The following is a 123475-nucleotide window of genomic DNA, read 5'->3' as shown; positions in this document are numbered from 1 at the left end:
ATGCAGCAGCTGTTTTTTCTGAGCTTCTCATTCAGGCTAGTGATCCTGCTGGTGGAGGTGTCTGAGAGAGCCCAGGGAAGGAGGTGCAAGGCAGCGATGCTGCATTTTGTCAGCTCTTCTCCATGACTGCTCCAGGATTCCAGAGCAACAGGAATCATTGCAGGTGGTCACTGCAGCCACGCACACAGCTTGTATAAAGCAAAAGCAGTCAGGAAAAGCAAGGACAAACCCCAGTGGGGTGTTTATGGCTGTTTGCAGTTTCTTGCATATGTCCCTCATTGGGTTTGTCAGGCCTCTCCTATCTCTGGAGGTGAATTGTGCTGTTTTGCTGGTTTTGATGTTGCCAGGTGCTTTTTTCTCTGTGTAGGATAAGCAAACATCACTTGTAGGGCACTGCAAGAGTCTATGAACAGGTCCAGCCCCCAGCACTGAGCCTCGGGCCTGTGGCTCTGAGTAATCATAACTTCATAATAAAAATGGTAATAAAATCTGTATCTCTTGCTCCCAGTGTTAGAGCCCTTGAGTGGAGAATGTGGATAGAGTTTCTCTGTAATTCTTGAGATATGGATGGGATGTTCTGTCAGAAGTCAAACCCAAGCAGCAGTGAGAAAACAGAATCTTTGAGAGCTGCTACCCCTGTAGAGCACCTTCCTGAGGGTTGGAGCAGCATTTCCGCCTCTGCAGCTCGTGTGGAGCCTGAGTCTGTCCCTGCTTTGCCTTGGACCTAAACAGCTTCTGTGCATAAGTGGGTTTTAGACTTGGGCTCACACAAAGGGCTGAGTTGAGCTCGTCTGAAAGCTGCTAATCAACACCTCCCCATGAGCACTCGCTGGGAGCGCTGCTGCTGCTGCTGCTCTCCAAGTCCTCTCCCTTTCACACCTCCAAAATTCTGAGCATGCGAAAGCAGTTGTGTTCCTGTGACCGAGTTAATTTAACAAAAAAAAGGCTAAACCACAAAGGATTATAGAGCAAGGATTAGCTCTCAAACTGCTGAGACCGCAGTTCTTTGGCAGGATGTTGTGTCCAGAGGGTGGCAGCTGGTGTCAGGAGTCCCTGGGCTGGGGGACACATGGCCAACATGAGCTCTTGCAGGAGGATGTGCCCTGCCCTTGCCTGATGCCGTGTGAAGGAATTGAACAGAAAGTGCTTAAAAAATGCGGGGTGAGGGGTGACTGGAGCCCGCTGCAGCCCAGCTTCGGGGGCTCCTCTCCAGGCTCTGCAGGTGCTTGAAGAGCAGAGGAGCAATTGCCCTAAACCAGGGGCTGCCATATGACATTTGGGAATTCATCTCTGCAGCCTCTGTTCTGCATGTTTTCAGCTCTGTGCAGCTGAGAATGTGGTTCTGTTACCTGCAGTCATGAAATGAGGAGTTGACTAATTAGGGCGAGAATAAACGAGCAGTCATCCCCCTCACAACTCCAACACCCACCACCTCCTGTGGCACCTCCCACATTGCCTCCTGCATTCCAGCAGCACCTTTCCTGCCGTAGTGGGATGAGGGAGTGCCGGGGATGAGCCTGCACAGGCTGGAAACTGGGGATGTGGGGGCAGGATGACACAGAGTTGTTGCTGGCTCCATCCCCGCCAGATTTATTCTGCTTTGCTGAGCAGAAAAGCTACAGAGTGAGCAGGATCTCTGACTGGTTGGGTGCTGATGCTGAGGTGTTTGGGAGCACTGCTGAGCTCCCACAGAGCCAGGGTTGTTGATGGTAGAACTTGATGTGTTCATGTTTTATTTCAGTTTTACACTACTTTTTTTTTAAAGGTGAAACTGTCTGGGCAGCTCCAGCAAAGCCGGTGACACTGGAGGCTTTGGAAATGGACAGAGATCTTTGTGTCACCACAGGAATGGGATTTGTTTGTAAAGTACGTGGGTGTTGAAAGGTCTGGTTTATAACGGAGAAAAAAAATGCAGGAAAAAGTCTGCCAGGGCTGATTGCTCCTGTCTCTGTTGTGGTTACAGCCAAACAGGGCAGGTTTTCTGGTAGCAATTCCAGTGCTTAATTACTGTTCAGTCACATCCGCAGTTCAGGGCACAGATTCCTTCACAGGCAGGAGCTGTTTCATGGAGCAAAGCCGTGCTGGGCTCTGTCTGATGGCTGCTGGAATTCTAGTGGGTGATTTTTTTTTTGTATCAAAGCTAAATGCATAAGCAAGAGTGTGATGGTCAGGAAGTGAGCTGTGGGGGGTGACGTGCTGCGAGCTGGAGCTCCGTGAGACAGGGGCTGGTTTTGTGTATTTCTGGCGCTTGAACGCGCGGTTGTTGGTTAAACAGCAGTGAGCATCACGGTGGTTCATGCAGATCTGTCGCTGCTTATTGCTTTGCAGGGGTTCACAGGGCTCAGGTTTGTCAGCTGGTCAGTTCCCCACTGTCTTTAATGAGATTGGGTGATTTCATGGTGATTTTCGTGCTCTTAAAATCAGAACAAGTCAACTGTATTTTTTTCCAAGGAGCATCTTCAAGATGAAACCTGGTCCGTGCGTGGTTTGAAGACCACTCTCTGCTGGAGAAATGCACAATGCAGACCCAGCATGCAGCTCTCAGGACATCCCAAAAGTTGGCCAAGAGAAGGAGAGGAGACAGAGGAGGAGAGAAGGAAGAGAGGAGAGGTGCTTGGAGCACGTGCCTTGGGGATGGCTCCTGTGCCAGAGCAGGGCCAGTGCAAAGCAGCTGTTTTTGTGCCCCACACAGTGCCAGTGACTCAGTGGCTGAATCAGATGAGGAATGTCCTGGTTCCATCCTCCGGGAAGGTGCACTGGGGTGATGCCAGAAGGGCCCAGCCTGCCCTCTTCCCACCGTGTCAGCAGCTCAGGGTGGGAGCTGATGTGTGGTGGGTGACTGATCTGACCCCCTCATCACTGGGAGGAGAGAAACAGCACCCACACTTTGAGCCAGTTGAACAGCCTCCTGCCCCTTTTACCTCTCCCCAGCCTCATAACACTTCTGTCCCTTTGTCAGCTGCACCCAGATTCTCACCTGCCAGGAGCCACAGGTCTCTGCAGGGGTAGATCCACCAGCCCAAGCATGTTGGATTCACATGGGGCACAGGAGCTTTCCTGAGAACCCTGCTCTATTTTGCCCTAATTGGGTGGCTTTGCTGCAGGTTCCTAGTCTGCCCAGCTGTGAGAGCCCCTCTTCCAGTTTGCTCATCCCTTCTTATTCCTCAGTTGCTGTAAAAACCCACCAGCTCCCTCAGACACAGTCCTGCTTCCCCATGGAGCAGGATCTGCCTCTGTGTGCTGGCCTGCTGGTTGAGCACATTGTGTGTTCAACCTGCTCCAGCTCATGGGGAAATTCATGCACTTGTTCAGTTCTAGCAGGTCCTGTGAATGGCTGATCTAGCAGGGTTCCCTGAACCTTGGGGGGAAATAAACATCTTCACAGAGAAGAGCAGTCTAAATAGGGATGGACTAGAAATCCAGCCTCTGTGATTCAGATCACAGAACCACCCTTTCAGAACATCTGTCTTCCAGGATGGAGCAGATGCTCTCAGTCTCTTGCTCCTTCTGCCCAGTTCCTTATCTTTTGACTATTTTTACTCCTTCTGTTTAATAATTCAAAAATTCCTGCGTCTCTCTCTGCTGAACGTTTTGGTATCACCTTTGTTTTCCAACTTCCTCTTTCTCCATAGAAACAGATCTGAAGGAAAAATAATATGAAGGAAATTAACTTCTCTGGGCCTTGATTCTCTCAAACTGGGATGTCAGATCTCTGCTGTATAATTCTGGCTGGGACACTTCTGAGCTGGGCCTGGATTTGCCTGCAAGAAAACACGATTTTCTTCTCTAAGTCTTCTTGCAGAGCAGTTATTTGTATACATCCAGCAGGCATGGAGTGAAAGGAAAACCTCCGGGAAAACCACAACTCACTTACAGCTTAAATGAAAATTGAAAATGAGTTGAAAACAAGATGTGTGAGATTTCAACTTTTATCTTTTATAAACAACAGCTATTGCCTGTGGACAGATGGATGTAACAGAGGGATTTAATCTTTGTAAACAAGAGAAAAGTACATCAGAATAGACCCTTCAGGCATGTGGCAGGACCTGGCTTTGGAAAAGTGGTGAAGAAGAGGCTGAAGCAACTTAACTGCTACTAAGAGTTTTATTGGCACCAGGAGCTCTGTGAAGGAGACAAATAGGGGCATTCGAGGCCTTTGCTCCTTGTATTTGTTTTTTATTAGAGCCATCAGTTTTGAGCCCAGGTGGATATTTGCAGGGCCTGGGAAGCCTGAACTCCACAGCATGGAGTCTCTCCCTTGCCAGCCTGGCCACCTCTTTGGGAGATGCAGAGTCAATGCCAACGGTACTAAATCATGGAATCTTCGAATGATTCGGGCTGGAAGGAACCTTAAAGCCCAACCAGTCCCACTCCCTGCTGTGGGCAGAGACACCTTCCACTAGCCCAGGTTGCTCCAAGCCATGTCCAACCTGGCCTGGAACACTTCCAGGGATGGAGCAGCCACAGCTGCTCTGGGCACCCTGTGCCAGGGCCTCCCCACTCTCACAGCCAGGAATTCCTTCCCAATATCCCATCCAGCCCTGCCCTCTGGCACTGGGAAGCCATTCCCTGTGTCCTGTCCCTCCATCCCTTGTCCCCAGTCCCTCTCCAGCTCTCCTGGAGCCCCTTTAGGCCCTGCCAGGGGCTCTGAGCTCTCCCTGGATCCTTCTCCTCTCCAGGTGAGCACCCCCAGCTCTCCCAGCCTGGCTCCAGAGCAGAGGGGCTCCAGCCCTGGGAGCATCTCTGTGGCCATGTCTGGACTCGCTCCAGCTGGTCCATGTCTTTCTTGTGTTGAGGACTCCAGACCTGGATGCAAAGCAGAGAAAAAACAAAATGGACCTTGCTTTAAAGCCCTTGAACCAGGGTGTTTCCAGGTTGATCTGTTACATTTGTTAGCAAGGCCCTCTTGGCTGTGCAGTTTTTGCATCCATTTATTTTGCTTAGTTGTGGTTTCCTTTCTTTATCTGGTGAAATCCTGCTTCATCTTTAGGTGCATTTAGAGGATTTGCTACTAGTGCCTGTTTCACAGGTCTGTTTTTGCTCATCTTATCCCTACTTGGACAGGAATTTGATAAGGAACAGGACACCCTAAGAGTAGACTTGGAACTTGTTGAAGGAATTCAGAGGCTTATGGGCAAGGTGAACCCACAGGGATCATCCACCTGGATTCCCACAGGTATTTGGCAAGGTCCCTCAGCAAAGGCTCCTGAAGGAAGGAGGCAGCCCTGGAACAGGGGGTGAGATCCTTACAGGGAAAAAATTGTTTGTTAAAATGTAAAGAACAAAAGGGAGAAGGGAAGAGGGAAGAGACTGGGTAATAAAAAAGATGAAATTTTAATGTACATAAATATAAAACAGTGCACAGGGGGGAAAACCAATTTTAACTCTATTTGTAAAACAATGGGTTCCAAGTTAAGTGTTACTATCTGAAACGTCGGCGTTGTTACAGATTGTGCTGTGAAAATGTCAGTTCTGTGGTCAGCAGCCATCCAGAGGAAATGGTGTGTGTCGATTGCTGGGGGAAAACCGAGCAAAACAACCCCTGCTCCCTCTGGCTGCAGGCATCTGCAGGGATCTTCCGGGGAAGCTGAGGATCCCTGGACCTTCGAGGTGTTTTGGGAGGGAAGGGACATTCCTGGAGGGTGTGGGGCTGTGCAGGGCTGCTCTCACACAGCCCCGGAGGGTAAATCCCACGGGGAGGGGAGGGGTAGCTCTGTGCTGACCCTCCTCTGCCTCGAGGACATAACCAGCAGCAGCCTGCCGTTTTCCAAGGAGTCACCTCTCCATTACCTGTGGAAGTCAGTGTGCTGACCTCTGCCAGCAAAATTGATTTATAAAGTAGAATTTCTACAGCTTTTTTTGATATGTAAGCTGGGAAGATTCCCGTGGAGGCTGGTAGCTATTGGGAAGGTGAATCTCTGCTGAGCTGGAGAGAGCAAGTGGTGGAGAAGCACTGCAGTGTCAATTCCTACCTGGAATGCTGCAAGTCCCAGCAGGCTCCAGGCTGGATGTGGTGCCCTGACCCACCAAAGCAGGACAAAGGCAGAGGCAGAAAATCTCCCACAAACCCACCAGGTGGGTGACCAGGGTCTGGAGCTCAGGTCCTGGTGCCCTTCCTAAGCAGGTCCTGGGTGCCAGTTATTTTCCTGAAAATTAGGAACGACTTCTTTGTGAAGACTGGGAAATCCAGAGAAAATCTGGTCTCTCTGCTGGTGTCTGGGGCTGGTATTTACCGAGGCTGCTGTGGAGGAAGGAATTGCTGTTCCTGGAGCCCTGCCTGGATCCACAGCACTGGTGCTGCTGCTGCCCAGTGAGTGCTGAGCTCGGTGTCCTTTCACCAGTTGTTTTCCAATAAAGCCCCACCGGCTGCCCTGAGTTGTGCTCCCACTTCCAGCCTCCAACACGTCTCTGAGTAGCTGTTGCATTGCTCTTTCCAGGCTTGAAATCAGGGTTATGGGCTCACATCTCCCACACAGACATCATGTTGTCAAGCCTCAGTACTCAGCAATTAATCTGAAGCCCCCCTCCGTTTCTGAGGGTTTACGGTGACACTGCAAAAGGGCAGGAACTCCCTGATTTCCTTTTCCCAGCCTTTCCCAAGCTTGCTTAGCAGTGCCACTGGGATGGAAAATCCTGCGCCTCTGCTCCTACCTTGGCTGAGGTAACACCAGCTGAAAAAGAAGGACGATCTGGGTCCATTTGGTTGTGCATTTAATTAGAGCAGTGCAAAAGGCTTCATCCTGTTTGAAACCCTGCAGCTTCCCGCTGCTCAGCCCCTGTCCCTGGGGCTGCCTGTGAGGAGCACTGAAGGAGTGGGACTTAACCCCGTCACACTTCAGCTGGTGCTGTAATTGCCTGTGGCTCTTTCCTCTGCCCTCTGTAATTGGGATCACTTTATCCCTGGCTTCATCCTCCCTAATCCTACAGGTAACCCTTCAGTTTGCTCTTCCCCACAGTGGAGGATTGCTGCTCAGCTTCCCAAAAAACACTCCTTCCCCAGGGTAAGGAGAAGCCAGACTCAGCTGTGCCAGTGCTGGGCAGCACCAGGAGCTTCATCCACATCCAGAACCTTCTCTGGACCTCACATCCTCCTCCTCCTCCTGCCCTTCCTACATCCCACACCTTCTCCAGACACCCCAAATTTCCATCACTTTGGCCACCATGAGTGAATTTAAAACTGTTTTAAAGCAAAGGCTTGGGATAATGTCCGTCCATTTCAAGCTGTGTTTTGTCAGTGCAATGGCAGTGCAGGACGCTGGCGGGGGACACAGCCTGAGAGAGGAAATAGAGAAGGACCGGGGTTGTTTCTGTCTGTCCAGCTGCAGCACTGGCGTGTGGGCACTGGCAGGGGCGCCAGAGCCCAAGTGGTGGTCCCAGCCAGCAGCACCACTGGCACCAGGGGCCTCAGGTCTCCTGTCTCTGCTGACTCGATGGGGGAGACGAGGCTGCCATGCTGTGAATGTGAGAGTTGGGGCTGCAGTGCTGCAAATGCCATATCTGGGGTGAGCACTGTATTCATGCACCCCGTGGCCCCCTAAAGGATCCCATCCTCTAGTGGCAAGCCCAGCACTGCCTGCTCAGCCATTCTCCTGCTGAACACAGGGAAGGAATGTGGTGAGAGAGTGGAGTGAGGTCCCCCTTTGGAGTGCAGGACCTCCAGCACAGCTGGACACACGGCTGGCAGAGGTGTCACACCTGATGGGTGAGGGAGGAGAAGGCCCTGTCCATCACTGTGCCACATCTCTGGAACAGTAAGGGAGCCCACGCTGACCTGGCCACCCAAGGGGACACTCACACAGTCTGGGAGGATGCCTGGTAACACAGGAACACTTTGGGATTTTTTTTTCTTCTCGTAAACTTAGAGCTGAGTTTGCAGTCTGAACTCTGACCCCCTGCTGCTGAAGGGAATGTGTCCCCTCCAGCCCTGTTCTCCTGAACAGTAGCACATGCTGAGGAGGGCATTGCTAATGAATTCCCTCTGCCACTTCCCAGAACTGGGTCATCTCATCCCCACTGACCAGCAGCTCCTCGCGAAGTTGTGGAACTGTAAATCCAGCAGAAGCTGTCAGGGTCTTTAGGACACTAATTGACTTTCATGTCTCACCTGGGAATTTCCTCTATCCACGTGGACCCAGGAACCACTTTGAGCTCAGCCCTGGGCCTGTAGTCTGTCAGTGATCTGTGTTGTGGGAGCTCAGCAGTGCCTGACTGAGTGACTGGCTTGACCTGGCCCCAGGCCCTCCTCATCACTATGGACCTGCCAGGACTGTATCGGACCCTGGATACCCCCACCAGACCTCACCCCAGCCTGCTGAGGTCCAGACTCTGAGAGTATCCCTGTGTAAATATGGAACCTGGAGGAATCCCTGCTGGCTGCAGGCAAGGGATAAGAAGAAACAGAGCAGAACCTGTGTCTTGGAGCCCTCTGATCAAATGCTTCCAGTTTTACCTGGAATTCACTTCACTTGAGCCCTGGGCACACACTATCTGCATCCCTGGCATGGCTGGGCACAGCTCCATGCCTTTAATGGAAAAGGAGGAGCTCTTGGGGAACATGATAATCCATGGAAGGTTTGGGTATAAGTAATGAGGAAACAGCGGTCTGCAAAACCTCAAAGGGAGTGGAAAAGGTGAGAAGTGATACACGGACTGGTGCTCACGCTCTGCTGTAAGTGGGATCCTCTGGGAGGCTCCTCTGGAAAGTGACGGAGCTGGGCAGAGCTGGCAGGTCCTTAAGGACAGGATCCTCGGATTATCCATCGCGATAATCAGGTGCGCAGGTACACGTATTGGGAGATGGCTTTGAGCTGAGCTGGAAATGAAGCTCATGGCTGAGCTCCAGCGCAAAAAGGCAGCATGGAGAAGGTGGAAGCACGGACAGGCCATGACGGAGAGATTTGGGAGTGGGGCTCAGCCCCAGTGGTGGCTCTGCTGAAAGTGAGTACAAAAGGCGTCCCGCGCCGCCCGAGCGCCAGGCTGGCACCCGAGGGGCACAAGCGGAGCTCGGGGTGTGCCCGCCCGGGGCGGGGCGGGGTCAGCGAGGTCCCGCCCCCGCGGGTATAAGGGCGGCGGCGGCGGCGGCGGGCGCGGGTCCCGCGGCGGCGATGGCGCTGCGCTGCCTCCTGCTGCTGCTCTGCGGAGCCGCGCTGGGACCTGCCGTCCACCTCGACTTCGCCGAGCACCGCAGCCAGGCCGCCAAGATCAAGGTCAACCCCCGCGGCAACCTCTGGGCCACAGGTACCGGGCGGGGGGACACGCGGGGTGTGCGGGGCACGGCGAGCTCCTGCGCTGTCCTGTGGCTGCCTGTGCGGAGCCCCCCGCTCCCACGAGGGGAGGGGAATGCTGGCAGGACCACGGTGGGCAGGGGGAGACCAGGGCAGGCGTGAAGCCACCTCCACCTGCATCCCCGGGCGGCAGGTCCAGCGTCCTCAGGCGAGTGACGAGTACAGCATCCCCGGCTGTTAGGTCCAACATCCCCTGCAGACTGACCAGTCCGGCATCCGTGGGTATCAGGTTCAGCCTCCCCGGGTGGCATCTCTGTAACCCCGGAGAGCCTGTCAGCAGGAGCCGAGTGGAAAGTTTCCCAAAAATCCCATGCGGAGTGACGACCTGGGATTTCTGGGTTTCCCTTAACTCGGCTGGTTTGGGCATTAGGTCACTTGGTGCTTCTTGCTGGTTTGTGCTGGTGCAGGGTGGCCGGTGACAGCCCAGCCGGAGCCCTGTGTCCCCCCAGACACACCGTGTGTGGTCTTGCAGGTCACTTCATGGGGAAGAAGAGCGTCACAGGCTCCCCACACCTGGAGACTCCGGAGGAGCCTGCAGTGCCAGTGGTCTTCGGTCCCTCTCTACGAGCCCTGCTGGAGGACATGATGGAACTGCTGACCCGGGAGCTCCTGAAAATCCTCCTGCAAGAAAGACTATTGGATGAGAACCAAGGGAAATATGACCTCACTGACCAGGTGAATATTGACTTACATGGAGGGAGATGCTCTGAGCAGGAAGGTGGAGGAGCTGTGCTGGAGATGGGAGCACCTGCACAGCTGCTAGAGGTGCACTCCCCCCTTTACCCCCCTTTTAACCCTCCTTAAACCATTTCTTAAGACCAACCATAAAGGGACAGAGGAGAAGTGTCCTGAGGCGTGTGTCTAGCTGGGCGGTAACAATCCCAGGTGCTTGGGAAGGGTGTGAGGATGAGCAAGTAACACTGCGATGGAGCTGTGACAGTGGTGATCTCCAGGGCTTGTTAATAAGCATCTGGGTCTTCCTCAGCCAGATGCAGAAGAGGATGGTGTCCCCTTTTCCAAGGACAGGGAAATCCTTTCTCCCTCTTATTTCTGAAGAGAGAGACCAAGAGGGACAGAGTGTGTGAAGGGAAAGAATCTGTCAAGCAAAGAGCTTTGGCTCTGTGTCACGGTGGTTGGGATTCCTCAGTGCTGAGGGCACAAAGCCTTGCAGAAGGGAGGTGTGCACTGGTCCTGCTGCTGCAGAGCGGGTTTTGGGGAGCAGGGAGGGGGCAGGAGCTCCACTGGTCCCACTGTGGCAGATCCTCAGCCTCCTCACTGTGGCTTTTACCTTGGAGCTCGCTCAGCTCCTCGTGGAAAACCTGCCCCTGGGAGCAGTGCACAGACACAGATCCTCAGGCAGGATGTGGAGATCCAATTGCTCAGTCCAGGGATGGAATTCGTCTGTGTGGCTCTGCTTGTTTGTTGCCTCCTGCACACTTCCCTGGTGCCTCACCCTTTCCACTCACTGCAGGAAGTAACTGGGAGTCTAAAAAGGATGAAATTCTCTTAGGTCAGTCCCACCTGTGCTTTCCCACTGGGCCAGAAGCCTGAGGAGCTGTCCAGTAGCACTGCACACAGGTAAAGCTATTTCTGCTACGCAGGGTTAGGCAGGGCTTGCTCCTCTATGCTTTTTTTGGGAAGGCACAGGTGGAGCAGAGTTGCAGACTTGGGAGCCTGAGTGCCACTGATTGTTCAAGCACCTGTTTTACTCACTTTCAGCAGATTAAGGTAAACTGAGGCTTCCTAAAGAGCCGTTCCCATTGGGTAGAGGGCTTTTCACAGTGAAGATCCAGCTGGGCATGGCTGAAGGCATCAGCCCACCCCACTCCCTGTGCAGTGTGCTGTGCTGGGCTGCTGCAGTCTTTGCTTCTCAGATGCAGCTGGAAAGAAGATGAGGGCTGTGGAGGTTCTGGACCCTTCCCCATCCTCCCCAAGGAACCTTTGAGCAGGAGGGCACTTGTTGAGAGGATGGCAGAGCTGGTAGATGTGCTGACCTGCCTTGTTTCTGAGTGTGTGGTGTGAATTTGGTAAAGGTGCTCCCTGGGGCTCTCCCCTGCGTAGGTCGCTGCTCATGTTGCAGATGTGCCTGTGCAGAGGCTGCCCCGAGCACTGGTGCTGTGCCACAGGCTCCAGCTGAGTGCCTGAGCCCTGCCAGCCCTGCCAGTGCTCCTTCCCAGTGCTCAGGGGTGGGTACTGGCCAGGTGTGGGACTGGGTGCCAAAGCTCTGCTGCTGGAGGGCAATTTGTCTGTGGCCACGCAGGTGCTGGCCAGTGCCTGTCTCAGTGCCTGGTGCCTCTCTGGGTGGGATGCCCTGCCCATGTGTGGCATCACAGCTGAGCTGCTTGATGTACAGCTGGCTCCTGCCCCTCCCTTTCTCTTCCCAAAGCCTGAAGCCTCTCCTTGGCCAGTGCCCTGGTTCCCTTGGTCACCTTGCTGGGTGCTGTTTCTGGTTTTGCTCCTTGGGCACCTCTGAGCACCTCACTTCCCCAACTCCTGCCCTCCTGCTCCTTTCTCCCACCCATCCCCAGGGCATCCTCACCTCTGTGCTGTTGTGGATATTACAGAATTGCTTCTCCCCAGTGCCTCTGAGTGCTGCCCAGGTTGTACTGTTCTGTGTGACCTTATTTTTTCTTGCTCTTGTGGTTGTCACAGTGCCAGTCCAGCTTGGCTTGGCTTGAGGGGGAAAGCTGTCCGGGTAGCTTGTCTACCCTGATGGCTTTCCCCCTCAGCATGACTGTTTTTAGACACTGGGTGTCAGCACCCAGCCTGAACTGACCTTCCTCACAGGCTTTTTCATAGCTCTGCCCTGTGCAACTCCCTGTCCATGCCCTGCTCAGGATCTGTCTCTTCCATCTCAACTTTCCAGCCATGTGTGGCAGACAGGGCTTGGCTCTCAGCATGCTGGGGCTTCGCAGTGCTGCCACGTTGCTGTGTGTGACAAGGATTGGGGTGGCAGAGGAGGATCCATCCTTTGTCATCTCCTTGGATGGGTGGCATTAATTCCCCAGGATGCAGAGACCGTGTTCGTGGAACGGAACAGCTCCAGGGGTATGGGGAGAGCCCTTCTGCCTGAAGGCAGGTGCTGCCTTGCATAGCTCTGGGACCTGTGGGCAGTGCCACTCCCACAAGCCCCTCTGTGACTCTTCCCTGCTGTATTTTCTCTCTTTTTGCCTTCTCACATTCTCTGCTGAATGAGGCTCTCCCCTGGAGCTGCTGCCTCACTGGGATGAAGTTTCCCTCTGACATCTGACAGCCATGGTTCAGCTGTTGGAGCACAGATGGGAGGCTTCTGGCTGTGTCCTTCCCATGGGCTGTCCCAAGCTACCCCTGAAAGTGCCATCATGCTTCCAGCATGGGATGTTTGTCTGATCTGCCCCGTGGCACCCAGCATGGGTGGTGATGGTGGTGGTTGTGTTCATGACCCCGTGTCTCACTGTTGTGTCTTGTTTTGTAGGAGACAGGGCTTTTAACAAAGGTGCTGGAGAAATACTTTTCAAACTGAGGAGGTGCAGCTGGGGACGATGAGGTCTGCAAGGTCGGCTGTGCGTGGTGAACGCAGGACAGCATCGTCCTTGGGGGTTTCTACAGCAACATCACTTTTATTTATTCTCTCTGTGTAATATTGTTAATAGCGATGGTGTGTGTGAAAAGCGGAGCCTCCCTGTATAGTTCCTGTATGTTTTGTGTTTTCTTGACGTCTGATGTGCCCCTGTGAATAAAACTGGCTCTTTGCACAGACTCTTCTGTGGAGGTAGGAGGGCAGACCCCCCTGGGCCTGTGCAGGGAGAAGGGGGAGTGAGAGCACCTTGGGGCAGGGTGAAGGGGAGTTCCTGGCTCTCAACAGCTCAGAGGGGTTGGATTCAGTCCCTGCAGCCTCTACTCACTGAAGGAGACCCTGATGTGACAAAACAGCACACTTGGGTGAGCTGATCACGCCACTCACCGCTGGAGCATATTTGTGACCCTCCTTGCTGGGAATATTACCAGCAAAATCTTGTCCTGGCAGTGGTGGGATTTCTGGCTCAGTCAGAGTCCCAGCCTTGTGGCACCTCAGGGTTAACTGCAGGCTCGTTGGCCTTGGCATCAAACAGTGTGATGATGAGGCTGCTTTGTGAGGATGGCTTGGTGCACCCTCACCTCGTGCATGTAGCTAAGCACACCCAGGGGCAGAGGTACAGCCCTGAGGCCCTTTGTTGTGCAGGATGGCTGGGGAAGGGAGCTGCGACCTGGCTGGAATGAGTGATGGAGCAGTCCCATGAGCAGACTCTGGTTCTATACCTTCTGAAAGTGCTGCTCACAGATGCACCCCAGGGCTGCCAGCCCCTCCTTGGGGTCATGGGATCAGAGAATGGGTTGGGTTAGAAGGCACATTGAAGATCATCTTGTAGCCATATTCCATGGGCAGGGATACCTTCCACTAGCCCAGGTTGCTCCAAGCCCTGTCCAGCCTGGCCCTGGGCACTTCCAGGGATCCAGGGGCAGCCACGGCTGCTCTGGGCACCCTGTGCCAGGGCCTCCCCACCCTCAGAGGGAGAAATTCTTTCCCAATATCCCATCTGTCCCTGCCCTCTGGCAGTGGGAAGGTATTCTTCCTTGTCCTGGCACTCCAGGCCCTTGTTCCCAGTCCCTCATCCCCAGTCCCTCTCCAGCTCTCCTGGAGCCCCTTTAGGCACTAGTAGGAGCTCTGAGGTCTCTCCTGAGCCTTCTCTTCTCCCAGCTGAGCAATTGCTACTGTGTCAGCCTTTCCTTGGAATATCTCCATGGCCCTGGGGATGTCCTCCGGAAGGGCAAAACCTGGCAGCAGAGCCCAGAATGATGCCATAAATGAAACCATGAACTTTCCCACTCTGCTCCCCATTCAGCCTGATCCTCTGATCCCACAGGACAAGAGCCCTTCTCCCAGGAACAGGAACCTCAGAGCCACATCACACCAAGCCAAGGGATGATCCAGCATCTGAAGATGCTGATAACTAGTAAAGGGGTCAAAGCCATGCTAGGAGACCTTCCCACCATGCTCCCTATCCCTTCAAAGATAGTTCAGATCCTGTGAAGCCTCCTCTTCCTCACTGGAGCATTTGCTTGGCTGCAGCCCCAGGGAAGAGCATCACCTTGAGCCTCCCAGGTTCTACATTCTGCTGGTGAACAGCCCACCTGTAGCACCACCTGTAGCTATTCCTTTTGTGAGCCCTTCATGGTCTCCTACCCACCAGCTTTGCTCAAGAGGTTTCTCACTGTCCTGCAGTTGTTCGCGCAGGAATCTGACTTCTGTCTACTTTTTGCCCAGACTGGTTGTTGTGTTCTGGGATGTGGGTGACCCCCAGCTCACCTTTTCATTAGCTAGAGCTAAGCTAATTGGCTTAAAACTAATCATTAGCAAGAAAAATAATGACACTGTGGATTGTGTTTGACACTGGAGGAAACCAGATGCCACCCAGCCAGCAGTGTGAGGGACTGAGAGCCTAATGGGGTTCCTGACTTGATGTGTCATGGGACCACCCTGTCAAGCTCACTGGAGGAGGAGCAGGTTCCTGGCCATGAGACACCCAGGTGAGATCCTCATTCTCCCACTGCCTGAGCCAGAACCTGTCCAGCTGCCTCTCTGTCTGTCTGTCCCCAGCCCCCCGTCACTCTCCTCTGGACTGAGATAAAGAAGGGGGAGGTCACTTGGTGACTGCTGCCATGGCCAGAACAGGCTCACCTTGGGGAATATAAGTTAATTTATTGTCAATTAATTTAATATAAGTATTTGATTCAGGTTTTGGAAAAAAACAAACCCCCCAAGCATTTTCACACCTGGGGAAGGTACCTCCCCTCCCCTTTGCCAGACTCACTTCCAGCACCTCTCCTCCTCCCTGTTGTCACTGCAGGTGACACTCAGTCCTCTTGTGGAAGCAACAGCTGCAGGCAGGAGGGATGTACCTGCTCTGTCATGGATGAGCCTTCCACAGGCAGTGCCTTCCGTGGCAGTGGTCCATTCAAGGAGTGCATTTTCCACCGTGGAGCATCTCTTCATCCTCCTTCTCTGAACTGCTGCACAGACTGGAGCAATGCTGGTCCCCCGAGCCCTGAGTGTCCTGCACCTCCCTTGGACACCATCCTACAAGCGCAGGATGACTCAGGCTGGAGAAAAATCTCAGCAGATCTTTAGTCCAGCCATCTGCCCAAAGCAGCGTGAGCCCTGAGCTCAGACTGGGTTACTCAGGGCTTGAAAACCTCCACGTGTGGAGCCTGGGTCCGCTGCTCGGCTGTTTCAGTGTTTCTATTTCTCCCTCACAGGCAAACAACTAAACCCCTATTCCCTCTTGAATTTAGATTACAAACTGAGAAGGTCAAGAAAGCTTTTGAAGAAGCTCATCATTTTTGGCAGTTTGCCAGCTCTGCCCTGTCATCCACCTTTCTGACATTTACCTGCTGGGTAATACCACAGCATGCTCAGGCTTAGCACAATGTCCTATCACTCACCAGATCATGTTCTTTGGAAAGTTCCAGGACCAAAGCTTTGTGCCCTAGCTTAGAAAATTAGTAAATTCTTCACTCTAGTGTTTTTCCCAGCTCTGGTTTGTTCCCATTGCTCCTCTGGTTTGAGGATGACCCTCCACACTGCTGCTGGGGTTCAAGTCCTTGCTCACAGCAGAACTTGCTGTTTCTGCACACCACAAGCAGAGATGCAAGGAGACCCCTCAGGGTCACTGGGATGACTTTCCTGGGCTGCTCAGACCTGTGACACATTTCCTTGGAAGCCCTGAGGGCTCCTGGACAGCTGTGAGCATTGCTGCTCCTCGGCTTCCCCCCACCCTGCCATGGCAAAGAACGTGAAGTGAGATAAATGGACACAAGCCACCTTCACCATTGACATTTGCGTCTTTGGTTGTGGGGTGACTCAGAGCAGGAGCTGGCTCAGGGGGTGCCAGTGAAAGCCCACTGCCACCACTTGGTGTCATTGTTGTCCCAGGCTTGGTGAAGTGCTCCCTGCCGTGCTCGCTGACAGAGGACACTCTCCTGCTGTGTTCTCGCAAAGACATCAGGCCCCGGGGTGGGGTGCTCCCTCCTCTGAGGTGCTTGGAGACCTCTCTTCCACAGGAGACCAACAAGCCAGGCAGTGAGGAAGGGAGGGAAAGAGGCAGAAAGGGAAGCAGGCTGCCATCAGGGAGCAAAACCGTCTCCTAAATTCCATTGCCATCCCCCACGCTCCTCCAGGAAAAGCTCTTCATATCCTGACATGGGGGTGAAACCCTGACCTGACCAAGGTAAACCCGGCCAGGACAGAGGCCAGGACAGCCCGAGGAAGTGGGTTTCCAGAGCTTGGCACTGTATCCAAATGATTTCCAGGAAGCAGGGCATCCTAGTGCAGAGGAGGTGACGTTAAATGTAGTGTACGATCTCAAAGCTTATAGAGATTCCAAGTGGCCAAAAAGGCCAACAGCACCTGGCTTGTAGCAAAACTAGTGTGGCCACAGCCCAGGGCAGTGCCCATCGCCTGTGCTGGGCACTGCTGAAGCACCTCCAGTCCTGCGGGGGAGCTCTGGGCCCCTCACTCCAAGAAGAACATTGAGGGGCTGGAGCAGGTCCAGAGAAGGGAACCGAGCTGGGAAGGGGCTGGAGCACCAGGAGCGGCTGAGGGAGCTGGGAAAGGGGCTCAGGCTGGAGCAAAGGAGGCTCAGGGGGGACCTTGTGGCTCTGCACAACTCCCTGACAGGAGGGGGCAGCCAGGGAGGGTCGGGCTCTGCTTGCAGGGAACAGGGACAGAAGGAGAGGAAAGAGCCTCGAGCTGTGCCAGGGGATGTTCAGTTTGGACATCAGGAGAAATTTTTTCACAGAAATGGTGGTCAGGTATTGAAAGGGGCTGCTCAGGGAGAGGGAGTCCCCATCCTGGAGGTGTCCAAGGAATGACTTGACAGGGCACTCAGTGCTCTGGTCTGGTTGGCAACGTGGGGATTGGTCACTGGTTGGACTCAGTGGTCTTGGAGGTCTTTTCCAACCTCAGAGAACCTGTGATTCTGTGCTAAGGGATACAAAGGCCTTTTCCTTATGATATAACCCACCAGCTCACTTTTTCCTATCATGCACCAGCCTCTGGAAAAATCAGACTGGTGAAGATGACACTGAGAGGGTGATAGGACCTTCAAACATTGAGATATGCATTTAACAGAGGCCAACAACCACTCAGTCAACATCAAGGGATCTGCCTGTTGGGCTGGCCCTGCCCAATCCAAACCTTTAGGTACAGCAGAATGGGGTAAAGTTCCTGCAGTGCACATAAAGTATATGCTGGAGAAAACAATCTGGGTTATTCCTACCTCAGGCAAAGGCAAACCCAATCTATGGGATTCCTTTTGCTCAAGGACTTGAGTCCACTTTGTGGGTGCTGGAGGATGGGAAAGACCAATTGTGCCTCAAGGCAATTTGATCTCGGGTGAGAACAGCTGATAAGTTCAATTGTATGAAGTCAGTTGGTACATAATGCTGTGCATTATCACTTCTATGGCACTTCTACACACTCCTCATCCCACCAGGCACTTCACAGCACGGTCTGGATTTGGAGATCTGAACCTGACTCCCCTCTGATCATCACATTAACAAGGGATGAACTTTGATGAAACTGGACAAGTGCAGTGGTGATGGAATAAGAACTGGCTTTAGCATGGAACAAACTTTTGCTGCCCTGAAAGACAGCTGGAACCCAAGGTCATGGTCGAAATGAACTCAGTGGACTTTTACAGGCACAGTCCATCAACTGTGGGAATGATCTCTGTGTGTATCCATCAGAACACAAGGAAGGTGACGGGGTCCTGGGAAGTGTGGAACCTGGCATACCGTCAGTGGTGTGGGTAAGGGGTGGCTACTGCCCTGGTTTTACTGGGATAGAGTTAATTTTTGTCTCAGTAGCTGGTCCAGAGGTGTGGTTTGGATGCGGGACCAGAATAATGTTGACAACACAGGGATGTTTGGGCTGTTGCTGAGCTTACTCTAAGCCAAGGACTTTTCAGTGTCCCATGCTCTGCCAGTGAGGAGTTGCCCAGGAAGCTGGGGGAATCATGGCCAGGACAGCTGAGGGATATTCCATAATACAGAACATCATATTCAGTATATAAATTGGGAGGAGCCTCCAGTTGCCCTCAGGGGCAGCCTGGGCATTGGTCAGCAGATGGTGAGCATGAATCGTGCATCCCTTGTTTTTCTTGGGTGTTAACATTTTTTTTAAATTACAGCTATTATCATTAGCAGTAGTAGTATGGAGTATCACTAGTATTATTAGTATTTTTACATTTTTGTAATCTTTCAATTATCAAACTGTTCTTATCTCAATCCACAGAATCTTTTTCCTTTTTCTTGTGGTGAAGCCTTTCATTACATCAGGTCCTTGGCTCTTGAAGAGATTCAACTAAAGATGGTAGACAGCAAGAGGCCTGACAGAGATCTGGTACTTCTGTAGGAGCCCCAGCAGTTTGGAACCCATTTCACATTGGAACAACAGTTCTCCAGTTTCACTTGGAAATGAGAAGGGGCCAAACTCCCTGGACACACCAGTCTGTTCTCACTGCTCTGGTCTTTAGAGGAAACTCTTCTCCTGACCCTCTTTCTCAGCCCAGGAGAAATCCCAGCCTTCTGGGATATGAAATCACTCCAGTGTTGCTGGTTCCAAGCCAAATCTTCCCCCAAGGGATGTGTTCACCCTGGCCCCAAGGAAATGCCTTGCTCTGGACTGGGATGGGCTGTGCTTCAGAAACTACAGCATGGACATCACAGAACATGGAGCCTTGAAATCCTGAGTGCTCTCCTGCTGTGAATAACCCAAGGAAAGAGGCACAGGTGCTTGGCTGTGTCAGCAGAATCACAGTCCCCTGCCTGCCCAGTCTGGGAGGTCTCAGGGCTGTGTCTGAGCCAAAGCCCTCTATATGACCCTGCTCAGGAGATGCTGTTACAGTGTGTGTGCACCAAATTGGAGCAAGAGACAGGGACCATCCCAGCTACAGACCCACAAAGTCTTCTTTTATGGGCTTTTGTATGGGATGAAAACAGCTCCAGAGCAGTAGGGACAAAACCAGCCATGGGGTTGGATGAGAGCCCTCCTGCCACAGGACTCCCAAAATCATCAGGGTGCTGGAGTGCAGTGAGAGAACACAACACAATCTCGCTGCCATTTTCTATTCATTTCTATTCATTTTAACCTCTGTATGGGGCTGAGAAGGAGCCAAGGACTCCAATAGGAATAAGGTGTTCATATATTTATTGGTTCGTCAGGCTCGTGGAGCATAAAATACAGTGAGCAGGATGCACCTGAGGGAGCACTGGGAAATTGCACCAGTTACAGCTCGTGGCACTCACGGTCCTGCTGTGCTGCAGAGGAAGGTGCCATAAACCACCTCCTACCATGGCCACCAGCCAACCTTTGAACTCCTTGCACAATGTTGAGACTATGCCAGGAATTGTAGAGGTGCAAGAATTGCCATGGAATTTAGGGATTTTATAAAATATGTGTAGGTCAGTACCGCCACACTGAGGTGTTTTCCTATTGTGGCAGACAAGCCAAGCAGTAATTCTGGCAAATCTGCTTCCTAAAGGAGTAGGCAGAGGTGGATACAGTAAGACCCTTTCCTAGTCCAGGTGGGATACAGAAACTTAGGACACTCCTTTCTTTCCATTTCCTTCTCTCACTGTTCCCACAGCCTCGTTGACATCCCCCACCCTCTCACGTGCCAAGGACACCTTTGCCTTCAGGAGGGAATCTGTGCCTGTGTTTTCAGGCCAAAACCAGCAAAAACTGGTCCAGGGTGGTGGCACTGATAAGGGAGCCACCAGCCTCCAGCATGGCCTCAGGAAGCAGCTCCAGCCTGGCCGTGCTGCTGGTGTGGGAGGCAGCAACCTGCTCCAGGACCTGGATCCAAGTGCCACGGGAAGGGATAAGGGAGCTCCTGGCAGGGCAGGAGACTTGTGGGAATACTTACCTGGGACTTGGGACAACAGGGACTCTGTTCCTCTTGCCTGGGAACATTTGGGTGGCAGGCCTAGACCTCAGAAGACCACGTCCTTTCATGAAGGGCCAGCTTCCTGGCTCCCTGCCATGTGTATTTTCCCTGGAAGGATGGGAGACACATACCCTGAAAGGTTTTAGGGAACCAGCTCTGCTGGGAGGTCTGTGAGGCTATGGTGCGAGGAACAGGGCCTTCAGTCTCGTGTAAATTCTGGTGGGTGACTGCTGAGGGCCTCTGGTTCAACCCTTCACTCACAGCAGGACTGTCACCAACTGCAAGACACCATCCCAGGGTGATGTTTGGTGGGACAGGAGCACTGGGTGGGAAGAGCTCTGAACATTGTCCATCAAAGCTCTTGTGACACCCAGAGCTGGTAGACAACATGCATGGGAGACCTGGCCAACCCCAAATCTGCCTTGGATATCTTCCACCACAATGTTCACTCTGCTGATCCGAGATCTGGAAGCTCACACCCCTCAGGAGGTGGTGTGAAGGGATTCCAAGGCTGGCAGGGAGATATAAGACAGAGGAGTTTCCATGGAAAAATGCTTATTGCTTAAAATTGGCCTCTAATGCCAGGGATTACAAGAGAAAGCTTCTCTCTAAGCTGCGGGCAGGGATGAAAGTGCTAATTACCACACAGTGCATCATTAACAAGCCCCAGCAAAGCTGGGAAAAGTTTGACTCCCTGATGGTTACATCGAGCTGGCAGGAAGGGCTGTTATCTGTTATCAAGGTTCCCCACACCGGGACAGTAAAATCCCTGATGAGACGCATCCCAAAGCTTATGCACTTCCCTGAGACTCATCCCAGGGCAGAGGAGCTCTGTCAGATGAGGGAGACACTCTGGGATGAGGCTGGAGGAGCAGTTTGGGAGCAGGCAAATCCATTTGCACTCTGATGGAGAGGAAACACCTGTAACAGATGCAAGATGGGAAGTGACGTCTTTCCCCTCTCCTCCCACCCCCCAGGGTATCAGGGTACCTGCTTAGATCCTCACATGATCCCTCCCCATATCCCTGTTGCAGGCTGGGATTAGGGCAGCCTGGAAGGGGCACTTGGGGTCCGTGGACAGCAGAGAAGGGCCGGACCTGCAGCCCCTCATCCAAGCTGAGTAGCCCCAGGAAGGCAAGGGAAGGAACGGGACCAGGCCCAGCCCGTTCCCCACCCAGACATGGGTTGTAGTGCCCATGGGATCAAACATGGAGTCTGTGGGTGGGATGGAGATATTTGGGAGGGCAATGGGACAGCTATGCTTCTGTCCCCATGATCTCTGAGAACACATGGAAACCTGTAACACTGGCAGGAGCTGACAGCAGCTGTTTGGGACTGGAAGTAGAGATGATCAAGTACCCAAAGCAAGATGCTTTTCCTGTCATGTGCCACAGAAGGTCCAGGCTGTGTCCAGAGACTTGTTCCTCTCCTGCACGATGGCTCTTGGAAGGGGCAGAGGGCTGAACACTCAACAAAATTTCTGGATGAGGATTTCCTCAAAGTGCAGCTGAAACCCCTCCTGTTTCAGTTCCCACCAGGATGATGTGTGGCTCCTGCTGAGCTCTGCCTCCATCTCCTGGCAGTCCTTTCACGTGACCCTGACCTGTCTCCATCATAAGATAGGAAACCCACTGATCGGTGTAGTGGATAGCAACACCTTCTCCCTCTCTCAAAATGTGTAACTTCCAAATAGAGCTGGAAAATGGATCCTTCTTGCAAATATATCTAGAGTCAAACCAAGGGCACGGCAGCCTCTCTGCTCACCAAGGTGGAACTGATGAGAGGGAGTCCCTCCTTCCTTCCTCCTGTCCTTTCCTTCAAGCTGCTCAATCATGGGCCATTCAGCTGTGACAAAGATTCCTGGGCAAGGACCCACGGGACGGGCTTCATCACAACAGAGTCCCAGCTCAACCCCAGCTGCAGCTTTGTCCCTGTCAGGGAAGAAGACAGAGGGGTGATGGGGACAGCTATGGGGCAGAGTGACACCTGGGCATCTGTTTTTCTGGCTCCAGTGGGTCAGAAATCTTCCTGGTCCATCCCCAAAATCACCTCCCTGCCCAGGCATGTACCCACTCTTTCCTCACTGCACTTCCCAGCACGGAGAGAGGCGGCTGATCCAGCACTAAACGTCTGCTTGCACAAGCGGTGATGGGTGCTGCTCCCCTCGCCCCCACCTCCCTCTGGTGACCTGCATCAAATGACTCATCCCTAATCCAGGGATCCATCTCTCCAGAGGGAGGGAAGCAGAAGCTGCCCAAGGAAGAGGACTGCCCCAGCAAGGGCAGGGTGCTGACAGCGGGAGAAGAAACTCCCTGGAAAACGTGTAATGTTCCCTTGAAACTGTGTGATGAAACACACACCTTTACTACCTGCAGAAATAGCCAGGAAATTTAACATTTGAAAAGGTGGAAAAAACACCATGTTTAATAATGGCCTCTTCCTATATGCAGAGTGCTGGGTGAGGGATAAATCAAGCAGTTTTTTCACACTTCCCAGGATATGATCTCATCAGCAGTCCAGGGAAGAGGAGCATCCCACTGTCACCATCACGCCCCATTTCCATCACTGCTGGGGAGAGATGAGGGAACCAGAGCAGCTCTGGGAACTCCCCCCTGACATCCTTGCACACAAACCCTGTGTTGCTGAGAAGAAGGGGAATTCCCTCCCCCTTGTTTTCATTGCTGGCAATAGGGTATCTCCCCAAAGGACAGGTTTGTGATGCTCACCTGAACAGCCCCAAACCCACTGGGCCTCAATCCCTTTCAAAGGCAAACTCCACATTTGGTCTATCCAAGCCAGTGCAGGGCTCATCTCTCTGCTGCCTCTTCCAGCTCCAGGGAGTGCAAGGAGGGATGGTTTAGACCCTCATCCCGTGAGTCACTTCACTTCCCCACCTTGATTAATTTCATCCTGCCGGTTACCACCCACCTCCTCAGTTGTCCTCTCCCACACTGAAGGGAGATGTGTTTCCACCTTTCCAACAGGTCCAAAGCCCCACGGGCATCCGTGTGATCACTCCTAAGGATTTGCTCTGTTTGCTGTGAAGTTCACAACTTCCTCTTCTTTGCAGAGGCTGACAGAGCTGGAGCTGGTGCCACATCCCCACCAGACAGCACATCTCTGCACATGCATTCCCCAGCCACGTCACCCTTGCCACCCTTTATGTAATTTTTTTGAACAACTCTTGGGGAGGGATTCAGTGTTCAGACTGGGTAGGACCATTTGGGGATTTGAGGGGAAATGGCAAAATCCTTGCCCAAAAAATGCCTTTATTTCCTGTTGGGCATGAGTGGAAACTTGTTGTTGCCTCCCTCTGCCAAGGGGGTGGGCAGCCAGCCCATTCACTGGGATACAAAAAGAAATAGCCAGGGGATGGCTGTGCCAATTTCAGAGGGAAGACACCAAACATGGGTCAGGAGAGTGTTTCTGCCATGCTGGTCCCTCTCAGTATCAATACAACCTTCTTCAGCCAACCAAAATGCCAAAGTACAAGAGCAAACCACAAAAGCTTGAATTTCCATGGTCTCCATGCCGTGGCCAGGTTACAAAGCTGAGCATCTTCTGCATCATGGAGCTGGGAGCACCTCTAGACCCATTCCTTTCTGCTGGTCCCCTGTGCCAGTCACTGTGTCACCTTGCCCGGTGACCAACAGCTCAACCAGGACCTTCCCAGGGAAACTCCCCCAAGGATGGGGCCAGGAGCAGGGTGATCAAGGAGGCCACGAAGCCACAGCCCGTGCTCGATGATCTCAGCTGGGAACCTTCACCAGGCGGTGCAGGTGAGGGCTTTGCTGTCTCGGACAAGGATCCACAGGGGCCTGGCAGCTCCAGGGTCTTCCTGCCGTGTGGAACTGGACCTTGCACTGTTCTGCAAGAAAAGTAAAGGAGAAGAAGGCAAACCGCTCTCAGGACTGTGCCAGCCCGTAGCTTCCCTGTGTGCCCTGGGGCTCAGCAGGAGTGCCGGAGCGGCTGGATGATCTAACCGCCTTTGGAAGAGGGCACCCTGAAAAACACCGGGAGAAACACAGCCGTGACTCCACGCCAGGCTGGCTCCTCGCCCGCAGCCCTGGCAGGAAGCGCTGGCAGGCGGGCAGGCAGCATCCCGGCTCATCCCGGCGCTTCCCGGCTCATCCCGGCTCATCCCGGCGCTTCCCGGCTCATCCCGGCGCTTCCCGGCGCTTCCCGGCTCATCCCGGCTCATCCCGGCGCACGCCCCAGCTCCCAGCCCGGGACCGGCCGCAGCGGAGGTAGGCTCGGGGTGGGGAAGGGGATGTGGGTGTTTCTGCTGCTGCTGCAGGGATAGCCTCCATTCCCGGGGAGGAATGGCAGCCCTTTCCCAGCGGGAAAGTGAGCTGGTCGAGTGCTGCGGTGAAAACAACATTTCGCCCCCAAGCAGCGTCCCAGCGTTGCCCCAGGCGGGTCCCGGGTGGGCGGCACAGCGCAGCCAGGGACGGGCAGTTTCTCTGTCCCCTCCGGGTTCCTGCCGCTTCCTCGGACGATGAGGAGCTGACACTGCCGGGCCAGCGAGGAGCAGCCCGGCGGGGCTCATCCTGCAGCGATTCACCCAGAGCTCCGGGCACAGAGGGAGCCAGGCTGCTGGATAAAGAGCTGAACTAGGGAGGGTGGGAGCACAGGGAAGATTTTGGGGATGGAGAACAGGCAGAGGAGGGGAGTGAGCAGCCCAGCGGTGTTTGCGTGTTTTGCTGTCCCTCTTTGGGGACAACCTGATTCCCTGGTGGCTCCAACCCTGTACGCCGGGAGGATGGAGGGCTCCCGCAGGAGATGCTTGAGTGCATGCCCAGTGCGGGATTGCAGAGTCCAAGGGGCACTGAGGTGCACGCACAGCCGTGCCCGGGACCAGCAGAGTGCTGGCAAGGGGGCAGGAGGTGGTTCCGTGGAGAAGGCTGGGTGGAGTGGAAGTGTGGAGATGATTTTCTCTCATCTGGGTGCCAATTTCCAGTCCTTCCAGGCAGCAAGATGACGCTGTGGGATGGCTCCTACCCCTTCTACCCTGGAGCCAATGCCTGCTTCCCCTTTGACACCACCCGGGCTGTCATCGTCACCGTCTTCCTCTCCATGTTGTTGATGTTCATCATCATCCTGCCAGGGATCCGGGGCAGGGGGGTAAGTGGAGGGGCAGGGGCAGTTCAGACCTCTGGTCCCACATTCCTCTTCCTTCCCAGCCTCGATAACAGACTTGGCAAGCAAACCTGCCCACAGGTTCAGGGCCAGGGCTCTGGGATCTCTAGAGAGCCATGGGGCTGAGCTCTAGCCCGTCCAAGCAGGCACACCCATCCCAGAGACACCAAACACCACCACCCCAGATTTCTGAGGAAGCCAGATCTATCTTGTCTGGATTTCTCTGTGAACAAGCCTGAATGATTTCACCAGAGTGGAGCAGCAGGGTGAGGCTCAAAGATCTCACCCCACCTTCCCAGAAACCTCAGTAAAAGCAGGAGGTGTGTACCAGGCATGTCCCAGCACTGCTCGCTGGGCTCTGCGTGGCCAACAGACCCCGCTGTGAGCCACATTGGGTGCTTGTTGTGTGCCCAGTTTTGCAGCAGGGCTGGTTGAGGGGCTTCTGTCCCCCAGGGGACACTCTACAAATGCTCAGTCAGTCCTTTTGTCTAAAGCTGTGGCCAGCTGTCAACAGGCCCAAACACATGAGGTTTGGATAAGTGTGGAAATTCCAGCTGAAGACTGTTAGGAGGAATGTCTCCACCCTCCTTCCCAAAAAAGGGGACGTCACAGCTTTCTCCAGTGGGTCCTTTTGATCTTCTGTCTCTATCTGGATCTCCCTGCTGGCTCCCCCCCACCATGGCAGGGATGCCCTGGCCACATGTATCCCCCATGCCACCCACCCACAGAGCACATGGGGTGGCTCCCCAGGGGAGGAACAGGTCTATTTCTCACCATCTGGTGAATTCCACGCTTGGTGCCTGAGGTGTCCACGGCAAAATCTGACTGATACCTGTCCCTGCACTCTGCTCACCCCTTACAGCGACTCTTCTGGTTCCTGCGCTTGGTGTTGGGACTCTTCATGGGAGCAGTGGTGCTCAGTGAGTACTGGGGTCCTGGGGGGAAGCTCATGGATGCTCAAGACGTGGAAGGGAAAGGTGGGGGAGGGTGAAGAGACCAGCCAAGGCCTAAGACCAGCCTGTAGGGTGAGTTCATGGGGAAGATGGACACATGTCTTTTGTCTGGGGCCTGGTTCCAGCAACTGGTGGAAGGTGCAAGCACCCATCTGTCTCCAGGCTGAAGACTGGTGGTCATATCCAGGGCAGTCACCAAAAGCCCACCACCAGCTTCCAGGGGTTCAGGCAAATTGGCAGGGGCTTAGATGAGAAGCAGTGCCCAGACAGTGCCCACACATCAGCCCCACTGCCTCCAGGGTTAGGATCTGCACCAGAGCTGGGGAGAAACCAACCCAAATGGGGCTTTCAGGGTCATGGGCCGGGGTTGATATTGAGGAAGGACATACAGGACTTTGCCCCAGCCCAGTCATGACCTTGGGGTGAGGTAGGGGATGCTCAGACAATGGTGACTGTCCTGGCAGGTGCTTCCAGCACCAGACATCTTGCTGCCAGGCTGTAACTAACCCCTGGAGTCTTCACAGCTGTCCAGTTCACCAGAGACTGGGAGACGGGCTGGGTGCAGGCAAACACCTCCTACAAGTCCTTCAGCCGTGCCCAGGTGGACGTGGACATCGGGCTGCACATCGGCCTGGCGGGGTGAACGTCACACTCAGGGGTGAGTCTGACGTCCCCATCTGGAGCTCTGCAGTGGCCATGGCCCCAGGAGGTCTCCAGCTGCTCTGGAGAGGCCCTTGGTCTGTCTGGAGGCTCCTGGGACCCTGCTGTGCCCATGCTCCTGGCTGGCAGTGCCCAGGTGCTGGCACAGCAGGAGCTCAGCTCATCCCTCCTGCAGGAAACCCAGTGCACCAGATCAACGAGACCATCAACTACAACGAGCACTTTCCCTGGAACTTCGGAGCGGATTACGACCGCAGCTACAGCGAGGGGCTGGAGAAGGGGCTGCCCAGCCCCATCCTCTACGTGGCAGAGAAGTTCAGCAGTCAGAGCCCGTGTGCCGTGCACAGGCAGTACCGCATCGCCGGCCACTACGCGTCCCTCGCACTGTGGTGAGTTACAGCGAGGGGTCAGCCCTGTCCCCCGCAGCGAGGGGGAGCTGGAAAGAGCCAGGGGACAGCACGGGGAGTTTTACTGAGCCACCCTCATCGCTGTAAGGCCGTGCCAAAGCCTTGGCTTTCTGCAGAATCTGGGGTTCTCATGCTTCCTGGCCTGTCACAGATCCATAGAATTGTGAATCGCAGAGAGATTTGGGTTGGAAGGGATCTTAAAGCTTATGTTGCTCCAACCCCCTGCCATGGACAGGGACACCTGCCACTATTCCAGGTTGCTCCAAGACCTGTCCAACCTGGCCTTGGACAATTCCAGGGGTGGGGCAGCCACAGCTGCTCTGGGCACCCTGTGCCAGGGCCTCCCCACTCTCACAGCCAGGAATTCCTTCCCAATATCCCATCCAGCCCTGCCCTCTGGCAGTGGGAAGCCATTCCCTGTGTCCTGTCCCTCCATCCCTTGTCCCCAGTCCCTCTCCAGCTCCCCTGGAGCCCCTTTAGGCCCTGCAAGGGGCTCTGAGCTCTCCCTGGAGCCTTCATCCTTCTCCTCTCCAGGTGAGCACCTCCAGCTCTCCCAGCCTGGCTCCAGAGCTGAGGGGCTCCAGCCCTTGGAGCATCTTTTGTCGATGTCTCCAGACTCCTCTTATGTGTTCCCTGCCTTGATGTACAGAACTGTAGTCTGAGAAAAATTATTCTTCATTTAAGGGAAAACAGACGCAGCTGTGGGGCTTATGGTTCGAGATCTCTCCCAAGGACCAAGATAGAGAGTCCCAGTTAAGACAGACTGTGAAGGGTCTTCTTTTGCACATCCAAGGTGTCACAGACCTGCCCAAGGGGAGCAGGAGGGACCATCAAGAGGGTGCTCAGAGCTCATCTGTTGGTATGAAGCTGAGAGCCCTTTGTGTGTGTTGTGATTGTGAAGTCTCAGAGGTGGTGGGAAAGGCACCGCAGGGAAGAGCGAGCCTTGCAATTCCCCTGTGAATGGAGGTTCCAGGTCCCTCTACCCATCTCCTTTTTTATTTTCAGGAAAAATAATTATCCCCACCCAAACATTCCTGTATTTCAAAGCAGAAATGTTCACAAAAACCTTATTTTTGTTTTTTTCCTTGGAATCAGAAAAATTGTTAGGCTCACCCCCCAGGGTGCTGAACCTACAGGGCAGGGCTGGCAGCTGGGTGCACTCCAGGTGCTGAATCAGGTGTGGGCACGGCTCATGGTGCAGTTCTCCAAACAAAGGTGTCCCTCGATGCCATTGTTCCTCTGAACACGTGGGAACTGCCTGGGGGTGGCCCGTTGTGGACAATCACAAGAATCAGAAAAAAGTTACTTTGGAGGGACTGTTAAGATCTGATTGTTAGAGAGACACCTCTGCCCAAATTAAGGTGCAAACGAGACCATATGCTGACATCGACAGTATGGATTTTATGTCACAGTAAATATGAGGTAGACAAAGACAGAAAGAAATAGAAAAGGAAAGGGGGGAGGAGAAAGAGTGAGAGAGAGACAGATTAAGTGAAAAATATGACCACCCATGGAACCAGACGGTGTCCCATTGATCCTCTTCTTCTGGTCTTCTCAGTGGTGGAGGTCCCACGAAACTCAGAGTTCAGTGCAGGTTTAGGTTTAGGTGGGAACACCCAGGTTCCTTCCCTGCAGGGTGACTCCTACCCTTTGCAACGCTGTGGATCAGGTGTATTTTTCTGGTGGAAGGGCTCAGACCCTGGAGGTGCTTCAGGGATCTTCAATGGTTCATGATCCCTTCTAAGACATGACCCTGCCTCTCACACCAGCGTTGAACCGGTTCTGCCCCTTCAGAAGGGATGCAAGCCCTCAGGCCGAGGTGTGAGCGGGAACAACGTCCCATCCCGTGTGAACGGGACCTTCCCGGGAAGGGAGGGCGAGTTTTCCAGCTGAGCCAGTTGTGTAACGGGACATTGGCACGATAATAAACACCACCCTGCCTCTCCAGGGTCTGCTTTTTATCAGCCTTCTCCCTCATCTGGCTCAAAACCCAGAGCTTCTGGGCTGGGTCCTCTGTCTGACACTCATCGGAGGGTTTGCCACCACACACCCAAAACCCCTCCTTCCCTCTCGTGGAATGCAAACCCAGGCCCAGCAAAGCATCTGCTGCCTCTGCAAATGGCCAAATGTTTGTGCTATTAAACATTAACATTTCAGTCCCTCACAGGAACCTCCAGAGATTTCTCCTCCTGTCCCACACTCAGAGCAGGGCTGATGCCAAAGCCATACCAAGGTGCTTGGGGGCTTCAGGGAGTTCAACACTGAACGTTCCCAGGTGTGGAGATGGCTCTGCACCGCTGCGGGATCTGTCCCACAGCTCCAGCACTCGTGTCATTACAGAACTGCTTGGGTTGTGAGGGACCTCTTCAGATCGGGCTGTCCAGCTATCTGCTGAAGCAAGGCCAGCTAGACCAGGTTGCCCAGGGCTTTATCCCTCCATTGGAACATGGAGAGGAGATCCTGAGTAGATATTCTAAGCCTGATGTTTTCTGCTCGGTTTTGTGGTCCTTTTGCAGGCTGGCCTTTTGCACATGGCTCATTTCCATCCTGCTCTTCTCCATGTCCATCCTGCTCTATGGTGGCCACATGCTTCTGCTCACTGCTGCTCTGATCCTCTTCTCACTGCTCTTCTTCTTCACCGCGAGAAACACCCCAAAGTGCCCCATCCAGTTCGGCCCAGTTTCCTTGAGAACAGACTATGGCGAGTCCTTTTGGCTCACATTAGCGACAGGTGAGTGCTCAGCTTGCTTCTGGGGCTTTTCTTGTCCCTCCCTGCAGAGATGATGCCCCAACACCACCTCATCCCTTCTTTCTCCATGGCTGGTCACAGAAAACGATAATTTTGGGTTAGAAGATTTTAGATTAGAATTATCAAGGTTGGGGAGAAAAAGAGAAGAGCAGTCAAGAGATTTGAATGTCTGAAGTTCCCTGCTGGATAGAGATTCCCTCTGCCTTTCAGGACCTGCCCCACATCCGGGCAGCAATTGTTTCCTTTGATCAAACCAGAATTTTCCATGCTACAACATCCAACTCCAGGGAGACCAGCCCTTTTCCAGTAGCAGAGAGTAATGAATTCCCCCTGGATAATCCTCTTTTTCAGGCTAAGCAAGCTCAGGTTCCTCCAGCCTTTCCCTGTGCACAGTGGGCTCCATCCCCAACTCTCTGCCCCAGTTTATGGACCTCTCTTTTGTACTGGGGAGCCCAAAGCGATGCTAAAATCGAGATGGGGAAAGAGAAATCAACACCTTCCCCTGACGTGCCAGGTGATAGCACATGTCCCTGGTGCCCAGCTGGGTCTGGATGGAGCTGGGAGCCAGCAGGACTCCTGCAGTGGTGTCACTGTGTGTCACCGTGCATTGCAGGGCTGCTGTGCCTGCTCCTGGGGCTGGCCATCATCATCCTCAACTCCGTGCAGCCAGAGAAGCTGAAGCTCATCTTTAGCCTGGACAAGAGCAGCAAAGAGGAGGTGTGGGACAAGTCCTGCCTGCCAGCTGAGCCCAGCTGCTCTGCACAGGATGTGCTCATGGTCCCCCTGGGTGAGCTCTGCCAGGTGACAGCCACCCAGCTCTGAGGCACAGGGAGGCAGGGCAAGGCCTGGAGATGCTGCTCCTGAATTCACCAAATCCATCAAGAGGCCAGGTGGAAAGAGACATGACAAGAGCCAAGTGATGAGAATATCCAGATCTGAAAAGGTGTCTCAAATACAACAGTTTGCCTTTTTTTTGTTGTTCTGTTTTTCTGCCCTTCCCCTCTGTCCATTCCTGTGTCTTCCCCAGGACACAGAGATTAAACCAGAATAAACTGGGAGGAAAGTAAGTAACTGCAGACTCATAGATATGAACCAAAGAGAAGTAGAGCCCCCACAAGAGCCCCCTCACCCTGAAAACCCTCGAAAAGTCCCCCTGCCCTTGGATGCTCTTCCCATCAGCAGCCAGGAGGTGCAGATGGAGCTGCGCTGCCCAGGGTGCCCTGTACCCAACATCTCTTGGTATGGGGTGAAGAGCAGGATGGCAAAGAGGAATATGATTTAGTAGGATGCTGGAGGTACCAGGCTGGGTGGAGGGAAGGAGAGGAGGAGGTGGGAAGGGAGGTGCAGCAGTGCCTTGGAGACCAGCTATAACCAATTAGGGAGAGGGGAGCAGCACCTGCAGTCTGAGTTCCTCCTGCCCAGCTGTGGAAATCCTCATGTCAGGGGCAAGAGACACTGAAATTCTGCCCTTCCAAGGCAGAATTGTCCAAGCCACTCTGGGCTGTGGGCAGCCAGCAGGACCCTTGTCCACACTGGCAGGGAGGGTGCACGCTTCAGCTTTGCCCCCCTTTGCCTCTCTCAGGGTTTCACTACTTTTTTTCTGTTTTGTGCTCGTTTATTTTCCCCTCTATCTCCATAAAATGTTTGACCTGGCCTTTCACTTGCCTGTTGATAGAGGTGTCCCTCTGAGGGCTGTTGCTGTGACGTGGCAGCCACAGGGAAGGGATAAAGAAAAGGCAGAGACCTTTTGTGGTCCTGAATGGGGCACCTAACCAGGGCCAGCCAGTGTGGGGCAATGAAGCCAAGTCAGTGCACCCTGAAGAGGGTATTGGAATATCCCCAGCAAACAAGCAGGGGGAATATGGGAGGACTTTAGTTCCTGGCGTGCCCCTGTGGGAGGTTTGATGGGAGCGATATCCAGCCCCGCAGAGAGGTTTGCAGAGGAACCACCATGGACCAGGCCCTCTGGGGAGGAGGAGCTCAGCCATGGCATCCTCTCCCATCCCATTCCAGTGGGAAGAGCCTTCAATGAGAACCTAGAGGACCCAACAGGGTTTGGAGCTGAACTCCTTCGGCTTGGGAGATCTCAGCTGGGATGTTTCCAAGGTCACCTATCAGGAGATGCTCCAGCCTGCAGATGGACCAAATCCAAGGTGCAACAAATGCCTTTGATTTAGTCAGTCGAAATTCAGGCCTCAAAAACCTTTCCCTGGTGTGTTCCTGCCTGGGGAGCAGGGCAGTGGCCGCCTGCCAGATGCCGTGGTGGTTGCAGTGAGTGCCACCAGGGTGCCACGGTCCTCGCAGAGCTCCAGGCTGCGCTCCCCGAGATGCTCACAGTGCTTTTTCCATTGCTGGCACTGACTCCAGCTGGATGCCAGATTCCCTGGACACTGGGGGGCCAGAGTCCACATGGGCCAAGAGCCGGGGATTTAGTGGTGATCATTTTACCTCTTGTTGTCCAACACCACCTCAGTCCAGCCAGGAAACTGAGCTGGGAGCTGTGGTGGAGGGAGGAGGTGGGACCTGCAGCAGCACAATGCAGGGGCTGCTCAATCACGGCTCTTACAGGGCAACTGCAGAAGCTGCTGCGACCTGGTGAGGCACAATAATCACCCCCGAGCAGCGGCCCTGGCTGTGCCCGTCCGTGTGGAGCCAAGGGAAGAAGCCTCCCGCCTGCACATGTTCTTGCAGGTGGCCAGTCCCCTGGCACAGCCAGCCCGTCCCCTGGCACAGCCAGCCCATTCCCTGGCACAGCCAGCCCGTCCCCTGGCACAGCCAGTCCCGTCCCCTGGCACAGCCAGTCCCGTCCCCTGGTACAGCCAGCCCGTCCCCTGGCACAGCCAGCCCATCCCCTGGCACAGCCAGCCCATCCCCTGGCACAGCCAGTCCCGTCCCCTGGTACAGCCAGCCCCGGCCGTCCTGACCCGCCCCTGCAGTGCGTGAGGGGTCTCTGCATCCCCCATCGTGTCACTGTCGCTGTCGCAGCTCTGCTGGCCCCGTGCAAGACCTGCTGCAGAAATCCTGGCCGTCCCGTGTTTAATCTCACAGCTCTGGTCCCAGCCCTCAGCTCGTTAAAGTCCTTTGGAGGCTCTCCCATCCCTTCACAGCTCCTCATGACAAAGATTTCTTAGTGGCTGACCCCGAAATGTGCCAGCGAGACTTTTGTCCCCATGGGAAGGATGCTGCTGCTGGAGGCTTGCCAGAAATGCAAGAGCTTCAGCTGTGCCCCATGGCCCCTCCTTGAGAAACCAGCCCCCCAAATGTCCAGAGTGTTTCAAAGGACAGGGGTTTTAGTAAAGTTTTATTGAAAATAATTCCTGTGCAGAACAAACCACGCTAGTGACACACAAATACCATCTGACAGAAATAAGTAACTTACCAGCAAGGGTCTTTTCTCAGAAAGAAAACTCAAAATATGGAAATTTTGTACTTTACAATTAATTGGAATGAAGGTGCCCAGGCTTCCAGCATTCAGATATAGAATCCCAGAATAGTTTGAGTTGGAAGGGACCTTAAACCCCATTTCATTCCACCCCATGCCATGGGCAGGGACACCTTCCACTGTCCCAGGCTGCTCCAAGCCCCATCCAGCCTGGCCTTGGACACTGCCAGGGATCCAGGGGCAGCCACAGCTGCTCTGGGCACCCTGTGCCAGGGCCTGCCCACCCTCACAGGGAACAATTCCTTCCCAATATCCCATCCAGCCCTGCCCTCTGGCAGTGGGAAGCCATTCCCTGTGTCCTGTCCCTCCATGCCTTGTCCCCAGTCCCTCTCCAGCTCTCCTGGAGCCCCTTTAGGCCCTGCCAGGGGCTCTGAGCTCTCCCTGGAGCCTTTTCTTCTCCAGGTGAGCACCCCCAGCTCTCACAGCCTGGCTCCAGAGCAGAGGGGCTCCAGTCCTCAAAGCATCTCTGTGGGCTCCTCTGGACTCCCTCCAGCAGCTCCAGGTCCTTCTCTGCAGGTGGGGTCTCACCTGAGTGGGGCAGAGGGACAGGTTCCCCTCCCTCCCCTGCTGCCCCAGCTGGACAGGGATAACTTCATTCTTCTCTCTCCTTCCTTTCCTATGGCACCTTTTTGGCCTACACTAGGCTACAAGTTTTGTCTAATAAAGGCCAAATTTGAAAGTGAAAAGGATCACATCACCACATCCCCCACGACAAACTCTGTGGCACATTTACTCAGTCTTTGTTTCTGGAGCAGTTTTTTTTATTCCAGCTCCTGTAGCATCCAGCCTGCAGAAGCTGGATCCATGCCTGGCTTTCCTGGACACACCTAAACCACGAAATTTCATGTTTGGGAAAGAAATGAGCAGGTGTAATCCCTGGCTTTTGGAGTGGCAGGTGCTCCCAGGGAGAAATGTCACCCATGAGCTGCTTCTCATTTTCAGCAGGAACAGACCATTGGAGAATCCCTGCGCTGTGCTGTGGCAGGGCACGGAGCAGGAAGGGCATTCCTCCTGGGACAGGGATCCCCAGGTGGCTGTGCAGCTCAAGTTTCTGGAGCTGTGAGCTGCTCTGCTGGGAGCCTGCCAGCATCGCCTGCCCCTTCCAGAGGGCACTGCCAGGGAGATACAGTCTGTGAAGGCACTTGCCAGCAAGGACCTATCCCACCGTGGACTTCAAAGGCAGTTGGATGGGGAAATGCGTCTCTGGGGACATCAGGAAGAGTCTGTGATCTGCCCTTTTGGGTCCATCTTCAGGGAAGGAGTGAGAACTTTCTTCTAGATGCTGTTGATTTCAGAGGGTTGAGAAGGAGACAGGCCCTTGCCCACAAAATGAGGGTTGATGAACACCTCAGGCATTTCCTGGTACTCCTCTGCTTTGTCCTCACGGAGATCAAAGAAGGCTTTCAGCAGGTCCAAATTGAGGTGGTGCATCGCCACGATGGTGATCCCAGCCACAAAACAGAGCAGGCCTGGAAACAAACACGCTCTCTGATTGGGTTCCTGTCATTCCAGCACTGTCCCCACCCAACAGCTCTTCTCGGATGGTCCCCTGCCAGAGGACAATGCCTTTGCTTATGGAAGGTCACCTTCTATTGTGTGAGCTGTTCTGAGCATCTTAAAGCCCAGGCACAGGTCTGAAAACCCAGGCAAGTGATCCCAATGTCTTTGCACCTCAGGAGCTATAAATGCCTCCACCGCCCTTGAGATGGTGTTTCCCCTTTTCCTATCCCTCTCCACATCTCTGCCAGGATCTGCTTTGCCAAGGCACAGGCTGGGGCTCTGGGGAGCTGCACTTCCCACCTGGGAGGGAAGCACTGGGACTCTTGTACATCCAGAGGGACACAGTGATGTGACCTGGGGCACCCTGATGTTCTTACCAATTGCTAGCACGAGCCAGAAAGATCCCCCATAAACTACGTGCAGGGTCCCGGTCCCAATCTGGATCAGACACATCGGGGAGTTCCTCACGGTGGAGAACGAGAGCAGCGAGAAGATGGTGAAGGCCCCTGTGACCAGGAGCATGTATCCTCCATAAACAAGGACAGGCATGGAGAAGAGAATGTTGGAGATGATCCATGTGCAAAAGGCTACCCTGGAGACAAGAGAAGACCAACAGATGAATGGTGCGAGTGCCACGGATTAGGATGCTCTGTGTGAGGATTTCCAAGTGGGAGGAGGAATCTGGGCTCCAGAGTGCACTGTACAGGTGGAGAAGCTCTGTAGGCAGGCAGGAACGATCCCTAATCCCCACGCTGAGCAAGCACACGTGTGAGGCTCACACTGCTGCACCCAAAGGGCAGAAACACAGATTTCCTCTTCCTGTTGCTCAGCCCACAGACAGGAGCAGCCTCAAGGAGGCTGTGGCAGCCCACTCGGTGTATCTGGACCATGCCAGTTCCCTGCCCTTCCACGTGTGGGGCAGCACAGACCCTGAGAGCAGCACCAGGGCTGGGATAACTGCAGGAGCAGGCAAAGCTCTGCACTTGCTGAGGAGTTGGGCTACAGAGGAAGCCCTCAGCTATAGACCAGGAGGTCTTGTTCCATGGCATCCTTCCCTAGTTTCTGTGTCCCTGCTGTCAAACACCAAGCAGGGAGAACAGCACTGCAATGGCTCTTGATGGCCAACAATGTGGGGGAAGGGACCATCCCCTGCCAGCTGGGGACCAGTTCTCACCCAGCCCAGGTGGGCAGTGGCATATCTCTGACCTTGCCAAGGAGTCCAGATCAACTCCACAGAAACAGCAGCACCATTTTTCCTCACCTGATCCCAATCTTAGGTACAAAATACACTCACAGGGGAGGTTCGAGAGTTCTTCATGTGTCCATGGGCCTCTCTGGGCTACTAAGGACAGCAGCTTCAACTCCATCCATGGGGATGGACTTCTGCCATCATCACCACATCACAGCAAGGACCTGCACCACGTTCCTCTCTCCTGTGCTCAGTCCTGCTGGGTTTATCCAGCAGAGAGAACCAGGACTTCCTCTCCGCTCATCCCAAAGTGTCTACAGTGCCTGGCAGGGACCCCTCCATGCACACAGCGTCCCTCTCGGAAGGAGGCAATCCCACCCATCCCAAAGGCTGGGGGAAAGGCAGCCAAGCCCTTCACATCCCTGCACCTCCCGTGCCTGCAGCAGGACGGGACAGGGCTCACCAGAGCATGGCTGAGGCGTAGTGGCCGGCGATGCGGTACTGCCTGTGCATGGCACACGGGCTCTGACTGCTGAACTTCTCTGCCACGTAGAGGATGGGGCTGGGCAGCCCCTTCTCCAGCCCCTCGCTGTAGCTGCGGTCGTAATCCGCTCCGAAGTTCCAGGGAAAGTGCTCGTTGTAGTTGATGGTCTCGTTGATCTGGTGCACTGGGTTTCCTGCAGGAGGGATGAGCTGAGCTCCTGCTGTGCCAGCACCTGGGCACTGCCAGCCAGGAGCATGGGCACAGCAGGGGTCCCAGGAGCCTCCAGACAGACCAAGGGCCTCTCCAGAGCAGCTGGAGACCTCCTGGGGCCATGGCCACTGCAGAGCTCCAGATGGGGACGTCAGACTCACCCCTGAGTGTGACGTTCACCCCCGCCAGGCCGATGTGCAGCCCGATGTCCACGTCCACCTGGGCACGGCTGAAGGACTTGTAGGAGGTGTTTGCCTGCACCCAGCCCGTCTCCCAGTCTCCAGTGAACTGGACAACTGCCAGGAAGAATTAAAGCGGGGTTAAAGCAGGTCCAGTTTCAGGCCTTGCTGTGCTCAAGGGGAGAATCACAGGAGAGTGGCAGCATTCCCACCATGGCACTGCAAGGGAGTGTTAGGAGGGCAGGAGTGCTGACTCAGCCACCAGGATGTGCCCCAACCAGCTCCCACACCCTGCAGAGCTCAGGACCTCCCCTTGCTAAGCATCCACTCCCTGGATCCGGGAGCAGCAGAGCTCAGATCCCCAGGGATGAACATCATGACCTGATTTCTCCTTGGACATCCTCTCCAGAACTTCCCTGCAAGCTCCCCGCCATGGCAAGCACCACAGCACCCAGGGACCAGGCTCAGAGATGAGCCTGTTTGTCAGCCACAGGAACAGGGGTGAGTCTCATTTCACACATTCAGCTCCCTAAATCGCACTGTTAGTGAATAGTAAAGGTCACTGTCAAATGGAGGCAGTGGAGAGGGGTGGGAAGTGTCATCACAGCTCGGGCAGTCCTTCCAGCTGGGAGAAAAAGAAAAATTTGAAGCATTTCTGGTATATTTTTTTTGGCACAAGGCATCCTCTCCTGAAGCACTTCCACTTCGCAGTGGGTGTGGAAAGTAAAGCCGATGATTTGATGTCAGGGTGAACAAAACTTTCCTGAGAAAATGTTCAGTTGTTGAGTCAACTTGAGAGGGCACTGATGCAGTGGGAGCTCCACAGGAATGCTTTTTGGCTGCAGTGTGCCCTGCTGCTGCCAGACAGAAACTCTGGCTTCAGAACAATTCGTTCCTCCCATGTGCCCCAGCAGAGCCCGGCTGCAGCCGTGTCACGGAGCGGGGCTGGATGGCTCTCCAGGGCTGACCCGGATAGGGGGCTGTGGAGTCAGCCCTGGCCTCCACCCCTCTGCCACCTCCAGCCTGGCACCATGCTCCCAGGCAGCTCTGGTGGCATCTCCCAGAACCTGGACATCCCCAGGATGGCAACCGCATGCTGGGATGGTCCATGAATCCTGCAGCTGGTCCCAGTCTGGCTACCTGCTTCCAGTGCCTGGCCAAATCAGGGCTGAATCTTTTAGGTTATCATTATCCCTCTCCCTTCATCATCCCCCTCTGAGCAGTCCTGTAATCCAACTTGTCCTTCACAGCAGGAGGGATTCTTTGATTTAGGGTCAGGGTTGGTTTCTCTCGCCACCTGTTGTCTTCTGTCCCCTCAGCACACCTTTTCTTGCCCATCCTGTTGCCCCGTCCAAGTTGGAAATCCCACTGCCTGGTTTCCACTACCAGTTATTACAGAAGATTTCCTGGCTTTTACTAAATTAAATCCTCTCCTTCCTCTCCTCTGACCTTGCTCCTTGGGAGGTCTTTACCCCACTACTGCAACCTCTGCCCTGCCTGTGTTTTATTCCAACCTGCTCCCTCCACATCCCTGCAAGGCTCCTCACATCCTCCAAGCATCCTGGCTGCAGCCCCAGGCAGCACAAGAGGGCTCACACAGTGAGGGAAATAATGGAAAATTGGTGAGGAGGATTGTAAACACACTCAACCGAGGTGCAGCTGGGGTGTAGAAAAACCCATAGATCACAGTAATCACTGTCTAGCCTTGTGTGTTGGAGAAGCAGAGCATCTCTTAGGCAGCTCAGAAGCACCTATTGAACAGGCTTGAGATCCTACCCTGCTACAGGAAAGATCAAAGTACATCAGTGAACTATACCTGCACAAATCCCTGAAATACAGGTGAAAACAGCAGGTTTGGTGATCCTCTGGCATGGACTGAGCTCCGTGGTGCCGGTCCCCTCCTTGTCCCTGCCCAGTGCTGCTTTGGGGATCCTCCCGAGGGTGAGGTAATGAAAATAAATCTGCTCTTTGCATTTCATCCTCGCTTTTGTGGTTGTTTCTGCACCCTGTCTGTGTCAGGTCACAGATGCTGTCAGAGGAATGTGGGGCTGTGCAGCCTGATGGAGCTGGGGCGGGTTGAGTTACAGCCAGCAAAGCTCCCAGAAGTAACCATGGGCACCTCCGAGCGCCCTCAGCCCCCGTACCAGGGAAGGGAAAGCCGTTTTGGGAAGATACGCAACTGCTTTGCAGAGCAGGGGTGAGTGAGGTAGACCCCACAACCCCAGCTCACATTTCCCAGACACAGACCCTGCCCCAGGGTTTAATCCCGCCCCCAGACCCATCCCCGAGGGCTGCGCAGCACTTACCAACAATCACCACTCCCACGAAGAGGCTGAGGAGAACACGGAGAGTCCAGTACAGCCTCTGCAGGGAGAGAGGTGGGACATCAGGCAGGGACGAACAACCCCGGCTCTCCTCCTGCCTCACCCTGAACCACCCCGGAGGGTCCCAGCAGCCAGAACAAGGGGAGCAGTTGCCCGTGCCCGGGGCCACGCACCGCCCGTCCGCGGATGCCCGGGATGATGAGCAGAAAGCTGCAAGCCAGCGTCAGGAAGACCACGATGACTATGATGGTCCTGATGTCGAACCCAGCAGCCTTCCTCTGCTGCGGGTAGAAGGGGTAGACGCCATCAAAGAGAGTCATCCTGCACCTCCAGAAGCCTGTGGGAGAGGAGTGGTGACAGCAGGGACCCTGCACTGCCCTGCCCGGATGCCTCCAGCCCGTGATGGCTCAGCTCTGGAGTAACCAGCTGAGGGAGGTTCGCCTAAAGAGTCCCCAGAGGGACAAGGAAATGTGACGCTGCAAGCAAGCAGGAGGGTGGAATACTCCCCAGCAGAGAGCATGCCACCCAAAAGCCCTCCGTGGAGAAGAGGAGGTGCCTGGGGCAGGGCTCCAGCAGCCCGAGGGACTGTGGCAGCCCAAGGAACCACGAGCCCCTGAGCTGCTGCAGGGTGAGGAGCAGCCCCAGAGCAGGAACCTGTTGAGCAGCTCTTGCCCAGACAGCGCCGGGTCTTTCCCTCCAGCAGGTGCAGCCAGGGCTTTCCGCTTTGGGGTGATCCCTTAGGGGAAGTGCCCAAGCCAGTGACCCCTGCAGAAGTGTTTTCCTTCAAAATTACAAGGAACCACTGAAAACATGGATTTCACAATAGCAAAATTATTTCCAGCCAAGGGCCAGCAGTGCCAAGTGGAACAAAGCCCACTACTCCCACTCCTGCCCGTTTCCTCCAAGAAGCTTTTCCCCAAGAGCTGCTGGTCTGGTGAAGGAGGAAGAGGAAGAGGGAGGATTGGTCCTGCACTTGGTCCAGAGGGGCCAGAAGCAGCCCCTAGTCCCAGGATGAGACTCCAAAGAACATACAAACTTCGGGAGCACATCTCAAGGCTAAAGGAAGCTGAATTACATAAATTGAAAAGGTGTGTCAATCCCACAGATGACTTTGAACTTCCTCTGACACTCCAGTTCCAGCAATTACACGCCTTCTTCCTGCGCCTGAGTTGGATCTTTTCTAATAAAATTGATAACACACTTAGTCCTCCTGTTTTGCTGATTTAATAGCCTCTCTGCATGTAACCACCCCGGCAATGCCAGAGCTGATTTGATTCCTGACCAAACAGCGTTTTATTCTCTCCCTGTACGGAGGAGGTGATTTTATTCTCATTTTTCGAGAACAGTATTACTCATATTTTCAGGTAAGATCCAACCCAGAGCAATTCAGCCACAAAAAAATGGTCCCAAATCCCTAGAAGTGAGTGGGGATCACGACAGCTATCATAAAACAGTTTGCTTGGACAGCTGAATTGCTTTTCAATACATAAAGCGGTATTTGATTTGAGAATAATTTTCTGTCCAGTAACCCAGATAATAACAGCCAAGAGTTTAATGGAGACTGGGATTTTACAACAGATCTGGACCTGAATTTATCTTGTCTCTGCTCCAGACTAGCAGAGCTGTCATGTGGTCTTATGAATCTTCTTTGGGGCTATTTTGCTGCAAGAGCTTTGGTTTTTTTCCTTGGAAAGCCAAACCCAGAGAAGGACAGCCTTCAAGTGCTATGATTACCTGGCAAGCAGGAGCTGTAGCTGATTCCCAAGGCTACCGAAATCCAGCAAAAGTGCCCACAGAACAGTCAGAGCTGCTGCAAGAAAAGAAATAAATGAGCAGTTTAACCTAGGACAGACTAAATCTTACTGACTTGAATTCCACTTGTTTCCTGGTATCTTTGTCCAGATTTCCTATGAGATACAATGGAGTAAAGAAAGATTTCCAAGTCCGTATTCACTAAAATGCAACTCTTCACAGCTTAAAAAATGAGAAACCAGAACATAACAAGGAGAATGCTGCCTTGTTAAATCTTAATTTAACTTTCAACCAACACCAAGGGATATCTGTATTTCTGTACACTTTGCAATTTCTGGGACTTGTTTTATAGAGAATTTCCAGGGAAACAACTCTTTTGCTGCCTGCCCATCTTTCTCCCTTGATTGCCCTTCACAGAAGACCAGCTCTTTGGCATTTTTGCAGCTTTCAAGTGGAAAAGTTTTGCCTACAGTTCATGGCAGGAGAAACTGAACTTGTTGCACCTTGGAAAGCATCCTCCACACTGAAGCATTGCTGTGACCTCAGAGCCCCTGTGGTTCCCTCTGCCACAGTGTATGGAGGGGGGGAAGACTGGAAACATCTTCAAGGAAGGGTCAGCAATTCAGCAGAAATAGACGATTTATCTTATGTTTTAAAACATTCTGGACTTGGAGAGAAAGACAAAGGGGGCAGAAAGTTTGCCCAAACCCCAGAAGTTTCTCCTTACAGAAACTCCATTTCCCTGCTCCAGAATGAATCGAGACAAAAGGATTTTTTTTTAAGTGTTCAGCCAAAAACTCCCGGTGGCAGAGCCAGCAGCAATCCTAGCTGGGCTGCTCAGGGCTGCAGGTCGGTATTCTCCGTAGGAAAAAGAGAAATCCTGTCCCCTGGGAACTGAATCATCAGAGCTGCAATTCTCAGGTGGAGAAGGAGGGGCGAGGGGCCAACCTCACTGCACTTTCCCGACCCTGTAGCAGGGTGGAATAGAAGAAACCGAGGGTTAGCTCCAGACGGGGAGCATCCTCCCCTCGCGGTCCCTGCGAGCCGGGACCCCCGGAGCGCGGCGGGCAGCGCCGGGGGCCGCTCGCAAAGAGAGGGACCGGGGCGGGCGGCGGGGGGGGCCCGTCCCTCACACCTCACACCTCACACCTCACACCTCACACCTCACACCTCACACCTCACACCTCACACCTCACACCTCACACCTCACACCTCACACCTCACACCTCACACCTCACACCTCACACCTCACACCTCACACCTCACACCACCTACCTGCTGCTGCTGCTGCCGCTGCTGCAGGCGGCGGCTCGGGCGGCTCCGGCCCGCAGCGCTCTTATAGGCGGCGGCGGCGGCGCGGGCCGTATGTAACCCGCGGCACCGCCCGCCCGCCCGCCGCACTCCGGCCGCGCCGCACGCAGGTGAGGCCACCGCCACCTCAGCGCCCACGGGGGACCGGGGACACGCGGGTCACTGCCTGGGACGGGGGTCGGGACACGCGTGTCCCCGCTTGCGTGGAGAAAAGGGAGACAGAAGGGCTGGGGATGCGCGTGTCCTTGCTTGCGCGGGGGGACTGAGGGATCAGGGACACTCGCGTTCCCCGCTGGGGGTGTGTTTGAGGGCCACGAGTGTCCACGCTTGGAAGGATGTCTGGGGGACCGAGGCCACGCGTGTCCCTGCCTGCGTGGGTGGGGTGGCTCCTCGGGATCGGGGCCGCGCGTGTTCCCGCTTGCGTGGGAGCTGCGGGACCGCGAGCGCGCGTGACCCCCCTGCCCCGCCCGGGGACGCGGTGGCCAGGGCCGTGCACGCTGTCACCGGCGGGGGTCTGTGTCACTTCGGGAGGGGACAGGGGCCCGTGCTGCTCCCGCTTTCTCCTGCTGTGGGGACACGTTGGGATGGGGCCCGTGCCCGGGGCATGGAAGGGCTCGGGTCGTGTCCCCGTGTCACTGCCCGTCCTCAGGGCTGGAGGGCTCTGGGTGATGTGTGAGGACGGTGAGACGGGGCCGTGCGTGTCCTCACCTGCAGGGTGCGGTGGAGCCACGCACATCCCTGCCGGTGAGGGAGCAGGCACGGGACAGAGCGTGTCCCTGCCGCAGGCACAGGCAGAGAGAGTCCCCTCATGTTCCTCCAGGGGACGGAGTCTCTGCTGTGCTCGGGGGCACCGGGGCACCCGGCCCTAGGGGGAAGCTGGAGACACCACTCGTCCCTGTGTGCACATTGTCCATGGGGTGTGCACGTGTCCAGGATACTCTGGGATCCAAGGCTGGGGAGATGTAGCCTGTTCTGAAATCCTAAGACTGACTGGTGGGTGGGGTAAGGCGGCAGCCCGCAAGCGTGTCCCACCAGAGATAGAAATTAGCTGGCACTCACAAGGACCATAGGGATCAGCCCCCAGGCTTCTGGAATGCCTTGGATCTGCTGTCCTCTGTGTGACCACACTTAGGTTCTGCCGTGGGGCTGATGCTCTCTCAGGATTATGGTGTTTTCCACAACCCCAGGTGACCTGTGGCCCTGGGGAGAGCCCAGGAGACTTTTGGAGGCTGAAACCCTAATTTTAGTGGAGCCAAATCTGCTGGGATCAGGTGGAACAAGAGACCCTTGCTCTGTGGGAAGCTGTGTGTTTGCACTATCTGACATACAGTTTTTGGAGGGCAGTGAAACTCCAGGCTTTGACAGGGCACAGGGATCCTCTCTGATGGGAGAAGACAAGGATGACAAGCTTAATTTCACTATATGCAGAGGGAGGGAATGAGCTTCCAAAGGTGGCACAGGGAATCTGTGGAAGAGTCTGGATGGCTCATCATTGCAATATTCCTGGAAAACTTGACAAGGCTGTGGAAATAATCCACATTTGGCAAGCTTTCCCTCAGCAAGCTGCACCATGGGCTTCCAAGGTCAGTCTGCAAGATCACCACTGTTACTGTATCACACTGGCCATGACTCAGACTAGAAAACCTTCAGAGTCTTGGATTGATAAGGCAATAAGTGAATTTTGGTTTCTGGGGCACGGAGAGATAAAGGCATCTCATCTCATGGCTTGGGACAAGAGCAATTCCCATACCTGAGATGTGCTCAGCGACAGAAGGAATTTTAAAACATTTGTTCTGCAGGAGCTCTATGAGAAGACCCAGGGGAAGGGGGACACAATCTGTGCTGTGGCTGTGGTGATGTGCTTTGAGCCTTGGCTTTGCTCTGTGTCTCCTGAGCCGCTTCTGTGGCACCTTCAGACCTCACTCGGGATGGGGGTTGCAACTCTGCCCATTTTGAGCCAGCTGTGCCTCTGGGGTGTCCCTTCCCACAGCACAGGAGGCCACGTGGACCTCTGTGCACAAGTCAACCACAAGTGCTGCTGATGCTCAGGGAAGGGGCTGTTTCAACAGGGAGAGCTTTCAGGCAGGAGAGTCCCATGTGATGATGGTGACAGGGCTCTGCCACTCCTGCCAGAGGTCACAGGCATCTCCATGTGTCACCAGAAGCCAAACTCACGTTCTTTGTACAGGATGGGGCTCACGGAGCCTCTAGATCCCAGCAGCTGCACGGTGCAAATCTCACATCCACCAGACTACGCTAAGCACAGGGCTGTGGGATGGAAAGGATGTGGGGTGGAAGAGCTGTTGTGATGGTGAAGGAGCATGGAAATGTCACTTCTTTAGACAGAACTTACTTTCTAATGTAAAAGACCAGAAGTACAGGGATCTCTGGCAGAAGGAGTGACCACAGCTTACATGCTCTGCTCACAGCCTGGTGATGAGTGTTTAAATTGATGAACATAATTAATGTGAGTGCAAATGATAATTTTTAAGTCTCAGACCACTTTGTTTTCCAAGCAGACAGTGCAACACGAACTCATGTTTTGTGGTTTGCACCACTGGGAGATACAGGTGAAACATCCCCACTGCAACTCTCAGTAAACCCAAAATAAAACCTGCAGAGTTGCTGGTAATGTGTAAGCCTTTCCAAACCCAGATTTTCTTCAAGTTTTAATTAAAATAATGAAAAAAAATTAAAAGGATCACTTTGGATGTGACAGAGTGGTGTAGGAAAAGCTGAAACCTGTGCATTGCTGCATCTCTTGGCAGCACAGCTCTTCTGAAATAGTGCTGATCTTTGGATTCACACTGAGACAGGGGCAAAGAGCCATATTTAGCGGAAAACCCCATCTTGGAGTTAAATTCAGGTCTGGCATTTCTATGCATGGCATTGTCACATTTGTGGCTCTAAATCACTTCACAGTTCAGGGCTGGGAATCCCTCTCTTCGGCCAGGTGTTGCCTGGGATTTTAAAGGTTCAGCTCCCAGTGATGAAATCTACTCTGGATCCAGGGCTTTTGTGGAAAGGGAGGTGGTAAAGCATCATGAGAAAGGCTGGTCAGGAGGGATGGCAATCAGGTTAGCTCAGAAGGGATCAAGCTGTCTTGTCTGCAGTAGTCGCATACTTTGGGATGTCTGCCCGTGTGCTGAGGCTTTTCCATCATGTTCACAGCTGGATGGGTCAATGCCAGAAAAATGTCCAGCTGAAATGTGCCTGTTTCTGTAATGAAGGGCTCTCTGTAACGGAGCAGGCACAACGGGATGATGAGCTGTGAGTCTGTAACTGGGATACCCCGAGGCAGGGCCACTGGTCCTGCTGCAGCAGGAAGGTGTTCTCAGCTCAGCTGACACATCCTGACAGAACTTTCCCAGGGTGACAGGGTCTCACATGAGCCCCGCCAACTTCCCACAGCCCAAATCAGGAGACACTGCTGACAGATGGTGGCAGCAGTGGGGTTTTACCCAGCAGCAGAAACCACAAAAAGGAGCTGAGGTTTTGGTCTGTGCATGTTTCCTGCCTCGGGGAGCAGCCCACCTCCACCTCCAGCTCCACCTCCCTCCCTCTCCTCTCCATTTGCAGGTCGCTGCTTCCAAGGACCCAGTGGCTGATGCAACCTGCAGCAACGATGTTGAGTTTGGTTGTGGTTCTGATGGGGACGTGGACCTTGGGGAGTAAGTGCGATTTTGGGGAAGGGAACCCAAGGGGAGATCCTGGGTAGCTGATGCCCCTCTGGGGAATTTCCTCTGACCCATAGGGCATCATATCAGAGCAACTTGATCTAGTGGAAGGGGTGAATGGCATGGCAGGGTGAATGGAACAGGCGTTTATGGTGCCTTCCAACCCAAATTCTATGATTATATGATTCTATGATGCAGTTTGTGAGGAGATAAGAAAAAATTGGAGCCAAGTGCAGGTTGAGAGACTGCACTACTGCAGCTGAGATGAGTACACAGCTTGTAAGCAGGAACTGGAAGTCTTTGCTAGTATTAGCAAAGTAAAAAGTAAAAGTAAAAGCAATCAAAATTAACATGAAGGAAATAAGGCTGATGCTGACACAAGAGCGCAACTCCAGAGCCAAGATCTTTCCTTGGCTCGTGTGGACATTGTAGGAGTCAGAAGTAAGGAGAGGTTTCTGATCCAGTGAGAGAGAAAGAGAAGAGGAATGTCTTTTGGGATTAGACTGGTGGTGGCCACAAATCGATCTGGGGACATCAGGATCACAAGCACAAATTTCTAATTTTAGCTATTGTCCCTCAAAAGGACTGCAAAACTTGTCTAAAAAAATGCATATTTGGGAAGTTGCAGAAAGACTATGGGAAAAGATCACAATATAAATATAATTCTCTAGTGGTGGTGCTTGTTTCATGCTTTTTTCTTGCTGCTCATCAAGTGGGTCCTGTCTCTTCCAGGAGCCCAGGAGAGCATCTCCTGGGAGGTCCAGCGCTACGACGGCTGGTACAACAACCTGCTGCACCACAGCCATGGCTCCGTGGGTGAGTGCCAGGCCTGGGGACAGGAAAGGTGGGATGGGGTGAGGCGAGCTGCCCCTTGCCCAACTGGCTTGCTTTGTGGCTGAGACAGAAACCTTTCTGACCTGAGCCTGAACCAGGCAGGTGAGCAGACAACGCCACCTCCCACGGCCCTCAGACCACTGAAGCTAGACCTCTAGACCCCAGAAGCACCTGAGAGCCCTGATAGAGAAGTGTGGAGGGGCCAGGCAGCCCGTGTCCAGGCATTGCCACCTTTAGCTGCTGCCCAGGCACAACCTGCAGGTCATGCTGGTGTTGGATCTGTCCCAGAGCAAAGCTGTGCCTTTGTGAGATCACTCAGAATATCCAAGGCAGGGAGGACCCAGCTCTTTCCAGCAGGTGTTTCTGTGATGGTCAGGGATCCCAGTGCTGCAAAAAACCGTCTTTAGCCAAAATCAGCATGTAGTTCAACCAGGATTCAACACAAGGTGGAAGAGTTCATGGTCCGGGAATGCTGAACCTATTGATTTTCTGCCCTGCACAGAGCAGATACCATGTACTGGTTGGTACTGGGAGAGGCATTTGGGATTTCCCTCTGCCAGAGGTGAACTGCTTCCTCATGCCTACAGCCAGCCCATGGGCTCAGCTCCAGATATCCCTGAGTCAGGGACCAGGACGGATCAGGCAGGATCTGAAACACTGAAGTTTCTGAATCCTCATTCCTGGCAGCCCAGGTTGGCCACTGCTCTGGTGACACAGTGGCACAAGGTGGAGCAGCAGCTGCACAGCTTCCTCCGAGTCCAAAGGGCTCTCCCACACAACGTGTGTCACCAGCCCTTTGGTAACACCAAAGCCTGCCAGGGAAAACCAGCCCTGGCAGATCAGGTCTTCCTCTTCTAGAGCAAATAGGTCAGACCTTAACTTTTGGAAACCAACATACAGAAACTAAGCCACAAACTAAGGCAGGAATTCAGGATTCCCCCCACCTCTGGGGAGCACCAGCAAATGGAGCCCACCACACTGGTGACAAGCCAGTGAGAAATGACCTCCTGCCTCTGGGCTTTTCAGTTTTGGCACCAGCAGTGCATGCAAGGTCAGGGTGTTTCTCTCTCATCTTTGCACTTGTCTTGCTGCCTCTCTGGCTGTTCCCTCTCCTATTTCCTGCCATGCTGGCAAACACCACAGGTGTGTAGGATTGCACAGTCAACATGGGACATCAGCATCGCTCCAGTTACCCACTGGAGCACCACCCCTGACCTCCAGGAGGCAACAGGGACGCACATAGACAAGAGAAGGACAAGTGGAAGAGAGGAAGATGGAGGATGGAGGATCCCTCCTGGTTTTAAGATAACTGATCCCAGTGTTGCAAGACGTTTTGGGTGATGACACCAAAACTTGCGTATTCTTGGCCACTCTGAGAACCTATGCTATCCTCTGACCCTCTTCTGGGACCTGCACACGTATCTCTGTATCCCACTATGGCTGTGCCTCCCACCGGGTACCACAGAACCCATTCCATGTTTTTGGCACTGCAGGGGCCAGGCTGCTGCGTCTCCTGCCAGCCAACTACGCAGACGGCGTCTACCAGGCCCTGCAGGAGCCCCACATGCCCAACGCTCGCCAGCTCAGCAACGCGGTGGCACAGGGACCCTCGGGGCTGCCCTCCCGCAGGAACACAACTGTCCTGGCTGTCTTCTTCGGTAAGAGCTGGGGCCTGACACTGGCTGGAAAAATGGTGGTTTGGGTGGAAAAGTGTTGGTTTCTCACACACCCAAGGCCATGCATCGGAGCGCTCCTCACCCAGCCCTCCATAGCAGACCCACATGTGGAGATCAGCCCCACAAAGCCTTGGGTACCACCGTACCACAGCACTGTCCAGCCAGGAGAGTTTGTGCGGATTTTCGGTGACCTTTGCCAGCTGACCCAAGTGCTAATATTTGTCTGTTGGGAGCTTCCTCATTTGTTTTAGCAGTGGAGTTGCCCCATGGCAAAAACACCAGACAGGACCGATAAGAGCCATGCTGGGCTGAACTGCTGTAAGTTGGAGCAGTTTCTTCTGTCTCCCAGGAGCTCAGTGGGGTCTTAGGTCTCCAGGCCCAGAGATGTCTATCTCTGGGAGATCATAAAATCCCACAATGTTTGGGTTGAAAGGGACCTCAATGGTCATCTTTTTCCACTAGGCCAGGTGTCTCCAAGCGCTGTTCAACCTGGCCTTGATCACCCTTGCTGCACATGGTGGTCCCCTCAGCCCACCTACAGCTGCCCACACTGATGTCCTGCTTCAGGTGGACAGTCCTCGCAGCTGCTGACCATGCTTTGGTCTCTGCCAGGTTTCCATGTGCTCTTGGACATCCTGGAGACGGAGAAACCTGGCTGCCCTGCTGAGTTCCTCAACATCTACATCCCATCTGGAGACCCAGTGTTTGACCCTGCTGGCACTGGACATGTGGTCCTGCCCTTCCAGCGCGTGCGCTGGGCAGCAGAGACGGGGCAGAGCCCCAACAATCCCAGGGAGCAGGTAGGTGTGGTCTCCTCTGCTCTTTGCCTTTCGTCTAAATTCTTCTTCACCCACCATCGGGGTCTGTAGCAGCCAAGATAATTTGCAAAAATAAAATGAGACCACCACTATTTCCCTAAAAAGATGCAACTCTCTAGTGTTTGAACCAATGAAATGAACCCAAAGTCAACCTCCAAGTTACACACTGAGCAACACTGGTGGTTGCTCAAGGTCAAAGCATTTCCTGGACAAAGAAAAGGTAATTAGGTCAGTTAATTATTGCACACTGTTTTAGGCGCCAAGCTCTATCTTTAATAATGTATCACAAAGCTGAGCTGGCACTACCATAAAGTTGTAATGCTTCCCTGAATTTCAGTCATTTTGGAAAATAAACACAGGTTTTCCCCCAATTTCTCTGGATTTTGCTGTTCTGCTTGTGTTCCCCAGATTCCTTTCATGCTGGAGATCTTCCCAGCCAAACTCACCAAAGTGAAATATCCCCCCAAACCTTTCACGTGACAAATCCTGAAGAGACCAGTTTATCAAGTCATGTTTTTATCAGCATTTAAGAGCTTTAAAAAATGGAAGCTCCAGCATGTTTTCAGAATGAAAAGGATGTTTGTTTCCATGCAAACATTTGTCAGGGGATATACTCAACCTGCTGCCAGGACAGTGGGACTTCCTGCTGCGAGGTCAGCTCTGGTGTTCCCAGTTTCCCAAGGGATGGGTTTTGTCTCCTTCCAGCCTACACAGGGACTCACAGATGTCTGCTTCTGGGCATAGTCAAAGTAATTGGGGAAAAAACAACCCCAAATGTACTTTTGAAAAGCCTGGACCTGGTCTTTTCCTCTGCCTGGCACTAATTCCCAAAGTTTGCACAGAGATTGTCTGTGTATTTGTCTGCTTCCCGAGAGCTCTTGTTAAAACAGGCTGCTTTGCAAGAACCAGAGACAGACTAGGGCTTTCCAGACCTCTTTTTTACACCTTTCCACGGAAATCCTGGCACCTCTTAATGCCTATTCCCTGTGCCTGCCCTAGACCAACGAGGTGACAGGCTGGCTGGACGGCAGCTCCATCTACGGCTCCTTGCACTCCTGGAGCGATGCCCTGAGGAGCTTCTCGGGGGGGCAGCTGGCATCGGGGTCCAACAGGGGCCTCCCAAGGCAGACGGACGGGAAGGTTCCCATGTGGAAGGCACTGGATCCATCCACGGGACAGGGTGGTCCCCAAGGGATCTACGGTAATGGTGGCATTTAAATAGTTTTTCATGCCTGATTGGGAGCGGGGGGAGCAGGAGGTCCCTGGAGCTGAGCCCAGAGGGGTCCCCAGGAAAGGGAAAGGGCAGGAGATGCAGGGAGGCAGGACACATGGGTCAGGAGGCTGTGGGAGAGCAGCAGTTTCCCCAGGGGGAGGAAGATTTGAGCCCCAGTGAAGACATCCCAGCAAGGACACACCAGAAACTCCAGAGGCCACATGCCCAGGAGGCAATGTCAGAGACCAGCTCTGATCCCAGGTGAACTCCTCTGGGGGAAAGGGCTGCTGCTGATACAAACTCGCTCAGCTTGCTTTGAATTCCTCACCTGCCCAACCCTTCACCCATGCTGGGGGCCTCATGCTGCTTCTCACTTGCTCAGGTTGCTGGTCTGCCTGGGGAGGAAGGAAGGGCAAGGGGACAAGGGGACACTGGGCTGCATCCACAGGGCTAGGTGTGCTCCTCCAGCCATGGGCACAGCGAGACCCAGTGGTGACATCCCCTGCTGATGGTCATGGTGGCTCTTGCAGACCTGGGGAGTGCCTGGGGGAATGAGAACCCCTTCCTGCAGGCTGAGAGCATCGCCTGGTTTCGGTACCACAACCAGCTGGCCAAAGCACTGGCCCAGCAGCATCCTGCCTGGTCCGATGAGGATCTCTTCCAGCACACTCGCAAGAGAGTCATCGCCACTTTCCAGGTGAGGGACGGGACCCCCCAGCTCTGCTGGGACCCCCAACATCCTGCATGGCTCTGGCCCTGACCCAGCTTCCCTGTTCCCTAGAGCATTGTTCTGTATGAGTGGCTGCCAACCCTGCTGGGCACACCGGTCCCGGAGTACCAAGGTGAGGGGTAGGCAGACAAAGGAGTATTGGAAGCAGGGGTAGGGGGACCAGGGGAGCTGGTGGGTGGGGAGGGAGAGGGAGTTTGGCCCCTTTTCCCTCCAGCTTGGCTGCTGCCCCACAGGTTACCAGCAGCACCTGGACCCCAGCCTCTCTCCAGAGTTCGTGGCGGCTGCGGGGCAATTCCTGGCCACCATGGTGCCTCCAGGTGTTTACAAGAGGTAGGAGCAGCCCGGCAGGATTATGGGACTGCAGTGCCTGTGTCAGGGGAGGGAATACCCGAGCTGGGTTGGTGGCTGGGAATGGTCTTTGTTGGGATGGTCTCTGTCTCTTCCCTATGTCCTGCCCTCGGCTGAGACAGCCAAGCCCTGTCAGCTCCAGGCAGCCCTGGGAGGGTCCAATTCTTCTCTGTTGTTCCAGAGACACCAAGTGCCGGTTCCAGAACGTGTCTGTCTCCAGTGGCTCGTTCCCAGCAGTGCGGCTCTGCAACAGCTACTGGAGCAGAGAGGTACAGGGGAGGGAGCACAGGGGTCCTGAGGATGTGGCAGGCTGGCCAGGGGGCTTCATGTCTTGCTCTGTGTTGTGGGGGACCTCACAGGGGTCTGAAAGGGAAATTAGGTGCAGAGTATGACAGCCGGACAAGGGGTGAGAGATCCTCCCCGTCCAGCATCCCCAGCCTTCAGCTGTGTCAGGCTCAGACCTCAAGGCTGAGCTGATGTGGAGAAAATGAGCCTGGAAGAAGTCCCCGATTCCCCTGCACCATGGGTCTGCACCCCTGGGGGCACCAGTTCCGGGTTGTGGGGCTACTGTCTGTCCTCCCTCATGCAAGAGGAATCACTTGCTCTTCCCATACCTCTCAGAGGCCCGGGCTGCAGCAGGCAGAAGATGTGGACAACCTCCTGCTGGGGATGAGCTCACAGATCGCAGAGCGGGAGGACAATGTTGTGGTGGAAGATCTCCGAGGTCTGTACTGCAGCTGTGCCTTAGTGGGGGACCTCTACGCCTGAGGCTGTGCCGGGGCCAAGGTGGGGAGGCAGGTCCCATTGCCTCCTCCAGCAGCACCCAACCACATGCTTCTGCTTCAGCTTCAGCCTTGTTAATGGAGGGGCATTGTCCATGGGACCATTCTGGCAAGGGCATGGAGGTATCTCCATGTTTGGCACAGCCCATGGCAGAGGACAAGGCCGGGCCAGCAGCTGTGGCAGTTGGGGCAGCTCCTCTGGCTCTGCCTTGCCATCACCATGGCTTCAAATCCACCCACAGATTACTGGTATGGGCCCCTGAAGTACTCCCGCACCGACTACGTGGCCAGCTGGGTTCAGCGTGGGCGAGACCTTGGCCTGCCAACCTATAACCAAGCCCGGGAGCGATTTGGGTTGAAACCTCTCCAAAACTGGTCAAACCTTGCCTCACACCTGGAGCCACAGGTAACAGCAAATTGGTCTGGGCAAGGAATGTATGTGGGCCATAGGCTGATGGGACATTCCAGGCAGGAACTGAATTCTGCAGCATCATAGGAAGAGGGAGATCCGTGCATGTCCTGCCCTGGCTGATTTTCATGCCTGCAGGGGGGTAGCTGTGTAATTTTCATTCTTGCATTGGGGTAACTGTGTAATTACATGGCATGAATAACCCATCCTGCCCCAGTGCTAAACTGCCGTGCCCCCAGGCACTCTGCTCCTCCTGAAGCTGAGATGCTCTGGGAGCGATGCTCAGTCGCTCGAGTTCAAGCCATGAGCTTGAGGCATTGTGAGGCTCAGCATCCTCCCAGCCCACAGAAGTGTGTGATGCCTGGGAAATGCACATTCCTCACACCTCCTAAGGCTTGCCAGGACTTTCTGATGCCCTGGCAGAATTCCCTCACGTGTGGTGGGGTTTCTCACCAGGTCCTGCAGAACGTCGCTGCCCTGTATGCCAACAACACGGCTGCGCTGGAGCTGCTCCCTGGAGGCATGCTGGAGGCTGATGGCTCCCTCTTCTCTGCCATCATCTTGGACCAGTTTGTGCGCCTGCGTGATAGCGACAGGTTTTGGTTCGAAAACACCAAGAATGGGTAATGGCCTTGTCCCTATCTGGTAGCTGCTCTCCAAACCCCAGTAACACATGGAAACTGGGGCTGGAGGAAAAAGCATCCTCCAGCTTCCTCAGTTCCCTCCTGTTGCTGGTCAGTGACACCTGGGGCCACCACTTGTCTCCACCTCCTTTTCCTCAGGCTGTTCACCGAGGAGGAAGTCAGGGAGATCCGTAACACCACCTTTCACAGTGTCCTGACTGCTGTCACCTATGCCAAATCCACAGACCTCCAGCCCCACGTGTTCGTCTGGAGAGAGGGTGAGTGCACTGTGCACTGGGAGGGAGCAGGGAGGGAATGGCTGCAGCAAGGCAGCAAGAAAAGCAGAGTCATCCCAGTGACACAGCCAGCGACTCAGTGACACAGGGAACACATCAGGTTTGGAGTTTCTCAAGCCTCACACTTGCTATGACCCTAAACCAGCAAAATGGGCACAAAATGCAAGGGTTGCTTGTGAGCAAGACGTTGATGCATGATGCAGGTGTTGAAAGAGAGCTGAAGTGCAGGCATGATCCCAAAGGGAAAATCCCTACTACTGTGTTTGGCAATATGCCTTTTCCTCTTGGAATCTTGCCACACTCTTTCCATTTACTGTAAGCATTTCATCTGGGTCACGTTCCAGCCCTTGTTCCCTTGGTGTGTATTCCTTGTAATCACACCAGGAGGTCTCCCTGGATTTGCAGCATCCAGATGAGCAGAGGCTCTGAGCCCCAGTTTGCTGTGGCTCAGGGTGCCCCTTGGCCAGCCCATCCCATCAGGAGATGGGCTCCAGAGCACTAGAGTCCAGTTCTGTGCTTGGTTTGCTGTGGCAGGCAAAGGTTGAACTCAAACCCAAAGGCTGTCCCCAAGATCTGGAGTTTGACTCAAGCACCCCAGTTTTGCAGTGCTCCCTGAGTCACTCAGCCACAAACCCCATCAACATCTTAATGCAGAAGTTCCTAGGGGCGATGCAGGTGAGCTGGGTACAAGGTCAATGACACTCACAGCTTGTTTCCCCCTTGCAGGGGACCCATGCCCCCAGCCCCAGCAGCTGACAGCTCAACACCTGGCCAACTGCACACCCATGATGGTGCTGGACTACTTTGCAGGCAGCGGCGCAGGCTTCGGGATCATCATCGTCGTCCTCTGCTGTCTGCCCCTGGGTTTGTCACTCTGTTTCTTAACCCTTCTCCTCTTTCACCTCTCCACCAGAGAGAGGGGCTGGGTGCCCACGGACAAAGCACCTCCCAGCAGGAGCTGCGGAGTCCCGGTCACTCCTGAGGTCCTTGAGATGGCAGGGTCCTTGGGCACCAGGAGGGAGCCGAAACTGGGAAGGAGCTGCGTGATCTCTCATGCCTCCTTCTCCCGTGTATCCCCAGTGACTCTGTTTGTTGCCTGGGTTGTTGCCGCTTTCCGCAAGAGAGATTTCAAGAAGCTGCAGAGGAAGCAGGGCACCAGCGTGCGCAGGGAGGTGTCCAGCGAGGCCATACACGGTGAGGGGGCACTTTCAACCCTGCGATGGCACCTGGTGATGCTGCTGCAGTCAGGGCACACACTGAGGCAGGGCTGGGCCTGGGGCTTATACCCAGATGGGATGTAAGGAGGAACTCCAGGAGCATAGTCAAGCAGTGGAACAGGGAGCCCAGAGAGCTTGGTAGCCCATCCTATCCAAGACTTGACCCGATAAAGCATTGAGCAGACTGACCTGTGACTGGTCTTGCTTTGGGCAGGAGGTTGGGCAAGATACCCTTCCAGCCTGAGTCCCTTCCAACCTGAGTCATCCTGTGCCACTCTGATTCCAATCCTCCCCAGATCACACCATGCCTGAAGGAAACCTGTGTAGAGCAATTTCACCAGTAGATCCAGGAGAGGGACTGTATCTGCTTGCTCTGCACACTGGAAAAATCCTGCCTCCCTGCTCCACAGTCTGTACTCCTCCTGTGTCCATGTGCTTGAGCTCTGCACTTAGGAGATCATCATTATTCCTTTAAGATGTGCCTGGTTATGAAATCACTCCCAAACTGCCTCTCGGTGAAGGAGGTTCTGGGATTAGTAGGAGCCTTTCCAGCTGAGTCCTGTGCTCTCTCCCACCAGCCTTGGAGTGGCACGGGCCCAAGACAGACAGCTCTCCTGTCTACATTCAGCTCCAAGCTGACAAAGTGCTCAAAGTGCTGGATAGCAGAGGGTCTGTGCTCCGGAGCATCAACCTGAAAGCCCACCAAAGAGTGGAGGTGATCCTCTCCAACAACAAAGGGAACAAAGCTCTGCTCCTGAAGAGCCCCAAGGACTACGACCTGGTAAGTACCATGGTGCATGGGGTATGACACCTTCCCTTGGACCCTCCACAGTCCTCTGCACCACTCAGCTGGGGACACTGGGAGCAGTGTAAGTCCTTGAAGGGAGGTTGTGGCCTCCTGAGAACCACCAGGTCCAGAAAATACCATGGAGCTGGGCCTCTGATGATCACGGCCAGCTGGTGGGTCCTTTGCAGGTGCTGCTCTTCAGTGAGGAGGCTGAGAGGAGCATCTTCATCGGGAAGCTAGGAGACTACTTGAAGGAGAGCAGATTTGACCTGCATCTGTCTGAGATGAAGGAGCAGAGCCTGATGAAACGGGCAGTCACCCAGGAGCAGAGAAAACAAATTCTGGAGACTTTCTTCAGGCACCTGTTTGCTCAGGTGTGTAGAGGTATAGCAAGCCCTGATGCGTGGTGGAAGGTATTTCTGTATTGATTAAGCAAAGAAAGTTGGGGCTGGTGCTCTCTCTAAGAGCTGGAAAGCCACACACAAGGAAGCTGCCAATACTTCCAGGACCGAGGGACATTTTCCTTTGCAGAAGACAAAGGGAGATCTGCTGCAGTGATACAAGTGCCTAAAGTGGCAAAGAGACTTTTGGGTGGTGTATCAGGTCTCCAGAGTGGTCAGTCGTGTGGAGTGTGAAAAGTCACACCGTGTAGGAAAGACACGGGACTTTCCCCGTGGTATCTGCCACAAGTTTTGTGCCAGGGAGCCACCAGTCTTTGTGCAATAGGTCAGAAAGGAAACAGCAGCCTCGTGCTCTGCCATCACTCACAGGATTTCTTTTGTGGGACACAACCTGCAGGTGCTGGAAATTGACAGATCCGATGCCGGGGAGCTCAGCCTTGAATCTTCACAGAAGGCAAAGGAGGCTCTAACGTGTGAGCTGACCAGGGCTGAGTTTGCTGAAGCCCTGGGGCTCAAAGACCACTCCATGTTTGTGGACTCCATGTTCTCCCTGGCTGACAAAGACGGCAATGGCTACATCTCCTTCCGGGAATTCCTGGACATCTTGGTGGTCTTCATGAAAGGTGGGAGCTGGAGCTGGTTAATGCCTCCATCTGCTGCCCTTGGTCCCATTTCTAGGCTCTGTCAGAGTGGAGGACAAGATTCACCCAGCAGATCAACCTATAGGCATTTGAACCTGCTACAGATTTAAATTCCCTTCACTCAGGACAGCTTCAGCTTGAGTTAGGGGCATGACAATGTAATTGTGTTTTCTGGAAGATGGCTCACAAGGGGAGCTGTCTTCCAGCACCACAGACATGTCTGCCCTTCTCCTGAAAGGGCTGTGCATGCTGTACTTGAGAGATCATAGCAACCGTGTCTGCAATCTGATTCTCCCTAAATGACCACTGGAAAGGTGGATTCATAGGTGGAGGTGTTGAATGCCAGATTCGATCAAAACAACTCCCAGAGAAATCATTGCTGTGCAAAAGCACACCTTGTCTTCGAAAAATAATGTGCAAGAAAGAATATGTGATCAATATTTCACCTTGCACTTGAGAAAGTCAAGTGGAAGGGTGAGGCTTCACTGCTGCAGGTCCAGACATTCAAAAACAACATATGAAAGCATCTTTGTTGATGAAAATAGGATCTTGTTCTTACTTTGCCTCTCTCCCTCCCCACCAGGGTCCCCAGAGGAGAAATCCAAGGTGATGTTCAGGATGTATGACATTGATGAGAATGGGTTCCTCTCCAAGGAGGAGTTTCTGAGGATGCTCAGGTACTCTTCCTCCTCTCTCCTAATGTTTCACAATGTTTATAGGCATGTCTTCAGAAGCAGCTCCCAGTTTCTGTGCTTCAGGCCCCATGAAGACCATGGGCTCAACACTTGCAACCAAGAGCCCATTTCTCCCCTGAAACTGGTCTGGGACTCTGCCCTGTGTTATCTGAGGCACTCAGCTGGTGTTCCCATCTTACCTCCTTGCTTCAGGTCCTTCATCGAGATCTCCAACAACTGCCTGTCAAGAGAACAGGCAGAGCAGGTGACCGAGTCCATGTTTCGGGCCTCGGGGTTCCAGGACAGGGATGAGCTGACATGGGAGAATTTCCATTACATGCTGCGGGACCACGACAGCGAGCTTCGGCTCACCCAGCTCTGTGTCAAAGGTCAGTGGGCACGAGCACTGGGACGCCCCTGGCCCTGCAAGGCTGGAGGCAGTGGGCAGCACCCAATATGGAACTCTCAAATCCTGGTTCATCCGTCTCCCCCAACCCAACCGCAGTAATGGGACATCAGCTGTTGCTTCATGTGTGACATGTTTGGGCCAGTTCCGAGCTTTTCCCTGCCCACAGGAGATTCCTAATCTTTGTCTTGCACCTTCTGAATGGCTGTTTGTCCTTTTGTCTCCTCAAAGGTGTCCCTGAAGTGTTCAAGCAAAATCTGCAAAATTGTGTCTCCTTCATAAAAAAGAAAGAGCCGAAAGGGTAAGCTCCCTTCCTTAGTGTCACTGTTGCTATTCCTTCTCCTTCTGCCCTGGCTCACATCTATCCTTCAGCCCAGGCCTTCCAACACTTGCTCCCACCAGATGCTGGAACTCCCAGCGCTGGGGAAGGGGTGGGAGGTGCACGCTGGGCGCTGCAGTGGGGCTGCCATCCTCCTCCCTGGGCACAGCCAGAGGGGAGGAATTGCCTCCTGTAGAGCCCTGTTGCATCCTCTGTGTGGAGATGGGAGTCCTGCCTTGCTTGTCAGAGGGAGGGGTTATCTTGGACTGAATCCAGACCATGTGCAATTAAAGTTAATGCAAGCAGGCTTGTGGGAAAAAGCTGGACACATTCCCAGCTGAGCCCGAGACGAGAAGTGGAGAAAAGGGAAGATTTTGGCAAGCACTTCTGGCAAATAGAGCTTTGGGCTAGACATAGCTCTATTTCCACAGAACCATCTCAGAGGAGAACAAAGACTCAAATCTGGACACTGTGAGTCACTACACGGAGCGAAAAGGCCAAGAACTGAGGAAGAGACCAGGAAGAAAGTGAGTCCCCTCACTGGCTGTGTCTCTGGGGCTTGGGCTCAGCCTGTTTGCTGTTTCTCACATCTCCATGTCAGAATGGGTAGCCCTCCAGTCAAATGACACTACTCCAAGGAGGCACTCATTGGCCAAGGAACTACAGAAACAGTCCCATCTTGGCAGGACAGTGCCGTATCTGGGTCTGGGTGATGTACCTCTACAAAAAAAACAAACAAATGAAGTGGCCAACTCCAGAGGTTGGGATAGTGGTTTTTAGAGAGGGGTCTTGTCTGACAGTTCCTGCCTGTGCTCCTCTGCCCCTTGGGATGCTGCTGGTTTGCCTGGGCTGCCTACAAGAGCTGCAGGAGAGAATTTGGTCCTCCCTGATGGGGCAGAAGCAAGTATTTCTTCAAGGAAGTAGCTCAGCTGTTATTGATGGCCAGAATATCTTGGTTTGCCGTAATTGCACCAATTAAGGAAATTTCCCCTTTGTGGCATAATTTTTGACAGTTGAGTATTATTATGAAATTTTCTTTTACAGTTCTTATCTACAGTTTCATTTGTGAGTCACTCTCTCCACCTTTGTTATCAGCTTTTGAAGGCACTGTAGAGCAGGCTGACCTGAGATCACTCTCTCATGGTGTGCTCTGCAGGTCACCCCTGTCACTGATGCAGTGCAGGGGAGATCACAGTGCTTTGGGAGGAAACCCAAGCTTGGGCCCTGAGCCATTCCTTGCTGGGAAAACCTCACGGTGACACCAGCACTCCTTTATTTGCCAGGGCAAACCAGTACCAGCTGCATCCATACACAGAAGCACAACGGAAGAAGTACGAGAGGAACAGAGTTCAGCAAAAGATCCAGGAGTTCAAGCGCTTCGTTGAGAATTACCGGCGCCACATCGTCTGTGTCGTCCTCTTCTCCGCCATCACCGTCGGCGTCTTCGCAGAGAGAGCCTACTGTGAGTGCCCCCCCAGCCCCACCGTGGGCTCAAAGCTGGGGCTGCCTGGGGCACGATGGGGAGCTGTCCAGCACAGCTTTGGGCAACAGTGGCAGTCTTCCCCTGGGATGACCAAGGGATCACTGAGGTTGGAAGGGATCTCTGGAACGGTCTGGTCTAGTGCCCTGCTCAGAGCAAACCCTTCTCCAAAGCTGAACAAGACTGATGAAGGCCTTGTCTAGAGAAGGTGTGAAGAGTTCCAAGGCTGGTGATTTCACCACTTTGCTGGGTCTCTGCTAGTTTTTGACCATCTTCCCTGTGGAGACTTTTTATTTTGCATCAAACCTTCAATTTTCTACAGTGAAACTTGTGCTCCTGCCTCACATCCTTCCATTGTGCATCCCTGAGAAAGACTTGCTCTGTGCCTCCATGTAATGGCTGCAGACAGCCAACTTCCCTGACCCATCTCCTCCAGCCTGAACAAGCCCATTTCCCTCAGCCTTTCCCTTACATGATGTCACCCAGCTCCCACCCATCCTAGTGGTCTCCACTGGACTCGTTCCAGTTTATGGACACCTCTTATATTGGATTCCCCAACTGAGGCCACAGTCCCAAGGTGCAGATTCCCTATTGGATATTCTCCTCCCTGGATCTCCAAGGTCACCCTGTCACCCGGCAGTTCTGGGTCGTTGTGCCCCTTTCCCCACACAAACCATCCCTGGTGTCCTCTTTTTGGTGGAACCACACGAGTGGCCATCCCCTTGTTGCAGGAAGGCTCATGGCCCTCAGCGCCAGGCACGTGACACGCCCTCCGCTCTCTCCCCCCAGACTACGCCTTTGCATCCCCCAGCACTGGAATTGCACAGACCACCTTCGTGGGGATCATCATCTCCCGGGGAGCAGCTGCCTCCATCTCCTTCATGTACTCCTACATCCTGCTTACCATGTGCCGCAACCTCATCACCGTCCTGCGGGAGACCTTCCTCAATCACTACATCCCCTTTGATGCTGCCGTCGACTTCCACCGCTGGATTGCCATGGCAGCCCTGATTTTCTCAGGTAGGTGGGCTGCTGGGGGATGTGCCACCCACAAGCAGAGGAGCAGCTCATCACGCCATGGCAGGACCAGGCAGAAGCCTAAAGACTTTGCAGAGACACAGATGCCTTGCACTACAGAAGAGGAGGAATCTCTGGGTCCCTGGGGACATCAGCAGAGTCTGACACATCTCCATCCACATCAAGTGATGCTTTCTCTGTATTTTTGTCTCTTACAGTGCTTCACACTGCAGGCCACGTAGTGAATGTCTACATCTTCTCAGTCACACCTCTCAGTGTGCTGTCCTGCCTCTTCTCCAGTGTCTTTACAAATGATGGGTAGGTGGAATTTAAAGCAGAGTCCAGACCAGGTGTCCTGGGCATGGACAGAAATGAAAATGGAAACCATTACTTCATTCTGGTCACTCCATAGTGCAATCTCTTTGCTTTCTCCAGGTCACAGCTCCCACAGAAGTATTACTGGTGGTTCTTCCAGACTATTCCAGGTGAGAACACCTAACAGACAGACCTGCACACCTGTGCCCAGGATGGACAGCCCTCTGCCCAGCCCAGGTAGAGCCCCTGTGGGGCTACCCTGTTCCCGCCCACAGGGCCTCCCCACTCTTCCTCTCACAGGCATGACAGGAGTGCTGCTTCTCGTGGTCCTTGCTGTGATGTACGTGTTTGCCACCCACCACTTCCGACGTGTCAGCTTCCAGGGCTTTTGGATCACTCACCACCTCTATGTGCTGCTCTACATCCTGGTAAAGGATTTGGGCTGGAAGGGAGGGATGGTGCCAACGCACTGCAAGCCTGTAGGTCAAGTCAGTGCAGCTGATGAGATGGAATAGCTGGGGTGGTCCCAAGGGAGATGGTGGCCCCAGTCCTGGCTCCCCACGCTGTTGAGCTTACACCAAATCATCCCTGGGGTGACGATCACCTTGCTAAAGGGTTCTGCTCCCTGCCCAGGTCATCATCCATGGCAGCTACGCACTGATCCAGCAGCCCCGTTTCTATATCTACTTCATCATCCCGGCTCTTATCTACAGTGCAGACAAGCTGTACAGCCTGAGCAGGAAGAAGGTGGAGATCAGTGTGGTGAAAGCGGAGCTCCTGCCCTCAGGTACCACAACATCCCTGGCCACACAGCAGCAGCCCAGCCCAGGCTCCCTGCAAGAGCATCAGGGGCTGCAGCAATGCAGGAACATCACCTCCTCAACAGCTCCACCTTCCCCATCTCCCCACAGGTGTCACCCACCTGCAGTTCCAGCGGCCACAGGACTTTGACTACAAGTCCGGGCAGTGGGTGCGCATTGCCTGCGTGGCCCTGGGCACCACCGAGTACCACCCCTTCACGCTGACCTCGGCGCCGCACGACGACACGCTGAGCCTGCACATCCGCGCCGTGGGGCCCTGGACCACCCGTCTGCGGGAGCTCTACTCTCCTGAGAACCTGGGCCTCCTCGGCACACTGCCCAAGGTGAGCCCTGAACAGGATCTCACCCATGGGGACATCTGAGCCCAAGAGCATCTCAGCAATGGGTTGTGCCAAGCCTGAGGCTCTTCTCCAGTCCTGAGGGCAGCCAAGACCTTGGCAAGCAGAGACTTCTGCTAACGGCTGACTCCCTTCCAGCTCTACCTGGACGGGCCCTTTGGGGAGGGCCACCAGGAGTGGAACAAGTTTGAGGTGTCGGTGTTGGTGGGAGGAGGCATCGGGGTGACACCCTTCGCATCCATTCTCAAGGACCTGGTCTTCAAGTCATCCATAAACTCCAAGCTGCTGTGTAAGAAGGTAAGAGAAAGTATCTGAAAGATGAGCCCCCCTGAGAGGTTGGACTTGATGATCTCAGAGATCTTTTCCAACCTAACTGATTCTGTGATTCTGAGATGCCTCCTGCTGCTGCTGGCCTCTTTGGGGGTAAAATCCTCTGTGGAGTCCATGGACATTCACAAGGATGCTGGCCCCACTCTGAGCCTCGTCCCAATGTGCCACAGATCTACTTCATCTGGGTGACACGCACTCAGCGGCAGTTTGAGTGGCTGACGGACATCATCCGGGAGGTGGAAGAGTTAGACAAGAACAGCTTGGTCTCCGTGCACATCTACATCACACAGCTGGCCGAGAAGTTCGATCTGCGCACCACCATGCTGGTGAGCCTGGACATCCAATGGGAAGGATGCCAGGCCATGCCACGCCATGCCAGGCTGTGCAGGGCCACGTTGGGCTGTGCTGGGCCATCTGACGTGCACCAATCTCTCTTTCAGTACATCTGTGAACGGCATTTCCAGAAGGTGCTAAACAAGAGCCTGTTCACAGGGCTGCGCTCCATCACCCACTTTGGGCGCCCTCCCTTTGTACCCTTTTTCAGCTCGCTGCAGGAGGTGCACCCTGAGGTCAGTGTCCAGCTGGGAACAGGAGGAGGTGCACCCACTGGCCAGTGTGGAGGACTGGTCCCAGCCTGCCCCCAAGGTCCTGGAGACCTCAGTGGCATCTGCACCAAGAACAGGGCAGAAGGGGAATGAATCCTGCTTTCCCTCTGGTGCCAGGCTGAGCTGCAAGAGTCAGCAGTGCCCCGTACCAGCTAAACACCCCCTGCTTTTGCAGGACCCCAGCTGCAACCACTGACCAGAGCTGGAGGGCTCCCATCCTTCCTCCACGGCCCTGGCAGATCCATGGGGAGGTGACAACCTCTCCAAAAGCCTCTGGAGGCTGAGACAGACTGCTCAGTCAGCATCCATGCCCCAAGCTGTCAGAGAGCAAGGGATCAAGGGGGGCTGGACTGTGGGGAGAACTGGTGCTGCAGTCTGACCCCTTTGGCTCCCTCCTTTTCCAGGTGCAGAAGATCGGGGTGTTCAGTTGTGGCCCGCCCGGGATGACAAAGAGCGTGGAACAGGCTTGCCGGCAGATGAACAAGAAAGACCAGACCTACTTTGCACATCACTATGAGAATTTCTGACCCTACCCCACTGTTTCACCCTCTGGCTGCAGCCCGCATTGTTACACCCCAGCACCTAGCAGCGATGCTGCAGGTGGCCATGGGCCCAGGCTCCCACCCACCACCCTCCCCAGGGGAAAGCCATCCACAGCTGAGAGCAGGGATGCTGAGACCCACAGAGCTGAGACAGCTGTGCCAGTAAAGCCTTGACATCCCAGCATTGCCCCACATGGCCCCAGTGTGAACTCCTGAGCCCAGGGCATCCTGCTACCATCCACACATTCCTGCAGCCCCATGCCCAGGGTCAGGCTGGTGTGCCCCAATCCAGAAAATTCACTCTTTGAGTTAAACCCAGCTCTGCCACCTTAATCCCACAAGACAGAGCTTGTGCTTTGCTGGGGGACTCAGGGAATGTCTCTGACCAGCTTTGGGGAACAGCTTGGTGCCCACACAACCTGAATTCACAGCACTTTGTTCCAAGACCCGTGTGGTGAACAGATGGGGTGAGGAGCCAGAGAGCTCCCCACTATCCCTCCTCTTGAAACAGCTTTCCTCACACACTCTTCAGTGCCTGCTTGTTAACTCTCCGAGCCTTCCCTGGGTTTGCATAGGGCCTTAGTTTTGTTTGCATTGGCTTCTTCCAGCAGTGTCACCATCCTTCAATCAGGGATCAGTTGTGCTTGTTTAAGGAATGCCTGGCTTTGCATCACAGCTGCTTTTGCAGGCTGGTGGTTGAGCTTAAATAAAGCTGATTGGAGTTTTAAAACACTTTTTTGCCTCCTGTAGTTGGGTCTTGGTCACCTGCAGACTTGTAATACTTGTGGCACAGTGCTGGCCTTGCTCCTGGCACAGAGCATTAACTCCAGCCCCCTGGGAAATGGGCTATGTTGGAGTGAGTTTCCCCTGCACTGGTGATGTAGGTGGGGTCGGGGATTACAGGCACAGCCCCACTGACTGTGGCCCGCAGCAACGCTCCCGCAGTGCCAATGTCCCCAGCAAGACCTGATGAGGGAGCAGATCAGACAAGGAGCCCAACCAGGCTGAGCTGTGGGAATAACTCCAGCCCTCAGGATGCTAAACAGCCCCCCAAGACTACAGGGAGTAAGTTTCTATTTCCCAGTAAGAAGAGTCTTGCAGTGTCCAGTGAATCCCCAGCTGTGCCAACAGGGTTCCTCCCAGCATGGGAATGTGCTGAGCACACGTATTCTGACCACTTCTTCCAGCTACAGAAAACTCCTCTGGGATATGTCTCATCCCTGTAAAATTCAGCATGGACTTGGGGCCTTCCATCTCTGCCAGAATTAACTTGGCCACATCTGGAATAACCATGAGATTTGATTTCCAAGTAGTTGGGTCATTTGAGCTTTCACAGTCCTTCTAACACTGAGCTCAACGTGCACGCTGGCAAGGCCTAGGTCTGCACAGTCCCCTGCAAACCCCTCCAACCCACCACCCCACACTTTAATGGACACATCTGGAAGGTCTCAGGTAGCCAGAATTTATTGAGGAAAGTTCAGTATCAGCCCAAGGAAGGAACCGATCTTTCAGTACTAAAATTAACATTAATTAAACAGTAATTAAAGATTAGATTTTTTTACCTTGTTAGTACCATTTTTGTGGCTCACAAACAGCAGGAAGGCTTGATATTCCCAAATAATAATGATTTGTTTACAGTGGCAAAACCTTTGAGTGATGCTGTCCCCTCATGTCTCACCTGTGCTCCCCTCCACACCAAAAGCAGCTGTGCTCCCCAACAGCTCGCTCATGGGAGCCACATAAGGACAGGGCTCTCAGCAGTTCCAGTTTTCCTGCCTGCAGTGGTCCCACGAGCTGCTGGGGAATGACACAGCAAATGTGGCCCCAGCTGGCCTCCAGCTTCCACATAAACCCCAGGTTCTGAGCTTTGTGAAGAGCATGGAGGGAATGACCTGAATGTGCCAGTGCTTCCCGTGGAGTGGGGATGGCCAGGTTTTGTTCCACAGGCTGAACAGTCCCTGAGCATGCACGAGGGAAGGTGCCACAGGAAGGGGGGATATTCACATAGAGCTATCTTGCATCCACGCAGGGAATGCTGCAGCGAGGGCAGTGCGGGGTGGGAAGGGGGAGTGCCAGCACCTCCATCCTGGTTGTGCCACATGCTGCTGACACCCTCCGGGGCACAGAGGAACCTGGCCAGGCTCTCCTGCATGTGTGGTCTGCAGAGAACAGCCACCAACTGTGCAAACCATCATCTCTAATTCAGCATTTTGATTCAAACTATTGGATGTCCATTTGCAGTTACCTGTTAATGCTCTAATGCTGTATCCCAGGGCCACTCACCCTCATTACATGTGATTTCCTAGTTACAAGCAGCAGGGATGAGAGCTGGGCACTGGGACAGCTCAGGGGCCCTGATCAGTGGGGTCACACTTCAGCATGACTTTGACCCCCTCACCCCTCTTGGTGGTCTCGAAGGCCTCTAGAGCCCTCTCCAGGGGAAAACGGTGCGTAACCAAGGGCTTGATGTTGATCCGCTTGGATGCGAGCAGAGCGATGGCCACAGGCCACCTGCAAGGGAAGCAGAGAGCAAGGGATGAGAGCAGCCACTAGTCTGGAGTCCCAGGAAAGAGCACAGAGCAGCCTGGATCATGACAGTTATTTCCTTAGCCCAGGGAAGTTTTGCCTGCAAAGAATCTTCTGGGGAGGGAACCTCAAGTGTCTGGTATGGGAGATGGGACAAGCCAACTGCTCTGGGCTGTGAAGCTTTGAGAAGACAGGCACTGCTACACAGACAGTTGGGAGCGTAAGTGAAATCACAGGAAGACAGTGAAAATCACAGGAAACTACCAGTTTGGGAGCCCTGAATGAAAACCAAAACTGCCGTGCTCTGCTCTCCCCTTGCCCGGCCTCCTTGCCCCCACACTGACCATGGCAGAGCTCAAACTCACGGACTCAGTGCAGGGAGAAAAAAGGAAAAGCCTCAGTCAGCCCCCAGCTTCTTCTCTGGCACAGAGTCTCTCGAATGGATTGCGTTGCAACTCCATTTAGAATCATAGAAACATTGCAGTGGGGAAAGGCCTCCAAGAGCATCAAGCCCAACCATGAACGGGCCAATTTAGAGCAATAGGGATACAAAGGAATGCAGCAGCTCATCTAATTTTCAAACTGCCTACTTAATAATACTTCTCATTTTAAGAAGGAGCTTGACAACATCCCATGAATCCTTCCTGGAGAGCTACAGATCAAGCAAAGATACTTGCTCCATTAGCAAGAAAGTACGACTCTGAAGAATTTAAACTTGGAGACACGTCGGACCCCCTGCACGAGACTCACGTGTTGCAGTAGCGGAATATCCCGCGGATATCCACTTCCCGCACGGCAGCATTCACAATGGGCACCGTCACCATCTCAGGCCCCAGTCCCACCAGCACCAAGGTCCCACCAGAACGAGTGGCCTGGAGAGCAAACACACAAACAGGCTACATTTTGCAGAACACAGCGTGTGCAGGGTCTGTAAAAAATAAAGCCCCCCTTTGTGGTTGCAATGACTGACTGGGGCACAGCAGAGAAGCTGGGGAGAGGCAGGATGCTGTCAGGAGTCTGTAAGAGTGAAACACATGGTAATCAAAGCTAAAAGTGCAATCTTTTGAAAATCTCTGAAGGATTTTGGTGTCCAAATCCCATTCTGAAAAATGGCTGGCATTTAGGACTACAAAGAGTACTTTGGGATTTCAATGGGAGAGATCTAAAACTAAGAGCTTGATGCTCTACTGGCATTACTCTTTTTGCAGTTTGTCCCGTTCCCCTCCCATCCTTTCACTGTGAAACTCCACATTAACCTTCCCCCATCCTCCTGTTAGGATGCTCATGGCAGCAAAACATCCCTTTCTTAATTGCTTCTTTCATTGCTTCTGGAATTAATTTTCTTGATTATTCTTCTTATTTGGACATAACTTCAGTGGAAGGTGCTGTCCTTCTTCCTGGGTTTCGGGGTCTTTACTGGGGTCTCCTTAGTAAGTGGTTAAGCACCCAAGCATCAAATCAGTTATCAATTATCCCCATGCTGATGTTAACACTTTAATTGTCTCTCTTTGTTTACTGTCTAATGAGCACCTTCTCTCCCCACACCAAGCCCACTTAAATTAAGCACTGTGGGAGTGAAATAGCTCATTCATTGCACCATCCCAGAAAACACAAACCAATGCCATCACTGGTCTGCCTTGGGAACAAGTGGTACTCACATAAATTCCAGTCTGGATACAGGTTTGCACTCCTGTGCACTCCACAGTTATCTCAGGCATGCAGCCAAGCACACTTTCCACTTTGGAGGCCACCTCCTTCGGGGTCTCATTCTTCACCTGAACGGTGAAATCTGCCCCTACCTCCTTGGCTTTTTGCAGGCGAGTGGCAGATAAGTCTGTGGAAAGAAAATCAAGTCAAAAACTGGAGTATTATGTGAAAGAAGAGGAAGAACCTGAACCTGGCACATGCTCACTACGTGTGTGTACAGGACAGCGCACAACCAGAAGATGTGAGAGTTCATTCCTTCTTGGCAGGCAGAGAATGATCATAAAATATTGGAATAGTTTGGGTTGGAAGGGACTTCAAGACTCCACTCCACTTTAAAGTTCCACTCCCTGCCATGGGCAGGGACACCTTCCACTAGACCAGGTTGCTCCAACCCCTGTCCAGCCTTGAACACTTCCAGGGATGGGGCAGTCACAGCTTCTCTGGGCACCCTGTGCCAGGCCCTCACCACCCTCACAGGGAACAACTCCTTCCCAATATCCCATCCATCCCTGCCCTCTGGCATGGGAAGCCATTCCCCCTTGTCCTGTCCCTCCAGGCCCTTGATCCAAGTCCCTCTCCAGCTCTCCTGGAGCCCCTTTAGGCACTGGAAGGGGCTCTGAGGTCTTCCTGGAGCCCTCTCTTCTCCAGGCTGGACACCCCCAGCTCTCCCAGCCTGGCTCCAGAGCAGAGGGGCTCCAGCTCTCCCCCTTTATTTTCTTCATGCCCCTCCTTTGGACCTGCTCTAACAGATCCACATCTTTCATGTGCTGGGGGCTCCAGATGATGAGGATGATGAAGGGTGAGCAACGAGGACAACTTAATGACAGAGGAGATGCCAAAGGCTCCCCAGCTGCAGAAGAGGGTGTGCTTCAAAGAGACTGAAGCACAAACCCACAGATGAAACCCACACCATGCAGAACCATGTCTGAGTGAAGGAACAGCCACCACCCCTAGACTGGAGAAGTGTCTTCTAAGACCATCAGTTTGTAGATGGCCCAATTTCTCTTTGGCACTGCCAGAAACACTGAGAGTGTGTCAAGACAAACCAAGGCCAAGCTTAACTCCAAAGGGCACTTCAGGGACACCACAAGAAGAACCAGATCAGGAACAGCCATGGCCAAGCTGTTGTGGTTGTACTGGTCGCTGTCCTGACACAGCAGAGCAGAGGAACCTCAGTGTAGGCAAAGGCAAAAGGCAGCAGGAGGCCAGGGCTGACAGGGCACCTACTCCAGAGTCAGCTGTGTCCTACCTAAAGCTGCCTCTGGCTGCAGCTGCACTGCCCAGTGTCTCTCTGGCAATGACTCTGATGAAGCAGCTTCATTAATTCCTACAGGACCTTCATCCTCTAGTGAGAATGGACTGCAGGAAACCCCATTGCACACACTCAGCGAGTTAGCCTGGGGAAGAGCCTACAGTGAGGCAAAACTGCACCACTCTTGTATTTTTCCTTCTTGGCTGTCCACATTATTTACTCCCACCCTCAAGGACACCTCTCAAAGAGCAAGAGCCAGGGGCAAAGTTGCTCTGACCCTGCTCCTTGGTGGCATCAATCACCTGGCTATGGACAGCACCAAGAAATCTTTCCAACAGGAGACAACAGGCTCTGAGGATTATTAATGTGGCCATTTCACTTCATGATGAGAACAGACCATGAGGTCTCCAAGGGCTTCCTCAAGGAGCCCCCAGCGAGTGCTTTCAGCTGAGCAAACTGCAGAATGCATTAGTTGTAAGCACTTAGTGTGTTCACACTGTCACAGACCTGTCCCGCTCTTCACCCTCCTTGTAGCAGCTCTGGAGGCTGCTGAGCCTCTCTCAGACAGTTTCTGTCACACATGAATGAGCAGGCAAGCCCATGAAGAAAAAAGGGAGTGGATCTGGTAATAAGGAGGACCTGAGACACCCCATTAACACAGAGCAACAAAGCTGGTGATGATAAACATCTGTGAGGGCATGGCTGTACTCCTGTACTCTGTCCTGAGGGATCTTGACAGGGCTGTAAATATCACCTGAAGATCCATAGGGGGTTTGTACCACGGAGCAAGCTGTCCTACTGGGACATCCCCTGGAAGAAAGCCACCTATTCCTCTCCAGGCACCACTAGTAACCAGGCCACCTCTGGAGATAAGGACAGGGACAGCTGAGGAGAAGAGTGGCATTTCCCAGGAAGGAATCACCTCTTTTCCCTGCACTAAAGCAGTGGTCTACAGGGGTCTGCATGCTGGCACTGGAAAAGATGTAACAGCCAAGATTTCCTGGACCCAAAATTGAGGGGTGGGCTCCTCTCAGAGGTCCTGGGCTTGAAGACTCAGAAAAAGATGTCTGTGCTAGGGACACACATGGGAAAGAGGCAGGGCACAGTCTTCAAAGAAGTCAGAGGTAGGGTGGGGTGAAAATATCAAGGGAAAGAGGAGGAGGATAAGGACAGTTCTCCAACATGAGCTGCTCTGACTCAGCTGCAGTTCTGGGAGTGAGCCAGGCAGAGGCTGTACCCTGCCCATCCCACAGCGAAAATGATGGCACTCACAGGCAGGGCAGGGGATGGACAGGCACTCACAGGCAGGGCAGGGGATGGACAGGCACTCACTGGCAGGGCAGATGACAGACAAGCCCCCACGGGCAGCTGGAAGGCTCAGGATGCCAAGTGTGGGCACACCTACCAAGCTGAGCACCCAGGAGAGCTGTGGAGGGCATTTCAAGAAGGGACAACAAAGGATAATAAAATGCAGAAGGAAAGAGGAAAAGCCAAGGCTGAAAAGAAAAGGCAGCATCACCCTGGAAGCCCCAACATGGGCTCGTTCCTGTGGCTGCAGGAGTCACGTCTGTCCCTCCCAAGCTCTGGGCATTGGGCTCCAGGCTGTGTGGGGGTCATGGTTGACCCCAGCTGAGCTGCACTCAGACACCTTCCATGCACCAATTGCACGGCCAGGAGCTTTTTGAGGCACTTCAAGTGCTATGAAACACTTTTGCCCAGCATGGCTGGCATCTCCCAAACCTCAGTGTATGGCAAGGAGACCACAGGGGTTCAACAGTGCTCCTCAAATAATGACTCAACTCCCTGTGAAGTTTGGTCTCACAACACCAGCTCACGGCAGACACAGCTGGATTCTGCCATTTTTAACATCTGCTCAGTCACTAATATATTTTAAATTATAAATACATATATATATAATATGTATTATATGTATAAACATATAAAATATAATAGAAATTCTATTCTATATTTTACATATTTTTATATATTTTATACTGTCTCTCTGGCAGAAATAATCCTCAGGCAGTGCCCTAGAGTAACAGGGCAGCCAGTGCATTTCAAAGTGGCCACAAAATCATTCTCAGGCAGGAAAACACCCAACACCTTTCCTGCAGCTGGCCTCTGTTTTGCTGACCTGCTCGGGAGGGAAGCCCTGGCTCCAAGCAGCACATGGAATGCAGCAGCAACACTGTCAGCCCTGGCCAGGGCTGCAATAACCTCAGTACACCTGAATCACCAGGAAGCACTTACTGAAGCAGACAGATCTGCAAGCCACTGGATTGTTCAGAGCTCCAGACACTTGAGAGTCTTGGGAAGGATCAAATCGTTTGGGCTTTAAACCATACTGTGGCTGAACGCCACACAGCTCTTGGGAAACTGGTCAATTGTAAAATTAAAGGCTTGTATCCTGCCTCTAGTCAGAAATTTGTTTTTACTTCCCAGCCCTGGAGCTAATTAAAGTTTTGATTGCTTCCAGAGAAGTTATCAAATTACCCTTAACTTCTCATGATGGTTTATGAGCCAGCTTAACAGACAAATAAATACTCTTGATTTTTCTCAGATTTTCTATGTTGATCTTCTTTCTCAAAAGAGTTGAGCTCTGTACAGTTACTCACCTCCCCTGACCTTGAATGTCAGGGTTTCTGGAGGCACTGACACCCAGAATTTCAGATTCAGATAGAACAAGGGGAATAATTTGCCTTAAGTAGGAATTATTAAGTGCACCTTCAGTGACTAACAGAGCAAAGCAAGACAGCCCTAAACACCTAAACTGTCCCTTCACTTACTGATGAGGAAGGCTGATCTTTTACATGTATCTAAGGAGAAAAGCAGCTTTTTAGAGCAACAGCAAGGCAGAAGGACTGGAGAAGGCTGCCCATAAATACCAATCACACCCACTCAGGAGTGGAGTGGAGAAAGACACAGACCTTTGGGAAGAGTAGATGAGGACCCATGAAACACACTGATCTTCTCACCCAACTGGAGTCCACTAAATACATCAAACACTCCAGGCCAGCCAAAGACAGAAGCTGTAGGAGATGAGTTCTTGCAGAAAAGCTTTTCTAAATATTTCTATACCTGTGAGAAGCTTGTCAAAACAAACACAAACATTTAAAGCCATAAGTGCTGCACAGACAAAGTTCCTCACAGACAAACAAATGATAAAAACTCAGGGCAGTGTATTCAAATAATCTGGTAGCAAAGTGCAAGAGGGCCTCTGTGGGCAGGCAGGCGCCTCACAGGTGTTGGCTCCTAAAGCCGAAACAAAAAGCAATTCCTTGAGACAGGCAGCAAAATCTCCAGCGGCAATGAGCCAAACCAAACCCATTCCTCAGCTCATGTCACACACAAATATTTGACTTGGGACAGCACCTTCAAGGGTGTCTCAGCACCTTCAAGGGTGTCTCAGCACCTCAGCCAAAACCCTCTCATGCGGAAGAGACATCTGTAAGTCAGAATCAGTACCTAGGCCAGCACATAAAGATAAGAAGGGGTAATTCCATGTATCCAAGCCTGCTGATTCTACAAACCAAGCACCAGGAACCTCCTGTGGCACATGACCGCCAGCTCAGCTCGCCCAAGGCCCCCAGCAGCAGCAGCTCCTGGTGCTATGGAGATACACCCAGGCTGGAGTGGGAACGGGGGGCAGGCTGAGCCAGCTGCCTCAGCCCCACCAACCCCAGCTCACCAAGCCTTCCCCACCCAGGCCACCCCCAGCCCCTGCACCAGCCCAGCTGGGCACAAGGTTCCCCGTGCGTGATTCAGGAGGCAGAGATGTTTTTCTTCCTACAGCAAACATCATCCTCAAATGACAACACTTCACAAAATCTGAGGTGTGGACTGATCACGTCCATCAAGCACACACACCTGCAGGGTGAGGCCAGCACAGCTAAAAATGCCCTGGACTTCGCAGGAAAAGGATTAAGGGAGAAGGCAATACGTGCCTCGTGTTTTGACCTGAGCTACTACAGAAGGATGTTTCCGTAAAGGCAAGAGGGTGGGACCTGAATTTTATCTCTCAACCCAAAGATGGAAACACAGTAACAGAAGGGTCAAAAATACACCTGGCTCAAAGTATGGGAGGTGAGTAACAGCCTCCTGAGAGGTCCAGATCCTTTAGCGCTTTGACATACAAATGGCAGCAGTCTGTGCTCAATGTCCAGTGGCACCTCTAACTGCTCCTCCTGGCCATCAGCACTCAGAAAGATCCCAGAGCACCACTTCCAGGCCCTGTTCAACCCCCAGGTGGAAATTTCAACCAGAGAACATCCTGCAGTTACTCCAGTTCTCCATCCTTCTGGGCATGCTACAGAGAGAGAGGGCCTGAACCTTAGAGGAGAGCTAGGGGGAGCTGGGCTAGGTTAGCACGGCAAAAATAGGTGGCAATGGCTGTCTCAATAACCTGAAGGGCAGCTGCAAAGGTGATGAAGACTCATTTCAGTTCTTGCATCAAGGGGGAAATCTCCATAAATGACAGTTTGTGAGTGGACCCCAGAAAAAGCTTCATCATTAAGAGATGCAAACCTGGAGAAGGTATCTAGAAAAATGGGATCTCCTTCCTCAGAGGTTTTCCAGACACAGCTGGACAAAGACATTCCTGCAAGCAGCAGCTGGTCTAGAAATGTCTAGGATAGAGTTACGCAAGGAAGGCCCATTTCTGAAATGCAGAGACTCTGAAAAGGCCACTTCAGTCACTGTGGATAACCAGTGGAAAATGAAACCCCCAGCAGGAGCAGACAGAAGGGCAGAGAAAGACAAGTGGAGAAGCACAGTGTGGCTGCATGCAGAAAACAGTGTGCAAACACTGTCCAGGCCATCACCCAGCACTACCAGAGGGAAAAATAACCTGCTAAGATCAAACCTCCCTGAAAGAGTGGTCAGGCACTGGAACAGGCTGTCCAGGGAAGTGGTGGAATCACCGTCCCTGGAACTGTTAAAAAAACATGTGGATGTGGCACTCACGGACATGGTTAGGCTGGGCAGTGCTGGGTTAATGGTTGGGCTTGATGATCTAAGAGGTTTTTTCCAACCTTAATGATTCTATGATTCTGTCTGGTGGGAAACAGGCACACTCTGAAAGGGCTAAAAGGACTTACCTGTAACTACCACGGCTGCTGCACCCATCATCTTAGCAACAATCACATTCACGAGCCCAATTGGCCCTGGGTACAAAGGGGAGAAAGACAACATGAACCACTGCCAGGCAGCATCAGCCCCACCTCGGAACATGCCCAGAGCTCAGCGTGTTCCTGGCCCAAGGAGACTTTGGCAGCCCCAAGGTCCCCCTCACCATGCCTGTGGCTCCACCATGACCCACCCTTACAGCAGAGGCCAGAAACAGAGCCTGAGGCTGTCCATCCCCTCCCAGCAGGCAGGGAACCCAAGGACTGACTACGATCACTGTACCAGAGCCAGACACGAAGACTTTGCTTCCCAGGGTGACTCCCGCTCTTTTGCAGGCATGGATTCCCACCGAGAGGGGCTCGATAAGGGCTCCTTCCTCAAAGGTGACGTTATCTGGAAGCCTGCAAGAATGGGACACAATGAACACTTAGCAATGTAGTTTATGAGGGTGATGAGGAAAACCATGACACTCAAAGACCAAACATGGGTGTAAATCACAGTGGCAAAACACACTGCCACCTGTGATCAGAGAAACACCAGGCTGGAACACGCTTCAAGAGGTTCCATTGCTTCTTTCTCTCCTCTGAAGCAGCATCAAGTACACCTGAACCATTTATCAGTGAGGTTTCCCCAAGCACCACACTCAGGGACCCACAAACTTCCCCACATCAACTCTCTGGTACTTGGTGAGTCAACAAGGACTCGGTTGCCACTCATTCCCTTTGGATTCCCTCAGTTGCATATGTACCACCCTGAAGCTGCCCTATGCCTCACCCACCAGTGAGTTCCCAGGCCCCTCACCAGGGTTGAATCAGCTTTTAGAAAACATCCTGCTGCCAAAGGTGATGCCACCAGGGAAGGCAGCCAGATCCATGTCTCCCTGTAACATCCAGGATCTCCTCTCCTGAGGCACCAAGTGTTTCAACAAGTGGCCTGGTCCCAGCATGAGCCCTCCCAGCAGTCAGAGACAATGTGTGCAGTGGGTATCAAACACCTTTTGGACAAAAACAGCCCTGTACCACAGCCAACATAAGTGACAGACAAAAGGAGAGGACGTGAAACCCTTCTGAACTGCTGGAAGAAATAAATCTCAGCTCCACAACGCTGCCCACCAGCAAGCCACCAGTGTGGGCTCTCACACAGCTCTGGGAGCTGTGCCTGCCAGGAGGGTCTCTGTGACAGCACTGGGAAGCTCAAGGTCAGATCTCACCCAGGCCAATGTGAAGCCAAAAAAATGGAAATGATGGTTAAGGGAGGACAGCTGTACCATATCTGCATGTCCCTTATTTCCAGGAGGCTTTAAAGGTCTAACTCCAAAAGTTCAGTTGTCACAGAGTTTGGCATCACGTTTGCTACTGCTGGGTTTGGGCACCGCCCTGTCAGTGGGGAGGGCAGCTTCACAGCATGACCAAGTTACTCAGAGCACCCAACACAGAGTCTGTCCACCAGCAGGACACACAATGACTGCCCAAATGTGAGAAAGCTCACTGAGCTCAGCCATCATCTGTTCTCAGCAAACCTGGGCTGGCAGAGTGACTGCATGCCAGGGAATCAGCTCTACATGAGCCAGCCACAGCACTGCTGATCTGAAACTGGGAGCATCATGTCCAGGCTCTGTATCCCAAGGCTTAAAAATAAAATAAATAGCCAAAGTAATATTTTCTCAAATTGGAGAGAAAAAGGAAAAGCCTGGAAGAAGCCAGCTACAAACCAACCACTTCCTGTCAAGCGAAAATGTGTGATGCTGTCAGAAAATGTTATTTTGATACACAGGAAATCGATGACAGTGGGTCTGGACAGTGAGATGTTAATCCCATCCAGACCAGCAGCTGCTTGGTATCTGTTTTGAAAGCTTCCTGCCTGAGGACTCTCAGGAGAAGAGCAGTCAAGTGCCTCCTTCTGACTGATCCAATCCTGAACGCTTTCCCTGCAGACACCAAAGATCAATCCCAAGGGTGTTCCTGCTCATGGAAGTACCAGCTCTGCACACACTGAAAAGGAACAAGCTCCACAGGTAGAGCAGCCTCAGGGGGACACTACTTGGGCTGTTTTTAACTCCTTGTTAAAGGCACTTAAGTGGGTATAACGTTGCACAGGGGTTTTCAGGTCTTGGAGTATTTGAGGACCTGGCACAGGGTGCCCAGAGCAGCTGCCCCATCCCTGGAAGTGTCCATGGCCAGGCTGAATGACACTTGGAGCAACCTGGTTTAGTAGAAGGTGTCCCCGCTCATGGCAGGGGGTGGAATGGGATGATCTTTAAGGTCCCTTCCAAACCAACAAACCCTTTTGGGATTCTATGATTTGCCAGAGTGTTTAAGCACAGATTTGCTTCTAAGCAAATGTGTCAGTGCTGCCACAATTGGTAACATACTCAAGTTTGCTGAACTGGACATGAAAACAGATGTGTAATGCTGGTAGCTTAGTGGGGACACTCAGAGTCACACAAGAAAACAGCTCAGCAGGGCCCCTGCTTTCTGTTCCTGCTCTGCTCAAAGCGGGATGACTTTGTCTCAAACGACAGAGCGAGATGTCAGCAGTCACCCTGGTGTTTCCTGAAAAGCAGCAGCAAAACTCAGCTCAAAGAACCAGACAAAGACCTTCAGGCACTGGCCTAGGAAGGCAAGGATATAAAAAGAGACAGGAAAAAACCCAAGAACAGGGAGCAAATGGGAAAAGGAAAATAATTAAAGGGTAAACCAGTGGTGACATCCCAGGAGACATGCAAGAAATGTTTATGTCTGGCACCAGAGGGGAAAAACTACGCCTGCCTGACAAACCCTTTGCAAAGTGGCTGCCATTCAAGCTTAGGCATGTTATTTATGGACCAGAAAGCAATAAAACCTGTTGGGATCACATAAAGAGTGCTCCAAAGGGCCAAGAGGTGATTGCTGCAGCTAATCTCCCCCCGGGGAGTGTATATTTCCCTGTGGAGAGAACATGGACTGACTTGTAGCAGTAGCTGGCACTGTGCTTGTAGTAGTGGCACAGGTTCCCGTCGTCGGGCGGTGTGGCACAGAAGAAGATGGTCGGGGACAGGTTGTAGCGCCCGGTTTTGCAGAACTCATCCACTTCCCTTGGGACACCCGGCTCGATGGCCACACGGTCACCTGCCAGGGTGAAAGCAAACAGAGTGGGTCAGGGACAGGGTGGCACACAGGTAGGAGGAGCATCAAAACCCACAGGAACACTGGCACCATAGAGGCAGGAGGGACATGAGGAAGGTCTTGCTGCATACACCAGGCTGGTTCCCAATGCTCCCTCCACAGCAGCCTCATCACCCAGATCTTCCCAGGTACTTGGAAAGAGGAGGTGTTTCGGAGGCACAGATGGAAGCTCAGCCACGCACACACCTCCCTCCAGCTGCCTTGCAGACAACCTCAGCAGATGAAAGGGCAGCCCCCAGGCAATCACACTGTGGCCAGATACTTTGCTGAATCTGTAGTAATCAGAAGAGGAAATACTGAGGATGGGGCAGGTGAGCTCAGCTAGCCACCACGCTCCCAGCTGGAAAGAGCTGTTCCTTGGGAATCATAGAATCATGGAAGTACTTGTGTTGGAAGGCACCTTAAAGCTCAGCTTGTTCCACTCCTTGCCATGGGCAGGGACACCTTCCACTATCCCAGGGTGCTCCAAGCCTTGTCCAACCCAGCCTTGGACACTTCCAGGGATGGGGCAGCCACAGCTTCTCTGGGCAGCCTGTGCCAGGGCCTCACCACCCTCACAGGGAAGGAAGCTTAAGGTGCAGAACACCCAGGAGCCTGGCATGACGTATCTGGGAACAGAGACAGCTTGGTGCTACAACAGAATAGCTCAGGGTGCTGGAAGGACACACACTGCAGGACAAAGAGCAATTATTTCATTGCAGTCACAAAGCAGGATGGACTAGAGAAAACAGTGTGAGCACAGTACAACTTGCAAGTACACAAGGGGACACAAAGCCTCACATTTATTTGGCAGAGGAAGCCAATCAGAGCTAAACCTCTGAGCCAAGCTCTCCACCAACAGGCTTTCAGGCAGACATGGGGATAAGCAGCATAGAAGAGCCATCTAGGCCACTGCATCCCCTCTGAGCTGGCCAACAACAGGTGTCTGACAGGACAGAGGCAGACAAGCACATACTGAATACTCTCCCAGCCTCATATGATACGCAGCTGTGAGGCCTCCCAAGTTGCAAGTGGTTTTTTTGTCTTCAGTAACACTCAACAGCTTCTCCTCCTCCTTCCACCATGTAAACTACATGGTCTGCTACATCTCAGGTGAATGCTGCACCTCACTGTGCCTTGCTCTGATGCTGGAGCTGATACCTTAGGTTTGAACTTTCATGTTTTTCAAATTCTGCACTGCCTGGTGTGTAACTCTGAAGTTTCTTGCACCCTGTTAACTTCTGCTCTCTCATGCCGGGCAGACATAACAAAGCCTCTCCAGGCCTGCTCTCCAAGGACACTCAGACCGTCCTAGGCCCAAAATGTAAACCAAAGCCTCTAAAAGGGGGGGCAAGCTTGGGGAAACTACATCATTAACTGAAACTTTAATTGGAGAATTAACCCTCATATGCAAATGAACCAAACCTATAAAAGTGTGAAGAACTTGTGACCTGCTGTCCATCTTGGGGTCCATCTCAGCAGTAGCCTCTGGACTCCCCAGGGGGTACCTTTGAAGGCCTTTCAAATAAGTACCTACCTTTATTCCCTTACTCCTGTCTAGTCTCTGACTTTAGGTGGCCTCGCAAGTCATCAGAGCAACCAGAGAATGGGCAACCTGTTCTCCCAGCCCTCCATGAGTCCTCACATCCTTGAGTTGTCTCTCTAGCTCCCAGCTGAAGTTCCTGACTTGGACATTCGTCAGAGATGCTGTTCCACATCTCGTTATTTCCTTGTCCTCCTCTGAACCTTTCTCACTTGTCTTACATCCTTTTGGAAAGGAGGAGACCAGAACTGCATGCAGAGTTCCAGATGTGCACTGACATCCTCTGAGTCTCTGTCCCCTTCCTACCAGTGATTTGCATTTTCACTGCTGCTGAGCCAATGCTCCTATGCACAGTGCCAGAGCCATCACCCTTCAGCAGGGATGGTCAGCAGAGCATTTTAGATATGAAGCTGGTTTTGTTTCTTCTGTCGTGAACATCACTTTGTGTTTGTCTGTGTTGAATCTCACCTGCATCTCATTGGCACTCCTTGGGTCTCTCTGTAACTCTTGCTGGCTCTCCCCCACATCCTCTTGCCTAAGTTGCTCTCATCAGCAAAGTCTGCAAAATTCCCTGCTCAGTCCATTTTCTAGGACATGCATGAGCACAGCTAGTTGTGGAGGTCCCACCACAGGGCCTGGAGCAGTTGCTCTAGTGACCTCTGCACTGTAGGAGGCCATTTGCTCCTTCAAGAACACACACAGAAAAGAAACACTCACAGCAAGTCGCTGGAAAGAGCTACAGATGTGGTTTCTGAAGCTTTATCAAGTTTCCTTAAAAGGCACCTTGTACCAGTATATACTCTGCTCTGCATTAAAATACAGCCAGACCAGCTCAAGATATCCCAGGACAAGGCTACCATAATCTAGTGGCCAAGATGGGTGCCTAACAGCAGTGCAGTGACACTTTTTGAAGGAGAAGGTCATACTGTGAGTTCAGAACCTCAGATAAACTTACGAAACAGAACAGAACACAGCCTGTTATCGACACTTCCTTGGGAACTGATTAGGAGGAAAAGGAACAGATGGTTTTGGTTCCAGATACCTGGTTTCAGATGAGTCACCCCTGGGCCCACTTTTACAACAGTCCCGGAAGCTTCATGGCCCAACACCATGGGATCCTTGACAACAAAATCCCCAATTCGACCATGCTGCCAGTAGTGAACGTCAGAGCCACAGATGCCAACGGAATGCATGCGCAGCAGGACCTCTGCCAGAAAAGGAGGGAAGGTTCCTTGTAGAAAAACTGACCTTCTTAGGCACTGGGACAGTAGCACGTGGGCTGTCCCTGGGCCCCAGGGCAAAGGCCAAGCCAGTATCGACACGTTCAAATTTACTGGCACTCAATCAACACACCAGAATTGTGTGTGCACACGTTAGAAGAGTGGCGCATTCATGAGCCACCTGCTGAAATACAAAACTGTGCAGTGATTCACAAAGCAAGAAGGCTTAAAATAGAGTAAGACAAAAGCTAATGTCAATAAAAAATACGGTCAACAAAATAATACAATTTAAGAGGGACGTTATTATTGCAGAAGCAGGAATAAAAGAACAAGTCCATTTAATTTTTCCTTCTCCCTAAGCTATGATTTCAGCCCTGGAGAGTTAGTGAATCAAATTTTTATCAGCCCATATGCCCATCCTATTAATATTGAGTCCTGCATAAGATCATCTGACATGTCCCAAGAGCCATTTACTGTGACATACCCAAACTGATGGAACAGGAAGCAAAAAAGCCAGATAAAGGGGTTTATCTGTGACTGCTTCAGCTCTTCAGCTGGAAAAGCAGCATTATCTGTTTCAGTCACACAATCTTTTTTTAGATAATTTTCTTCCTCAGAAATACTTTATATTATCTAGGAGCAGCAAAAGAGAATGAGAAAACAAAGAGAGAAGTAAAGAAAGCAGACAGAATCAGTCATCTGTAGACCTACCATTGGGACCTGGTTCTGGGATTGGACGGTTTTCCTATGGACAAAAGGAAAAAAAGCATTTAGCTGCTTGTTCATATCTCTGGGAATATCTGTGGAAACTTAGCCCTGGTTAGCTCAGGTAAATCCATAAGCAGACAGGGTTTTTGGTTCTGTCTGCTCCATAAGACACGGCTGTGCCACACGGAGCCTGCTCCTAGGCTGCCCTCATTTTCCATGCCCAGTGGAGTAACACGGGCACACTGCCAGCTTGTGAATCCACTCGCCAAATTATTTTGCAGTGAATTCCCTTTCCCTGCCCAGACAAGAGGCACATACTAAATTTCCCTGCACTGGAGCAGCCCCAAGTTTCAGCTGAATCCTTCATCCATCCCACTGGCTGACAAAAAAAATCCCCTTCTGTAATCTTCTGGGAAGATTCTGAACCACCTGTTCTGTAAAGCCTTTATTATTATTATTATTATTATTATTATTATTATTATGATGTAAAGCTTATATTATTATCTTAAATAATACAAAACTTTTTTACTACATAATCATAGAATAACTGAATCACAGAAGGAAAGGACCTTAAAGCTCATCTCATTCTATACCCTGCCATGGGCAGGGGTATCTTCCACTAGGCCAGGTTGCTCCAAGCCCCATCCTTGAACACTTCCAGGGATGGGGCAGCCACAGCTTCTCTGGGCAACCTGTGCCAGGGCCTCCCCAACCTGTGCCAGTAATACATAATTTATACATAATATTTTTACATAATAATTTATACATAATGATTTATACCTAATAAGGTAAACACTCACATTCTCTTGTAATTGCCATGGCACCTCTTTACAGGATCAATGAGGAAACCAGAGTTAGGAAAGTGGCCCATATTACCCTTCCACCCAAAAGGTCCACAGAGCTTTTGCCTTCACCAAACTCCCTCAGCTGCCTCAAAAGCCAAAGGAATAATTTTGTTGGGTTTTACAACATCAGGACAATACAATACCCACCCTGAGGATCATGTCTCTAAGAAAAGCCCCCCAGAGTAGTACCAACAATAAACTCTTAAAAATTCATTTGCTGCTCAGCCTTTGAGGAGTTCTGTTCTGCATTTTAACTATTTAAATCCCAGCATATTCCACAATTGCTATTTTGTATGTCAATCTTCTAAACATCATGGAAAGACAAACTCTGGAAACATGTTTTCATACAACTCAACCAACTGAAATTTTCCATGTTCAGGCCTGTATCTGCAATTTTTCTATGTGGGGGCTTTGTTTTGTTCCACTGAGGACACAGCCCAGAGCATTATTTCTAAAAGAGGTCAATCTAGATGTAACCTCTTCTATAGAAAATGTGATAATCACAGGATCTGGTGACACACCAGAGGTACAGACCACCTCAGACCAAACAGAAAGTCCATGGTGAGAGACAAAGCCAACTTCTAGCTGAAAAGAGTGTGTGTGTGTGTGTGTGTGTGTGTGTGAAATAAAACCAAAAACACTTTTTTTTTTTTTTCTGGCAATAACAACTGTGCCCAAAAAACCCAGATATCTTGGTGGGAAGTGAATCCTCCAGCCTGAATTGGAGAAAATAGGAGTGACCAAAGTGGAGAACACCAAAGACACAAGTTCTGCTTGTTCTCTGTTGTTCACTGCAAAGTTCAGAAATGGTGGTAAAGTAAACACAGCAAGCATTTTCAGTGAAAGGAGACATGGAAAGGGAGGCCATAGTACAAGTATAAAACAAATAAATCCTCAATGGGCAGCAAAGAGGAACCTGGGCAACTACCTAAGGACAAGAGGAGAGTCAACAAAAACAAAGCAAACACATTTTCACATGGCACAGGGACCACAATGACTCTGCCCATGAGAAACATGTCCAGGAATCAAGAAAGGTGCGGGAATTACGGGAAGATGGTGTCACCCAACCTTGGGTATCAATAACAAATAACAAGTTCAGAGTCCAGTGCTGAGATTACTGTGACCAGTGGGTCAATACAGCTAGCACCATCCACATCGTGGAAAGGAACTTCAGGGAAGCCCAGGAGGATCACACAGGGTGCTGCCAGTGATGCAGGAGGGCACTGGTGACCAGCTCTAAGGTCTCCAGCACTACAAATATCCAAGGAAAACTCACACATCTGGGTGTAAGCCAGTTTAGAGCCCAGCAACACAGATGTCGCACGTGTTGCTTGAGCTGGGCGGGAATGGTAAAAAATCAACCGCTTCCCTGGTAATCACCCCCAAACAAGGCATGTATCCAAAGTCTGAGTGCTCCTGAGAGCCCTCCTGCCAGGACTCTGTGTACAGAACATTGGTGCCTGCCAGTGTTTGCCCATGGAAATCTTCCTTCCTCCCTTTGGCACTTGCCAAACTGGAAGATGGCTCTCCAGCAGTGCCATGGTGATTCAGCATCCAGGAAGAGCCGAGCATTAGCATTAGCAGCCAGAGAAGCAGAATGAGCCTAAAGTAGTAAAAAAGTAGAGAATAAAAGCTCCCTCCGTCCGGGAGGGTCCTCCAGCACCTGCTCCCCCTAAACCCTCTGTCCTGCTGCTCACCTGGGCTCTGAGAGCCCAGAGAAGCAACAACCACCCTCCACCCCTGCTCCCTGGGAGCGCCTATCTCACGTGTGAGAATGACTAATCGCAGGGGTGGGGGGGAAATGGGGGGGGGGGGGGGGGTGTTCTGGGTTTCAGGGTTAAAAGGTTTTCCACCGAAACGGAGCTGGCAAAGATCTTAAGATTATCCCCTCCTGTGACCCCTAAGAGCATTCTGCAGCTGAAACCTTTCCAAGACTGGAAAAGCAAAAAATGTACAGGACAGGACATGCAAAGTTGCCAGAAGCAGCTAAAAATAGACCATGCTTCTGATACTGTTGCATCCTTTCCATTTGCGGGAAGGAGCGTATCTATGAATTTATTTCCCTTGTAAAAATGTTACACCTCCCAGGCACACGAGGGCTGGTGCATTTTTTTTTTTCCCAGTCCGGGTCATTCGCCGTAACGTTGTGAAGAGCCCGGAGCGGTCACAGGCTTCCCCACAGAGGGGATGGGGGGGCCCAGCCATGCACAGCACACCCCCGAATTCGGGCCCCCGCGCCCCCCCGGCCACCCCCCAGCCACGGGACACCCCCGAATTTGGTCACCGCCCTGCCATGGGGCAGCCGCGGCCCGTCCCCGCTCCCAGCCGGGGGCCGGCTCACGGTCACCCGGGGCCGGGAGGAGCCGGGGCTGCCGGACGCCCCCAGTGCCGCGGGCTCAGCCCCAGGCCCCGGGAGCCGCCCCCGCCCCGCCGCCTTCCGAGCGCGGCCCCCGCCCGGCCCCGGCTCCTCCCGGCCGTACCAGCCGCAGGTCCCCGGCTCGGTGAACCACCACGGCCACGTTCTGCCCCGGTGCCGCCATGGCTCAGCTCGGCGCGGACCCGGGTCGAAGGGCCGCCGCCGCTGGGGGGGCCGCCCCCGCCCGCCCGCCGGGCCCGGCACCGCCCCGGGCACCGAGCGGGTACGGCCGGCGGCAGGCACGGCTCCAGCCCCGATCCCAGCGCCAGGCCCAGCTCCAGCTCCAGCTCCAGGCTCTCTGCCGGGCCCAGGGCCCCCAGCTCCAGTTCCAGGCCCCATCTCCAGTTCCCATTCCAGGCCTCAGCCCCTGCTCCAGTTCCAGCCTCAGCCCCGACCCCGGCGCCAGGCCCAGCTCCAGCTCCAGGCCCGGCCCCAGCTCCAGTTCCAGCCCCAGTTGCAGCCACCGCTCCCCCAGCCCCAGCTTCAGGCCCTGGGTCCAGCCCCAGCTCCAGCCCCTGCTCCAGCCCCGGCTCTAGTTCCAGTCCCATCCCTGCTCCAGCCCCAGCTCCAGCCCCGGCTCTAGTTCCAGTCCCATCCCTGCTCCAGCCCCAGCTCTAGTTCCAGTCCCATCCCTGCTCCAGCCCCTGCTCCAGCCCCGGCTCTAGTTCCAGTCCCATCCCTGCTCCAGCCCCTGCTCCAGCCCCGGCTCTAGTTCCAGTCCCATCCCTGCTCCAGCCCCAGCTCCAGCCCCGGCTCTAGTTCCAGTCCCATCCCTGCTCCAGCCCCGGCTCTAGTTCCAGTCCCATCCCTGCTCCAGCCCCGGTTCCAGTTCCAGTCCGTCTCCTGCTCCAGGTGCATCTCCAGCCCCAGCTCCAGCCCCGGCTCTAGTTCCAGTCCCATCCCTGCTCCAGCCCCAGCTCCAGCCCCGGCTCTAGTTCCAGTCCCATCCCTGCTCCAGCCCCAGCTCCAGCCCTTGCCGCTGCTTCCAGGCCCAGTCAGGGCCTCAGCCCCAGCTCCAGGCCATGCTGATGACAACACTGCACCCTGCACTTCGACTAACATTCAGTAAAAGGCTTGCCTGGACATGGCACCATTGGAATGTGGTTATCTCAGCTGCAGAAATAGCTTATTGGTGGGGGGAAAATGGAAATTTCAGGGATTCTGGGTTTTGGGGAAAAGAGGTTTTCTGCTCAAATGGAGTTGACAAACATCTCAAATAGATTATCCCCTCCAGTGTCACTGAATCATGGAATCATGGAATATCCTGGGTTTAAGGTACCCACAAGGACCATCGAGTCCAAGTCCTGTCCCTGCACAGGGACACCCCAAAATCCCAGCCTGTGCCTGAGAGTGTTGTCCAGACACTCCTGGAGCTCTGGCAGCCTTGGGGCCGGGACCATTCCCTGGCGATCCTGCTCAGTGCCCAACCATCCTCTGGGGGAAGAACCTTTTCTTCATATCCAACCTAACCCTTCCCTGACACAGCTCCAGCTGTTCCCTGGGTCCTGTCATTGGTCACCAGAGGGAAGAGCATTCTAAGAACATTCTGTAGCTGAAAGCTTTCCAAGGTTGACTTCCTTGGAAAAATAGAAAATATACAGGATTTATTGTGTAAAATTGCCAGAACCAGCTAAAAATAGCTTGTGTTTCTAGTATTATTGTGTCCTCCTCCTTGCATGAATAGATATATTTATGAATTTAGTTTCCCTAAAAATGTTTCACCTCCCATGCACATGAAGACTGATGCATTCTTTTAAAACACCTTACTCAGTGCTTACACAGCAGTGTAATTCTTACCACATGAATGGAAGCAGGAATATTTGCATTTTATGGAAAGGTGGGGAGCAGCTGTGTCTTCCTGGATGTGCTTGTTTTCTCAAGGCACCTGCTTGTGCCTTTCCTTTTCAGGGTGTATTTGCCTCCACACTTGACTTGCCACTCAAATTCTCTGCGTGGGATTCACCATGAAATCCCACAGCTCTACCAGCACAGTGCAGCCTGATGCCTGGGTTCCCTGACTCTGAAAAAATGCTGGAGGCATGGACTGGGAGCTCCACTGGGAGCTCAGGGCTCTTGCTATGATACAAGTCCTTTGGGTTCTCGTGTTGGTTCCTTGCCAGACTTTGGGCAAAAAGTGTCTTCTTGTTGGAGCGCAGGAACTGGTTCCTTCAGCTCTTCTGCTCCTCCCTGCCATGACTGTCAGCACTTTGCCTTCAGTTTTCTCCCATTCTCTTTCCTGCTTCCTTTCTGAATCAGATTCACTTCACACTTCCATGTTTTCTCTGCCAGAGTTTGCTGCCTGTGCCTGCTGGGCCTGCTCTTCCTTCAGGACCATGAGGACTTCATTAGCTACTACAAACCCTCCAAGATCCTCCTTTAAAAGACGTTTTGAAGACCTTGCCATGGTCCATTTCTCTTTGTTTGCCTTCAGCATTGCCTGACAACCCCTTTTGACTGCCAACCAAAGACAAACCACACTTATCACATAGTCCTAATTCCTTTATCTTTCACCTACACGTGTGGGTGTCCACCTTTTACTGGCAGGGAGGCCATTCACGTTCCTCCAGGTACAAAAGAGCAGTGCTGTGGGATTGTCACAGCTGTGGTGTGACCTTGCACAATAATCCTTATTACCAGAATCATTTCACTTTGCTTTAACTCAACCACAATAAATGTTTGCCTGTTTAGTCAATGATCAGGATCGTTGTGGCCTCACTAGGTAAGGAGGTGGGTGCTTTGTTGACATGAAAAGAGCTCAGTTCACTTGCAGCGGTCAAACTCAGTGTGTATTTTCCCTGTGTGCAAGTTATGAAACACCTCAGAACTAACTCAGTGAGGAAGTGGGGCATGACCTCAGGGAGATGCATCCCCATGTCTTGGAGGATGAACTCTCCAAAATAAAGAGCAGTGTTGCAGGTCACACACCCACCAGCCCCCATGGAGGGGGAGGACGATGCTTGGGCCCATGGGCTCCCTGCAGTGACCCTTCAGCAGTCCCACACCTGGGGCAGCCTCAGGATGATGTTGTCCTGGGGACCCTGTGTGGAGTGGCCAAATAGCTGCTGTAAGTTCAGATGTCAGGGTAAGGCTCTGCCTGGTCCAAAATGCACCCAAAGGGCTGAATTCTCTGTAGCCTGGGCTAAATCTCTCCATCTGCATGAGCTCTCCATCTCCACGCAGAGCTCAAGCAGCATTCACATTGGAGGCAGATGCTCCTATTCCCCTCCCCTTAGTTACCTTGTAAAAGACTCTTGTGTTTGCCTAGGAGGTGTTGTGACTCTCAACCAGTTCTGGAGCTCTTCTTACACATCCCAACGCCACAATTCTATTTCTGACCAACTAGGTCAAAGTGTTTACTCCCGATGCAGAAAATTCTAAGGTGCCTGTCCAAGATCTACCATCACCTTTGACAGAGTTGGAAATGTAAGTCAGCTATTACAGTACTAACTGTGGTAACTGTACCTCAGCTGTAAAGCCACCATCCTGTGACAGCCTTATCTCCCCTCTGAGCCAAAGGGACCTTGAGTGGTAGGGCTGTGTAAGGCAGTGACCTGCCACCCAACCTAGATTAGAATGAAGCTCAGTAATGCTATGGGATAGCTCCAAGTGGAATGATTAGATTCTGAAATAATAATCAAAGGATCCAGTGGCAGGAGAAGGCCCTGGGAGCCTTTGTGGCCACTGATTATCAGTTTTTGCATTATTGTTCTGTTCTGGATCAAGACTTTCAGCCATCCCTTCATGTACGTGCTGCTGCTCCCTCCACCTCTTCTACAAATGCCATGACTCCATCAGTCAGGTATTTACTAAACGTGGAGTTATTTGCCTACTCAGATTTGTGATTTCCACAGAAGCCATCCTCAGCCCTGACTTCCTCGTCCACCCCTGCTCTCACGTCTGCCTGATGATAAGGCACGACACCTCATATCATCCCATCAATTAATATGGTAACACACTAACACAACTGTCCCCAGGAAAACACCACTTAGGAAATCATTTGAAATGTCCTTGTGAGACAAATGTTTAGGGACCAAGTGCTAGATTTTGAAGAGCATGAAGGTGTGTGTGTTCCCCCCTCCTGGGAGAAGTGGCTGTTCCCTGCAGGACAACCACCCTGTCCCCAAGCCCGAGGTGGGACAGGAGCACAGTGGCTGACAGTCCCTCTGCACTGCGTGTTTGTCCCCAGAAATACAGAGCTCACAATCAAACTCCTCTGCAAACAAGCTTTGTCTGAATGGCAGTGGCAGATCTGGGACAGGGGTTGGTGTTGGCACTGGGGCAATGTGTCCACCTAATTTTTTGTGTGTGCTTTCCTGGAAAATCCCATAGGTGTGTGAGTCACGTTGGAGACTGACAGGCTATGCCAGGGCAGGGTGCAGAACGCAAGAGTCACCCAGGAATTTGGTGGAGTTCAGGGTCACGGTCATAACCCACAGGATCTCTGCTTTGTTTTGTGACTAACTCCTGCTCTGTGTGCCCACAAACAGCTGGTGTAAAGTCTGTATTTGCTCTTCCCTGGAGGAATATCTGCAAAATTATCCAAACCAGCTGACCCATTTCTCCCACATGTTTTAATAGTGACCAGAAATATCAGAGTAGCAGAAGATCCTAGAAAAGGAATAAAAGAGCGGGATGCAAGTGACAGAGAGAAGGGATATATGTAAATCAGTCCAAAATCTGTGGGAGGATTTTGGGAGGATTTTGGGATCCGTGGGAGAAAAGGAAGGTGTACTCAGGAGCACTCTCTGGACATGAGCGTGTGTGTCCCTCTGGCCCCAGAACTTCCACTGAGCAGGTTAGGTTTGCCCAAAGGCTCTGCTTTGAGCAGCAGTGGGATTTCCGTGGGCAAGCCAGGGCACCTCAAGGCACATCTCTCCAAGCCCAAAACAAAGACTGTCGAATGCTTTCTTGACACCAGTGGCATTTCTGAGGAGTGTCAATCCTTGAGATCAGTTACTGGGCACAACTCAGGCCCCACATGGTTTGCTGGGCTGACATGGAGCTGGTTCACCCCAGTCAAGTCCTCTGTTCTTTCTGGGATGGTTTTGTGGAACAGCTTGTCCAAGGAAAGGTGTCCATCCCTGCTCCTTTATCTCAGGGAGGAGATGTCTCCTCTCCTTGCATCTCTCTCTCATCACAGACTCTGGAGATGCTGTTCCTCACTACCCCTAGCAGTGCTCCACCATTTGGCTTTTCTTCTGGGACTGTCCCAAAATGCTGCCTTGCATTCTGCCTCATTCATGGAAGGCTATGCTGGGAGGAAGAGACATGAAATTAAATGGAAGTAGTTATAAAAATACTATTTTCCACAGTCCACTGCACAAAGCACTCGATGTGGTGGCTCAGGGATGCTTTAACCCTGAACAGCTCAGCCCAACTCTCCCCTTCCTCATCCTGATGTTGGCTTTGATCAGCCCCTCTCCGTCCTTGGAGCTGCAAGGTCCGACATTCATGCCTAAAACTTTGCCCAGAAAGGAAAAGCCCATTGTTCTGATTATTTCCACTGCGAAAAACATGAGAAAACCTCTTGTTTTTCCAGTGTTCACCCCAAAGCAGCTTCTGTGAGTGTCACCAGCATTTGCTTCCAGTTTCTAGCTCAAGAACCTTCTGTGCATGGCAGCTTTGCTCTGATCCCATACACAAACACGCACTGCTGGGAAAGCACCTTTCTCTTCACCACAACATACTTGCTTTAGAAACCCAGGGTTTGCTTAATGGCTTGGGATTTGTGTGTCTGTTTGTAATAACCTCTTTTAAGAATACAGATTAAAAGGAAGTTGTCTTCCTGTTTTGTATTATATAATGCTTTTTTTTAAGGGCAAGCATGAAGAGAAGAGAACACCAAGAAGTGCTCACACACTCCAGAAAGGTTTAAACCTTCTGGAAAACATTGTCTGCATTCAGTGTCATACACTGAATCCCTAAAACAATAGATATTTTTCATTCTATCTAGAAACCTTTTTTTTTAAGGAAAAATATCTGTTAATCCTCATTTATTGAGTGATAAATGACTACTGACTGTGGCCTGAGACCAGCTTAGCCTCTCTTAGACCTCTCTCCCATGCAACATCCCCTAAATTGCAAGAAACAGGGAAAGTTTGAGGTGGAGGCAATTCTGGAGGTCTCCAAGGATGAAGACATCCCCTCTCCACTGCTCCATATCCTCTCCAGTCACTCCGCCACTCTCAATGTAAATTTTTTGCCCTTGTATCCAACTGGAATTCCTCCCATTTCCCAACAAGGCTGCTCCCCAGCCACAGGCCCTCTCCATCAGAAATGAAAAATAATAATTTTAAACTGTTAAATGCAAAGAGAGGATTTTTAGCCTTCATTAAATGCTAACATCATTTTTAAGGTTCCACCACCACATTTTATTTTACATATATTGGATATAAGCTTTCCATGTGAGCTTAATAAAGCCAGATCCATCCCAGGAACTCAGCACACCTTCCCAAGAGATATCTTGGAACTTTGGGGGTCTGTGGCAAGGACAAATTTTTCAGAATTGGCTTTTTTCTTTTTTTTTTTTTTTTTTTTGAAAAGAAACCAAGACAACAAGCACGGTGGTCCCTTGGATTTCCAGGTGAACCTTTCCTTGGTAAATATTAAGGAAGTAGGCCCATGTCAAAATGCTCTGTTCAAAGCCATTTACTGGGTTTCAGGAGGATACTGGCACAGCCAGGCTGATCCACATGAGAAAAATTTCTCTTCAATTCCCAAAAATTGCACCTGAAGAGGCAACTACCTACAAGTGTCAAATTCCATGGAAAAGCAATATTTCCTTGCTGATTCCCAGCCCACATCAAAGTGCTACACCAGAGGGGCAACCTAAAATAGGGGTATTTAATTAAACTTCAATCAAATTTTACCCTGTTTGGTCCATCAGCATTTTAATGTGCTCAGGGCACAAAGGCAAGGCTGGAACAGGATCACAGAATTACGGAATCATTTAGGCTGGGAAAAGCCTCTGAGATGATCAAGTCCAACCATTCCCCCAGCACTGCCGTGTTCACCATTAAACCCAGGTGCTGCCACCACACAGAACTTTGAACAGTTCCAGGCATGGGGACTCCACCACTGCCCTGGGCATCCTGTTCCTGGGCTTGACCATCCTTTCAGTGAAGAAATTTTTCCTTAATATCCAATCTAAGCCTCTCCTGGTGTGACTTGAGGCCGTTCCCTCTCCTCCTGTCCCCATTCCCTGCGAGCAGAGCCCGACCCCCCCTGGCTGCCCCCTCCTGTCAGGGACTTGTGCAGAGCCACAAGGTCCCCCCTGAGCCTCCTTTGCTCCAGCCTGACCCCCTTTCCCAGCTCACTCAGCTGCTCCAGCCCCTTCCCCATATTTCCTCGTTACATCCAGGTGGGATTTGGGAAGCAGAGGTACAGCTGCAGGTCTGGCAGGAGGGCAGGAGAAGCTGTGGGTGGCTTTGTGATGCGCGGGGTGTTATCAGGCGTTTCTCAGCCCATCAGGGGCCCTGCTGAGCTGAGCACGAGGAAGTGACACGGAAGGCTCAGACTGTCTGCTCTGGCAGAACTTGTTCCCGAGGAAAGGTGCCGGGATCAGTCAGTCGGCATCCACCTGCGGCAGCAGGCGCCTTCGGAAACGCCACACAGGGTCACCCACTGGTGCAGAGACCTCCTGGGGGCATTGGCAGAGATGAGCCAACCCTGGCAGGGAGGAGGCGGCAGATATTTGGAGCTGGGCAGCCATAACGCTTCTTACTGAGGGAAGAATCATCCAGCTCAGGCTGACACCGGAGGCACTGGGGACACAGAGCAGCTGACAGCCTTTCCCAGACGTTTGCAAGGATCAGGCTCGTCTGCCAAAACCTCGCTCATGATCCTTAAGGGTGGCAGATCCCCAGGAGACTCCAGCACATTCTGAGTGACTCCAGTTGGGGGTGGGCAGGTCTTGGTGTCTTTGCCACCAGAGAGGGAAGAGCACTTGTAGCTGTCCCGTGAGGGGGACCGTGTTGTCACCCACAGACCGCTGAGCAACCGACTCAGCCCTCAGCATGATGCCAAGGACAGCGGGAGGAAGTGATGGAAACACATCAGTGTCAGCCTGCCCTGACAGTCAGCAATTGCTGCAGCAGCCATCAGCTTTAACACGCTGGCACAAGCTGGCAGTCTCCCTTTGCCTGCTGAAACTCCTCTCCTGGGTGAACAGCATGGAGACCCAGGAGAGATTCAGGAGGTCTCACTCACTCCTGGCACCCAGAGGAGCATGAAAGGAATGTGTCAGCCATAATTAAGCCCAGCAGGTGAAGCCCAGTGGACAAAGCCCAGGGATGATGCCCAATGGATGAAGCCCACCGGCTGAATCCCACCTGAAGAAGCCCAGGAGATGAGGCATGCTCTGCCATGCCTAGGGAGCATGGGAACCAGAGGGAACGGGAGAGCAGGACAAACACTCTAGAGACTCCAACCCATCTGCATCCCAGAGGAAAAGCTGGGATTTCTCCTGATCTGAGTGCCCCAGACCAGGAGAGCAGGACATTCTGATGCATTTGGAGATCCTTCCATGTTTTTATCAGGCTCTGGTGTTCCCGTGTTCCAGGGGCTGCTGCAGCTGGTTCCTCTTGGTCTCCTGCCTGCGCTGGGCTGAGACTCGCAAGTGCAGCAGTGGCCTCTTCTCCCTTCGGGCATCCCAGCTTGTCCCGGGCTAATCTCCCGGTGCCATCTGCCGTCTGTCCCGACACACCGCGGGTGACAGTGGTGCCCCTGCCCCTCTCAGGCTCCCTCGCCAAAGGAGTCGCACAGGTTGCCCAGTGCCCCTGGGTGGCTCCCGCTGCCCGCACGGGTAGAGAGCCTAATGCGTCATGGCTGTGTCATCACAGAAGGCAGCACATTGCTTCTTCTTTTTGAGTTAAATGAGTAATACCAGGAGCTATGCATGGGAGAGGCACCCAGAAGAGGGACAGCTCCAGCCTCAGGGCATTCCCAGGCTCAGCTGGAACAAGCCAGGACCAGCCTAAGTGGTGATAGTCCCACCTCAGCCCGGGTGGACTGTGAACAACTCCCCCCACCCGTCCCATCCCAGCTCAAATTAAGTGTATTTTTCATAACAACGCTGTAGCTGACCAGAAAAAATTAAAACATTTTCCTCTATTAATTTAATCCTGAGATTCTTTTCCCAAAATATCTCCACTCTCCCCATCCCAAGGAGGAGAAGAAGGTGCATGACAAAATGCATGCGTGTTTCCTCACTGTCCCGAGCTGCCGGTGAGCTCCTGCTGGCGGTGACCTTGTTGTCCGTGCTCAGGTCTCGGATGCCACCTCCTGGCTTCCCAGCTGAACTGTGCATGTCGTGGCAGCGCAGACCGGGAGCACATTTCTCATCGCACTATCCCAGATAACAGCGCCGTAAAGCCGGACTGGCTCAGAGCAGCTTTTGTTCTTTGCGGATCTGACCCGATACCCTGTATTCCTGAATTGCACTGGAGGTGCCTCCTGTAATTAATAACCCTCAGGATCCCATCGCAGCAGCACAAGGCCCCGTTGACTCCCAAGGCCCCTCTGGGATGTCATCCATCACTTTGGGGGTGGGACCCGGCACCCCTCACCTTTCCCTAAGTTATTTTTGGGGTGTATTTTGTTACGTGATCCCTGTGCCATCCGTTGTTTACCACCTGTGTCTTTCCATGGGGGATTGGGATGCCAATTCCAAGTCTCTACAGACTTGCTACTGGGTTAGGGAATAATTCAACAAGTAGGTGTTTGGCAGGGGGAGAGCAGAGGGATTTTTGGAGCTGTGAGAGTGTGGTGATATCCAAGCAAAACTCCTGAGAGGGAGCCCTGTGTAATAAGGAATCATGAGGCAGCCAGAATGTTGTCTCCTTCCTGCTTGGTGTCCATCATTCTCTACCTCTTCCTGCCCTCCTGGTGGTATTTCAGGCCTGGCTGAGCCTGCTTGTACACCTGCCAGCCCAACCTGCCTCTTCCAGAGGGGCTACCAAGTTCATCCATCATTATACATCTCAGCCAGTCATTTTATCTGGCCACATGCCATGAGCTGGAGCCCCACAGGCACGTGATGCTCCCTGACCACAGGAGACCTGCTCCTCACCCTCGTGGGGGTGGACTACAAATATTTGTCAGGGGAATCCCAGCAACACTGCATGAGATGCAGCTTTTTGCCACAGCTCACATTCTGTGTTCTGCTTTGGGCCCCTCATGACATTTTGGTGCTGGAGCAGGTCCAGAGAAGGGAACGGGGCTGGGGAAGGGGCTGGAGCACCAGCAGCAGCTGAGGGAGCTGGGAAAGGGGCTCAGCCTGGAGCAAAGGAGGCTCAGGGGGGACCTTGTGGCTCTGCACAAGTCCCTGACAGGAGGGGGCAGCCAGGGAGGGTCGGGCTCTGCTCGCAGGGAATGGGGACAGGATGAGAGCAAAAGACCCCAAGCTGTGCCAGGGAATGTTTAGGTTGAATGTTGGGGAAAATTTGTTCCCTGAAGGGGTGGGCAGGCATTGGAAGGGGCTGCCCAGGGCAGTGGTGGAGTCCCCATCCCTGGAACTGTTCAAAGATGTGGTGCTTGGGAATGTTGGTTCAGTGGTGGACCTGGCAGTGCTGGGGAATGGATGAACTCAATGGTCTTAGAGGGCTTTCCCAACCTAAAATATTCTGTGATGCTATGATTTGTGGAAATCAGCAGGGAGCAGTAGCTGCTAAATCCTGCTGCAGAAAGGAGCTGGGGCTCTCTGAGATATTTCCTCACAGCTGTGGCCATTGTTCTCTGCCTGATGGCCAAACAACGGGCAGGTCATCAGTGATGTCCAAAATGCTCTCTAGCCATGACAGGCTTCGGCCTGAGACAGGACAGGAAAGGGGACGGTGGCAGTTGTGCTGGCACAGACCATGGGAATCACTGGGCTTTGATCCTTTACAAAATCCCTTTGAATTGTTCTTCACTGCATTTCCCAGAGAAATGGGAGGAAAGCACTGATCATCACCCACGTGACTGAGCTGCATCTGGGGACCCTTAACCATCAGCAGAGGTGTGTGGGACGTGAGGGGAGCATCAGCGCTGCGGGATGCTCCTGACTCAGAGACAGGAGCTCCTGTGACCGTACATCCCTGGATGAACGCTGGTGTGAGATAACCTGAACCCCTTCCTAACTCTCTGGTTGCAGCAGGGACAGTTTTGGATCTGCCCCCCTGGCTGGCTGTGACTGTCTAATCACCTCCAATAGGAGCAGCTTATCCGGCACAGCCGTGTCGAGAGGCCCTTTTGCATCCCAACAGCTGCATTTTCTATTCCCAAAGTGTACCTTGCCTCAGCGCCCAGACCACACGCTGTGGCAGAGCACAGCGTGTTCGGGAGAGAAGAGTCCAAAGCTCCAAAATGTATCTTTTGTCCCACCTTCAAAACAAGGAAAATAGGGGGAGTTTCCAGTAAGGAGTAAAATGAAAGCATGACAAAAGCAGCCTCTTTCCCCTGTGTTTTTTCCAGCCTCACTGTCTTCTTCTCTATTCCCTGGTAGGTTTGTCCTTTGGCTATTAGCTGACACGCCCAGGCAGCACAAGGACCAAAGGTGCCATGAACTGCATCCTTTCCCTGCTGATGCCAACAGCTCGTGCCCCACCCAGAGCTTCCCTGCACCTAGAGCTTCATCCTGTCTGGGGCTGTGGATATTCTGGGGGCACCGGCTGTCCCCAAATCACCTCCCAGAGTGTCCCTTTGAGCAGGACCCCATCGGGAGCAGCCGGAGCAGCGCGCACGCGGCCGGGCCGGGCACACACGTGTGTCCACACGCCGGCACCGGCCTCGCTCCGGCCGGGCAAGGGACGCCCGGGGACCCTCGGAGCAGACGTGACCTACTTCAGTGTAAGAGCTTAATAGAGCCAGGCGTCAATTATTCATGGCCTGGCCATGTTAATGCATGTGCTAAAGGCTTTTTAAAAAAAAAAAAAAATAGAGAAGAAGAACAGGAAAAAGTCTGCTCTATAATTAAAGCCTTGCACACTCCCATCACCAGGCCCCGCTGCTCTCCCGGGTGTTTCTGCTCAGGTGAGCAGAGCTGCGAGATGTGGACAGATCCAGCAGGGAAGAGCTGGGGCTGGAGCCGGGATGCAGGCAAGAGCCTGGGCAGCGGGCGGGGGGAATCCCATGGGAAGGGGCTGGCAGGCCTGCTCTGGTGCGGGCAGCCCGCAGCCCCACAGCGAGTCACGGCCCCAAGCAGCAGCACTCTCTCGAGTCCATTCCCAGGCACGGTGGCCAGCAGGGCTATTTTTAGACCTGCCTTTTTATTTTTCTAATTTTTTTTCCTTGCTTTCGTTCAGTGCTGCCCTCGAAGCCCTGGGGAGAGAGGAAAACACTGATCCCCGGGGCGGGACGATGCGTGGGAGGGCTCTGGAGTGCCCCAGCGCAGGGGCGAGGGAGCCATGGGGACTCCTGAGGCAAAGCAGGGAGAGCCCCTGGCCCCGCATGGAGATTCCCACTGGGACAACCAGCCCCTGCCCCAGGACTGCCGTTCCCAGAGCTGCTTGAGCAGGTACAGATAAGGGCACAGAAAGGTTTGGGCAGCCCAGGCACCAGAGCAGGAGCTGGGCGGGCGTGAGGCAATGCTCCAGCCACAGAGAACATTTGCCTTCTATGGAGATCTCCTTCTGCACTGCTGGCACAGAGGAGAGGCCCTCAGCCTCCACAGACACTGGGAGGGGGAACAAAAACACCCAAAAAAGCTCAGGGCTGCCCTTGCCGCGGCCTCCAGCAGAGCTCAAGCACCACCGACCCCCCCACCACGTACCCACAGAGGCAAGGACTTGCCCTTCTCCCAGCAGGCTGAGGAAGAGCCCAGCTCCTGTCCTCAGCTGCATCCCAAACCAGCCCGCATCCTTCCAGCCTGGGAAAGGGGACCAGGCAGGGGCCGGGCTGGGCCTGAAGCATCCCACACCATTCCCACAAGAAAACACCCAAGACCACAGAAAAAGTCACAGCAGCCTCTGGGTTTTTTGGTTTTTTTGGGTTTTTTTTTGTTGTTGCATTTCATATATTATCCAGTTTCACATTCTCATAGGATCAGCAATTATAGAGCAACTTATTCTCAAATCTTTTAATACAAGCGAGACAGCCATGATCAGATAATACTTAAAGCACTTCAATACCAAGCAATAAGATGCTAAAACAAAAATTGCACAATTTCTTGTTTACTATGCCTGACTCAATCATTGGTACAGAAGACAACCCTTCTTTTTCAAGCTTTTAACTAAACATTAACTTATCTTACAGGATTACAATTTCTCTTTAATAATAATAATAATAATAATAATTAATTGCACACAAACACACAAGAAATTCTTTATGATGCATAAATATTTCCTTATTACACATGGTACAAAAATACTCATACTTTTTATTCTTTTTGTTCGGTATTCCCATAAGGATGGATGATTTTTTGGCAGGACTGGATGCTCTCCAATCAGAAGGATGTGGGGGGGGGAAAAAAAAAAAAAAAGAGATTAGATATTTTACAGCTGTTCTATATATAGAAGTCTGAAGAAGGAAAAAAAATAACATAATAACCCTGACTTTAAAACCAGAGCAGAATGGATGAGAACAAAAACCCAGTGCATCGTACTTTGAAAAAAAAAAAAAAAAAAAGGAAAAAAAAAGCATTTTTCAAATTTTTCTGGTCGTCCTGGGGAGGGGAGGGTGAGGTGGGAGAAGGGGTGAGACAAGGACAGTTAGTATTTCTCAAAGCCAAGTCTTCACCGAAGCAAGAGGAAAACCTTGATGGATCAATCCGTTGGGCCAAGACCTGTTGCTAACGGTTACACAAACGCTAGAACAAACAAACTTACACTCACACAGACACAAGTTAAGTGTTTTAATTCATGCCAGAAAACATGCAAAACCCATTTTGCCTTTCGATTCCTTCAGCCGAGCTGCCCCCAGGGCAGGGCGAGCCCGGGGAAGCCCAGGACCTAGCCCGCGGCTGGGTTTCAGCGCAGCCGGACGGCAAAGCTCGGTCAGGGAGAGGTCCTGGGGCTGGCTTGAGGGAGGGATGGAGGGATGGATGGATGGAGAGAGGGACAGAGGCAGCGCACAGCCCACGGCTGGGGCCGCGGCGGCTTCACAGTCCGGGGAAGGGGGTGCTGGCAGCCCCAGGGGCAGCGTGGCGGGGCCGGGCGCGTTGTCTGCCGGCTGCAAACCAAACCCAGAGGAGTCGGAGCAATTGTCCCTGGCACGTCCCTCTGCGGAGAGGCAGGGAGGAGGAACACAAGCCGAGGAAAGACACTGTGGGAGAGGAGCATGGTCAGCAGGGCCAGCTGGACCTGCGTCCTGAGTGTCTCCCACGGCCCCCTCCCCACCCCAGGGCTCGGGGGGGCTCCCGAGCTCCCATCACCCAGCTGGGAAACCCAACCACATCCTTGGGTGGGTGTGTGGGGCTGAGCCCAAGCTCCCATCCCTCCTCCCCACAAGAGTCCAAGGAAGAGCAAGACAAAGACCTGACTCCAAGAGTAATTAATTACTTACTAACGAACTAACAAAACTGACGAGACTTCCATCCTTGCTGGGTAGCTTCAGAGGGAGGATACCAGCGCATCTGGAAAAGAAAGCCACGGCAGAAGTCCATGACCGAGCATTACCTCAACCAGAGCACAAACCTTCAGCTCCTTCAAGCCATGTGCAAGGGTCCATGGAGCAAAGATGTCTCCAGCATGGGAAAGGAGGCTCCAGGGTGAGCTCCAAATACTACTTGAGTAGCTCAGCCAGCCAAAGGAGGCATCTCAAGACCACACATTAAAACTAGACAACCTCTACAGGACATGTATGGGTGAAGAAGTGGCTCATCCACTACAGCAGAGGCCCACGGAGTTTTCCAAGCACCAACCCTGCTTCCAGGAGTGGCTCCAGGCAAACCACACCATGGGAAGAACTCGGCAGAACTGCAAACCAGCAAGACTTGGAGGCTTCCCTGGCAGGTGCTTGCTGCCACATCTATTTCTCAGAGCTGCTCAATGCCAAGGAAGGGGCTGGATGGGGACCTAACAAGGGACAGTAACTGAACAGACACTTTCCAGCCCCATAGGAGACACAGTGAGCCGGCAACGTCCAGCCCCACAGCCTCGGACCTCCAGTGTGTCCAGCTGGGCTGCATCAGCAGCTCCATGCCTGAGAGCAGCAGGAGACGAGCCCGTGCCACTTGACTGAGCATGGATCCAGCAGCTGGAGCAGCGACTGGAGCTCAGTCCTGCTGCTGGAGCACAGCAGCCACCCCCTGCTCCTCCCTCCCCAGCTGCCAGGAGAGAAGCACAGCCTCAGTACGTTCAGGGCTCTGGGAACCAGCACAATGATGGACTTGGCTCTCAGATGGGGAGAAAAGTGGCAGAAAACCCCCTGGACCCCATGTGAGCCACTCTCTGTGTCCCATTCATTCTGGCACAGCTGACCCCTCACCCAAACAAGCCTGGCTAGATGCTCCTCTCCCAAGGATGTGCAGAGACGTGCAGGGAACTGCCACAGCCTCAGCACTGCTGCCTGCAGTTGCCAAGTCCTCCCCACACAGGCATGAGGGCTGCGATGCCAGGAGCTGCAGCCACACGAGCTGTGGGCCTTGAGTCCCTCTCCAGGAGGTGGCTCCTGAAGGAGCCCTGCCAGTCTGCAGAAGCTCTGTCCTCACAGGAGCCTCTCATCAGCTCAGAACAAGGCCAGTTTGGACAAGACTTGAAACAACCTGGACTAGTGGAAGATGTCCCTGCACATGGCATGGGGGTAGAATGAGACACCCTTTAAGGGTTTAAGGTCCCTTCCAACTCCAACAATTCCATGGCTCCGTAATCTGCTGGACTCTTGCCAGACACCTTCACAAGGCAAGTGGGTGCCACTAAATCAGCTCCCAGCTGGCCCCATACCTCACTTCATGGCACAGCATCCCAGCCAGTCCACCTGTGGGAATCAAGGGGATGGATGTTACCAACACCCTCCTTCCCCAGTGAGGGGTCCCATCCAGTGCCAGGAGCAAGTGCCACACACAGCGTGTTTTCATGTCTCCTTTAGCCTGGGAGAGGGACCTTTGCTGCCCAGCCAGGGCCACCACACTGTGCATAGACACTGCCCAGGAAGGCTTGGAATGGGCAGAAGCATCACTGCCAACTTACAGGGCCACCACAGCAGCTGCCAGAGCAAGGACAGGGGCTTCTTACTCCCCCCAAGCCCTGTCACCAGGAGGTGTTTGCTCAGCAGAGCCACATCTAGTCTGCAGCCATCCTCCCTGGCCTGTGTCTCCCACTCCACACCCCTCCCCTCGACAGCTGGAAGCAGTTTCCTCCTGCCCGGCAGCAACAGGAAACTCCCCCTTCGTTCACAAGGCTGTGAGTGCTTAACCCTGAGAGCTGCCTCCATCCCACGCGAGCTCGGCCAAGCCATACAGGAGCCAGTACAGCCCAGCCTGCTGGCCCCTCCACCCTGTCCTCAGAGCCACCTTGTGGCTCACCTGCCGAGCCTCAGCACCTCCACTTCCAACAGAAATTCCAGTTTTCTCTTAAAACATGCCCTGTTCCTACCTCTGGTGCTAATAAACCATCACTGCAATGGACCACCACTCCTTGCCTTCCTCCTGCATGTCTCCAATGCTCAGCCACCAAACCCATCCAGCCTGACCCACCGTGGCCCCACAGACCACTAGCCCAGCCCTGCATTCAGAGGGGCTCAGCCTGGAGCCCAGCAGGAACTTCTACAGACATGACAATCCTGGGTACAATCCAAGGCTCTGACATGCTGGCAGGGTGAGGGAATGACCTGCCAGGTCTTCAGCCCACAGGATTAAGGGTTTGATGGGATGAGGCAGGAACTCAGTAGGAGGGATGCTCCTGAAGCCAGCAGAAAGCACTGGAAGCAGTGGATTGGAGGCAGCAGATAGCCAAGAGGACACTCTCTAAGTGCCAAGGCAGTTTTCTCTTCACACACCTCAAAATACTACATCCATCGGGGAGGAAGCTGAGAACTAATGGAGATGTCCAGCACTGGGTGAAGAAAGCAGAGCAAGAGAGGCTTTTACTGGAAGAGACACAGTTGTTTCTGGAGAGGCATTAGCTCACAGTTGGAAAGGAATCTGGTCCCACCACCAAAACATCTGCTCGCAGGGACGAGGCAGCCACTGCCGGCCAACTGCAGCGGCCTCGTGCTGCTGCCTTCAACATCTGTCCCAGGAAACAGCTGGAGAGGAGAAATGTGTGCCTCTGCCTGCCACCTCCCAGAGGCCAGGAACCTTTCCCTTTCTGCAGCACAACACCAGCAGCTGCCTAAAAATAACAACGAAATTATAAATGGGACAGAGAAACACCCCATCAGAGGTTCACTCTCCTTTGTAAAAGCCTCCTTTGCCTCTCCCAATTGCCCTCAGAATTTAAGTATCCGATTGCCCACCACCCTCATGGAGAGCAAGCCCTTCAGAAGGAAAAAGGGGAAGCAAGGACCAAGTATGCAGGTCCCTCCTCAGACCACCTTTGGCTTGGAGGACCTGCCTTTCCTCCTTAGTTCCCTCTAGGTCTGCAGCCAGCCTCAGCAACCCTTGGAGCTCTGATCTATCTCTACAGCTGGAATGGTCCCCAGGGATCAGAAAGGCTCCCGGTGCAGGCAGGGACAAAGCACTCCTTGTGCTCCAGGAGCTGGTAGGATCCAACTAACACGTCCAAGAGCCGCATCTTGCTGCCAAGCCGCTGGATTGCAGAGCAGCATCTTCAGTGGTGCTGCTGAGATCCTCAGATCCTCAGCCTGGCAAGCCACGAGCACCTCGCAGGCAGCACTGGAGGTCACCGGGTGTGAGCCCTGGGCAGCCCCCGCTGGCAGCCGGCGAGAGCTGCTCTGCTCCAGCTGGAAAGGCAGCCCGTGGGAATGTCACCCAGGCAGGCAAGGACAGGACAGGGCAGGACAGGCAGCACAGGCACCACCTCACCCACTCGTGTGGGCTGGACACACGCCTGCCCCAGCAGCGGCCACTGCACCCAGGCCACCTGCTCAAGGGTCCCTCAGGGGGGACAATGAGGTGTGGGACCAGAGCAGCCCGGCCCACCACCAGGAAAAGGAGATGCAGTGGGATCGAGCGTGTGCATCTCCCCAGGCAGCTCTGGTGAGGGAGAGCTGGAGGATCAGCACAACATCCCACACCAGGGCGAGGAGCACGTGGGGAAAGACAGGCGCTGATCCCTCCTCTTGCTTAGGAACGTTCCAACAGGCATTCATCCATCCACCAATCCAACGGAGACACACCCCCCTCTCTCAGACTGCAGCAAACAAGCACTTCCGCTTTCCCAGCAAGTTGGGCTGCTTTCTTTTGGATTGAGCCAGCCAGGGAGAGCCACTGTTGGCCACAAGTCTCTTCTGATGGCATCTCAGTCCCATTCACCCACCACTTAGTGAGGACAGCTGCTCAGGAGTATCCTCTGCTTGGAGGATGCTCAGAGCATCTCCTGCCTGCTTTTCCCTGGCTAGGAGGGAACTGCTGGCTTGGGGCTGCTTGGCCAGCTATGCCACCACTAAGTCACTGTCGTTTAGGATGTTACCACAACCATGAACATCTTGAAGAGGCTTCACATCTCTGGGAAGCACGGAGCTTGCCCAGAGAGAAATAATCCTGGCAAGTCCCTACACAACAGCACCAACAATCAGGCAACAAGTTATTAGAGACAGAAAATTCATCACTGTCTCCAGTCTAGGGAGGGTCTGTCAGCTTACCTGCAAGGGAAAGGGGGTTTGGAGTACTGACCTCTGCTTTCATCAATGGGATCAAGCCTCAACCCAGCACTAGGAAGTCCCAAGGTCCTTCCAGGCTCTTGCACAACCACATGGCCATGATCCAGGACTGCTCCCTCCACCCACCACTCACTGGGACAGGCCCAAGAACCAGAGACCCATCTCTGCTATCTCCTCAAGGTCTCTCCAGTGGATGCTTCGAGGGAACCTTGGGCAGCCCACTCCCAAAAAGACTGGCATCTCTGTGCTCTCAGGCCTTGCCCTGGCTGCCTGCCTTGGAAGCACCTACCAGGATCTCCAGGGCTCCAGGTACCCAACACATCAGCTGTGTCCCCAGCAGCACCATGTGGCCATGTTCTTATGAGCCAATCCTGCACCCAGCCTCTGCTTCCCAGGGCAAGTCCTGCCCAGAGCAGAGCCCTGTCCTCATGGGTGCTGCCACAGCTGGAAGCATCTCTTTGCAGAAGAGCTCAAGGAGCGTGGATAGCCCTGGCCTCCTCTGCTGCCCACTCAGAGCCTGGCTTAGAGGCACCCCAAAAACAGTGGTTCCACCTCAGAGACATAATGCAGCCCAACTCCATCCCACCAGCAATGGATGGACCTGTCTACCAGGACTAAGCAGAACAAGACAAGCTGTATCACTGTCTCTAAGCCTGTGTCAAGCTCTTCCCATCCTCCCAGGAGGCCAGCTCTGCACATCTCTGCACCTCACAGCTTTCCAAAGGCAAAGGCAGGCCTGGGCCCTCATCTTTGGTGGCTTCTTTTCCCATCATCACTTCTACAGAGAGAAGAAAAAAGTCTGCTCAGAACCACTGCAGGGAGAACTGAACCAGGGCTCGTTTCCTTCAGTCAAACATCAACCATCCCCCTGCCAACCAGTCACAGGCCCTTCCCTCTTCCCAAGCTCCCAGTCTCCTACACCGCTCCGCTCTCTCCCAGGCTGCCGATTCCCTCCATTACGGCTCACACGACCTGTGTCCTGCCTGTGATTTCAGGTTGCAAGAGAGAAGCCAAGCTCCAGGTAGGAACTGGCTCCGTTTCCATTACTGGAGAGGAAAGAGGTGAGATTAGACCCATGATTAAGGGCAGGGTCTGTCCCGGTATGCGATTCTGGAACAAAGTGACCGGCAAGTGATGTTGTCTAAGGTGCCCGCTAAAATTTAGTTGTGTGCTATCACTACCACGTCACTCACCTCCCCCACCGTGTGCCAGGAGTGAGGTCAAGGTGTATTTCTGGTTGCCCTCGAAGGGTCAAAGTTGGGGAGAGACCAGGTTTCTTTCAGGCCGAGTGGCAGGGTGGTCTCTGCCCCGGCTCAACCTCCCACCGGCGGGGCCTGGCCAAGCCTGGCTGAGCTGGGAGGAGCTGATGTAAGATGGTGCCATGCTGTGTGCGCCATGTCATGTGCTGCGAAGTTGGAGATGTGGGTTAGAAAGAAGGCCTGGCATCTCATTCCCCAGGCTCTGGTGGGTGGGTAGCGTGAGGCCCATGCACTGGGTTGCCAAGGAGATACGGGCTACAGAGATGGGCAGAAGCTTGCAAATCCCACGGTGCACCTTGGAGGAGAGATGGTTACCTTACCAGTCTTTCCAGACGTGGCTGCCATCATGCTTAACACTTCTAGGAATGGAGCTGTAGTACAGCCACTCCACTAGCTGCAATAAGGCATCACTAGGGCGTCCCATCTCCAGGGACAGCTCTGAGCTTCGGGGCTAGCCTGCGCTGGCATCATGGCTGGAGTTCACTAGGGACATCAAAGGAGGGATTTGAGAGAGGGTGGGAGGGAGGGAAGGCAGATGGGACAATCTTAAAGTCAGCAGAGTCCCCAGTGGGGCAGGGTCAGGCCACAGCCACAGCAGCCTGGTGCCTGCCCAGAATATCACCGAGGCAGGGACGTGCCAGGAGCAGCAGCCATCAGTCTTGGCTGGGAATGGCTTACCAAGGGTTCCCGAGGCCAAGCCAGCCTCTCAGCACCTCCTGCCCCTCATCCCTCCTGCCAGCCCTCTGGGCAGCTCTTCAGGAGGCCTCTCCCCCTTGCTGAACTCAGCACTGTATGAGCCCTTCAGGTTTAAATCTCTTGTGACAAGACCTTGGTTTAGCTACAGCCTCCAACTTCTTGCCTGCCTCAAGGCTGATCACTACAGAGCTGCTAAAGCTCTGGCCATCCCCACGGATGCCCTCCAGCCAACACCAGTCCACCAGGAGGAAGAACTATGACTGTTCTGAGCCCACCACATCAGTAAGCCAGCCCCTCCCAGTGAGGGCAGAGGCTCAGCGCACTGGGACTAAGGGCACAGCTTTTAGCCCAGTTTGTGAGCAAAAGCCATCTCCCTGTTGTGCTCCACCCTCAGCTCTGCAAAGGACAGGGCTCCAGCCCAGAGCTGCCAGCACGAGTAATGTTTAACCCCGCTAAATTTTATTGGTAACATATCCTGTGCCAGGACGTGCCCCTGCGGGGTCAGCACCAGCTCAGCACAGCCAGGAACAGCTGGGACTGCCCAGTGGCCTCTTTGGGAAAGAGCTGGGTGCAGCCACAGCCTGGAGGGGCTGCACTGGCTCCCTAAGGCTTAGAGAGCCATCACCACCCATGGACCCCCTTGTGCAGGGAGCTCTACGTACACGGGGAGCTGCTCAGGGTTTTATGGTGAGGCCAGACAACCTCTTTGGAAACCAGTAGCTCACCAGCTGGAGGGCAGGAACTAAGACCCCAGAGGGAAAAGATGTAGCTGGAGGCCTCCTTAATACTCTCCACTCTACGAGAGCAGAGTTTTCTCCCCCACCATGCACCATAAAGTTTTGATGTCTAGCCCTCACACTCAGGGTTCCTATACAGTCACCAGTGACCATCCTGGAAGAAACTGCAGCAAAAGTTTCACCTCCCTCAGCCACCTCAGACAGGCCAGAGAGGTTGTTTTTTCTTGGTCTTCCCTTCCAGGGACAATTCAGCCTTGACCATCACCCTACACACACAAGAGGCAAGAAGATGCCTCTCTCCTGGGCCACTGGGAAGCACAGCACAGCCCTGTAGTTGTGGGCACCACCACCAACTTTTGGAAAACACCAGCAAGCACAACTTTCCCAGTGAAGAATCAGCCTGGCTCTGGAGGTCCTTGGAAGAACATCCCAGTACCCGGTCCTGTCCTGAACCCCAATGTACTTCTCCCTACCCCACAGGAGCTTCAGCCCAACACCAGCTCACCTGTAGAAGGGCAGAAGCAGGAGAGGTCTACAGGTGTGAGAGGGGCCCGACAGAGGATGGGAGCTGGCATCTACTCCCTGTGGCATTTGGGAAGCAAGCTTGGCTTGAAGCTGGGCAGTTACCACCACAAAGCTTGCGGGAAGCAACAGGATGCCCAAGGGCCAACATAGCTCACTGCCAGCCAGGACAGCAAGGTGAGAGGACACAGCTCCTCTTCCTCTCCATTTAAGCAGGGAAGAGTAGGAGTCAACACCCTGCTTGGCAGGGCAGAGAGCAGAGGTTAAGCCCCAACGCTCAGTCCCACTGCCCCAGTCCCCCATGGCACCGCTACAGGAGCAGAGACGGAAGCAGGCAGAGCACAGCTGGCTGGTCACACTGAGCAGGGCAGGGACAGGGGCTCCAGCTTCTCCTGGACAAGTGCTTCAAGCCAAGCACCTTAACTTGGAATTAGGACACTGCTACTCTGTTTGGCTTTCCCTTTGCATATTCATGGTTTCAAGGACTTTATGTGGTCACTGTACACGAAAGCATCCCAGTGTCAGACCAGTACAGGCATTGCTACATCCCCAGCTGTCAGCAAGCAAACCCTGGGACACCAGGCGGCTGGTTGCACCACCACCTGCACTTCCAGAGGTTCATGCATGGAATGACCCTTCTCACTAGCCTGTACCCAGGGGGGCTAACACCCTGTTCCATCACAGTTTCTCGCTCTGGCAAGGCTCTAGTCACTCATCTCCTGCAGGACACTCTCCTCCCGCTTTGGAAGTGTTTGAGTCATTTGGCCCACAGGGTCCCAGCTGAGCCCCTCAATTCAGCATGGAGCTAAGCCCATTGCTTTCGCTGTGACTTGGGATGACATTTCATAGCTGTTACTTGCTGGCAGGGAGTGTTTCCTCCCAGCAGTCCCTCAGTGTAGTTCTCCGGCCATGGGGAGCAACAGGGCCAGCCAGAAATCGAGCCCCGACTTCCTCCCACCCACCTGCCCCTTGTGGGAAAGAGGGCTGGACCTGCAAGGTCAGAAATCATCACCCAGCTCTGCCTGCTCTCGGCCACACGGAGCCCTCCCTTGGGGCTGGGCGCCCCTGCCCTGCAGCCGGGAGCAGGCTCTGCCCGGGAGCCAAGGTGCAGAGGCCAGGGTCAAACCGGCCAAGCGGAGACCGCGGCAATGAGAGCACCGGGGCGGGGAGAGAGGAGGGCCCAGCCCTGGCACGGGAGGCGGGGCGCGACTCACCTGAGCGTGAAGAGCAGCGGCCGCAGCAGCGGCCGCCGGGTACGTGAAGGCGGCGTGGGGGATGGCAGGGGTCAGCTCCGTGGTGTACAGTGGGTAGGGAGCCCACGCTTCCGGGGACGCTGGGATGAGAGCCGCTCCAGTCAGGTCATCTAGACAGGAGGAGGAGACAAGGGACAGCATCTCAGTAGCTGGCCCCAACAGCCTGCTTTGGGACAGGCTCCGGATTCCCCACCCCAGGCTAAAGCTTGGCGCTGCCCTCGTGGTGAGGTATAAAACGTGTGTTCACAGCTGCTCCAGGAATGTGCTGCATTACAGCCCCACACGGGCTTTGGACAGACTGGTCCTCACAGGCAGCACAGGGCTGGTACCACAGGATGCAGGACAGGGGGCTCAGAGCCACGTTACAGGTCACCCATGAGCCTCAGACCCCACCAGGTTACACAAAGGGTGATGGTACAGGACTCATCCTTTATGCTTCACAATTAGAGATGCTTTAAAGAATTTATGGCATCCCTTGAGCTACCCAAATCCAACTTTCACGTCTCAACAGTTCTGTGTTGGCCAGATGCCTGTTATTCTCCTGCGGCTCCAACATCCTGCTGGCCTCCCTGCCCCAGGCAGATTTCAGGCAGAGCAGAGGTGGGTCTGGGTTCCCTTCCACCCTGGCAGCATTCCCAGAGTTGGGCATCTCTCACGTTGGAGCCACGACCTCCAAGCCCCTCCCAGCATACTCACAGGGGTCCCGTGCAATGAAATGTGCGCCCAAGGCAGGGTGGATGTTGGTGGGGTTTGGTGTGGCCATCAGCTTGCTCTTGGCCATCTTTGTGTTGGCTTTAGCGAATTCTAACCGCAAGGTCTGGGGGTTCTCAGGGTCAAAGCGGATGCCCTGTCACAGGAGAGAGCACAGGAGTTTCTCAGAGGTGAAGCTCCAGTCCAAGCACAGGCTGTGGTTATTCATGGAGCAAAGCCCAACTGAGGAACCAAGGCCACCCCACTACAGTCACATGCCCAGATTTCTGTGACCTCACTGCAACACTCAAGCTCCCATGTGGTTTTATCTTTACGTTTAGCTGGCCCAGGACCACTGCTTCCAACATGAGGGACGCAGTTCTGCTCCTTATGTGCAGTTCACCAACCACTGTAGCAGGTATGGCTACCAATGCGGGTCAGGAAAGGTCTGTCTGCTGGAGCTGGGATAACTCTGTCTACACTGGAGCTGGAATAACCCCCATCTGTGGTGCCACTACAACTTCTGCCAGCCTGAACAGAGGCACTAGCAGGTGCCACAAAGCCCAAGGCAAGGTCTACAGCACAGCAGAACCATGTCTTGCTGACCAGATCCCACCAACACTCCTTCAGGATGGGGATCATTTTGGGTGTCACTTCCATGTTGACCATCCTCAAGATACTTTCTTGAGTCACAGCAGTTCCCCACACCCGCAGAGGCCCTGGAGCTGTCTTCCAGTGGTCAAAAACTACATTGAGACAGCTTGCATCCATTTGCCCAGGCTGATGTCAGCCTGGAACAGCTCTCCTGCTTCCCTGGTGGGATGCTTCAGGACCATTTCACTTCCCTAGTCAAGGGCACAGCTGGGAGACCCTGCCCCTTCCCTGCCCTCAGCTCTGGCTCCAGCAAGGCATGTGGCCCCCAGCCCCCCAGCACTTTGGGTACTCACATTCAAGGCATTCTTTGCTGCTTCAGCGCCAGCCCGGCTGTCGAAGGTCACAAAACCCACTGGCTAAAAGAAACAACACCAATTTCAGCTTGGAAGCTTCCTCCAGCTCCTCAGGCTGCCCTGCCACCCTCTCTGCCCCAGACAACCAGCAGAGGAGACCATCCTAAGCTGTACAGGGGCTTCAAGCAGAGCTTGGGTCACTGGCCCAAGGTTCCTGCTCTGCACCTGCTCCCACCACAAATGCTTTGGCACTCCTGTGAGTGGGGACACCGCTCACCCTGCCAGCCCCCAGCATGGGCACCCCTGCCTTGATCAGCAGGGGAGTGGGGAAGGCTGATGGCAGCACAAGGTTTGAGGCTGAAGCCTCAGGTCTCACCCAGGGCAGCAAGACAAGACATGGAGACATTCAGAACATGCTGGGTCAGTAGAACCCTGCTGTGTAGCTGGTGCTGGCCCAGACAGTGCTTTACACAGTGAAATGGGATTTTTCCCCTCTCCCCTCCTGGCGTGTCCAGTTTTCTAGCAAAAGCCCAAAATGCACAGGCTGGAAGGAGGTACCTGCTTTGAAGTCAGCTTGATCAGTGACCCTTCATAACCCTGCAGGAAGGAAGAAAGCAAGTCAGTGTCAAGCTCCTGAAGGGGCCATGCTACAACCAAGACACAACACGACAGCTCCAGGAGCTCCTGTAGCTCCAAGCCCTCCATAAGGCAGGGGCTGCAGCAGGAACAGGGATAATAACACCTCTTTTCCACCAGTGGAGAAGACTGGGGGCAGAGCAGGTATTTTAGCTGTTCCATCCTGGCCCTTTGGGAAGGAATCCCATTTTCTAGCTCTTCATCCAGCTACAAAGATGAGCACCCTGCCCTGGTTAGTGCCTAGAGAAAGCAGAGCACCCACCCTGTGCAGACAAGGGAACCCCGCTTCCCCAGAGACAGCCTGGGTGGTTATTAGACAAAGATGGAGTTCAGGGGATGAGGACACATCCTCAAGGAAGGGCTGGTCCAGCTGAGGAGCAGGGCTGACCAAGCAAGTTTCATCAAGCTTAGAGACAGCACGATTCCAATGGCAGGCTCCCGGGGAGGTTTCCCAGTTGAGCACAAGTCCTGGGATCCCATGCTGGCTTCAGGTTCCCATGTCATTCCTACTTCCCCTGACAGACCTTTGCTGCCAGGTCATCCACAAAACAGCATCTTTCCCACCAAAAGCCAGATCTGAAGACCTTCTTACCTTGAATGGTCGGAAGAGAAGGTAGAGCTCTCTGGGTTTGATATCCACAGGAAGGCCACTGACAAACAGCGTCCGTACCTAGGGGAGAGGCCAAGCAGCTGTACTGAAAGGAGCTCTCTGGTGCCCAAGCAGGAGCACAGAGCACAGCGCAGAAGATTGGTGCAGTAAGAACAGGACACCTTGGCTCAAAGGTCCACTAACCCTTCCCTGCATTAGAGGGGTGTTTTCCAGGATAAAACACACCCAGCCCTTTGGCCCCTGCCTCAAAGGACTGAGGCCTTTACAAAAATTCAGTCCCTGGCATCATGGCCTGGGTTGATCAAGGCATGGACACCAGCCCCACAGCCTGACAGGACCTTGGTGGCTAAACTGGAAAAGACCATACACTGCCACAAGAACTAAGTTTGACGCATCCCAAAGGTCCAGAAGGGACCAGTACAAATCCCAGTTCCCTCCAGCTCTTCCTACAGACCACATACTAGATCTCCTCTCCTCAACCTACCCTGGGACTTTAATTACATCACCAATTCAAAAACATCCCTCAATTTTGAGAAACACCTCACTGCCCCACTCGTAGCTGTTGACTTCTGCAACAGCCCCAGAACATCACTGCAGGAAGATTTTTGGGTCCATCCCAGCTCCTTCCCCAGCATACCTCAGACCCTTCAGAATCTGCTCCCAAATGCACTTTCAGAGCAGTTGTTCTGTTGTTCCCAGCCAAGAGCAGCTGTGCTAGGCCAAACCCCTGCAGGCGTCTGCTCTTCCCAGGCTGTTCAAGTCATGGGCCAAGTCCAAATACTCATGTCAAAGCAAAAAATACAGTGCCAGGGGAGGATTTCAATAGATAATCCATTAAAATTATAGATAATAGTTCACTTGAATAACCAGGAAGAAGAAAGTGCTGAAGGCTCATGGCCTGGGAGAATTCTGCTCAACAGTCAGACTCACCATGAACACCTTCTCCCTGCACACTGGCTGGCAGACTATTTCCATAGGAAGCAGCATGATGAAGCTGCAGAGACCTCTTGTAAATCAGCACAGAGCTGGAAAGGGAAGTTATGCACAACAGAGGTCATGAAGACACTTGTCATTATTAACAAGGAGCAGGAGCCCCAAGCCAGAACTCATCTCCTGGCCTGCTTCCAGCATGGAGTGACCCCACTACATTTGCAGGGCAGAAGGACTCTGCTCCCACATTTCTGGTTTTGCTCAGCCATTTCCCCTTCCCCAGACAGAGTAGGCTGTATCCAAAACCTCTTTAACCACCAAACTAAACAGCACACAGTTGCCCTGCTCCTGGGCTGGAAACACAGGAGCCTCTGTAATTCTTTGGGGGCAGCAAGACACAGACTCCTTCACAAAGGGAAGTTTCTCTCATTTATGGATGAAAACTCACCTCCTTGAGCTCCTGTGCCCAGGACAGTCCTGCCAATGCAGACAAATGCCCTTCCCAGGCTAAAGCCCTCCAGGATGGACAGTGATTGCAAAAGGCTTGGGGTGCTCCTGCTCTCTTGCTCATGCTGAGACTAAGGGCTGCCACTGTCCCCCACTAGCGTGAGGAGCCCTTCTTGGGCCCAGCACATCTCAAGAGCAGAACCAGAGCATCCTTCCCATCCCCTCCCCTGACCCCTCAACATGGATGGCTCTACCATACACTCTTGCTTTGCCCTGCCTGGGGAAGCAGGATGCTATGTGGAGCCCTCCAGGAACACTTTCCAAGCCCAGGCTTGGTCTGACAGGCTTCCCAACCACCCTGCCGCTCATCTGATGCTTTAAGGCACCACTCCAAGGCCACCCCATGCCCGGACAGAGGGGACAATGCCACTGTTTCTTGGCTTGCTGGCTGCCTCAAAGACCTCAGCGCTTGCACTTCAGCATGAGCTCCACAGAGCGCCTGCAGTGCATTCCCAGAAGACCCACGGCCATCTCTTGCAGGGGAGGACTGCAGAGTGTGGTGGCACACATGTGCCTCAGCCATGTGAAAGCACTGTTCCTTTTCAATATTTCAGGATCCGAGTGTGCTCAGCCCTCAGAATGGATGTTTCTTCCGAGCAGATAGAAATCTGCATCCCTGTTGGGTCTCTAAATGGTCCCGTGATGCGTCACTTGGTAAGTCCTTGTGACAGGCATGACAGGATGGAAGATGCGTGGTGGCTCAGGGAAGGGGGAGTCAGAGCTGGAGCCCTCACATCAGCCTGAACAGAGCAAGGCAGGTGCCCAGGAAAGCTCTTTGTCAGGGGTAACGTGCTCCCCATAAGCTGCTGCCAAGGACAGGAGCAAGAAACCTTCTCTCACTGGCCGCCAAGTGCTGTTTGTCACCATCCACAGCATTGGAAAGCCAAGCCACAGCACCCATCAAGGGCTGCCATTGCTCCAAAGGCTGGGAAATTCCAAATGCCACCAGCCAACCTTTTAAAAGAGGGTCTCAAGACAAACTAAGGAAGCCCCTGCTCAGAAGAGCTTGTTGGAAGCGACAAGACCAAGTGGTTGGTTTTACAAGATCTCTGCAATTCAACTCATCCATAAGTGATACAGGGAAGGGTAAGAAAAAAAGGGAGACCAAGTTATCCAGTGGAGGGTGAGGCTGGTGAGAGACCTGAGCAGTATTTTCAAGGGACAGAGTGAGCTAAGCCAGAGGGCGCTCACTTCTAATACCAGGCATAAAGCAAAGGAGATATGGGTTATCCCACAGGAGAAAAACAGGAGGCAGCTCACCAGTCTGAGCATCCTGTGCACTGTGGGCAACCTGGTCCAGCCTCTTCCCCTGCTCCCAAAGAGAGGAAACTGTGGATGAGGGCAACAGGGTCTAGCATCTTCCAGTGGACTAACCAAACCCAAGTCCTGCAGGCTTTGAGAGCCCAGTAGTACCACCCAGGGCTGACAAATCCAGGCATCCAGCCCTTATACTCAACATGCCACAAGAGGATAGCTTCTGATAAAATATATTTGCCCTACTTCAAGTCCCTGCCACCAAACACCAAATCCAGCCTCCCAACAGTGCATCCAGAAAAGGCACAGGACAAAAAACACCAAACCAAAACACACAAAAACACCATCAAAAATATCCATCCAGGGCTGGATCAGGAACTGCCTGGGCCAAACTACATGTCCAGATCTCCAGGAATACCATGTTCTTCTGCTCGTTCTTAGGTGCTGCTGCCAGCCACTCGAAAAGAGATGCCAGGTGAGAGCAGCCTCATCCCACCCAGGGCTGATCTGAACTGGACACACGGGCATGGGGGGAAGCAGGGCAGCTCTCACCTAGGACAGCCCAGTAGGGTCACACCGCTGCAGGCCCTGCAGAAAACATTCTCCCTTCCCCATCCCTGCCCCTCTGGGGATGTCCCTAGTCCAAACACCTGACAGAGATGGAGGAGAGCCATGGAAAACAGGATTCATGCCAGGAGGGACAAGACCATCTAGGCCATCTCTTAGAGAGGGAGGATCCCAACATAGCTTCCCACGCAGGAGGAGGGAGGGACAAGGACAAACCACTTAGCCCTCAAGTTCCCAGTGTCAGTCTCTGCACAGCTGCATCTCCCCAAAGAGACACCCACCTTGTGCCAGCACAGCCAGGAGCTTCATACCAAGGCTGCAAGGGAGCCAAGCAGCAGCGCCTGCCTTATGCTACCACAGCCCCAGCGCCACCAGGAGACCAGCACAGCCCCCACAGCATCCACAGCTCCTGGCCACAGCTGCTTTGGAACAAGAGCTCTCAAAAGGGAGTTCTGAGCTGCCCTGAAGCCCAAAAAGGGAAGAGTTATATCAGAAGTGTCCGATGCAAGGGCACAGGTACCCACCCCCCTGAGGCTGCAGCGACTGGTGGTTTTTTGTTAGAAGACTGCTCTGAATCCCCCTCTCAGAGCCAGCAAGGCTGACCCTCCCCTTTGGAGGGATAAGCCCTTTAACTACATCACCCACAGCACAGCTTGGGCTACTCCAGCCCCCAAAACTGGCCTGGTCCTGGATCCATTCCAGCACCCAGAGCACACAAGCCTTTACCAGCTGTGGTCCAGAGACACCTGAGGACAGGTACAGCAGGAGCCTGCTCTGATGCCTCCCCCACACTGTGCCGTTGCACATTCCCCCTCTCCAGGAATCCCCAGTTGCATGCCAGTTTTTCCTAGAAATGAGCCATTGCCCACTAGTTCACACTATGTGAAATATGTCCACTGAGCCTTCTTCCTATGCCACCAGCCCCACGCCATCCTGCTGAGGACAGGGACGAGCTCTGCCACAGCATCCCAAGGGCACTCCCCACTCCTGGCAGCCACCCTGAGGTGCCAGGGGCTCAGGGACATGGACTACAGCTTTTCCCGTGGGAGAGCATCTCAGTGGGGTGCCGCCCTGGCATCCGGGGTCACCAGCGAGGCCAGAGGGGCACACAGAGCCCCGGTCCCGGCCACCGCGATACAGCCAGGGCCACTTGACGCGAGAGCGCTGGAATGCGTCGAGGCTGCGGCTGCTCCCGGAGCCGGGACTTATAAGGCACGGGAGGGGAATGGGGCGGCGAGCTTGCACAACAGGGCTGCGGGGAGGGGAACGCACAGAGTGCAGTGGCGGGGCTGAAAAATGGGGCAGCATCCTCCTCTCAGTGTCTCACACGGGCCGCAGGGCTGCAGAATCCTACCACTGCAGCCCGGGGCTGCTTTGGCCCTCAGCACAAAGTCCCAGGAACCACAAGGGAGGAGGAAACTGGGAGAGAGAGAGATGTGTGGTCTGTGCGAGGGACAGCTCGGCAGGCAAGCAGGGCAGCCTCCACACCACGGGACAAGAATCCTGAGAGAAGGGGCTTGTAACAGGCTACTTCACTGCTCCATGCCTCAGTTTCCCCTCCACTAGTAAGAGGGGTGGCAAGAGCCAGGGGCCTGCTGCCATTTCAGCCCTAGCAGAGCTCCGGTGTCCTCAGGCAGGATCAGGCCAGGAGCCACTCCAACCAGGAAGCCCCAAGCAGGCACAGAACTTCCTACCCTCTGGAAAGCTATTCACCCATCCCCAGAGCAGAAAGAGGGCCTTGAACCTCCCCCAGTGCTTGAAGCAAGATGGGCTTCAGGCATTTCCCTCCAAAACCAGCCTTCTGCACAAAAGGCACACGAGGACCCATGTCCCACTGGCTCAGAGGGAAGAAGGCTGACCATGAGGCAGCCCAAGTGCACCAGCATTTTGTCCCCAAAGCTGCAGTGTTCCACACTGCTCACAGCCGGAGCAGTCCGTCCCCAGCACTGCTCTTTCCCCACATCAGTCAGGGGATGTCAACGGAGCTCAGCCACCCCTGTGGTCAGGGCAGGAAGACACTCCAACAAGGGGGAAGCAGGGAGAGGCACCAGCCCTTCTCTGGGGGAGCAGGAAGCACATGGGAGCTGATAAGTCCAGGCACAACAGGACAGCACCCAAGAATAGACCTTGGCCCTGGCCAGAGGAAGCACTGCTGGTGTGGCTTTGCCATGGATGCTTCCTCCTGCTATCAAGACCCGTCACCTGTGTCTCTGCAGCATCTCATGAGAAGGACGGCACCCAGATGGGCTTGGACCACAACAGAGGCTCAAAGCTGATGAAACATTTGGAAAAGTCAGCCCCACAATTCCCAAGAGACTACTGTCCAACAGGGCAGCTGCCCAGCACAGAGAGGTGCTGGCTGAGCACCCTCAGGTTGCCATCATCACCTTTCACCTTGCCAAAAGGTCCACTAAGCCAGAGGTGACAGGCACAAGTGCCACAGCCAATGTGCTGAAGGACACTCACATCCACACTGGCCCTACCTAGCCACCACACTAAGCCCTGGGTTCCAGAGACCCTCACCTGCCACTCCTGGTGCTGGGGACCTGCAGACACCTGTCACCACCGGCTGGAGCCATGGACTTTACCTGCTATGGGCAGCTCTTCCTGCCCACACACAAGCACCTGCTCTCCCGGCAGGAGACAGTGGTGAAACGAGTTCCTCCCCAGGGTAGAGGCTGGCAGGAGACATGCATCTGGAAGCAGGACCCTCACAAGAAACATTCTCACCTCAAATCTTTCAGTACACCTGTATCTGTTTCACCCCACCACACGATGATTCCTGGGCATGTTTCAGTCCTGTGCCTCCCCAGACACATCCAGAGACAGAGGAATCTCTCCTCAAATCAACCCAATTTGGGGTAGCGCACCAATGGCCACGCCCCAGCCCCATGTAGCACGTCAGGTACTTCCACGGCCCAACAAGCAAGGACTCTATAGAACCCAGGTGATGGAGAGCTGAAAGCTCACAGCAGCTCTTCACTGTGGACAGCAGTTATTGGAGTGTCACCCCAACACAGGGAAACCTTTGGGGACACCAGGAGGATGACAACCACCCACCGGACTAAGCTAACACTGCATCAGTCCAGCTCTTATCAAGACAGGGCCACTAGGGAAGGGCTGTGCTACCAAAACATGGACCAAAAGTGCCAACCCTAACCCACAACAGGCCTTCTGGCTGCTCTCTCCCAATCCATAGCTCATGCTGCACTTCAAGCCATTGCTACAGGTGAGCCAGGGCAGTTACACCTTGAGGGAGACATGGGCCTCCTGTCCTCGGAAGTAGATGGGAAGGACACAAATCCCCAGGCCAACAGCTTCCGACCCACGGACACATACCAAGACTGACCCCACAGCAGTGCAAGGACCTGTCACCACGGGCAGCACAGGAGGGAAGGCACTATCCCAGACTGGGAGGTCAAACATTTCCACAGCTTCTCCTGGGCTGTGCAGAAGGGCTGGAGAACTTCCACAAGGGTAAGACCACCCACTGGGCCCTCGGGTTTCCAGCCACCCCAGCACACCATGACCCTATGGGGCAGTGGCCAGAGCACCCTGGCCAAGCCTGTAGCACCCACTTCTGCCATGCCAAGGGCATGGTCACCTGGTGACACTACTCCCTTCTCATCAGATGTGCTGGGCTGGCTGAGGATCACACCTCAGTATGGGCCAGGTTCAGCAGCTCCAGTGCCGGGGCTGTCCCCCCACTGCCCTGCCCCTCATCAGGTCCAGCTTCACCGGGCCGGGCACAGAGGAAGAACTTGGGATGGTTTCCACCATCCCACATGGTGCAGGAAGATGCTGAATGTTGTAGTGAGGTCTGAGCACCTCACTTCTACACTCATGCCGCAGTGAAGCTTCAAGCTGAAGCCTTTATTTCAGGCAGAGCTCCAGAGCAGGCAGCAGCACTGCTCATTGCTCTGTGATCCAAGCAGCAAAGTCTCCATGATTTGGCATGGCCAAGACCAGCAACCTCAAAGGATCTTTCACTCCACAACCTCCCAGATCAGTTCCAGCAAGAGTCACTCTCGAATTCCCAGATTTTCAAGCAGAGCTATGAGGAAGGACAGCAAAGCCTGAACTACTCTTAGCTACCTCCCAGACATCTCAAAGGGCACTTCCTACTTTGGTTAGGGGAAAGCAGAGACCTAGCAAGGGAACCTTTGAGTTTGGCCCTTCCTAACTTTCACAGGCACCACCAAAAACTCCTTAATTCTGAGGCTAAGTAGGGAAAGCTCTGCTCAGCAGCTCCTCAGATTAGCGGAGGAGGAAGACTCATTTCTGAAGCCGGGTCTCATTTAGTAGCCCAGGTGGCAGGAGAAAGAAGTTACCCCGTAACGGGGACTAGTTGAGTTGGGATGTCGACGCTCAGACTCATGTCTAAGAAATTTGGACTTGAAAGAGTGAGAAAGGAGGAGGACACTCCTTCCGAGGGTATTCACAGGCACCAGGACACAAGGAGATAATGGGGAGATTCCCACATCCCTCCTCCTGTCAGAGCAACTCAGTGCTCAGCTCAAGACCAAGAGGATGTCTGGGAACACACCAGTTCCCAGAACCTCTGTGTGCGTGGTGACTCCAGGGTATCTGCTCAGCCAACAATCTGTCACTGACAGAAAGCTGCATCTAACACTTAAGGGACTTTTAGGATGCATGAAAACAGCTCTGAGGCACCATCCTGCTTCAGCCAGGCCAAGTGCAAGAGGATTAGCGAGTGGTGACTGTAACTACTACAGCCTACTGTTCTTCATAGCGAAGAGCAGCATCACAGGAGACATTTGACTCCAGAACTTACACTAACCTTATTTGTTTGCAGCCACAGAGCTGGAATCCACACATGCACGAGGTATCTAGGTCCACTCAAGCAGAGATTACAGAAGTCAAGAGATGCCTGGCACCAGTCCATGAAGTGCTACAGACATCCAGCACATAACACAGCCCACTCACCAGCAGCATTCCCAGGCAGTTCCAGCAGCCCTGGAGTGCAGCAGCTAAGGAAAAAGGGATGAAGGACCTGCTACTGAGGAGGCTGTCTGGAAGCCAAGAGCCTTCTTGCTTCCCCAACACAAGAGTTTTCTGGCCCACAGCCTTCCATGGACCAACAGGGAAGATCACAGAATTACAGAAGGGTCTGGGTTAAAAGGGGCCTTAAAGATCCATCTCGTTCAACCCCCTGCCATGGGCAGGGACACCTTCCACTAGAGCAGCTTGCCGCAAGCCCCATTCAACCTGGCCTTGAACACTTCCAGGAATAGGGCAGCCACAGCTTCTCTGGGCACTCTGCGCCAGGGCTTCACCCTATCACATGGAAGTATTTCTTCCTAAGATGATTCTCTCTGGCAGAGCTTAGCCAGGTCCTCATCTGGGCTCTCCCAGCACAACCTCACATTTAATGCTTTCCACCTTCAGCAGTCCAGGATGCCCAAGCTCTACTTCAAGAGCAGCAGCCACCACCCATGGAGCTGCAAACAGGCCCTTGAGGCCAGCCAAGAGGACACACAGGATAACCACAGACTTCAACTGCCAGCTTGGGCACCTACACAGCCAGCCCCACATTTCTCCCGCTCCCAGTAGACCTACAACTTCCCGGGAGAGCAAGGACAAATTTCTAGAGTAGAACCAACACGTCTGCATCAGGCACTCCAGAAAGCAGGGTGAACACAGAGGGTTTTATTGCAATACAGCCGTGGACACAACACACAGTGTCCATGGGAAGCATGAAAGCTCCTCCAGCTGCTGGAAAAAGCTCTGCCTGCCACAGGGGTGGGAGTGCAGCACCTAGGCAGCTGCCCAGCCCACACTACCCCTCAGGACTGCCAGGACAGATGCTGCCACGCAGATTGGCGGCTGCCTGGAAAATTAAACAGAAGATAGCAGCAAGTGGGGAGAGATCGCGTTTGGGGAGGTGTCTGGTGAGGAACAGCAGGGACTGACATTAGGCCCTGTTTGTTTAACATTCCCGTTAACGACCTCGAGAGGAGCGAGAGGCATTCCTGTCCTCTGCATGTCACCGGCCAGGAAGCGGCTGCGAGATCCAGGGGCTCACAGATAAGATAAAGGGAAAGGCTGAATTTGGGAGCTTCGCCCCGCTGTATCTGGGGCACACGGCGCCCTTCTGCGAGTGCTCGGGGAGGCAGCAAAAGAGGCGCACGGCGGGGGGGACGGAGGAGTGTCCGCAGCACCAGGATCTGGCAGTGTTATCCGTACAGTGTGGGAAAGTATTCCAGCACACCCTCCTGCATATGTTGGGACTGAAGGATTCCACTTTGCACTGAATGTATTTATCACTCTCTATCAAGCGCAGCTCTGGGCAAGAATTTGGGCCCCCAGACCATGCTGGGATCCTGAGCACAAGGTCACTCCTTATGCCTCCATTAGCTTCTGCAGTGAGGAACAGCTCCTGGTCATCCAGGAAGAGGCACTGGAAAAACAAGCATTCAGAGTAGGCTCAGGGTAGCCACCATGGAGCCCAAACTGTGCTCACCACCCACAGCATTATTTCCACTAGATTCTGGTGGAGAGAAGACTTTCCAGCAGCAATCCCACCAGGGATTGGGACGTTAGCTCCCCACCAATCCTAGCCTAACCAAGGTGGTGGGTCCTTTGCTGCAGCCCTGGGTGCAGGGTAACAGACACAGCCAGCGAGGCCACAGACCATCCAAAAAGGTGGACAGACCATCCCCCTCCCCACACACTCCTGGAGGCTACACAGTGGAGAGCAGGAGCTGCTTCCATCCAACCCCTGCCCACTGCGTGCCATCTTTAACTCAGTTTTCCAGCCATCAAGCTCCACTCCTGAGAGGACCAGCCTCTCCAGAGGGTGAGGATTTCCAGGCTCCTGAAATGCTCCAGCACCCGCTTTGCCAAACAACCACCCAGCAGTGGGGAAAAGACTGGCCCTGCCCCAGCACCAGGAGCTCACCTGACCACCACCTGTGAGGCACCAGCCCAGCTGGAACAACACCACGGGGATGGGATGCACTAAGTGACATCGACCTCGGGGAGCTTTGCAGGCCGGTGAATAATTGGATCAAGGAGCCGCATTGAGTGTTCTGCGCACGCGTGCACAGCCTGTGAAACCCCCAGGTACCAAACCTCCCTCCACTGGGAGCGGCACAGGGCCCCAGGTGCTCTGGCTCTCAGCCCACCCACACCAGTGCCACCCAGTGACGCTGGGACATCTCACCAGCAGCATCCACATCCCATTGCACCATCGCATCACCTACGCCCTGCTCCACGCTGGGGACGGAATCGCTAAAGCCGCCACCTGCCAATCCATTCCACCCCATTACTCGGGTCACCCTTGCCGGGGTTGAAGCCCGGGGGACACGATGGCCCCAAGTCAGCTGGTGCACGGGGCCCGCACAGCAGCCCGGTGGGTGGTGGAGCAAGCCAGGCGCCATGTTGCGGCGGCGCGAGCGCACGGAGGACAGCGAGGGGAGGGGACTGAGCACCTCCCCAGTCCTGAGGGCCAGGCGCGGAGGATTGCAGCAAAACGTTTCCAAGGCCGGGCATTTTCTAGAGCCCTCTCCAAGATGGAGAGCAGCTGGTAACCCACTGTGCCAGTACCTGCTCAAGGGGTGCAGTGATGACATCAGCCAATGGCTCCAACAGCCAAAGCGCGAATGTGGAGGGCTGCAAGCTCAGCTCTGGCATGTGGCTACAGACAACTGACCCTTACTAGCCTTCTGGGCCCCGAGTCCAGCAGCATTCAGGCTCTGGCTTGCAGTGGCATCTGGGGGAAGGGGCTGCCGGCAGGTCAGCTCGCAGTCCTCGAGCCCCAGCCAGGCTGCCAGCACACAGGGAGCAGGGCAGGGGCTCCTCCACTATTGTCCAAGTGGGTCCCTTGCAGCCCACACGAGCAGAACGGTGCTGGATCCAGGAGCCCTCCAGCTGCAGGGACTTGGCAACAGGAAATCATGCCCACGGGCACCGGCTGCGCTGGACGGAGCAGGGACATGCTAGCCCGCTGCCCCGCAGGGCTACAGGGACACTGGGCTGAGCAGGGAACTCGCCCTGCCCGGCCCCAGCCCCTCCTCGAGACGGCCCAGGGACTCCAGCGCCGGCTCCCCGACACCTCCGTACTCTGGCTCCCACAGCCCGGCCCCAGCTTCCCAGCCCGCAGCAGCCCCGGCATCTGGGCTCCGGTTCCCCGACGACCCGGGGGTCCAGCCCTGACGCCAGGTCCTCTGCTCCTTCCCGGCTTCCCCGACGCCCCGGTGCCGCCTCCGCAGTCCCCGGTGCCGCTCTGCTCCATCCCCAATACTCCAGCCGCGGTTCCCCGACGCCACCGCTCCATCCGCCGTCCCCCGACACCCCGGCGCTCCATTCCCGTCGCCCCGTCCCTGGTCCCGCCGCCGCTCCCAGTTCTCCGCCGCCGTCGCGACCCAGCCCCAGCCACCCGATGTCCCAGCGCCGGCGCCGCTCCCAGTTCCCCGGCGCCCACCTCCTCCTCGACGGTGCCGCCGCCGTTGGTGTGCTCGGTGTCCTTGTTGAGGTTGCTCATGGTGGGGTGCCGGGGCGGGGGGTGGTGCCGGCTGCTCCGGAGCTCCGCGGGGCCGAGCCGGGGTGCCGGGGCCGGTGTGGTGCCGGTGCGCGGGGGCGGTGCGGTGCGGGGCGGTGCGGGGCGGTGCGGCGCTGCCCTCTCGGCTCACATGCGGCGTCCCGGGACGGCGCCGCTGTTAAGGGCCGGGCCGGGCCGGGCCGGGCCGGGCTGGGCCGGGCCAGGCGGAGCGGGGCCGAGCGGAGCGCAACGAGCCGCAGCTGCGGGGCCGACGCGCCCCAGCCCCCGCCGCCGCTCCCGGTGCCGCCGCCGCGCACCGAGCAGCGGGGCCGGGACCCGCCCGCCTGCCCCGCCCGGGGCCGCCCCCGGCCGCAGCCGCCGCCAATCCCGGCCCGGCACGGCCCCCCGGGACCGCGGGGAGGTTTTTTTTTTGTTGTTGGGCTCGAGTTATTTTAATTATTTTTTCCCCTCCTTTCCACGAAAAACTTTGTCAACTTTGATGAACTTTCGGGTTTCGACTTTCTTAAAGGGCCCGCCAGGCTCTGAGCCCGCGGTGGGGCCGGGCCGTTCCCTCCGCTCATCCCCGGGGCGGGGAGACGTGACTCAGCCCCGCGGGGTTCCGAGAGCCCCAGGACGGCACCTTTGTGACCCCCGATGAGAGCCCCAAGCCCCAAGAACAGCAGCCCTGAGGGCTCAGGACGAGGATCCTCTCACTCCGAGACAGCGGCCCTGAGCCTCAGGAGAGCAGCCCCAAATCTGCCCCGACAGCACCCCCGGTCGCCTGGGGACAACAGCCTGGTTCCTCCTGCCAGGGCAGCCCCACATCCATCCTCACGGACACCGATCTGCGCCCCGTGCAAAGCCCTGTTCTTGGGCCCGGGAGGAGGAGCCGGGTTGAGGCACAGAAGCATGGAATCCCGTAGTGGTTTGGGTGGGAAGGGACCTTAAATTTCATCTCGTTCAACCCCCCTGCCATGGGCAGGGACACCTTCCATTAGACCAGGTTGCTACAAGCCCCATCCAACCTGGCCTTGGACATTTCCAGGGATGGGGCAGCCACAACTTTTCTGGGCAACTTGAGCCAGAGCCTCACCACCCTCATTATCCATCTCCTTTCCTTTCTCCCTGCCCAATAGGGTGCCCAACTGGCCACATCCTAAAGCACAGCCCACAGTTGGAAAACATAAGCAGAAAATGGAATACATAGCCAATTCCTGCACACTGCATCCCACAGCTTGGTTCCTCTGCAAGGTGAAGGTGTAAAACCCCAAGAGCTTGGGTCAACCTGACAAGTGGGACATGTCCAGGGATCTGAGCCCCGTTACTTTAACCAGC

The 123475-nt window shown here is 53.7% G+C and overlaps 6 protein-coding genes across 11 annotated transcripts; 3 read left to right on the top strand and 3 right to left on the bottom strand.

The window, feature by feature from the left end:
* Nucleotides 1–4719: 4719 nt before the first annotated feature.
* On the top strand, nt 4720–13023 carry NMB (neuromedin B). Its single transcript, XM_039557959.1, has 3 exons — nt 4720–9237; nt 9757–9959; nt 12739–13023. The coding sequence occupies exons 1-3, from the start codon at nt 9105–9107 to the stop codon at nt 12784–12786; spliced, it is 384 nt and encodes a 127-aa protein (XP_039413893.1). The 5' UTR covers nt 4720–9104; the 3' UTR covers nt 12787–13023.
* An 11221-nt stretch (nt 13024–24244) lies between these two features.
* LOC104697494 (dual oxidase maturation factor 1-like) lies at nt 24245–31230 on the top strand. Its single transcript, XM_039558014.1, is given in 8 exon segments — nt 24245–24498; nt 25212–25375; nt 26253–26310; nt 26868–26975; nt 26978–27001; nt 27179–27392; nt 29927–30141; nt 30773–31230. Coding segments are annotated over 7 exon segments (975 nt in total). The 5' UTR covers nt 24245–24498; nt 25212–25228; the 3' UTR covers nt 30982–31230.
* A 3110-nt stretch (nt 31231–34340) lies between these two features.
* On the bottom strand, nt 34341–42564 carry LOC104697495 (dual oxidase maturation factor 2). Of its 2 annotated transcripts, none has more exons than XM_039557902.1 (8): nt 42515–42564; nt 41222–41297; nt 39661–39824; nt 39470–39527; nt 37146–37280; nt 36754–36967; nt 35479–35693; nt 34341–35070 (listed from the first exon to the last, which is right to left on the bottom strand). In XM_039557902.1, the coding sequence occupies exons 3-8, from the start codon at nt 39805–39807 to the stop codon at nt 34877–34879; spliced, it is 963 nt and encodes a 320-aa protein (XP_039413836.1). In that variant the 5' UTR covers nt 39808–39824; nt 41222–41297; nt 42515–42564; the 3' UTR covers nt 34341–34876. The 2 variants fall into 2 exon arrangements, with proteins under 2 accessions (XP_039413836.1, XP_039413837.1); XM_039557903.1 differs by having other exon boundaries at nt 41222–41294; nt 42515–42540.
* On the top strand, nt 37310–64582 carry LOC104697496 (dual oxidase 2-like). 3 transcript variants are annotated; one of them, XM_010412396.4, is made up of 34 exons: nt 37310–37664; nt 46130–46221; nt 46960–47043; nt 48555–48719; nt 49350–49537; nt 50555–50756; nt 51299–51465; nt 51550–51610; nt 51732–51828; nt 52028–52115; nt 52468–52570; nt 52871–53034; nt 53494–53660; nt 53820–53938; nt 54683–54820; nt 55037–55150; nt 55752–55954; nt 56149–56334; nt 56759–56984; nt 57586–57679; nt 57890–58065; nt 58314–58383; nt 58833–58928; nt 59685–59863; nt 60671–60901; nt 61117–61216; nt 61334–61383; nt 61514–61641; nt 61847–62000; nt 62125–62357; nt 62511–62669; nt 62873–63028; nt 63143–63271; nt 63712–64582. In XM_010412396.4, exons 2-34 carry the CDS (start codon nt 46158–46160, stop codon nt 63832–63834), a joined length of 4614 nt encoding a protein of 1537 aa, XP_010410698.3. In that variant the 5' UTR covers nt 37310–37664; nt 46130–46157; the 3' UTR covers nt 63835–64582. The 3 variants fall into 3 exon arrangements, with proteins under 3 accessions (XP_010410698.3, XP_019149186.3, XP_039413835.1); XM_019293641.3 differs by lacking the exon at nt 37310–37664 and adding an exon at nt 42051–42088 and having other exon boundaries at nt 63712–63834; XM_039557901.1 differs by lacking the exon at nt 37310–37664 and adding an exon at nt 42626–42660 and having other exon boundaries at nt 63712–63834.
* A 708-nt stretch (nt 64583–65290) lies between these two features.
* On the bottom strand, nt 65291–84506 carry SORD (sorbitol dehydrogenase). The gene is made up of 9 exons (XM_039557911.1): nt 84398–84506; nt 81076–81109; nt 80187–80351; nt 77406–77565; nt 74741–74859; nt 74431–74496; nt 68034–68209; nt 67126–67247; nt 65291–66360 (listed from the first exon to the last, which is right to left on the bottom strand). Exons 1-9 carry the CDS (start codon nt 84455–84457, stop codon nt 66195–66197), a joined length of 1068 nt encoding a protein of 355 aa, XP_039413845.1. The 5' UTR covers nt 84458–84506; the 3' UTR covers nt 65291–66194.
* Nucleotides 84507–97265: 12759 nt separating this feature from the next.
* RBPMS2 (RNA binding protein, mRNA processing factor 2) lies at nt 97266–122360 on the bottom strand. 3 transcript variants are annotated; one of them, XR_005602799.1, is made up of 9 exons: nt 122084–122360; nt 110362–110439; nt 109692–109730; nt 109134–109196; nt 108193–108343; nt 107458–107606; nt 104609–104771; nt 98812–98881; nt 97266–98571 (listed from the first exon to the last, which is right to left on the bottom strand). XR_005602799.1 is itself a non-coding variant. In XM_039557838.1 (8 exons), the coding sequence occupies exons 1-7, from the start codon at nt 122141–122143 to the stop codon at nt 98819–98821; spliced, it is 603 nt and encodes a 200-aa protein (XP_039413772.1). In that variant the 5' UTR covers nt 122144–122360; the 3' UTR covers nt 97266–97747; nt 98812–98818. The 3 variants fall into 3 exon arrangements, 2 of the variants coding, with proteins under 2 accessions (XP_039413772.1, XP_039413771.1); XM_039557838.1 differs by lacking the exon at nt 104609–104771 and having other exon boundaries at nt 97266–97747; XM_039557837.1 differs by lacking the exon at nt 104609–104771 and having other exon boundaries at nt 122084–122358.
* Between the last annotated feature and the right edge of the window lie 1115 nt (nt 122361–123475).

This window comes from Corvus cornix, chromosome 10 (assembly GCF_000738735.6).
Source record: "Corvus cornix cornix isolate S_Up_H32 chromosome 10, ASM73873v5, whole genome shotgun sequence".
Lineage (NCBI taxonomy): Eukaryota > Metazoa > Chordata > Aves > Passeriformes > Corvidae > Corvus > Corvus cornix.
The sequence above is the reverse complement of the archived record's forward strand: the minus strand, read 5'-3'. Positions and strand labels throughout refer to the sequence as shown.

What these genes read in the sequence shown, in the direction of transcription:
- NMB (XM_039557959.1), top strand. Translation starts at nt 9,105, where the DNA reads ATGGCGCTGCGCTGCCTCCTGCTGCTGCTCTGCGGAGCCGCGCTGGGA. An exon ending in CGGCAACCTCTGGGCCACAG is followed by an intron (nt 9,238 to 9,756) that starts GTACCGGGCGGG and finishes GTGGTCTTGCAG; the next exon opens with GTCACTTCATGGGGAAGAAG. An exon ending in AATATGACCTCACTGACCAG is followed by an intron (nt 9,960 to 12,738) that starts GTGAATATTGAC and finishes CTTGTTTTGTAG; the next exon opens with GAGACAGGGCTTTTAACAAA.
- LOC104697495 (XM_039557902.1), bottom strand. Translation starts at nt 39,807, where the DNA reads ATGACTCTCTTTGATGGCGTCTACCCCTTCTACCCGCAGCAGAGGAAG. An exon ending in CGGGCATCCGCGGACGGGCG is followed by an intron (nt 39,528 to 39,660) that starts GTGCGTGGCCCC and finishes CTCTCCCTGCAG; the next exon opens with AGGCTGTACTGGACTCTCCG. An exon ending in CGTGGGAGTGGTGATTGTTG is followed by an intron (nt 37,281 to 39,469) that starts GTAAGTGCTGCG and finishes TCTTCCTGGCAG; the next exon opens with TTGTCCAGTTCACTGGAGAC.
- LOC104697496 (XM_010412396.4), top strand. Translation starts at nt 46,158, where the DNA reads ATGCAACCTGCAGCAACGATGTTGAGTTTGGTTGTGGTTCTGATGGGG. An exon ending in ACAGCTACTGGAGCAGAGAG is followed by an intron (nt 52,116 to 52,467) that starts GTACAGGGGAGG and finishes CATACCTCTCAG; the next exon opens with AGGCCCGGGCTGCAGCAGGC. An exon ending in TCCTCGGCACACTGCCCAAG is followed by an intron (nt 62,358 to 62,510) that starts GTGAGCCCTGAA and finishes ACTCCCTTCCAG; the next exon opens with CTCTACCTGGACGGGCCCTT.
- SORD (XM_039557911.1), bottom strand. Translation starts at nt 84,457, where the DNA reads ATGGCGGCACCGGGGCAGAACGTGGCCGTGGTGGTTCACCGAGCCGGG. An exon ending in CCCAGAACCAGGTCCCAATG is followed by an intron (nt 80,352 to 81,075) that starts GTAGGTCTACAG and finishes CTTTTCTGGCAG; the next exon opens with AGGTCCTGCTGCGCATGCAT. An exon ending in GTATCCAGACTGGAATTTAT is followed by an intron (nt 67,248 to 68,033) that starts GTGAGTACCACT and finishes TTTGCTCTCCAG; the next exon opens with GCCACTCGTTCTGGTGGGAC.
- RBPMS2 (XM_039557838.1), bottom strand. Translation starts at nt 122,143, where the DNA reads ATGAGCAACCTCAACAAGGACACCGAGCACACCAACGGCGGCGGCACC. An exon ending in TTCTCTTCCGACCATTCAAG is followed by an intron (nt 109,731 to 110,361) that starts GTAAGAAGGTCT and finishes TCCTTCCTGCAG; the next exon opens with GGTTATGAAGGGTCACTGAT. An exon ending in CAGCAAAGAATGCCTTGAAT is followed by an intron (nt 108,344 to 109,133) that starts GTGAGTACCCAA and finishes CTCCTGTGACAG; the next exon opens with GGCATCCGCTTTGACCCTGA.